General features: G+C 40.1%; 3 protein-coding genes across 4 annotated transcripts; 2 read left to right on the forward strand and 1 right to left on the reverse strand.

The window, feature by feature from the left end:
- The first annotated feature begins 36,739 nt into the window (after nucleotides 1-36,739).
- On the forward strand, nucleotides 36,740-37,958 carry LOC132349721 (proliferating cell nuclear antigen). Its single transcript, XM_059898375.1, has one exon. It carries the CDS (start codon nucleotides 36,880-36,882, stop codon nucleotides 37,663-37,665), a length of 786 nt encoding a protein of 261 aa, XP_059754358.1. The 5' UTR covers nucleotides 36,740-36,879; the 3' UTR covers nucleotides 37,666-37,958.
- A 2,131-nt stretch (nucleotides 37,959-40,089) lies between these two features.
- Nucleotides 40,090-90,969, forward strand: METTL9 (methyltransferase 9, His-X-His N1(pi)-histidine). Of its 2 annotated transcripts, none has more exons than XM_059898371.1 (5): nucleotides 40,090-40,599; nucleotides 51,501-51,691; nucleotides 56,575-56,784; nucleotides 62,197-62,381; nucleotides 88,715-90,969. In XM_059898371.1, exons 1-5 carry the CDS (start codon nucleotides 40,090-40,092, stop codon nucleotides 88,918-88,920), a joined length of 1,302 nt encoding a protein of 433 aa, XP_059754354.1. In that variant the 3' UTR covers nucleotides 88,921-90,969. The 2 variants fall into 2 exon arrangements, with proteins under 2 accessions (XP_059754354.1, XP_059754355.1); XM_059898372.1 differs by having other exon boundaries at nucleotides 40,337-40,599; nucleotides 88,718-90,969.
- Nucleotides 71,018-86,703, reverse strand: IGSF6 (immunoglobulin superfamily member 6). Its single transcript, XM_059898376.1, has 6 exons — nucleotides 86,637-86,703; nucleotides 82,544-82,900; nucleotides 80,391-80,497; nucleotides 79,680-79,727; nucleotides 79,241-79,321; nucleotides 71,018-71,396 (listed from the first exon to the last, which is right to left on the reverse strand). Exons 1-6 carry the CDS (start codon nucleotides 86,701-86,703, stop codon nucleotides 71,340-71,342), a joined length of 717 nt encoding a protein of 238 aa, XP_059754359.1. The 3' UTR covers nucleotides 71,018-71,339.
- Nucleotides 90,970-104,983: the final 14,014 nt, after the last annotated feature.

The raw sequence follows: 104,983 nt of genomic DNA on the forward strand, positions 1-104,983 counted from the left end.
TGTACCATTTTTCTAGATTCCACATATATGCATTAATATACGATATTTCTTTTTCTCTTTCTGGCTTACTTCACTCTGTATGACAGACTTTAGGTCCATCCACAGCTCTACAAATGACCCAATTTTGTTCCTTTTTATGGCTGAGTAATATTCCATTGTATATATGTACATGTACCATATCTTCTTTATCCATTCATCTGTCATTGGACATTTAGGTTGTTTCCATGTCCTGGCTATTGTAAATAGTGCTGTGGTGAACATCGGGGTGCATGTATCCTTTTGAATTATGGTTTTCTCAGGGTATATGCCCAGTAGTGGGATTGCTGCGTCAGACAGTGGTTCTATTCTTAGTTTTTTAAGGAACCTCCATACTGTTCTCCACAGTGGCTGTGTCAGTTTACATTCCCACCAACAGTGGAAGAGGGTTCCCTTTTCTCCACACCCTCTCCAGCACTTATTGTTTGTAGATTTTTTTGATGATGGCCATTCTGACCGTTGTGAGGTGATACCTCATTGTACTTTTGATTTGCATTTCTCTAATAATTAGTGATGTTGAGCAGCTTTTCATGTGCCCCTTGGCCATCTTGTCTTCTTTGGAGAAATGTCTGTTTAGGTCTTCTGCCCATTTTTTGGTTGGGTTGTTTGTGTTTTGATATTGAGCTCCATGAGCTGTTTGTATATTCTAGAGATTAATCCTTTGTCTGTTGCTTTGTTTGCAAATATTTTCTCCCATTCTGAGGACTGTCTTTTCATCTTGTTTATGGTTTCCTTTGCTGTGCAAAAGCTTTTTTTAGGTCCTATTTGTTTATTTTTGTTTTCATTTTCATTACTCTAGGAGGTGGGTCAAAAAAGATCTTGCTGTGGTTTATGTCAAAGAATGTTTTTCCTATGCTTTCCTCTAAGAGTTTTATAGTGTCTGGCCTTACATTTAGGTCTTTAATACATTTTGAGTTTATTTTTGTGTATGGTGTTAGGGAGTGTTCTAATTTCATTCTTTTACATGTAGCTGTCCAGTTTTCCCAGCACCACTTATTCAAGAGGGTTTCTTTCCTGCATTGTATGTTCTTGCCTCCTCTGTCATAAATTAGGTGACCATATGTGCGTGGGTTTATCTCTGGGCTTTCTATCCTGTACCATTGATCTATATTTCTGTTTTTGTGCCAGTACCATACTGTCTTGATTACTTTAGCTTTGTAGTATAGTCTGAAGTCTGGGAGCCTGATTCCTCCAGCTCCATTTTTCTTTCTCAAGATTCCTTTGACTATTCGGGGTCTTTTCTCTGTTTCCATACAAATTGTAAAATTTTTTGTTCTAATTCTGTGAAGAATGCCATTGGTAATTTGATAGGGATTGCACTGAATCTGTAGATTGCTTTGGGTAGTATACCCATTTTCACAATATTGATTCTTCCAATGCAAGAACATGGTATATTTCTCCGTCTGTTTATGTCATCTTTGACTTCTTTCATCAGTGTTTTATAGTTTTCTGAGTACAGGTCTTTTGCCTCCTTAGGTAAGTTTATTCCTTGGTATTTTATTCTTTATATTGCAATGGTAAATGGGATTGTTTCTTTAATTTCTCTTTCTGATCTTTTGTTGTTAGTGTATAGGAATGCAAGAGATTTCTGTGCATTAACTTTGTATCCTGCAACCTTACCAAATGCCTTGATTAGTTCTAGTAGTTTTCTGGTGGCATCTTTAGGATTTTCTATGTATAGCATTGGGTCATCTGCAAACAGTGACAGTTTTACTTCTTCTTTTCCAATTCGTATTCCTTTTATTTTTCTTTCTTCTCTGATTGCTGTGGCTAGCACTTCCAAAACTATGTTGAATAAGAGTGGTGAGAGTGGACATCCTTGTCTTGTTCCTGATCTTAGTGGAAATGCTTTCAGTTTTTCACCATTGAGAATGATGTTTGCTGTGGATTTGTCATATATGGCCTTTATTATGTTGAGCTAGGTCCCCTTTTTGCCCATTTTCTGGAGAGTTTTTATCATAAATTGGTGTTGAATTTTGTCAAAATCTTTTTCTGCATCTATTGAGATGATCATATAGTTTTTATTCCTTAATTTGTTAATATGGTGTATCACATTGATTGATTTGCGTATATTGAAGTATCTTTGCATTCCTGGGACAAATGCCACTTGATAATGGTGTATGATCCTTTTAATGTGTTGTTGGATTCTGTTTGCTAGTATATGGTTGAGGATTTTTGCATCTATGTTCATCAGTGATCTTGGTCTGTAATTTTCTTTTTTTGTGATATCTTTGTCTGGTTTTGGTATCAGGGTGATGGTGGCCTTGTAGAATGAATTTGGGAGTGTTACTCCCTCTGCAACTTTTTGGAAGAGTTTGAGAAGCTAGATGTTAGCTCTTCTCTAAATGTTTGATAGAATTCCCCCATGAAGCCATCTGGTCCTGGACTTTTTGTTTGTTGGAAGATTTTTAGGATTAGGGTTAGGATTTATTCTTTTTTCCACCATTGTCTCTTCCAGTTCACTTATTCATTCTTCTACCTCAGTTATTCTGCTATTGATTCCTTCTAGTGCGTTTTTCACTTCAGTTATTGTGTTGTTCATCTCTGTTTGTTTTTTAGTTCTTCTAGGTCTTTGTTAAACATTTCTTGTATTTTCTTGATTTGTGCCTCCATTCTATTTCCAAGATTTTGGATCATCTTTACTATCATTACTCTGAATTTTTAAAAAATTATTTATTTGTTTGTTTGTTTATTTATTTTTGGCTGTGTTGGGTCTTCGTTGCTGTGCGCGGGCTTTCTATAGTTGCAGCAAGTGGGGGCTACTATTTCATTGCAGTGTGCAGGCTTCTCATTGCGGTGGCTTCTCTTGTCACAGAGCATGGGCTCTAGGCACACGGGCTTCAGTAGTTGTGGCACATGGGCTCAGTAGTTGTGGATCATGGGCTCTAGAGCACAGGCTTAGTAGTTGTGGCGCACGGGCTTAGTTGCTCTGCAGCATGTGGGATCTTCCCGGACCCAGGCTCGAACCCGTGTCCCCTGCATTGGCAGGTGGATTCTTAACCACTGCACCACCAGGGAAGCCCCACTCTGAATTCTTTTTCAGGTAGGTTGCCTATTTCCTCTTCATTTATTTGGTCTTGTAGGTTTTTACCTTGCTCCTTCATCTGTAACATATTTTTTTGTCATCTCTTGTTTTTTTTTTTTTTTTTTTGATGCATGGGACTGTGTTTCTGTCTTAGTGGTTGTTTGGCCTGAGGCTTCCAGCACTGGAGTTTGTAGGCTGTTGGGTAGAGCCGGGTCCTGGTGCTGAGATGAGGACATCCGGGAGACCTCACTCTGATTAATATTCCCTGGGGTCTGAGGTTCTCTGTTAGTCCAGTTGTTTGGACTTGGAGCTCCCACCACAGATCAGGCCTAACCCCCGGCCCATGAACCAAGATCCCACAAGCCACATGAGGTGGCCAAAAAGAAAGAAAAGAAAAGAAAAAAAAGGAGCAGAGCAAGAACAAAAGGTAAAAAATAAAATAAGATTAGAAAACTAACAGATACGTTAGAAAAAATAAAAATATAGATGAAACAACAACCGGAAGGTAAAACAGAACCACAATAGGAAAAAAGGAAAAAAAAAAGGCCAGCAGAGGCCTTGGCTATGGGGGGCGGGGCTTAGGCAGGCGCGGGGTTTAGGCAGAGGTGGGGTCTAGGCTCAGCACGGCCGGAAGGGCCCTGGAGTGCCTCTGGCCTTGGAGTGTGGATGATCAGGCCCAGGGCCTCAGCAGGCTCCCTGGGCCCAAGTGGGTGGGGGAAACGCTAGCCACGCTTCCCCCCTGATCCTCTGATCCCAGAGGGTCCCTCCCCGTTCTCCTCTACTCTTCTCCCCCGCCCCCACGCCCCTAGGACCCACGTGACTGGATGGGGCCTCTGAGGGCGCAAGACCAGGCCTGGGACCCCAGCAGGCTCACCAGACCCAAGTGGGCAGGGGAAACCCTAGGTGCATTCCCCAGGATCATCTGATCCCGGAGGGTCCCTCCCTGTCCGCCTCTCCTCTTCTTCCCCCTACCCCTACACCCCTAGGACCCATGTGGCCAGAGGGGACCCCAGAAGGTGGAGGACCAGGCCTGGGAGCCCAGCAGGCTTCCTGGGGCCTGTGTGTGCAGGGGAAATGCAAGCTGCATTCCCTCCCCGGTCCCGAGGGCCCCTCCCAGTTCGCCTCTCCTCTTCTTCCCTCCCCTCCCCTCCCCTCCCTCCCACCTCCCTCGCACACCCCCCAGGATCCACACGGGCAGAGGGAGCCCCGGAGGGCGGAGGACCCAGCCTGGTACCCCAGCAGGCTTCCCGGGGCCTGATTGGGCAGGGGAAACCCTAGCCGCATTCCCCCGCTGATCCTCCAAACCCCCGAGGGTCCCGCCAGCCGTGGGAACCCCTCCCCTCCCCCAGCCACCCCTCAGGGGCGCCAGTGCCATCCGGCCTCCACTTCTCCGCACCCTCAGTCCCCCGACATCCTACCTGGTCACTCGGGGGTTCCTCCCATCCCCTTGGGTGCCGAGGTCCCCCACCAGCATCTGGTAGGTGCCCTAGTTGTGGGGAGACCTGAACTCCACATCCTCCCACTCTGCCATCTTGACTCCACCCCCCACTGAAGATTTTTAAACTTGGGAAAGACATAACCTGAATTTTGTTTTAGAGTATTCTGGCAGTGGTATAAAACAAGGATTGGGGGCGGGGGGGCGGAATTAAAGCCTAGTTACTAGTCGCCTACTGTAGAAAAAGTGCTCAGAATACAAAGATAGATAAAATAGTTTGCTGCCAGTAAGGAGCCTACAGTCTAGTAAGGGTGACAGACATTAGGACAGGTAATTGCAGCATAGAATGGTAGGTGCTATGACTAGAAGTATATGCAATATGTAACAGAGGCTAAAAGGTGGGCATGATAGACACTGCCTCAGAAACCAAGTGCAGGAAGGCTGTACACAGGAAAGGATGCTTTAGTCATTTCAGTGGAGGCATTAATACTTCAGTCATTTCAGTGGAGGCATGAATGAAGATTGGAGGTACCTGGGGAAGAGGAACAGTATCGCAAAGCATGGACATGTGAAATGATGGGGCATTCATTCAACAAATATTTACTGAACACTTAACTATATACCAGCTCCTGTGCTGAGTCCAGAGAACAAAGAGACAAGAGATGCAGTCCCAACTCTGAATAAGCTCACAGTCAATTATAGTGAAAATCATAGTGCTATGTGTTAGGTGTTATTGATGTAAGTGTGGGATGCTATGGAAGTATATACTGTCTGAGCATATAATTCAGACTCGGTAGCAAAGAAATGATCTCTCAGATGAATTGTGAAAATGCAGTAGGAGTCTGTGCAAGTACAGAGAGGCATGAGATCATGTGACATGCTTGGAGGAACTGTGCATGGTTTAGCAGAGTTTGAGAAGTATGGATTTGATCCTGAAAGGAATGGAATATTATTGTTGTTAAACCGAGGGGTAATAATATCATACTCAACTTTGAATACATCACCCTGCAGTGTAGAGAATGGTTTGAAGAGAGGTTAGCCAAATCACAGAGAAAGAACAGTTTGAAGACCAGAGTTGGTTTTATATGAGAAACGCTGGTGGGGGCCTGAGCTAAAGCAATGTAACATGGAAGGTCAAGAGGAGACTGACACAAGAGAGATTAGGGCATTAGAATCATTAGAATTTAGTGATACTTGGATTTGGAGGCGACTGACAATTGGGTAACTGTGTGTTGAAAAGTGAGTTGAATGTGTGAGAGAAGTGAATGTGGACTGTTCTGGAACACATTTTTCTGTAGAACTTTAAGAAACTCTTTCTCAGTCTTAGCTTCTCCATCCACAAAGTGACGTTTTCCACCTGCATTAGGGAAGTTGCTCGAAATCCAAGTAGCGTTAAATGCCTCAAGCAATGTTGTAGAAGAAAACCACGGTGGCAGAAGGGGGAGAGGAAGAGACTCTGGAGTAGAACTGACTTGAAGTTCGTTTGCTGGTAGATGTGACAGCAATGGAGGAAGAAACGGTGTGCTTAGCTTGTGCTCCTCCAAATTTTCTTTGAGAAACAGAAGCTCTAAAGTAATGGTTCTCAACCATGTTGCACATTGGAATCACTTGGAGCTTGAAAAAGTCCTGATATTCAGGCCGCACCCTCGGCCAGTTAAATCAGAATCTCTCGGGTGAGATCCAGGCATCAGTATTTTTTAAAGTTCCCTAGCTTGTTCTAGTGTGCAGCTGATGTGGAGAACCTGGAGATTTACTTCCTTGGAAATAAGAGGCTCTGGAGACTAATTCTTGTTGACTCAGGCATAGATATGTTGACAACCAGACACGCTGGCTGTGTAATCTCGTGCTGCTGTAAGCATTTTTAGAGTTATAAACTTATTCAGGGCACTCAAGTATCACTTATCTTTGATAATTTAACGTTTGGCATCTTGTGGCCTCACATAGCTAATGCCAATCTGAAAGTGTCTGACTGAAGTCCAGAGGCTAACTGTATACTTAGCAGGATATGGTTTGATGATCAGAGAGTGCTTTGAGAGTCAACAGTATGACAAATTTAGCAAAAATGTCTATTTGAAATAAATTTCATACTTGCAAATGAGTTTTCTGATATCTGATTAATATTTTACTATTACAATATACAGAGCTGTATGGTTCAGGGGTATTATTCTCCCCCCTGTGATTTTTGAAAGATGGTCTGTGGTTCCTTGGTATAGTTAGAGAAATGTTTGTTCTGCAGGGTAGATTATTTTTCTAAGTTTAATAGATCTATTCGGCAGCCTGTAAATGTAATTGTTAAACTTACTACTAATGGAGATTCATAACGGAGGTACTTGGGCAAGAAAACCAACGTGTAATCTCTTCTAATTATAGGGGATAAGGCATTTCATGTCGTAATATTAGAAATTGATTACCTAATTAGTTTATACATGTTGCTTCTATCAAAAAATGCAACAAAGTCCATACTTTTCACACAAAACAAACAATGAAGATGAAATTCTAGTATATTGTAGATAAAGGGCTACTCTGTCCATTTGGTCAATTAAGCATGCTTACATGCTTTCATCAGCAAACATTTGTTGAGTATCTACTGGGTGTGAGCACCGCGCTGGGAGCTGAGGTAAAACAGTCATAAGACATGCTACCTTTTTGCCTTTGGGAGCTCACGTGGTGCTAGTGGTTGAGGCAGACGGCAAAGTCCAGTGCAATGAGCCAAGTCAGGGCTGTGATGAGCACATAGTGCAGGAGGAGCACAGACTTGACCCTCGGCGGCTTGGCACTGCACTGACGTGGTAGTGCTGTCTTTCAGCCCTGGCCAAATCCCTGCTGCTTGCTGCACATTCTGCAATAGAAAGATACATTTTCCCAGTGGTCCAAGTCTGCCAATTTATTTGTTGAATTACAGTGTCATCCGTAAAGACTTTGCAGGAAACCTAAATAAAATCCATCACACACACACAAAATAGTCTTCTAGATCAATCTGCTCTATATATAAGTGTGTTGTTAAATACTATATATGCAGCTTTCCTTTTTCTTGTCTTTTGTCTGGAAGCCTCACAATAGATACTTTCCAAATTATACTTGCAACGAAAGTTTAGGAAATGACTTTTCTCTTAATAACAGAGTAAACAATACTGTCTTTAACTCCAGCAAAGAAGCAGATCCAAAGTGAGTTGCTTCAGGGTGAATAATTGACAAAAAATAACCTCAGGCCTTTGTCTTTTAAATAATGAAAACAATCTTGGTATTTAACTACATGTAGTTAATCATTAAAATCAATTTTAAAACTGTTTTTTGAAAACAAGTACTTTCCATAGAGATTTACTATAACAACAGCTTGGAAATCCTTAGGCAAGCATCTCTCCTGCTTTTTTTAATGACTTCTGTTTCATATTAGGATGAAATCAGTGGTTTTACTCAGTGTTAAAGATTAAGTTACCTAGACTAGAAACGAGCTAGTCTTATGTATTATACTTCGTGCTGGTGGATTTTGTTCTTTCAAAGTATCCATTCTATATCATACTGTTGATTCTGCTGTAGTTATGAAATGCTTATTGTGAATTTCTTTATTAATATTTTACATATTCTTGCTTTATGAGGCGACTGATGAAGCATAGAGGCTTGAAAAGGAAAAAAAAAAAAAAGCCCCTCCTCTGAGGAGCTCATGTATCCTACTATAGGATCACTAGGAGAGCTAGAGATAGTCAGCAGTTACAGCACTCCCACATATTCAGAGCCTCAAATTTTGTACTTTGGTGAGACATGACCTTCCCCTTCTCCATCACTGTCTATTTGGGAATGAAGAATTAAAAACAAATAAAAAATCTTACAGCTGTGTATATGAACTGTGTACATATAAGCATATACATTCATTGGGGTTGCTAGAATGAATATTGGGATAATCGGTTAATCCCTGATTCAAGATTCTATAATAAGTCCATTTGCCAACTATGATGAACATGAGCACTTGTAGCATTCTGAATTATTAAGAATATTTGGCCCCAGATATTCTGCCTGAAGCTAAATCAGTTTATTAATAGTGTCAGAAATGGAGCTGTGATGTGAAATTTTGTGTAGGAAATTCTATCTGGAATTTCATAGGACCGCAATAATATATACCCTGTGTTTTGCCACAGAATTATCAATGATGTGTTGATTTCTTCCCTATAGCTCACTTCTCTTCCTCTGTAAATAAGGGTCATAATGTTTCATTGCAAAGGGACCGCCTGAGGACAAGATTATGTCCAAAGAAGGAGATAATCAACATTAGGGATATTTTTTTTTGGAGAAATATTATGATCTTACTTTTTTCCATTTAGTCTTTATAGTTGGTAACATTAACAATAGCTCCCAACCTCTGGCAAAGAAAAACAGGTATACCAGGAGCTAAATCCTTACATTTCGACGTCAGCAATGTGATCTATCAAGCTCTTCTTGTTCTTGATATTTGTTGTAGACAATTGCCTTTCTTTGAGAGTTTCTGAATTCATTTCTGTAGAGAGCATATGACTTCTCCTTTGAAAATGAGGGTTTTTTTCCTTCTGATAAATTTATATTATAAATACCATTTTTTTCTTGGAGAGATTTTTTAGTTTAGATCTAGGTAAAAATCTCAGCTCCATACTTACTAGCTGTGGAACGCTGGGTGATTTAATTAACCTGGCTAAGCCTTAGTGTCTTCTTCAGGGTTATTGTGAAAATCAGTAGCAAGGACAGAAAAGTGTCAAACAGGGCAAGGCACATAGGAAGGCTGCCCTACATGTTATGCCATCATTGTTCTTACAAGGGGCTCATTAGGCTGACCCTAGAAAGGAGAAATTTCTTCTTGAGGCAGCAACAGCTTATGTGGACTCACGTTTCCCAGACCCTAATTCAAAGGAGACTGTATGGCCACAGAAACCATATTTAGGTTTCTTTGGCCTTTTCCATCCTGGGCTCCTCTTTCTCTGCAGGAGTTCTCACTGATACCGATTTTGGCAGCAACTTCTTTGACAGGATTTGTCTATTTTTATACTAATGACTGTAAACATATTTCACCAGTCCCATCAGGAAGCAACTTTATTAATTTTATATGTTTTTGAGCTTATTTTGATAGCAGAAAAGTAGAGTGGAAAGGAGGCAGACTTTGCTTTAGTGTTGAGATGTGGAAGAGCCCCAGTATGATAGGATTGGAGGTGAGAGGATAGTGATTTATATGGCCCCCTTTACCTCACAGAGCTGAATTTACAAATGGTTTAGCAAGGAAAGCTAAGCTAAGACAAGTAAGTAAGCTAAACTAAGAAAATGAGGGAAAAGATACCAGACAGTAATATTTCAGAATGTAATAATCTGCAGGTAGATATTTTTCTTTTAAAAGTAGAGCACTGTGAGAGAAAATTGGGTGCAAATTTTTTCCATAAGCAGAGGTTCTTTACATTTATTTATTTATTTATTTATTTATTTATTTATTTATTATTTATTTATTTATTTATTTATTTATTTATTTATGGCTGTGTTCCGTCTTCATTGCTGCGCGCAGGCTTTCTCTAGTTGCGGCAAGCCAGGGGCTACTCTTCGTTGCGGTGTGCAGGCTTCTCATTGTCGTGGTTTCTCTTGTGGCAGAGCACGGCCTCTAGGCGTGCGGGCTTCAGTAGTTGTGGCACGTGGGCTCAGTAGTTGTGGCTCCTGGGCTCTAGAATGTAGGTGCAGTAGTTGTGGTGCACGGGCTTAGTTGCTCTGCGGCATGTGGGGATCTTCCTGGACCAGGGCTTGAACCTGTGTCCCCTGCATTGGCAGGCAGATTCTTAACCACTGCACCACCAGGGAAGCCCAGAGGTTGTTATTATAAGATGCAATTAAACATATTTATTGTCTCTTTGCCTCCACTAGAATGTAAACTTTGTTGAGGGTAAGGATCATTGTTGATTTATTTACTCTGTATGGTAAGCACCTAAAACAGTAAGTGTGCAATAAATATTTGAGTGAACTAAATTATAAGCAGAGCTTAGGTATTATTTTTCTACCAGAGATTCATTTAAAAATGTTGTTAAGGATGAAATTGACATTCTGAAAGCATAAAAGGCCAACTGGTCACTAGGTTCATCCACATCCCAGTAGAGGGGATGTAATGTGAGAGAGGAAAAGAAATTCTCTAAATCATGGGCATATCTCTCAGATTAGAATAACATCTTAAAAGAAAGAGGCAATCTTAAGAAAGGAGCAGAAAGATCAAGGAAATTTTTGAAGAGCATCAAGTGATTCAGTGAAGTAGTAGGGTAATGAAAATTGTTGCAGCTTCAGCAATAACGGCATCAGCCTGAAAGCATTGGGGCTTAGACCGCAACATGATAGTTATCAAACTGCCTTAATCATTTAAACGTTCATTCCCCTGCCTTCCCTTGAGCTTCCAGCCTAAGGCTTTCTCCCTGTAGCGTTGTCAGCACGCTCACATGAGGCTTTGCCTCTGCAGATAATCAGAGGTGTTCCGCATGCCTCCTCTCACCATGAAAAAAAGAGAAAAAGGCAATTCTTAGAGATAGAAAATCTCCCAGAGAGAACCCCTGGCAGCTGGAATCCAATTTCTTGTTGTTTCTGAAATTGGAATCTGCTATAACTAGAGAATGCCGAAGGATAATGGGCTCCTGCTGTTAAACACTCAGATAAAAAGCACACAGGTGCCTAGCCAAGCAGAAACCAGTCTTTTCATAAAACACTGGGCTTTGAGCACATACTGTCCTAATTCCTTGACTAGCAGCTCATGGTCATGGCTCTGTGGTTTTTTTCTCCTTTAAAGGTCTTGATTAGGCTGCTTCCTTTCTTTTTTTGTGTTTAAGAAACGTGTGATTTAGGCTGCTGCAAAGTGGGATTTGGGTTTCCCTTACCTTGTTGGCATCTTGCACCCATTATTGGTCCAGTCCTCCCATCTGGACTGTCTTGTGGTTCCAATCAGTGAACAGGCAAAGGTGGGGAGAGAAGCATCATGCTTCTGCACACCTACAGCATCAAGTTCAAAAGTATAGTCATGACCTTGTCTTCTCATTCTTGAAATCTGTGCTCAGCTGTTTCAAACCTCCTGTGTCCTTGTTAGTAATGGCCAATTAGATATCACTGAATCCTTTCCCTATAGTGGTCAGAGGCAGCCAAGTTATGGTAATATGGACATGAGTGCCAATGGTAAAGTTACACCATTCAGGCCACTTTGGCTGCAAGTGACAGAAACCCAACGCAGGCTAGCGCAAATAAAAAAGGAACTTACCAGCTCATAAAACTGAAAAGTCAGGCAGAGCTGGATCTATGTAGCTAGTACTCAGATGATGTCAGGAACCTGTTTATCTCTGACTTGCCCTCTGTGTTGAGTGCAAACTTTTACCACATGGCAGCAAGATAACTCCAGGTTTACATGGGCCTAACAGCCTCAGATCCTAGAGGAAACATGTACATTTGTCCCAGTAGCACAGCAAAAGTTCACAGGTGGACCTTGAAAGGCTTTGCATGAGTCACATGTCCATTCCTGAGGCAGTAGTTGTAGCCTGAGGCTGGAGTCCTCTGACCAGGTCTCGGGGGTGTGCCTGACCTTTCAGACAAACAAAAGCTGAGAGTACCAACAGAACTGTATTACGTGAAGTGTTCAAGGAAGTTACCAGATAGAAACTTGGATCTCTACCAAGAAATGAAGATCTCTGACAATGATTAAAATGAAGATAAGTATAAAAGACTTATTTTTTCTTATTTTCAATCACTTCAAAAGATAATTGAGGATCCCTCACACATTTCTGGTAGGAATGTAAAGTGGTACTGCCAGTCTGGAATACAGTTTTGCAGTTTCTTATAAAACTAAACATGCAATTACCATGCACACCAGCAATTGCACTCTTGGGCATTTATCCCAGAGAAACAAAAACCTTACGTTTGGACAAAAACCTGTAAATGACTATTCATAGCAGCTTTATTCACAATAGCCCCAAACTGAAAAGCTGTGATGTCCTCCAACAGGTAAATGGTTAAATAAACTGTGATACATACAAACCATGGAATACTATTCAGCAGTAAAAATGAACAAACTATTGATACACACAACAACTTGTATGACCAGGGAATTATGTGGAGTGAAAAAATCCAGTCACAAAAGTTTGCATACTGTGTGACTTAATTTATATGAAAGTTTTTTAAATAACAAAATTTTAGAAATGAAGAACAGATTTATGGTTGCCAGGGGTTAGGGATGGGGATGGGAAGGTATAGGAATAGGTGTGGTTATAAAATGAGCAATCCTTGTGGTGATGGAACTGCTCTGTATCTTGACCGTGGCAGTGAACACATGAACCTACATGTAACAAAATTGTATAGAACTAAACACAGACACACAGACATACAAATAAAACTGGAAATCTGAATAAGACCAGTAGATTGTAGCAGTTTCGATTCTGGTTGTGATATTGCACTATAGTTTGCAAGATGTTACAGTTACAGATGGATTAAAATTACATGAATCTCTCTGTATTACTTCTTACCACAGCATGTGAATCTACAAGTATCTCAATAAAATTTTCAATAAAAGATGATAGATCATCCAAAGTAAAAATAGCAGCAACCTATTGTAGAGTTACAGAATATGCAAAAATAAAATGTAGAACAACAATAGCCTAAAAGTTGGGAGGGAGGAATTGGGTGTATACTGTTGTAAGATTCTTATGTTAGGTAGGAGGAAGTATAATATTTTAAGGTAAAATGCGATTAATTAAAGATTAAATTTTAGGGACTTCCCTGGTGGTCCAGTTGTAAAGAATCTACCTCCCAATGCAGGGGAAGCAGGTTCGATCCCTGGTCAGGGAACTAAGATCCCACATGCTGTGGGGCAACTAAGCCCGTGTGCCACAACTACTGAGCCCACGCACCTCAACTAGAGAGCCTGCATGCCGCAAACTACAGAGCCCATGCGTTCTGGAGTCCGTGTGCCACAACTACAGAGCCCACACACTCTGGAGCCCGTGCGCCACAACTAGAATGAGAAAACCTGCATGCCACAACTAGAGAGAAGCCCACGTGCTGCAACAAAGAGACCGCACACTGCACAACAAAAGATCCTGCATGCTACAACTAAGATGCAGCCAAAAAAAAAAAAAATATTAAGTTGTAAACTCTAGGGCAACCATCAAATATATGTCTTTAAAATAAGGCACAAATAATAAGCCAATAGTGGAGATAAAATAAAATAATAAGAATTATTCAATCCAAAAGCAGGCAGAAAAAGAGGAAAATGCACCAAAAATGGAACAGATAGAAAGCAACTAGCCAGATGGTAGATTTAAATTCAATTATATAAATATTACATTAAATACAAATGGTCTAAACACATTAATTAAAAGACATAAATTGTTATATTGGATAAAAAAGTAAGATCCAACTACATGATATATACCAAAACCCCATTTTAAATGTAAAGGCATAAACATGTTAAAAGAAAAAGGATAAAAAAGAGTAACATTCAAACATTAGTTGAAGGAAAGTTGGAGTGGCTATGTTAATTTCAAGGTTGGCTTCAAAAGCAGGAATATTATGAGGAATAAAGAGGGAGATCAAATAATGATAAATGAGTCATTTTACCAACAAGATATAACAGTCCTAAATGTGTATGCACCTAACAACAGAGCTTCAAAGTGCATGAAGCAAAAACTGATAGGAGTGAATGGAGAAACACACAAATCCAGAATTATAGGTGAAGACTTAACTTCTCTCTTAGATCAATAGGACAAGTAGAAAATCAAGAAGGCTATAGAAAAAGTGAGCAATACTATCAAGACACTTGACCCAGTTGACACTTACAGAACACTGCCCAACAACAGCAGAATACACATTCATTTCAAGTGCACATGGAACATTTGTCAAGAAAGAAAATCTTCTGGGCAATAAAAGAAACAAAAAATATGTAAAAGAATAGAAATCATATAAAGTATCTTCTGATCACAATGGTATTAAATTAGACAACAATAAGATACATACCTGGGAAATCCCAAATATCTAGAAGTTAAGAACACACTTTTAAATAACTCATGGGACAAAGAGGAAGTCACAAGGGAAATTAGAAAATATTTTGAATTGAACAAAGATGAAAACACAACATTAAATTTTGTGGAGTGCAACAAAAGCAGTGCATAGAAGGAAATCTATGGCATTAAATGCTTATATTGTAAAAGAAGAAAGGTCTAAAATCAATAATCTATGCTTCCACCTTAAGAAACTAGAAAAAGAAGAGCAAATTAAATCCAAATTAAATAGAAGAAGGAAACAATAAAGATCAGAAACCAATAAAATTGAAAACAGATGCCTGTTAGAATGGACCTCATCAAGAAGACAAGAGATAACAAATGCTGGTGAGGATGTGGAGAGGAAACCCTAGTTCACTGCTGGTGGGAATGTAAAGTGGTACAGCCACTATGGAAAACATTATGGAGTTTCCTCAAGAAACTCAAAAAAAGATTACCATATGATCCACCAATTCCACTTCTGGGCAATAAAAGAAACAACAACACATGTAAAAGCATCTTTTCCAACCACAATGCTATAAGACTAGAAATCAACTCCAAGAAAAAAAAACTGCAAAAAACACAAACACGTGGAGGCTCTGCAATATGCTCCTAAACAACCAATGGGTCACTGAAGAAATCAAAGAGGAAATTAAAAATACCTGAAATGAAAACAAAATCACAATGATCCAAAATCTATGGGTACAACAAAAGCAGTTCTAAGAAAAAAGCTTATAGTGTTACAAGCCTATGTAGGAAACAAGAAAAATGTCAAGTAAACAACCTAACATTACACCTAAAGGAACTGGAAAAAGAACAAACAAAACTCAAAGTTAGTAGAAGGAAAGACATCTTAAAGATCAGAGCAGAAATAAATGAAATAGAGATAAAAACAATAGAAAATATCAATGAAACTAAGAGCTGGTTCTTAGAAAAGATAAACCTTTAGCCAGACTAATCAAGAAAAAAAGAGGACACAAATCAATAAAATCAGAAATGAAAAAGGAAAAATTAAAACTGACACCACAGAAATACAAAGGATCATAAGATTTACTATGAGCAACTATATGCCAATATAATGGACAACAGAAAATAATGGACAAAATCCTAGAAATGTACAATCTCCCAAGACTGAATCACGAAGAAATAAAAAATGTGAATAGACCAATTACCAGTAATGAAATTGAATCAGAAAATTTAAAAACTCCCAGCAAACAAAAGAATGCAGGACCAGACAGCTTCACAGGTGAATTCTATCAAACATTTAGAGAAGAGTTTACACTTACCCTTCTCAAACTATTCCAAAAAATTGCAGAGGAAGGAACACTTTTGAACTCATTCTAAGAGGCCAGCATCACCCTGATACCAAAACCAAAGATATCACACAAAAAAAGAAAAATAAGCCAATCTCACTTGATGAACATAGATGCAAATATCCTCAACAACATATTAGCAAACCAAATTCAATAATATATTAAAAAGATTGTACACCCATGATCAAGTAGGATTTATCCCAGAAATGCAAGGATAGTTCAATATCTGCAAATCAATGTGATACACCACATTAACAAATTGAAGAATAAAAATCATATGATTACCTCAGTAGATGCAGAGAAAGCTTTTTGACAAAATTCAACATCCATTTATGATCAAAACTCTCAACAAAGCAGGTGTAGAGGGAACATACCTCAACATAATAAAGGTCATAAATGAAAAGTCCAGAGCTAACATCATATTCCACAGTGAAAAGCTGAAATTATCTTCATTTCCTCTAATATCAGGAACAAGACAAAGATGTCCACTCCAGCCACTTTTATTCAACATAGTATTGGAAGTCCTGGCCACAGCAATCAGGTAAGAAAAAGAAATAAAAGGAATCCAAATTGGAAAGGAAGAAGTAAAACTGTCACTATAGATGACATGATACTGTACATAGAAAATCCTAAAGACTCCACCAAAAAATTGCTAAAACGTATCAATGAATTTGGTAAAGTTGCAGGATACAAAATTAATATACAAAAATATGTTGAGTTTCTATATACTAACAATGAGCTATCAGAAAGAGAAATTGAGAAAACAATCCCATTTACCATTGCATCAAAAAGAATAAAACACCTGGGAATAAATCTAAGGAGTAAAACTATTCTGTACTAGGAAAACTATAAAACACTGATGAAAGAAATTGAAGATGACACAAACAGATGGAAAGATATACCCTGCTCATAGATTAGAAGAATTAACATTGTTAAAGTGACCATACTACCCAAGGCAATTTACAGATCAATGCAATCCCTATCAAAATACCAATGGTATTTTTCACAGAATTAGAACAAATAATTCTAAAATATTTATGGAAACACAAAAGACCCCAAATAGTCAAAACAATCTTAAGAAAGAAGAACAAGACTGGAGGTATCATGCTCCCTGACTTCAGACTATACTACAAAGTTACAGTAATCAAACAGTATGGTACTGGCACAAAAACGGACACATAGATCAATGGAACAGAATAGAGAGCCCAGAAATGAACCACACTTATATGGGCAATTAATCTTTGACAAAGGTGTAAAGAATATACAATGGGGAAAAAACAGCCTCTTCAATAAACGGTGTTGGGAAAACCAGGCAGCTACATGCAAAAGACTCAAACTGGACTACTTTCTCACACCAGATACAAAAATAAACTCAAATTGGATTAAAGACTTAAATGTAAGACCTGAAACCATAAAAATTCCAGAAGAAAACATAGGCAGAAGGCTCTTTGACATCAGTCTTAGCAATATATATTTTTGGATATATATTGCTATAATATATATAGCAATATATATATATAATATATATAACTATTATATATTATATATATAATATATATATAACTATTATATATTTATATATATAATATATATATAAAAATATATATTTTGTTTCCTTTCCCTAGGCAAGGGAAACAAAAGCAAATATAAACAAATGGAACTACAACAAACTAAAAAGCTTTTGCACAGTGAAGGAAACTATCAACAAATGAAAAGGCTGCCTACTGAATGGGAGAAAATACTTGCAAATGATATATCCAATAAGGGGCTAATATCTAAAATAAACAAAGAACTCATACAACTCAACATCAAAAAAACAAACAACCCAGTTAAAAAATAGGCAGAGGAACTGAATGGACATTTTTTCAAAGAAGACACACAGATGGCCAACAGGCACATGAAGAGAGGCTCAACATCACTAATCATCAGGGAAATGTGAGTCGAAACCACCTCACATATCACCTCGCACCTTTTAGAATGGCTATAATCAAAAAAGACAACAAATAGGCCCTGTCCGGCCAGGAACTGATCCCTAGGGCTGGGTGAAGGAGTTTCCTGATCTGATGAGTCTGCTGCAGCCAGCCACACTTCTGGATGAGTCACCGTGGCAACTGAAGAGTCCATCATCACATCCAGCCATACCACTACATCCATGATGTGCTGGACCAGAACAGCAATGTGTCCTGTGTGGAGATTGGGCCAAAGACTTACATCTGGCAGAAAAATGAGAGGGTCCTGTTTGCCCACATGCACACAGTGACTGTTCCCCCATGCCATTACTGCACAGTGGCAACCCAGTGTTCCGGGATGCCCAGGGCTCCATGCTCTTCAATGTCACAGGACAAGTACGGCTCCACCACACTGACTTAGAGATCTGGCTGACCCAGGACCCCATCCCCCTGTACCCAGGGGAGGTGCTGGAAAGTGCCAGACATTGATGGGCAGTGACAGCAGTGGTGGACCAGGTGAGGCCCAGGCTCAGATGCCCGTGGTCAGTCTACAGGAAGTCACTGCAGACCTACAGTGCCAGCCAGGGGCTCGTCCATGTTGCCCTCAGACCCTGGGCCTGAGTGAGGGGGCACCCCACCTTCATTTCTGTAACATTTCTTTACCTTTACCTCCTTGCCATTTTATACTGTTCACTCCGGGTTCCTCTACTAAGCAGTGCTTCTTGATCCTGGAAGCATAAGCGCATGACCCAGGAGGTTTGAGGCATTCCCGTCCACTTAAATGCAGACACTTTGGGGAAAATGTGTGTGGAGATAGTAATGAAGAGTGATTTGGATGTTAACCCTTAAGGAATCTGAGAGAAGGGTGTAGGGGAATTCTTTGTACTATTCTTGCAAATTTTATGGAAGTCTCAAATTGTCACAAGTTAAAAATCACCCATATCCAGGTTCTACCTTAGACAAACTAAATCCCTCTCTTGGGGGAAGCCATGGTGGGTGGTCGGGCACCAGCATTTAAACACTCCCTAGGGTGGAGCGAGAGCTTTCCTCATCGCTGCCTCTTTAACCTCTGCTTCCCCGGCAGCCCCAGCTCACAGCAGCTCATTCTCAGACCTCACGTGCTCCAGGCCAGGAGGGCCGGGCCTTCCCTTCCTCAGAGCCCAATGCCACCAAAATGTTCCTTTTCTACCGGAAAGTCGGCACTCACCCTCCTTCAAGGCACTGGCTTCTACGCGCATCAGTTCCTTTCCCTTCACTGAGGTGGCACCTGGCTCGGGCCGGCCTTCCCCCACCCTCCTGCTCTCCTGGGAGGCTCACTAATGTCCATGCGATGATCGGGTCAACACCTTAGCCTTCCTGACCTCAACTCTGACCCTTGCCTCTTGTGCTCTGCTTCAGCCCCGCCCAGTGCCATGTCCACTCTGGACTTGGTTGGTTATTCCCCCACCTGCCCACCTCTGAAATTCTTATTTTTGGCTAAAATATTTATATTTTCTTTTTTATTGAAGTATAGTTGATTTACAATGTTGTGTAAGTTTCAGGTGTACAGCAGTGATTCAGTTGTACATACATATATATCTACTCTTTTACAGATTCTTCTCCCTTGTAGGTTATTACAAAATGTTGAGTATAGTTCCCTGTGCTATGCAGTAGGTTCTTGTTGCCCCGCCTCTGAAATTAAACCCAGCTCCTCCTTAACCATCAGTCTCCCCTTCCTAGTCCTCCTCTGTTGTCATGTTGCCTCCAGGCTTTTGAATCCCATCTTCTCTCCTATCCCTCAGATTCTCTTCCTGGTCTCTCCCTACTCCAGCTGAACCTCGTCGTTTTAACACAGTCTGCATGTGCTGGACCTGCACCCAAACCCGGTCCTGGATTGGTGTTACTCCCACCTGACCTTTCTGTCCTCACACCCAGGGCAGATCCACCCCAACAGTGTTATAAGTAACTAGTGGGGTAAGTGGTTCATTCCAACCCAAGCCCTGCTCATTAGTTCTCTTCCTTCCCAACCAGCTTCCTCTCTTTTTTTTTTCTTCTGCATGCATCTAAATAGTTATCATATTTAGTGACAACTTGGTCACCTACTTAGTTAGAAATTGAAGCCATCTGGAGGGATCTGGGTCTGTGTCCCCTTCCCTTACTTTACACCTACCCTTATCTCCTTTCTACCTGTTGGAGTCTCTAGGAGTTTCCCCTCCATCCGTGGACCCAGGAAGATGCATCCTTCTATCTCTGAGATCTTATCCCCACCTAGAGCTTCTCTCTCCTGTCTTTAATTTCTCTGTTACTGGTGCCTTTCTCTTGGCCAATAAACATGCTCTGCCTCTTCCATCCTTTTCTGGCCTTGAAGGCTTACTTGTGTACACTTTTCATTCTAAAGAATGCATTCATAAGGCTGTAAAGTCCTCTCTGACTTCCACCAATATCCACTCTCCTTCCCCAGAGGTATCTACCATCATCCATACAGGGTATACACTTCCAGATACATCTATGCATCCACATAAGTATGTATCCCTAAAAAGTATTGATTATAACTTACTTGCATAATGACTATCACATTGTCACTTGCCCGTGTATTTTGAATGAACCTCTCATCTTGGTGCATAAATCATTTCTTGTTTAATTGTTGTATGTAATGCCATACGATGTATAGAGGTTCGGCCCTTCTCCTACTGAATATCATTTAGGATGTTTCCAATTTATAAGGAAAAACAGTGCTGTGGTGAATATCCTTGCCTGTGTGTCCTTGTGCATTCTAGTTTTTTCCTTTTAAGACTAGAAACTGATAAGAAACTACATTACCTAACTGATAATGTAGAAACACTACATTCATACAGACTTTTAAGAATGGCCCTGTGAATCTAGTTTTTAGCTATTTATTGCTTTCTCTTTCCTATTTACTCTTTGATGACAACTTGTACCTGATGTTCTCTGCTCTATTCCCTCACAAGCCCCTGCCTCTGGCCCCTGCCCCCACCTCCACTGAACCCACTTTGGCAAAACCCCAAGACATCCCAACTGCAGGCCCAGTGGACAGTCATTTTGTGTCCTCTCAGCCACATCCACTGTTGATCTGCTCTCTTATTAAAACTTGTCTTTATGTTTTACTCTGTGGATGTCTTTTTTCATCTTCTCCCTGTTCCCTCTGCCTTCAGGTTCTGTCCTGACTATCCTGTGTGCCCTCTTCTTTTTCGTGGCCTTGATCATTTCATCTCTGTTGAAGACACCCAACTCTGTAGCTCCCAGCTAAGGTATAGACTGTGAGTCCCCTAGCTGCCTATAGGAAGTCCTCTCCTGGATGTCTCACAATCGCTTCATACTGGACATCCAAACCTAATACTTCCCCTTACCCCCAAATCTGTTCTTCTCTCATATTCCCAGTCTCACTTGGTGATGCTACTGGACCTAGTCACTTAAGCTGGAAGCCTATAACAGCGTGCGGGACAAACTGGAAGGAGACAAAGGAGGCAGCCAGGAGACCAGTTAGGAAGATATTTCCATCATCCAGGCGAGAGGTGTTGGCGGCTTAGGTGAGGGTGTGGCAGGGATAGATAAAGGCAGACCTGGATTTGCAATGGACAGACAGGAAGTGACGATGGAATATATGTGAGAAATGAAAACCAAACTGGACTACATGCTCTTCCCAGAATGCTCACACCTTCCTCCTCCTCCTTCTACACCTTTATATCAAAAGCCAGCTCTTCCTTTGAGCCCCAGTTCAAATGCTACTCTCTGAGGGCCTTTCCTAACTTCTTCACCTGGACTTCTGCAACCTCTTCCCCTTGACCCGGTCCACAGTCTGCTTGGAGGCATTGGTCTGTTTGTCTTATCACCCACTGGAACCTCAACTCCACGAAGATGGGGGTATGTCTTCACTCCACCACAACCAGCTGAGCGCCGTGCACATAGAAGGTGTCCAGGCAAAGGCTTGCCGGGGCAGTAAACCTCCAGCTCTGCCTCTCTCCAACCCAGAGTGTGGTCGGTGGGTGAAGTAGAGTTATGTGAGCTTCTCCTCCCGGGGGGCTACTCTAGTTGGAGTAAGGAGTGGCAGGTAGCCTTCACTAAGGCTGAGGTCCAAATCCTGATTCTGCTCCTTACTAGTTGTGTGACATTTGTCAAGTCCCTTAGCCCCTATGAGCCTCTTTCCTTGCTTTCCTGCCTCCTTCACATCAAAAATCAAGTGAAATCCTATTTGTAGAAACATTTGTACAAGCTTCTAAAAGGTTTGGCTACTTGTGGCTGGGTCCTCCTTCCTGATGGAAGGAGATGTGATGGCTGGAGTACAATGGCTGTCTTGTGACCATGAGGCAACCTTGAAAACAAAGTCTCATGCTTAAAATGTGCCTGTTATAGCAGTTTATACCTTCCCACCTCCTTATACTTCCTGAGAGTCCCAGTGCACACTGGGCCATGAGATATTCCCTTACTTAGCTTCCCAGATGTTTCTCCCACATCAAGCCCTCTATCTGTTGCCGGAACTCTGCCTCTTTTCACCAGTGCAGAATAGAAACGCGGAGACAGAGTTCTGGGTGAAGTAGAAAAAAATAGCTTCACTGCTTTGCCAGGCAAAGGGGCCACAGTGAGCTAATGCCTTCCAAACTGTGCGTCCCACCCTGGAGGGGGTAGTGAGGAGTCTTATAGTGCTCAAGGAGCAGGGCGTGATCTGCTCGTGCACATTCTTCTGATTGGTTGGTGGTGAGGTCAGCGAGAGTCAGCATGATCAACCCTCTGGTTCCAACTGGTCTGGGATCTACGTGCTTGTGGGCAGCATACAGTTAACTCCTTCCACCTGGTTTGGGGTTTCAGTATCTGCAAAACAGCTCAAAGGACATGGCTCAGAATATTATCTACAGTCCTTGAGGAGGAACTAAAGGTCCTTGACTTTGTTTACTGGCTAAAGTATTATTATTTTGCCTTGCTTGACTGTTTCTCAATTTTTTTTCTCATTTCTCTGATTAAATTTATTCTTTGACTAAAGTTTTTCTACAGACAAAAGGCAGGCAGAGGACATGGGTGGGGGGTCTATTCTGGGCAGGCTTCATAGGGTCCTCCTCAGTTACATGCCCAGTTTTCCACAGGTGTTTCTAGCTCAAAACAAGTTCTGAGCACTTCTGCAGAGGAAGATGTGCCCTTGGCCCATCAGCTGTGGTGTCCTCTTGCTCTGTCAACTCCATCTTAGCTCTTCAGACCAGATGGCTTTGGGGCCAACTTCACCTTGTACATTCCACTTGGAATCTTGTTTGGGGACAAGAAAAAAAGAAGATAAATAACAAGTGTTGGCAAGGATGCGGAGAAAGGGGAACACTTGTGCACTGTTGGAGGGAATGTAAACTGGTGCAGCCACTATGGAAAATGGTATGGAGATTCCTCAAAAAATTAAAAATGAACTACCATATGATCCAGCAAGTTCACTCCTGGGTATTTATCTAAAGAAAACTAAAACACGAATTAGTAAAGATATATGCACCCCTATGTTCATTGCAGCATTATTTACAATAGCTATGATATGGAAGCACCCTAAGAGCCCATAAATAGATGAATGGATAAAGAAGATGTGGTGTGTGCGTGTGTATGTGTGTGTGTCTAATGGAATATTAATAAGCCATAGAAGGAATGAAATCTTGCCATTTGTGACAACATGAATGGACCTAGAGGGTATTAGGCGAAGTGAAATAAGTCAGACAGAGAAAGACAAATACTGTATGACTTAACTTAGATGTGGAATCTAAAAAAAACAAATAAACATAACTAAACAAAAACAGAGTCATAGATAGAGAGAATACACAGTTTGTGGGGGTGGGAGAGGAGAGAAATAGGTGAAAGAGATTAAAAGGTATAAACTTTCAGTTACAAAATAAATGAGTCATGAGTGGGAAATGTACAGTGTTTGGAATGTAAGTCAATAATTATGTAACATCTTTGTAGAGTGACAGATGGTAACTAGACTTATCATGGTGATCATTTTGAAATGTATAGAAATATCAAATCACTATGTTGTGTACCAGGAACTAACATAGTGTTGTATATCAAGTATACTTCAAAAACAACAAACACCCTCAGGGAAAATGTGATCAAATTTGTGGTTATCAGAGGTGGGGTGTGGGGGGAGGAGGAATTGGATGAAGGTGGTCAAAAGGTACAAACTTCTAGTTGTAAGATAAATAAGTACAAGGGATGTAATGTATAACAAGATAAACGTAACACTCCTGTACATTATATATGAAGGTTGAGAGTAAACCGTAAGAGTTCTCATCACAAGGAAAAAATTTTTTCCATTTCTTTAACTTTGTATCTATATGAGATGACGGATGTTCACTAAACTTACTGTGGTCATCATTTCATGATGTATGTAAGTCATATCATTATGCTGTACACCTTAAACTTATACAATGCTGTATGTCAATTATATCACAATAAAATGGGAAGAAAAAAAAGAAAATGTGATTTTACACGCATGCACACACACACACAGGAATATTATTCAGCTATAAAAAAGAAGGAAATCCTGCCATTTGTGACAACACAGATGAACCTGGAGGACATTATACTAACACTCTACTCTACTATACACTCTATGATCTCAACTGTATGTGGAATCTAAAGAAGTTGAACTCATAGAACCAGAGGTTGGAACAGTGGTTGCCAGAGGATAGGGGTGGGGAGAGTTGGGTACAAACGTTCAATTATAAGATGAATAAGTTCTGGGGATCTAATGTACAGCATGGTGACTGTAGTTAATAATACTGTATTGGTAACAATGTGAGGTGACGGATGTGTTATTTAACTTGATTATGGTAATTATTTCACAAGGTATGTGTATATTAAATCATCTCATTGTATACTTTTAAAAATCACATTGTACAACCCAAAATATATACAATTTTTACTTGTTCATCACACCTCAACAAATCTGAAAAAAAAAATGAAAACTTCTTATCATTGAAAGACACTGTTAAGAAAATGAAAAGGTAAGGCCACAGACTGGGAAAAAATTATTTTCAAAATTCATCTTTGATAAAGGAATTGCAGGTAGAATAATAAAGAACTCTCACAACTAATGAAAAGATAACAAGCAACCTAATAAAAAAAATGGACAAATACTTGGGCATTCCACCAAAGAAGATATAGAGATGGTATATAAGTACATGAAAAGATGTTTAACATTTTTGGTCATTAGGAAAATCCAAATTAAAAACCAATGGCGGGAGGGAGGAGATATGGGAATGTGTGTATATGTGTAGCTGATTCGCTTTGTTATAAAGCAGAAACTAACACACCGTTGTGAAGCACTTATACTTCAATAAAGATGTTTAAAAAAAAAAAAAAAAACCAATGAGATAGGGACTTCCCTGGTGGTCCAGTGGTAAAGAATCCGCCTTCCAATTCAGGGGATGCGGGTTTGATCCCTGGTCAAGGAACTAAGATCTCACATGCCGTGGGGCAACTAAGCGCACGCGCCACAACTACTGAGCTCACGTGTCTCAACTAGAGAGCCCGCGTACCACAAACTACAGGCCCTGGAGCCTGCGTGCCACAACTAGAGAGAAGCCCGTGCACCACAACAAAGATCCCGTGCACTGCAACTAAGACCCGAGGCAGCCAAAAATAAAGAAAATAAAGAAAAAATAAATCTTAAAAAAAAAAAACCAATGAGATATCACTACATAACCATTAGAATGGCTAAAATAAAACCTAATAATACAGGAATTCCCTGGCAGTCCAGTGGTTAGGACTCCGCCCTTTCATTGCTGTGGGCCCAGGGTTCCAAGGAACTAAGATCCTGCAAGCTGTGTTGTGTGGCCAAAAAAACCCGCCAATGAATAGAATTTTTTAAAAAAAGCGAATAATACTATACACATGCTGACAGGGTTGTGGAGCACTCAGAACGCTCATGCCTTTCTGGTAAGAATTAAAATGGTACAGCTGCTTTGGAAAACAGTTTTAGCAGCTTCCTATAAAGTTAAATACACACTTGACATATAATGCAGAATTCCCACTGCTAGCTGTTTGCCCAGGAGAAACAAAAACTATGTTCACCCCAAATATGTACACATTTGATTATGGCTTTATTCATAATTACCCCTCCCCCAACTGGAAACAACTCAAATGTCCTTCAGTTGGTTAACTGGTAAGCAAAGTGTGGTACATCTACACTGTGGAATGCTACACGTCAATAAAAAAGAGATACTACTGATACCAACAACAGCATGAATGAATGTCAAATGCATTATGCTAATTGAAAGAAGCCAGACAAAGATTATCTACTGCATGATTCCATTTATCTGATATTCTGGAAAAGGCAAAACTATCAGGGCAGCAAACACATTAGTGGTTGCCAGGGCCTGAAGGTTGGGAAGACGGGTTGACTACAAAGGGACACAGGGATTTTTTTAAAAATTTAATTAAATTAATTAATTTATTTTTATACAGCAGGTTCTTATTAGTTATCTATTTTATACATATTAGTGTATACATGTCAATACCAATCTCCCAGTTCATCCCACCACCACCACACCCACCCCGCTATCCCCCCTTGGTGTCCGTACATTTGTTCTCTACATCTGTGTCTCTATTTCCGCCTTGCAAACCAGTTCATCAGTACCATTTTTTTGGATTCCACATATATGCGTTAATATACAATATTTGTTTTTCTCTTTCTGACTTACTTCACTCTGTATGACAGTCTCTAGGTCCATCCACGTCTCTACAAATGATCCAATTTCATTCCTTTTTATGGCTGAGTAATATTCCATTGTATATATGTACAACATCTTCTTTATCCATTCGTCTGTCGATGGGCATTTAGGTTGCTTCCATGACCTGGCTATCGTAAATACTGTTGCATGAACATTGGGGTGCATGTGTTTTTTGAATTATGGTTTTCTCTGGGTATATGCCCAGTAGTGGGATTGCTGGGTCATATGGCAATTCTATTTTTAGTTTTTTAAGGAACCTCCCTACTGTTTTCCATAGTGGCTGTATCAATTTACATTTCCACCAACAGTGCAAGAGGGTTCCCTTTTCTCCACACCCTCTCCAGCATTTATTGTTTGTAGATTTTTTTGATGATGGGCATTCTGACCTGTGTGAGGTGATACCTCATTGTAGTTTTGATTTGCATTTCTCTAATAATTAGTGATGTTGAGCAACTTTTCATGTGCCTCTTGGCCATCTGTATGTCTTCTTTGGAGAAATGTCTATTTAGGTCTTCTGCCCATTTTTTGATTGTGTTGCTTGTCTTTTTAATATTGAGCTGCATGAGATGTTTACATATTTTGGAGATTACTCCTTTGTCCTTTGATTTGTTTGTAAATATTTTCTCCCATTCTAAGGGTTGTCTTTTCGTCTTGTTTATAGTTTCCTTTGCTGTGCAAAAGCTTTTAAGTTTTATTAGGTCCCATTTATTTATTTTTGTTTTTATTTCCATTACTCTAGGAGGTGGGTCAAAAAAGATCTTGCTGTGACTTTTGTCAAAGGGTGTTCTTCCTAAGTTTTCCTCTAAGAGTTTTATAGTGTCTGGTCTTACATTTAGGTCTTTAATCCATTTTGAGTTTATTTTTGTGTATGGTGTTAGGGAGTGTTCTAATTTCATTCTTTTACATGTAGCTGTCCAGTTTTCCCAGCACCACTTATTCAAGAGACTGTCTTTTCTCCATTGTATCTCCTTGTCTCCTTTGTCATAGATTAGTGGACCATATGTGCGTGGGTTTATCTCTGGGCTTTCCTCCTGTTCCATTGATCTATATTTCTGTTTTTGTGCCAGTACCATATTGTCTTGATTCCTGTAGCTTTGTAGTATAGTCTGAAGTCAGGGAGTCTGATTCTTCCAGCTCCGTTTTCTCCCCTCAAGATTGCTTTGGCTATTTGGGGTCTTTTGTGTCTCCATACAAATTTTAAGATTTTTTTGTTCTAGTTCTGTAAAAAATGCCATTGGTAATTTGATAGGGATTGCATTGAATCTGTAGATTGCTTTGGGTAGTATAGTCATTTTCACAATATTGATTCTTCAATCCACGAACATGGTATATCTCTCCATCTGTTTGTGTCATCTTTGATTTCTTTCAACAGTGTCTTATAGTTTTCTGAGTACAGGTCTTTTACCTCCTTAGATAGGTTTATTCCTAGGTATTTTATACTTTTTGTTGCAGTGGTGAATGGGATTGTTTCCTTAATTTCTCCTTCTGTTCTTTCGTTGTTAGTGTATAGGAATGCAAGAGATTTCTGTGCATTAATTTTGTATCCTGCAACTTTACCAAATTCATTGATTAGCTGTAGTAGTTTTCTGCTGGCATCTTTAGGATTATCTATGTATAGTATTATGTCCTCTGTAAACAGTGACAGTTTTACTTCTTCTTTTCCAATTTGTATTCCTTTTATTTCTTTTTCTTCTCTGATTGCCATGGTTAGGACTTCCAAAACTATGTTGAATAAGAGTGGCGAGAGTGGACATCCTTGTCTTGTTCCTGATCTTAGTGGAAATGCTATCAGTTTTTCACCATTGAGAATGATGTTTGCTGTGGGTTTGTTGCATATGGCCTTTATTATGTTGAGGTAGGTTCCCTCTATGCCCATTTTCTGGAGAGTTTTTATCATAAATGGGTGTTGAATTTTGTCAAAAGCTTTTTCTGCATCTATTGAGATGATCATATGATTTTTATTCCTTAAATTGTTAATATGGTGTATCACATTGACTGATTTGCATATACTGACAAATCCTTGCATCCCTGGGATAAATCTCACTTGATCATGGTGTATGATCCTTTTAATGTGCTGTTGGATTCTGTTTGCTAGTGTTTTGTTGAGGATTTTTGCATCTATGTTCATCAGTGAGATTGGTCTGTAATTTTCTTTTTTTGTATTATCTCTGTCTGGTTTTGGTATCAGGGTGATGGTGGTCTCATAGAATGAGTTTGGGAGTGTTCCTTCCTCTGCAGTTTTTTGGAAGAGTTTGAGAAGGATGGGTGTTAGCTCTTCTCTAAATGTTTGATAGAATTCACCCGTGAAGCCATCTGGTCCTGGACTTTTGTTTGTTGGAAGATTTTTAATCACAGTTTCAATTTCATTACTTGTGATTGGTCTGTTCATATTTTCTATTTCTTCCTGGTTCAGTCTTGGAAGCTTACACCTTTCTAAGAATTTGTCCCTTTCTTCCAGGTTGTCCATTTTATTGGCATAGAGTTGCTTGTAGTAGTCTCTTAGGATGCTTTGTATTTCTGCGGTGTCCATTGTAACTTCTCCTTTTTCATTTCTAATTTTATTGAGTCCTCTCCCTCTTTTTCTTGATGAATCTGGCTAAAGGTTTATCAATTTTGTTTATCTTCTCAAAGAACCAGCTTTTAGTTTTATTGATCTTTGCTATTGTTTTCTTTGTTTCTATTTCATTTACTTCTGCTCTGATCTTTATGATTTCTTTCCTTCTACTAACTTTGGGTTTTGCTTGCTCTTCTTTCTCTAGTTCCTTTAGGTGTAAGGTTAGATTGTTTATTTGGGATTTTTCTTGTGTCTTGAGGTAGGATTGTATTGCTACAAACTTCCCTCTTAGAACTGCTTTTGCTGCATACCAAATGTTTTGGATTGTGGTGTTTTTGTTGTCATTTGTCTCTAGGTATTTTTTGATTTCCTCTTTGATTTTTTTCAGTGATCTCTTGGTTATTTAGTAATGTATCGTTTAGCCTCCATGTGTTTGTGTTTTTTATGTTTTTTTCCCTGTAATTGATTTCTAATCTCATAGTGTTGTGGTCGGAAAAGATGCTTGATATGATTTCAGTTTTTGTAAATTTACTGAGGCTGGATTTGTGACCCAAGATGTGATCTATCCTGGAGAATGTTCCGTGTGCACTTGAGAAGAAAGTGTAATCTGCTGTTTTTGGATGGAATGTCCTATAAATATCAATTAAATCTATCTGGTCTATTGTGTCATTGAAAGCTTGTGCCTCGTTATTAATTTTCTGTCTGGATGGTCTGTCCATTGGTGTAAAAGAGGTGTTAACGTCCCCCACTATTATTGTGTTACTGTCAATTTCCTCTTTTATAGCTGTTAGCATTTGCCTTATGTATTGAGGTGCTCCTATGTTGGGTGCATATATATTTATAATTGTTATATCTTCTTCTTGGATTGATCCCTTGATCACTATGTAGTGTCCTTCCTTGTCTCTTGTAACATTCTTTATTTTAAAGTCTATTTTACCTGATATGAGTATTGCTACTCCAGCTTTCTTTTGATTTCCATTTGCATGGAATATCTTTTTCCATCCCCTCACTTTCAGTCTGTATGGGGACAAAGGGATTTTTTTTTAGGTAATGGAAATACTCTGTATTTTCATTGTAGTGGTGGTTACATAGTTGTATGCATTTGTCAAAACTCATAAATTGTACACTATGTACTGTGAATTACCTGACTTGAAAAAATTTACAGACCATAGAATTTGCTTTCATTTTATTTTTGGAAGGCTGTCCTGAAGTGATTATACAAATGCCATTTGACTTGCTATTTAGAAATGTCATTTTCTTCTTTTAGGTTATCTGCACACTTAAAAACTAATTGCTTCATTAAAAAATAATTTCATGACTTTTGAATGCTTTTAATTAAAGTACATATTGCTTCTGCTAAGGACCTTGTCTCTGTCTTCTCCCTGGTGAGCCATGTTGAAAACTCCCTATTTACAGCAGGATTCTGAATCAGCCCACATGTGATGGCCCAAGGAACTGCATTTAACCAACATCACTGGGGATTCTAATGCTTGTGGTCCAAGGACTGTTAATAAACACCAGGAGGCAGTAGAGCTTTGTGTGAAGAATATGGGTTCTGAAATCAGACTGCCTGGACTAAAGTCATGCTTCAACCACTCATCTGCTGTGCAGTGGAAGCTTTCTGTGCCTTAGATTCTTTCTCTGTAAAAAAAAAAAAAATTGATAACAATATTATGAACGTTGTTAGATTGTAGTGAGGAGTAACAGTGTTAGCACAATGTCTGGCACCTAGTACATGCTGTCCTTGTTGTTAGTGGCATGTGTGATACTCTTGCAGTGCTGTTGTAGGAAGCTATTTTTCTTTCTTTCTTTTTTTTTTTTTTGGTTTTATCCTTTGAACTTTATTATCACGTTTCAGAAATATCTTCATTTGGTTGACATACTGATAATTCTTCCCTCATGGAAGGCTCTTTTTCTTGAAGAGTGAAGCTGTGGTCCAGATTGAGCACTTCATGTGGTAGAAATACACCTATTTTCATTTTTAGAGTACTTTTCCTCCAGGTATTTCTCAGGGGACTAGGCAAGCCTCACACAATGAAATAGCAGGGGAAGGTAAAGGAGAGGGTGATGAATATGGGCCGGGTGAGTAAGAAATGCAAGGATTTTGGTTTCAGGTCATAAGGAGCTGACAGTTTGTCAAGCACATAACTCTCAAAACAATGTCTCCACTTATACACTTTGTTGCAGGTATGTACTATTTTGCAGTAAATCATTTCCCATTTATCTTATGGAGTGTTATGAACTCTGAATTTATGAGATTTGTTTTTAAAGTGTGCGGGAAAACACAGAAAATTATACCACTTCTCTTGTATACTATGTAAGTACAGATATGTTTATATTAGCCTTTGGGAAAAATCCACAGAATTTATAATTCACAAAAGAAAGTAAGCAGGTAAGGGAACAGACCCTGTAACTGGAAGAGACTTTAAGAGTCTGTGATCCAGGTCCATGACTTTATGTACAGGTGGTCTTTATTAATTTCCATTTTTGCAGACAAAATGATTAAGGTTATGTGATTTCCAAGGTCACATGGCAAATATCAGGATTGTAACTAGAATTTGAGTTTCCTGCCTCCTGGTGTAAATGTTCACCCTGTTTTGGATGATAGAGATGAGGGCTGGATAAACTGATATGGGGACCAGGGACTGGGAGTGTGTGGTGGGACATAAGAGACCTTGAATAAGAACCACAGGCATATGAGAAAGCCTCATTCCTATACATTGCATGTTTCAGTCTGACACCTGTTGGATGAGGGAAGGCTGGCTGGTCATAACCATTCCCATAGGGAGTATAATGTAGGTAAATTAATCACAGTCTGAGGTTTTTTTGGTATAGAAACAATATGTTGGTACATTGAGAATGGAATCATCTCTCACAGGCACAGTAGCATGGATCAAACTCACAGACCAACGCAAAAAAAAAAAAAAAAGCACCAAATCTATCTTAATCTATACTGAGACACTAAACTATCCAGGGGATGAATGGTTGTGTTCCCCCTATCCCTTATCCTATATAAGGGATATGGTGGGCATAGAATGAGGGACATGGCAATTCAGGATAACGTTAATGGATGATGTCATGGCAGTTGATAAAATGGATGCACCCCTCTCCATCCACACAGAGGGGCTCCTGCTGCATTGAGCAAAATGGACCAGGCTTTGGTCTCCTGGGCTCGTGGTGGAGATCCACTGTGAAATCAGTCTGCCTTTCCATTTCCTAAGGCTGACCCAATCCTCCCCACCCTCCACTCACAACGAGCTGTTAATTCTAAAATATGTTATTACCTTCCTTCAGCCAATTTGTAGTCAAGTCTTGGCTTGGGGACCTGCCTTATTTTAAAGATGACTTTTCATCTCTTGCTCTAATCCATTATGTGCATGCTTCAAAAAGTGTGCTTCTCAGCAATTTTATTTCCCTAGTTCCAGAATTTTTTTGAAGGCAATTTTATGATTGACTCCATGTACCACTTACCATGTCAAAAAAACCTGACAAAGTTTTTTTCTTGAAACATCCTTAAACATATATGTCAAAAATATAATTTATTCCTGATGCTTGTGTCCAGACATAAGTTCCAAACTGGATAGAAGAGCTAACAAATGTTAGATATCCTCAAATATGATGTGTTACCATGTGTCAAGATGAAAATACGCCCATGTATTTATAGACATGGGCTGCTATTTATAGACAACAGTGGAGAAATTCCAGTCCATGAATCAAACAGGGGATTGAAGATTCTAAAAATGAATACATTGTACTATCAAACCCTACAGGAGTAACTCAGATTTATTTTCCTGAGACTTATTCTATTGAATAATCATGATGAGCACTGTAGATGTGGTGCAAATGATCTGTAAATATGTCTCCTTATGAAAGCAAAAAAAGTGCATATAACTAACCTAAGACAATTTGTTTAAATTGTAAGATATCTGAAAAGCATCAAATTTGGCTCCAATATCATTTATAGTTCTGGTTATAAAATGGACCATTCCTGGAGGGAAAACAGCCTGTTTTACATTCACAAATACCAAACTTCACTTTAGTGAGGTTCCTGAGCAAAGCTGGCTTCCCTGACCCACGCCCCCAGGGCTGGAGTGGGAGGCATGAGGGGAAGGTGGGATCTGAGTTCTGTTGGCTAAGAACAAAAGTCTCTGTGGTGGAGGAAAGGCTTCTGGCCTCTGATGCCTGCCCCATCACATCTAAAACTTTTTTGGAAAGACTTGAGCATAGAAATCTAATGAACTTGGAAATAAAGCTTCTATTGTAAAAGGGCTTAACAGCTGATTTCAGTATTTACTTTGTCAATTTTAGGAAACTGTATGGAACAACTGCAGGGTTCTCACAATCTAAGGTTTTGGTTTTCTAATAACCAAATGCATTTCTCCTGGATTTAATGATTCATGCACACAGTAAGTTTAAGGAAGATCCCAGGCTAAGTTGCAAAACAAACTCACATTAGTTGTGGCTATTAAAAAATCGATCACAGTTTTCAGCAGAGAAGGGAGTTAATTCTGTCTGATTTTCAGGTTGATTGATTGCTCAAGTATTCTCTTTCATAAAAGTATTCTTCCTCATTTTCAGACCAGTTTGTGGTTGTGCAAAGATAAAATAGTGGTCTTCTCTCATGCCAGCAGAGATGTGGTTCTGTGGTATGTTATACAAACTATTTAAGATACTTATGTTTATGTACACACATACATGCTTTGTCTACCATAAAATATTTAGATTTTAAGTGTTAAAAGCTTTCTCATCGCACCATGCAATTTTTTTCATGTACTTCATATAAACCATACGTTTGAAAGTTGTAGAGTCACAAAATAAGAAGGCTTTATAGTTTCAAAATAAGTATATGAAAACACAGTGCCATGAAGTTACATGGTGAGCTGGGGTGGAGAGGAAGCAGGCATTCACAGGACCAAACCCACATACATGCAGGAGACAGCAATGAAGAGGCCAAGGATAGGGATGTTTTGAAAATATACTTAAAACAAGATGAAAGAAGATCTTGGACCTTTGAAAATGCCCTAGAAAGTGAATGAAAACAACAGCTTTCTCTTTTATCAGAGCTCTGACTCAGACCTGCTACTAGGAAGACCTTGAAATATAGAATATACGTATAGAAATATACATTAAAAAACCATATATTCCTTTAAGTGGATCAAAATATTATATGTGCAAATTTTTTTAGAGATCCTAGAAGCAGTTGCGTACATGGACAACATAAGTACATAGGTGGCCCACTGTGATTCTTCACAGCCCAGAAGGCTCTCAGGGGTACCCCATATTTTCTCCCATAATTACTGGGTGCACCTGTAGTCCAGAGGAACTTGGGCAACTTGGAAGCTCTCAAGCTTAGGAAGGAGGTGTCAAAATGAGGCCCACAAAGCAACACTTCCTCAGGACAGCTTTTCCTGAACCCCTCCCCCTGCCCCCACCCCCCACTGAGGTCAGGTCTCTGCTGTAAGTTCTCCTAACAATGTACACTTCTTTTCTAGCACTCAGCAAACTGTAATTAACTATTCATCTTGTGATTACTTGGACAGGTCTGCCTCCCTACTAAACAGTAAGCTCTATCAGGGTAAGTCATTGTGTAAGTCATTGTGTTTTCCTCTCCATTTAGTCCAGTGCCTGGTGTCTTGCATGTACTCAATAAATCTTTATTGCCTACGTGAAAGTGGTAGTTCTTTGTCTTTCCAATATTATTCCTGACATAAATTGAAACAGGTATGAGATTGCCATTGGAGGGAAGCTGTGGGTTTCAGAAGGTTCTAAGCGGGTGAAATGCTGTGGCTGGCCCAGAGGTATGCAAATGAGCCAGCCAGGAAGAGTTTCATACATCAGAGAGGGAAAGGTTTTCCTACTAAGAAGACAGGCATCTCTGACAGGTACATAAACTTGAGTTTGCTGCTTGATTTTGTGATTCTAGGTTTGAATGTTATGTAAATAGTTTTGTGTTTCATGTTCCTTTTAGCCACTTTCATTCTCACTTCCTAGTTCAAAGTCTCAGGAAGGGGTGTGGGAATAGACAGACACATTATGAAGAGGAGCTATAATCGTGGGCTCTAAGGGAATGTTTTATGGAGGTTAGCTTTGCAGAGACCAGTCGCATTAGGAATGAGCATTGTTATGATAATCTTGGTTGAGTTTTTACAGTTTATGAAGCTTTCAGATCATCTGATTCTCACAGACATACTGTGAACTAAGCAACTCAGAATCGTGGCCCACAGTTTATAGATGAGAGAAGGGAGGTTCAGAAGAGGTTGAGTTATCCAAGTTATCATGAAAGCAAGAGCAAATTAACATTTTTTGAGAACTTACTATGTGTTGAGGCACTATGCTAAGCCCTCTATATTTAGAATACACAATTTAATCCTCACCACATCCGCATGATGTGATACGTAACCATTATTATTACCTCCGTTTTACAGATGAGGAGACCAAGACCTAGAGAGGTCAAGTTGTTTGCCTCAAAAAAAAAAAAAAAAAAAAAAAAAAAAGGTCATGAAGAACCTAGGGGCAAGACAGGAATAAAGACACAGACCTACTAGGGAATGGACTTGAGGACACGGGGAGGGGGAAGGGTAAGCTGTGACAAAGTGAGAGAGTGGCATGGACATATATACACTACCAAACGTAAAATAGATAGCTAGTGGGAAGCAACCGCATAGCACAGGGAGATCAGCTCGGTGCTTTGTGACCACCTAGAGGGGTGGGATAGGGAGGGTGGGAGGGAGGGAGATGCAAGAGGGAAGAGATATGGGAACATATGTATATGTATAACTGATTCACTTTGTTATAAAGCAGAAACTAACACACCATTGTAAAGCAATTATACTCCAATAAAGATGTTAAAAATAAATAAATAAATAAATAAATAAAATAAAAGTAAGTTATTGGGATTTACCTAATTATTCTAAAAAAAAAAAAAAAAAAAGAAATGTAGAGCCAGGCTTCAAACCCAGGGGGGTCTCTTTCAGAGCTCAGAGGATAAACCACTATGCTAATGAGTAGCATTAGGAGATTTCCAGTAGAGTACATTGTGTTATTTGTATTTGCTAACCAGGTCTTCAGACTCTTGGTTCAATTCTGCTACTTTATGCTGCCATTTTTTTTTAAAACCTGTTTGCAGTTTCACCTTAGCTTAGACTTTATCAGAGACCATAGTGATGTCATTGCACATGCCTGAGATTATATCAACCAAGTTCAGATAAAAATCCCTTACATTTACTAATTAAAAATAATTGTTGAATATATTTACTAATTTTATTTTTTAGAGGTGCTCATTGCTTAATAACCACAAGGAACATCTATTGACTACATTGGTGAAAACTTGCACCTTTCTCTGACACTCTACAAAATATTAAGAAGCATAAAAAGAATCTAAGTCTGTGAAAATATGTGATTATATGAGTTCTTTTTAGTCCATTACCTCTTCAAAGAGATGACAATGATCAACAGTGATGGCACATTCTGTGTCCTCTACAGATCCAGCTCTCTCTCCCCATAGGTTCTCCTTGTAATTGAAAAGAGAACACGACAGTGTCATAATTTGTAGCTGATAAGAACAATTACAACAAAAAGTGCCCTGCCTAGAGTTCTAGATAGGAAAGTGATCCATCCAGTCAAGATTTTGGGCCTGTGCACAGAGCTGTGACCCAAGCTACACACCTGAGCCTTGGTCAGGAGGGCACTGAGCAGAGCCCAGCTTTTGAATATCACTGCATTTCAAAGCCACATTAGAAAGAATACTGGGCTGGTTTCCTCCGTGTCAAGCATTCGTGAGTCAGTTTTCCAGCTCGCTCTCATCTTCTGAAGCCTAAGCCGGCTACACCTTCCTCCTTCCTTCCGCCAGCAGCCGTGTCGTTGCGACTCCGCCACCATGTTCGAGGCGCGCCTGGTCCAGGGCTCCATCTTGAAGAAGGTGCTTGAGGCGCTTAAGGACCTCATCAACGAGGCCTGCTGGGACATCAGCTCGAGCGGCGTGAACCTGCAGAGCATGGACTCGTCCCATGTCTCCTTGGTGCAGCTCACCCTGCGCTCCGAGGGCTTCGACACGTACCGCTGCGACCGCAACTTGGCCATGGGCGTGAACCTCACCAGCATGTCCAAAATACTGAAATGTGCTGGCAATGAAGACATCATTACACTAAGGGCTGAAGATAACGCGGACACCTTGGCACTAGTATTTGAAGCTCCAAATCAAGAAAAGGTTTCAGACTATGAAATGAAGTTAATGGATTTAGATGTTGAACAACTTGGAATTCCAGAACAAGAGTACAGCTGTGTAGTAAAGATGCCTTCTGGTGAATTTGCACGTATATGCCGAGATCTCAGTCATATTGGAGATGCTGTTGTAATTTCCTGTGCAAAAGATGGAGTGAAATTTTCTGCAAGTGGAGAACTTGGAAATGGAAATATTAAGTTGTCACAAACGAGTAATGTTGATAAAGAAGAGGAGGCCGTTACCATAGAGATGAATGAACCAGTTCAGCTAACTTTTGCACTGAGGTACCTGAACTTCTTTACAAAAGCCACTCCACTCTCTCCTACAGTAACACTCAGTATGTCTGCAGATGTACCCCTTGTCGTAGAGTATAAAATTGCTGATATGGGACATTTAAAGTACTATTTGGCTCCCAAGATCGAGGATGAAGAAGGATCTTAGACATTCTTAAAATTCAAGGAAATAAAACTAAGCTCTTTGAGAACTGCTTCTGAGATGCCAGCACATACTTAAGCCTCTTTTGTCTTTGTACCTCTGAGTACATATGTAGATATTGTTTTCTGTAAATAACTTTTTTTTTTCTCTATTCTCTACAGTTTGTTCAAAGAGTAAAGTCCAAAGTCAAATCTGGTCTTGTTAACCTAGTAATAACTTTGCCTTACCTAGGAATACTCGTTATAATTTTTATAAACAAAAGGGTTTTGACTCTAAATGCAGTTTTAAGTATTGTTTTCAATTTAAATAAAAGTCATTTGAATTTCAAAAAAAAAAAAAAAAAAGAAAGAATACTGGCTGCTGTTTGGCTTTTTGTGTTATCTGTGCCTCTTCCCCTCTCCGTGATGGATAACTGAGGTTTTAATATACAGTAGTGACATTCTAGTAGATGAAGGAAGGGGGCAGTCCCCAAGGGCAATCTGAACTTCTGCTTAGTATATTTACTCTTGCTGTTTTCCTTCCTCCTCATTTGTAATTCAGGAGGCTCTCTGAGAAGAGAGAGACAGCAAGGCTTCTTAGATGGATCAAAGGACGACAAGCTGGGATACCGGGTTCTATGAAAAGGTCTGCTATTGAATTTGTTCTGCTACCTTTAGGCACATCATTTGTTCACGCTGTGCTTTGGTTTCTTCCTGTGCTTGCTAAGAGTAAATAACATGTACTTGAATATTTTGTGATGATTATAGAGTATTTTAAATGCGTGAGTGATTTATTTTTCCAGGCTGCCTGCTCAGGTCTAAAGTGAAAATCTGCTCCTTTGAGATGCTAGGCTTCTTGGTGCTCAACTGACCCCAAATCCTTTAGACGACAGCAGCCACCTAGTTGCTTCTTCTCAGCTCATCAGGCTTACTCTATAGTTGCCAGGCTTATCTTTTGGTCTCCTTTGTTTGCAGAAATGAAATATGTAATTTTATATGTTCATGCTGCTTTTACACTCCCCCACCCCACTCACCCCCTCTAAAAAGATGAAGGCTTTCTTTGGCACAGAGCTGCTTTATCTGTGACACTGATCCCAAGAGACAGTGGAGAGAGGTGACATGGCAAACAAACTGAATTATCTGAGCTTGTTACTATAGTTCCTTTTTGATGATTTGGGTCAGGACCACTAGAGGTTTGAACTAGATTTAGTAAGGTGCAGGCTCTTTGGGGTTTGGCAGGAAGCAGTCAGGGAATATACTGGAAAGAGAACACAAAGTACCCTTCCCCTTTCCCCTCCCTGCCTTTTTGTTTGTTTGTTTGTTTGTTTGTTATAGCCTGTGTTACATTAGGCAACAAGATGCCCCTGTTAGCGAAAGGTGCCAAGCTGAGAGTCTTAGAAGCTAATAAAAATGTTTGTGGATAAGCAACGGTTTTGTTCCTCAGCAGTGGATCACCACGACACTATTAAATAAGTCTCTGAAGTGCACTAATGGAGTTAACGGAAAGGTTTCTTTTGTTTTGAACTAAAATACAATGTATTACATTATTTCTAGTGAAGTTAAAAGCATTTTCTAAACAAGCCTAGGAAGGTGTGAAGCTAGAGGACCCATGAAACATGTTACTCCTTAGTTGTAGCTTTGGTGGCAGCAGGAAGAACTTCAGACACAGGAACACAGTGTAACCTTTCAGTTTTGAAACGCTGCTAGGTCTTCCCGTTCTATAAATGATCAAAGAAACATTTGGGTAAATACTGCTCCCAAACCTTAGTTGGCTTTAAGAGTGCTGGGTCCAACTTCCGTTTGTTAGTTCAAGGAAACAAGCAGCCAGGGACTCTAATTTGGGGTCTCATTCTTGGACAGGGTCATCAACACACCAAAACATTACTTGCAGGTGCCCCAGCTGCAGCAACTTCCAACAAAGGCAGAGCTTTCACCGATGCCTCTTAGAAACAGGGAGCCAGCAACCTGCCAGGCTTGGGGAACTGGGAGGGGAGGTGGGGAGGGGTTGGTGGTAACTTTTTCCCCCTAGATTCCTGTCCGCTTTGCAGCTCCTGTGAAGCAGGGTGGAGGTCCTTGGGGTGGGGGTCTGGCTGGTCGGCTCTAAATGTAAATAGGAAGCCACGCAGCTCAGCAAGTAACAGTTAAGAAATGGCAGTCTCCATCTCTGGCAAGGACTTGGCCCAAGTGTCCGAAAGTACAAAAGGGATGAGGGTCACCCCCGGGTCAATCTGCACAACCTGGTGAAACGCACTCCGGGAGGGTGAATGAAGGGCCCAGAGGCAAAGACTAAGGCGAGGAAAGACCAGAAGAACCGCGGACACTACCTTGGAGGGACGGGGAAGCTTCAGGTACCGCCTTGGAAATTATCTCCACTGGCCCAAAAGTCTTAAAATCGTTTCCGCCATTATAAGGAGCCGCGACCAAACAGGAGGCGGGGACGCGCGCCACGCGAATGCGCGCTCCCTTTGTCCCACCTCCTGGCCGGCCCGCTCATTGGGAGGAGGGAGCGCGCTTCGGAGAGAACGCGCCGCAGCCGTGCGTATGTGCTCCGGGTGGAAACTGGAGCCGGCGGCGGCGGCGTTCCGGGGGCGGAGAGGAAGGGGGAGGCGGGAAGGCTGCGCGCCGCCCGCTCCTCCCCACCCCCCGCCTCGGCCCTGAAGGGGCTGGATGGGCGAGTTGGGCGCGATGGCTCGATCCTGGGCGGCGGCGGCGGCGGCGGCGGCTGGAGGCGGTGGCGCGTCCTCCTCCTTGCCCCGGCGCCGGCGGTGATCCGAGCGAGTGGCCGCGGCCCCCGATGAGACTGCTCGCGGGCTGGCTGTGTCTGAGCCTGGCGTCCGTGTGGCTGGCGCGGAGGATGTGGACCCTGCGGAGCCCGCTCACCCGCTCCCTGTACGTGAACATGACGAGTGGCCCCGGCGGGCCGGCGGCGGCCGCCGCGGGCGGCAGGAAGGAGAACCACCAGGTACTGGGCCGAACCCGGGCCCGGCGGGGCGGGGCCGTGGCGGCCGACCTTCCCGCGCTCAGCCTGGCTATTGTGCGGGGCGTCGCGGCGAGAGGCCCCCCCCGGGCCTCGCCCCGCCGCCCCGGCCCCTCGCAAAGTTTCCCCCCGTCTTCCCGGCCGGGCGCTCGGTCCTGGCCCGGCGACTCCTTTTGTTCCGCGGCGCGGGCGGAGGACGGCCTCCCCTATCCCTCCCCGGCCCCGGCGTGGGCGGCCCGGAGCCCCGCATTGTTCCTGGGTCCCCGGCGGTGGTTGCAGGCGCTCGGCCACCTCGGCGTCCGCTCCCGGTGGCGGGACGGAGGAACTTTAGGGTCGGCGCGTGGCGACGGAGACCCATCTGACACCGGGGCCTGAGAGCTAGATGACCGGACCAAACCCATTACCCCGGACAACCTTCATCAGCTCCGAGAATCACACCGAAAAGCCGGTGCCTCTTTTTGCGTGGTTGAATTTCTGAACGTACAAAAGGTCATAAAGAAATTTAACCGTGCTTCGTGAGCCATTTAACTCTCTGGGCTCGTTCCGGTGACATTTTCCCTAAGCACTTAAAAATGTGTTTGACAGGTCGTCACTCTCATCCTATCGAACCTTCCCCTGCTACTAAAGAGAGATCGCCTTTAAACTTTGATTTTGGTATCTGACCGCAGAGATGTGATAATAAGAAAGATGATGCAAGCTTCTACTGGAAGGGTTATTAGAACTGGGCAGGAGTGAATTCTTTAAAAAGTTGTAGTTGTGCACTGTGAACGATGGCGGTGTGGCACGTTGGGTAGTCTTTTCATTAGCTTAGTTTTGTGCCACTTAAATATGTGCATTTGTAGAATTAAGAGTGAGATATTTCATATTTGACCATAATGTAGTTGGCGGTTAACGTGACATTCATTGCAAGGAGGCTTTTGAACTCTGCCAGAGTGTTCGTTTATAATAGCTAGCATTTATAGTACATTTTGCCTTCCCAGAGAGCAGTAGCTAATTACTCCCCATCTTGTGTCTCATAATTTTCATAGTGTTCTCATTTTCCTATGTTATTTTTCTTGTTATGCCAGGTGTTCAGAGTTTACACTGAAGTTGATTTCATGTGTTCTAATGAAACTAAAGAATTATCTAAGGAGATAAAGCTATTCATTCAGAGAAGTAGTATTTAGTTTTTATTTAAAAAATATTTATAGTGGCCTTTTTCTATTTTTAAAGGAAATCATAAATTTCCATAAAAATTTTTAAATTTATAATCCCACAGCTGTTGTACTTTGTTAGGTAATCACTCCTATGATATTGTTAGGAGTGCACATAAAGTTAGTAGGTGATCTTAACTTGTAAAACCACATTGTTTGCTACCGATTGATCAGTCATTTTTAGAGTTGTACTGTAGTGATAATGTAGTTACCAAAATGTCATATATCCGTAAGGAACATGGATAATGGTGTAAAACAATGAATAGAAATGTCATTTTTAACAGTTGGTAGAAATAAGTTTCTGGGTAGGATAAAAAGGAGACTTATTTCCATTGACATGGAATTATGGTAGAGTCTCTTGGCTGTAGGTGTTTATTACAACACTTGTGATTACCTCTACTGCAGTACACTTGATGTTTTCAGTGCTCATAAAAGAAATAGACATATTATAAAACTGAAAAACTGTCTAAGTAACTTGATTTTTATTGGGGCCTAGGTAGAATTATAGCTGTAGACATAGCCTCAGAATATGCCCTAACAAGATATCTCTGAATGTCTTCCAATTGTGTACCTTTGTCAAGTTGAATCTGCCAGGTTCTAAGGAAAAGTAATACCTCATTTACTTCATTAGGCTTCTGAGATACTAAAGTATGTGTGTACATGTGTACATGTGTGTGTTCTAATCAGTTGCACCTGACAGCTTGGCAGCTAATTTCTCTGAAGTGAAGACTAATCTGGTGGTTTCTGAATATTAGGTGGGCAGGGAGAGATTGGCTCTTTTCCTTAGAACAATCAATCCAGACATTATTTTGAGTTGATACATTCACATTATGAAAATATTGTCCATGAATAAAGGTTAAAATGAACAAAAGAAACATGTATAAAAACCACAGTGAAATAGGAGACTGTTCTCTCTGCAACGTGGCTGAGTTGATGATTTGTTATCTGCTTTATATTCCAGGATCCTGGGTTTGCCTTATAAACTTAGTTGCTTGTGAAGTAACTTAACCCTAAACGCTTTTCCACCCTTCAAATTAATAGTTCATACTGGGTCTTCTGGTGTTCATTTGGGTATGTGGCTTCCATAGCCAGCCACATCTGGTTCTTTTGCAGTTGCATGAAAGTGGGGTTATGGATTTGATTGAACCATACTTAGCACAAGTTTTCCTTATGGTTATTTTGATTAAGAAGTTATGGTGGTAGATTCTGTGTTTAAGAGAGACCTTGGGCAATGTTTGTTCTTTAAAAATAGCTATTTAGTTACTATAGCCTTGAGAGGCAAGGCTCCTTTGAGCTAAAGCAGCTCTAAAACTATAGTCGCAGCACCATTTTAATAACTCGGTTTGGTGTGCTAGCTTCGAAACTGGGATTTATGTGTCACTCTGGGAAATCGAGAAGCAAGGGAGGGCTTCTCTCAGAGAAGGGATGGATATGGCTTGCATGCCAAATTGGGCTCACTGACTTTTTTTGTACAGACTGTGAAGTAAGAGTAGTTTTATACTTTCAAATGGTTGCAAAAAATATATAATCTTTTGTAATATGTGAAAGTCTTCTTACATGAAATTCAAATTTCAGTATCCACAAATAAAGTTGTGTTAGAACAGAGCCACCAAATTTGTTTACCTATCATGTGTGAGAGCTTCCAGATACAATGGCGCAGTTGCACGGTTGCTACTTTATGCCCTGCAAGCCTAGAATATTTACTCTCTGGCCCTTTACAGAAAAAAGAGTTTCCTCCAGAGAAAATTTCCAGCTTCCTTAATCAGCAGCACATTCTTTTTTTTTTTTTTTTTTTTTTTAAGCAGCACATTCTTAATCACAGATTGCAAGGTGGGTAGTTTGACTTACTGGGAAGAAATTGAGGCAGACAGTGAGAAACTAGATATGTGACTTTTCAATATTGGCTGACCCGGAACTTACAAAGAAGATGACAACAACAAAAACTTTGGATCTAGTCTTTTTGAGGCATGGCACCTAGTACTTAAAGTTAATGCGACTATTAAAGAGCTATTGAAACTCTTAAAGGACTCTTAGGCCCCACTAACTAGGTTCTTGATACTAACAGTTATTCAGCAGCTTCTCAATTGATGGAGTGAAAAAAGAATTTTCATCAAACTCCCTGGAACCAGGCCAGGACTATTTCTGCAGGTGACATACTGCAAGGTTTTTTAAAAAGCACAGATAACATTATCTGGAGTTAAGAAGGTGTAACTTAAAATTGCAAATATGTGTATATCTGACATTTTATTTTTTCACCTTCTTATATAAACTTGAACTGTGCTTTGCCATAAGCTGTGGTGGATTTAAGATAGAATTGAAATGATTTGGATTTTTTTCCAAATGAAAAAATACTTGGACATCACAGCCAAAGATCAAAGGCTATGCTAAAGGACAGATTCTGTCTGCTGCCCCTCACTCCCCAGTTACCTTATGGAGGTGGACCCAAGTCAGGCATGAGTTATCAGTGCTCAGAGGGGTCAGTCAGCTGGCCAGACAGCCACTGATGGATAGATTCGTGTCCTCCTCTGAACTGCCTTTGAAAGTCTGGAGGCCTTTGCAGCCGAATACCAAAGAGATTTTGAAAAGGGTTTCTTTCCTTCCTTATAACCTGTGTTGAAACCCTAAACAAGTGTTTGCTTCAGTTTTACAGAACACGGGGATGCTCTGTTCTTCTGGATATACCAGAGGCCTTTATGTTCCCCTCTGAAGGTGCCCTAGGGGACCCTGGTACTTCCAGTAAAAGAGTTTTTTAGACCCTCTGAAGCGTTGTTAAAATCTTAGGATTGTAAAATACAAACAGTGAGTGAGTATTTGAAATAAAGATTGCCAGTAATTTATTCATTAAATCAGAGCTGAAGCAATTTAATCTAATCTGTATAAGTTGTTTCCCTCCATGGACGTGAAGGTGCCTTGTTACTCTGCACTTTGAAATCTCGCATAAAGAGGTTGTTGGTTTAGGTTTGTATCATTTGTAGAAAAAGAATGAATGATTTGAATATCTACTCCTAAGCTGTACTTATACACAAGGTGTCAATGATTAAATGTCTGGACTGATGTGATTGCATTGTAGGACTTAGAATGTGATTTTTGAATCCTTAGCTGTCAAGGTCAATGTCGTCAGGCTTGGTCTTGCCACCTGCTGTAGTAGAAAAGATTCTGCTGGACCCCGTCAGTGGAGCCTTTCTGGTTGTTTTTAGTGGTACTGAATATCTCAGGTCTTTGGTTACTCATTTCTTTTGAGAATGGCTGGGTGCCCAGACCTACAGTGTGGTTTTTGGGCATTCCCTTGAACTTCAGTTCTCTGACTGGTTTTTGTGGACCTTGGACAGGAAGGGAAAAAATCAAGTTATTGTGCTTCTATTAAGTGTCAGGTACTTTAAATATATTGTCCTCTCTAATCCTCATAACAACTCTTGGATGTGGTACATCCCCATTTTACAGACAGAAGATTGAGGCTGAGCAATGAAACTTGCCCAAGAGCACAGTTAATAGATGGCAGAGTTGGATTTTGAAACCCCGCTCTGTCTGGTTTCAAGGCCCAGGCTTTTCCCACTGTTTCATGGTGTCTCTCCTAGGAATCCTTGTTGTCTGAGGGGCTGTGAAAGTAGATTGCCCTCTTAATGGCAGACTGTCCCCATTCTAGTGGACGTCTGTGTAGACATTGAAATTATGTAGCTGTGTGCAAAAACACAAGTTGTTCTTGCAGTTTGTGAGTTAGATAAAGATGGGACAGGTGCATGAAGTTACGGCTTTCATCCAGTTTGTGCATGCTTAGGTCAAGTTTAACATTGAAAAAAAAAAATCTTACATGTGGTGTCTTTCTTGTGACACCAGCCAATTCTCTGACACTAACTAGGTGTTCTACAATTCACTCCTGTTTGACACTACCCGGAGTTAACAGCCCAGAGACTTAAGGGCTCCCTCCTGCAAGACTGCCCTCACTTCACATGCCAGCTACAAGTTGAGGGTCCACAGTCTACCCATGCTTCTGTCCGACTTGTTTATAAACTCTGTGGTTTCCACAACCCCCATCAGGTTAGATAACTTGCTGGAATGACTCACAGGGCTTAGGAAAACACTTTACTTCTGCTTAAGGTTTATTATAGAGGATACAACTCAGGAACAGCCAAGTGGAACAGATGCATAGGGCAAGGGGTTAGGGGTGGAGAGGGTGGCACAGAGCCTCAGCGCCTCGTCCAGGTGAGCCACCGTCCCAGCAGATCAATGTGTTCAGCCACCTGGAAGCACCCAGAACCCTGTCTTTTAGGAGTTTTATGGAGGTTTCATTACCAAGGCATGACTGATGAAATCTTTGGCCTTTGGTGATTGAACTCCATCTCTAGCTTCTCTCCCCTCCCTGGATGTTAGTGGTGGGGCTGAAAGTTCCACCCTGCCCTCCTGGTCATCTCATGAGCATACAAAAGGTGTTTTATCACTCCTGAGTTTCTCTAAGGTTTCTAGGAGCTCTGTGCTGGGAACTGGCGATAAAGACCAAATATTTATTTTTTATTAAAATCAGGAAGTTGGTTTTTTAAAATAACTTTCTAATTTTACTAATGTGCTCAAGTCCTTTGTATTTTGGAAGAAAAGACTATTATATCATATACCACGTGTTTGACTAGTTGAGGAACTCAAAAAAATAATTTCAGAAAAACTTTTAACTGTATCCCTCAGTCTGATAAGCAAATATAATTTTATAGGAAAGTTGCGTTTCTACTTTAAAGGAATGATTCATCAAACAAGGTTATATAAAGATGAGGAGATTTCCATGACCTTAATGAAATCTTTAAGACATGACTTAATACTTCATTATGTTGATTAGCTGGTACTTTGTCATGTCTACCTGATTTGGCTATTTCTTGTTTGGCTAATTATTAGTATCTCTACAGTCTTGTTGCTAGTAGGGAGGACATTGCTATTTACTGTAACCTCTTTTAGAAGACGTTATGTTTATTTATCACATCCTATTTCACACTTGGCATCAGCAGATGACTGCATGGCATAACTCTGGCTTGATTAGACTTTGTTATTTCAAAGATTTCCTTATTTATTTCCATTGAACAAAATTCAAGCAAACTTTAAAGGAAGATGCTAGCTCATAAGATGCTTTTTCAGACGCTGTGTTCTCCAGCTGAGGAGTACAGCCCTACAGTAGGGCTGGCACACAGTCCTTCCAATGTGAACCTTTAACGGGCATGATACTTTGTTCTTGCCTGTGCACATTTGTCTCTGTAGTCTTTGAGGAGCACACATTCAAAGAACTCACCTGCTTGAACATGTGCAGAAGCCTACAGACAGGCCGCTTAGTGAGAGCTCATTACAGCTTTTCATTTAAGCTGGGTTGTCGGGAGAGAGGTAACTCCAGGGGGACTGCCACATGGTTGCATGGGCTCCTGCACTGACTTTCTGTCAACATCTTAAGGGCAAGGTGACTACGTATTTAAGGCCTGAAGGTCCTGGCCAAGATCACGATGACATTACTTGTTTCTCTGGGTTTCTGATTTTTTCCCTCCTTTGGAATGTAAGTTCCTGGAGGCCAGTGAGTCCGTCTTTAATTTTCCCTAGACCACTTTTGAGCTGGGGTGGTTAGGAAATGCTAATGAGATTTTCTGGGTAAGCCCATTTAGGGGTTCTTAAGCAGTGGTGATTTTGTACCTTCAGGGACACTTGGCAATGTCTGGGACATTTTGGGTTGTCATGACTGGAGGGTGCTACTGGCATTTGATGGGTACTGGCTAAGGATGCTGCAAACATGCTACAGTGCACAAGGCAGCCCCCATAACAAGGATTGTCCAGCTCCAAATGTCAGTAGTGCTGAGGTTGAGAAACCCTGGCCTGGTGTAATTTAGTTGCTATCCAGATCAGATTATCTTTAGACACATTTAGTCAGTCTAACTGGGCAGAATAGTTCTGCTTTCTCAGACAGATACACTGGGTAGACTGAAGCAAAGAGAAGCTTCTTTGAAAGAAACTCATAAAAAAACCACATGCACCTAGAACAGGAGCTTGAATCAGCTGGGAGTGCTCAGAAACCTCAGGCTTCCTATTTATTCAGGAGCTATAAGGTGGGAAATGAAAGGTGAAGTGCTTTGCCAGGTGCCTGGTACAAGGTAGGCACTCAGTGTGTTCCTTCATGGCTTGCTCTGCTAATGCAGTTTTGTGGTGGGTGGGTAGCTTAACCACTATTTGCAGAATTGGGTTTCAGCAAGGCCTTGCAAAAACCTTGAAGTTTTAGAAATTGATGAAACCCAGTGACACCTGTCTCCATGGTTATCCTTGTGTTCTCTCCAGGATTTTACTAGAAACTCTAAATTTTATCTGTTGGACTGCCTGTGATTTTTAACAATGATCGTTAAACAGATGAACATTTATTGTTCATCTGTATCTGTGCCAGTCACTGAAGTCAGTCATTGCCCTTGACCTTTTATGGAGCTTTCTGTCTACCTGGGAAGATAGACACTGAACATACAATTATATACAGGTGTTCAGTTCAGTGGTTATAAGTGTTACTGAGGAGACTTGGGAGATATGAGAGAGTATTAGAACAGGGGATCCATCCTAGTCTGGAAGTTCAAGGGAAACTTACTTGAAGAAATATTTAGGCTTAGGTCAGTTGGGGTGGTGGGAAATGTAGGAGACAGCAAATACCATGCGAAACAGCCTTGGGAAAGGAGCCTTCCAGAACAAGAAAGACTGGTACAGTGTTGTGACATAGTGAGTGGCTGGGTGTTATGGATCGGTAGGGAGTGTCGTGAGACGAGGCTGTGGACACAGAATGGACAAATCCTGTAGGGCCTTGGAAGCCATATTAAGTATTTTGGATATTATCTTAAGACTTCTCTGAAGCAGGGTGTTGACATGATTAGATTTGCATTTAAAATTTGCATTTTTAAAGAGATATGCTTGACCGCTTAAGTTTTCAAACCATTTTTAGTTTCTGGAAGATCAAAATGCCACCTACATTTAGATGTGTGTGTATTTTTTTTTTTTTTAATAACAGCTTTGTCCAGATATAATTCATGACCATAAAATTCATCTTTTTAAAGTGTACAATTCAGTGGTTATTAGTATATTCACAAAGGTGTACAACCATCCCCACTCTCTAATTTTAGAACATTTTCATCCCTCGATAAAGAAACCCCATATTCATTAGCAGACACTCTCCATTGCCTCCTCTCCCCAGACCCTTGGTAACTAACCGTGATCTACTTTCTACTTCCTGTCTCTGGACCTGCCTATTCTGGACAATTCATGTCATGTAATTTGTGGCCTTTGGTGACTGGCTTATTTCACTTAGCATAATATTCATAGTTCATGTTGTCTCATGAATCAGTACCTCATTCCTTTTTATGGCTGAAGTAATATTCTGTTGTATGGATCAATCACATGTTGTTTATCCATTCATCAGTTGATGGACATTGGGGTTGTTTCCACTTTTTTGGTAGTTATGAATAATGCTGCTATGGAGTTGACATTAGTATCATACAAATGGTCAGGAGGAACGTGGAATTCAACCTTCATCTTTAAAGAGAAGGGCATTAGTCCTTTTTATTCTGTAGCACATTCTTTTCAGTAAGCATTTTCTTTTCTGAAAGATTTGTATGGCAGTAAAGGTTCAACCACATGTGTTAATGTGTTAGTGTTGATGAACTGAGAGAAATGCTGTTAAAAACTTGAGTGTTTTGGGGCACTTGAAAGCATTATTTGCAGTTAATGGTGCCAGTTCTTGCCTAGTTCTGGAAGTCAGAGTCTGTTATTGTTCTGCTTGTCCGTTTACAAGTGGATGCCGAAGAATTCTTAGCTCCTCTGTTCCGCTTGAATGACTTCTTGTTCACGTTAATAGAATGTACCTGATTGCCTATTACCAAGGTGATGGCTTTCGTCTTGATTAGTCATTTCAGAGAATTAAGAGAAAATAAAAGTTAGAATGGCCTCAGTATTACAGAGTTCAGAATATGAACCAGGAGGTCAGGCATATAATAAAAAATGGTTTATGACCTGCACTGGGGCATAACTTCAGGCACAATGAGTATTAAGAATTAGTTAATGATTAAGCATGAACATTTTCAGACCAAGGAAAAAAGTGTAGGCAGTGAAGGTAAGAAGCTTCATAGCTTGTCATGTAGAGTGGGAAAAATAAAAATAGTATCAAGCTGAAGCAGTTTTGGTAAAAGTGTTTAATGGTAAATTAACACACATCAGTCAACAATTCGAAAGATTTGGTTTATCAAGTCAGGGCACAGAGTTTGTAAAAAGATTAGTTATCTTTGAAATCTTAATGTGCCTGTCTGCTTCTTTGTATTGGTTTATAACTGGTTCCTTTCAATGTTAGTGTCGGGAATATTACCCAAGATTTCATTCAATATTTAGCAAGCTTAGGATGACTGTAGAATTGGTCCATCAATTGTGCAAGCAGTTACGGGACACCTACTGCTGATGAATGGTCATATTTGTCAGGGGGAAGCAGGTTACTTTTGGCTATTCATTGGGAGAAATTGATTGTTTCTTAGTGGATAACAGATTAATAGTAACTGGTCTACTCTGCAGTTTCATCATGGTACTTAATGGACTTACTTTTATTTATCAGGCCATGTCAGAGGACTTTATCTCATTGCTATTATTATTACAGTAGTCTCATGTGTCTGGTCCTATATTGAGGATTGGCCTGAATTAACTTGCTTAATCCTCTAAATAACCTACCAGGATAGATAGAAACCAGTGACATCTCTAGTCTACAGATGAATTTACAGAGGCTCAGAGATTAAGTGACTTGTGTGAGCTCGTACACAGGAATGGCTGAGCCAGGACTTGATGATGGGCTCACTCTAAAGCTGCTGCGCCCTGCAGGCTGCTTACCCCCTTCTCTGGTATACTAACCCTAATGAAAATGGGACACATTTATTACGGAAGATTACATTTCATCCACAGTTGAGGTTCTTGAATTTTGTTCTAAAAGTGTGTTCTGGTTAGAGCCTGTTCCTAGAAATCTGGTTCTTAGCATGTCATTACTTTGTCTTCTCATTGGTTGCATGTGACCTTAAGTAACTTCTTAATCTTTCTCAAGCATACTTGGCTCCTGTCTCTTAGAATGTTATATGACCTGGTAAAGCACACGTCAGTATTTCTAAAGGTCCCTATTTAGCCCACAAGAAGAAGGGCAGCTTCATCTGGTCACTGGAATGTTAAATTCTGCTGCTTACTCTGCTTACTTGATTTGTCTCGTGGTTTCGAGTTAAATCATTGCATTGAGTGACTGTTTTCTTACCTAAAAACAAGGTTAATGTTGGTAGTTATTGCATTATGTTGAATCTCAGTGAAGGAGAGGCCAACAGAGTTTTCCTAATCTTGGGGTACAGGGGGGTATAGTGACAGAAGTTTTGGGCCAGGAGTCAGAGCACTTGGACCGTGGCCTGGCTCTGTCACTTACTGAGCTGCATGACTCAGAAGCCTCTTCACCCTTCCCCCACTCTCTCTACGTACCCTGAAGGTAATGAGAATTAAACCAGAAATTATGTATGAGGAAATACTTTATACCTTATAGGTCATATAAGAGATGATGATTATTCTTAAAGTGCCATGAGATGATAACATTTGGAAATCTTAGATTTAATTTAGTCTTCTATTTTTTGTTTTTGGACTTCTTAGATGATGCTTCAGTTGTATGTTTTCATTTTTTTTCTTCTTTCTTTTTAGTGGTATGCGTGCAACAGAGAGAAATTATGCGAATCACTCCAGGCTGTCTTTGTTCAGAGTTACCTTGATCAAGGAACACAGATCTTCTTAAACAACAGCATTGAGAAATCGGGCTGGCTATTTATCCAATTATATCACTCTTTTGTGTCATCTGTTTTTAGCCTGTTTATGTCTAGAACATCTATCAATGGGTAAGTGAATCTTGGATACTTTTTTCTTTATCCTTAGGTATAAGAAAAGAAAAGGAAAAAGAAAAGTTACCTTGTTGAGATGTTGACCACCTCTACAGCTACAACACTTCTAGTCAGAATCCTTGGCCCAGTGTCTCAGCCTCTGCAATTATGCTTTTAAAATTCACTGTAACTCATTGGTCTGTATTTCTGTGATGGGAATCACAGTGCTTCCCAACTTTGATGTGCACAGGAATCACCTGGGTATCTGGTTAAAATGCAGATTCTGAGTCAGTAGGTCTGGGGTGGGACCAGAGATTCTGCATTTTTAACATGTTCCAGGTGATGTCTATGCTGATCTATTAGAGAGGAGCAAGATGGTTGGAACCAGGCCCTTAACGTAGGCTGAAAAGTAAGATCTTTGCCTTAAGCATACTTCCCAGGAACAAGTTTTTTTGAGAAGGATCTAATTCAGCCAAGCAGTGGATGGTGGCTTGTTCGAGTGAAGGGTTCTCCATCTGTTCTTTCTTTCTTTCTTTTTTAAAATATTTATTTATTTATTTGGTTGTGCTGGGTCTTAGTTGTGGCAGGCGGGCTCCTTAGTTGTGGCACGTGAGCTTCTTAGTTGTAGCATGTGGGCTCTTAGTTGCGGCATGCATGTGGGATCTAGTTCCCTGACCAGGGATCGAACCCAGGCCCCCTGCATTGGGAGTGTGGAGCCTTAACCATTGTGCCACCAGGGAAGTCCCTCCATCTATTCTTGCATAATGTTTAGACTCACCAGAATTTTGTAAACATTGTGGAATTCTCTATCCCTAGAGTGGTTCTCTCATATAAATCTATGGAAAAAGCTTTAGGAATATTTTTATCCTTTCTTGGCCAAATTTTCAGACACTGCAAAGCCTAAGAATCCAGAACTCCAAAGAGAAAAGCAGCAGGGCTCAGTGCTTGAAAAGCTTGTTGGACCACTTGAAGCCACTGGCTGGGCCCACTTTTTCTTCCCTTGAGGTTTGGAGCCAGCTTCTACTGAATGTCTGGATCCCCAGTCTATCATCTGGTCCTTAAATATGTTTTCAGGAACCATGAGCCATTTCTCAAGATTTCTTACTTGATTTTCTTCATTGTTTATATGAAATTGCCTTAAGTTTGCTTTAGCAAACAGTTGTTATTTTTGTATTGGTAGTTGAGTGTAAACAACTTGGTCTGACATTTTGTTTCTAAAATTCACGGCATTGAATTTCTGTTCTGTACCATTTATTTTTTCGTTGGGAAAGCAGACAAGTCACTGCAGCAGTGATTTTTAACCTTTTTGGGGCCCTGTACCTCTTTGAAAGTGATATAAAGTAGAAATTCTCTCTTCAAATAGTCCTTACATTCAGCATTTTGCATATAATTTAGGAAGATTTCAAACTGTAAACCGCTTCCCCCTACCTCTACCCTGTTCGCCCCTGGTTAAAATTCTCTGCTCTGGGATTTCACAATTTGGTCAAAGGGGCAATAAGATTAATAAATCCGTTTTGGCTTATCTTATCCACAGCTCTTCTGCTTTTCTTTTCTTTCTTTCTTTTTTTTTTAAATAAGATTGCAATGAACATGGGGATGTAGATATCTTTCCAGGACAGTTAACTCTTATTTATTTGTTTATTTGTTTACTTATTTATTTATTTATTCATTCATTTATGGCTGTGTTGGGTCTTCGTTTCTGTGCGAGGGCTTTCTCTAGTTGCGGCAAGCGGGGGCCACTCGTCATTGCAGTGCGCGGGCCTCTCACCGTCGCGGCCTCTCTTGTTGCGGACCACAGGCTCCACATGTGCAGGCTCAGTAGTTGTGGCTCACGAGCCTAGTTGCTCCGCGGCATGTGGGATCTTCCCAGACCAGGGCTCAAACCTGCGTTCCCTGCATTGGCAGGCAGATTCTCAACCACTGCGCCACCAGGGAAACCAGGGAAGCCCCCTGCTTTTCTTTTTTAAATAACCCTCATCCCCACCCCTCCATCCCCCCTTGGCACCCCTCTCCCCCAGAAAAACAAAAACATCTCTTGCCCTGTGTCCTATTCTCAGCTGGAAGCTTAACTTTGAGCCCATTGGGAATTTCTCTCTATGGCAATGGGAGCTTATTACCACGAGTGGCTGTCTCTTATAGAAATAATTACTATGGTAACCATTTAAAAAAATATTTTATTTATTTATTTATTTATTTTATTTATTTTGTGGTTTTTTTTGGCTGTGTTGGGTCTTAGTTGCGGCATGCGGGATCTTTGTTGCGGAATGCGAGATCTTTTCCATGCAGCACGTGGGCTCTTTGTTGAGGCTTGCGGGCTTCTCTGTAGTTGTGGCGTGCGGGTTTTCTCTCTCTGGCCGTGGCACGTGGGCTCCAGAGGCCGTGGGCACTGTAGTTTGTGGCACCCAGGCTCTCTCGTTAAGGCGTGCGAGCTCAGTAGTTGTGTCTCGTGGGCTTAGTTGCCCCGCGACATGTGAGATCTTAGTTCCCCGACCTGGGATCGAGCCGTGTCCCCTGCATTGGAAGGCAGATTCTTTACCACTGGACCACCGGGGAAGTCCCTATGGTAACCTTCTTGAATTAAAAAGATAAGGTACTTATCGGACGTCCTTTACTGGGAAGGGGAAGACCAAGTAAGGAGAGACTTGATAGCTGTTTTCAGAGTTTATTTTATAAGGAAGATATTTGTAAGGAGGTATATCTCCTCTGTAGACTCTAAATCTAGAGAGAACTTAGGCCAGAGAACGCAGGATGGTTTTTACACACACACACACACACACACACCAAAAAAATACATCGACATCACTAACTTTGGGAGTTAAAGACAAATTAGAGAGCCATACCTCTCCGTGGTATGTGTTTGCTGGAAACCTTGTATTGAGCAAAGTCAGTGTCTTGGTATTTTAAGTGGGATAATTCTTCATTGTGTGGGACTGTCCCACACATTGCAGGAAGTCTGACTTTTCTGACCTTGCCCTCTAAGTGACAGTAGCACCCTCAAGTAATTGTGACCACCCCAAACTCTTCCCACCTACTCCCAGTGCTCCCTAGAGGCCAAAATTCATCTGGGCTCGATGAATTTAGATTTTTTTTTTTTTCTTTTGGCAGTTTAAATCTTTTTGTGTAGCCTCTGTTGCTCATGATCTTTGGAAATAGGACAGTGCTTCTCTCTCCGGTGCCTTTCAACCTGAGCTCTGACCTCAGATGACCTCTAGCTCTAGAATTGTATGATTATCATGTTAAGGGTCCTTAGATTCCAAAGAGATGGCTAGAGAAGCATGTTATTTTAAAATTGGGAAAGTTTAAGCCATGTAACTATTTTGCAACTTACTTTTGGTCCTATGGCAAGTTAGCACCAGCATTTGAAACATGTACCCCCAAGCCTGTGACCTCTCTTAGCTCTTGTTGTTCTGACTCTGGCTCCCGTGTGAAATTTTGTATAGCTATTTCAGTAAGTTCAGCTCCTTTTCTCAGATTTCTTTTTCAGCCTGTTTTCCCATTAGAAGATAGGAACAATTGAGGATTAAAAACAACTTGTCTTTTAGGAGATGTTTTGTCTGGGAGCTAGTTGTATTGGGTGCAAGTCTCTGAGGGTCCCCCCCCCTCCCATTTTTTAGCATTTCTATAGGGCAGAGGATTTACTGCAAATATAGTTAGATTTGGTTGACCTCTTCTAAGGGAAAGGGGAGGAGGAGTTTGTTATATGAGCTTCATAATTTTAATTTTTTCCTGAAACTGGTCTTACCAGGAACACCCAGTTGCACACGTCCTTCCAGTCACTGTGTAACAAACATATTGCACCTTAGGATTATTTCCAGAAAGCAGCAGGATGGTACAGATTTCCTAGACCAGTGGTTTTCAGACTTTTCCAGGGTCTGAAGGGGAAGCGCCTCAGGAGCTGCTTCAGGCTGCAGAGAAAGGCCTAGAAGTGGGCTGGCAGCAGCGCTGAGGCTCTCAACCTCATTTCAGCAGCAGTTCTCCTGTTACATTTTACATTGTCCATGAGTAACATCTGCTTCATTTAAAGAAAGGGTTCTGCTGCTTAAAGGAAGTTTGAGAATCCCTGCCCTAGACAGACTGGGATTTGAGAGCTAGAAAGCAAGTTCTAAATAGGGAGTGCATTTTATTTCCCAAGATGATGCTTCCTCAAGACTTGGTTTGATCTGTAGCTGCTTTTATGAGAGCTCTCTTTGATCTCCATTTTAACTCCTCTTTTTTCAAAGGCATTACTATGTTTTAGATGTTTTTTAGGATTTTTAGAAATAATAGGACCCAGCCAATTGTATAACATACAAACTGACACAAGTATGAATCTACTTTTTAAATGCAAATTAACTGATACCACAAGGACCACTCTTCCTCTTTTCTCTAGTGTCTCTTAAAAATCTAATATCTAGAGCTATTTTTTATACTCATTGTTCAGTTTCATATTCTAAATGGCTCTTTTCCCCTATTTGCTTTTTCTGCTTAGTGTTATTGGCTAGTGTTGTGGTCTGATCCTGTTGGCCTGTCATTTTTTTAAACCGATATACATGTTTTCTATTACTCCTTCCATCTTTCCTTCCTATTTTGACTTAAATTCTTCACATTCATCTTTTAATTTCTTATATATTTCTTCTTCCCTTCCCACCTTTTATTCCTCTCCTTTCCCCACTCTTTTTGGTGTATTGTTTGCAGCCTCAAAGACAGACGATGAAATCTAGAGGTGTTTTCTTATTTTATTAACTTTGCTCTTTAATCATAAATCATATAAAAGATATATATTTTAATCATATAATCTTATAAAATAAACATTTTGTAAGTTCAAAAGGCTGTTGGTGTTGAGTCACTACTTTGTGTGGATGTTGGGTGGAAGTGCTTATTTTGTATAGAGTCATCCATTTTTGTCCTTTTTTCTTTTCCAGGTTGCTAGGAAGAGGCTCAATGTTTGTCTTTTCACCAGATCAGTTTCAGAGACTGCTTAAAATTAATCCAGACTGGAAAACGCATAGACTTCTTGATTTAGGTGCTGGAGATGGAGAAGTCACAAAAATAATGAGCCCTCATTTTGAAGAAATTTATGCCACTGAGCTGTCTGAAACTATGATATGGCAACTTCAGAAGAAGAAATACAGGTATAATTTTTAGACATGGTTTAGAGTATATTTCTTGGTTTTAGATGTATTTCTTCTTGAGATTATATTATTTAAAGAATATAAATCAGAAACAATTTCCATGATGAGGAATTAAAAATAAATCTTTCCATATTACAGTTGACCCTTGAACAATGCAGGGGTTAATTCACGTGTAATTATAGTCAGCCCTCTGTATCTGCAGTTCCTGCACATCTGTGGATTTAACCAACCATGGACCGTGTAGTATTGTAGTATTTACCTTTGAAAAATATGGGCAGTGTATAAGTGGACCCAGGCAGTTCAAACCTGCATTGTTCAAGGGTCAGCTGTACAAGTAAGTGGAAATTGAGAGAGAAATCATCGTTCCTTGGCAGTATTATTCTGAACTAGAGGTTTTGGCACTGTAGGAAGGAAAAGGGTGGGTGAGAGACAGCTTGGAGAAGAGAGATCAGATGTAGGGACTTGTTCCCTAATTTGAATCTGGCATTCTCAAATCTTGTTTTTTGTTTGTTTATTTTTTTTTAATTAAAAAAAACTTTAAAAAAATTGTGGTAAAAATACGTAACATAAAATTTACCACGTTAACCATTTTTAAGCGTACAGTTCAGTAGTATTAAGTATGTTTGCATTGTGGTGTAACCATCATCACCATTCATCTTCAGAACCCTTTTATCTTTCCCAACTAAAACTTTGTACCCGTTAAACACTGATTCCCCAGTCCTCTGTCCCCCTGGCTCCTGGCAGCCACCATTCCACTTGCTGTCTTTGTGAATTTGACTATTCTAGGAACCTCGAATAAGAGGAATTGTACAATATTTGTCCTTTCGTGATGGGCTTATTTCATTTAGCATAATGTCTTTAAGGTTCATCCATGTGGTAGCATGTGCCAAAATCCCCTTTCTTTTTAAGGCTGTATAATATTCCATTGTATGTATATGCCACATTTTGTTTATCCATTCATTTGTCGATGGACACTTGGGTTGCTTCTACCTTTTAGCTGTTGTGGATAATGCTGCTATGAACATGGGTGTACAGATATCTGTTTGAGTCACTGCTTTCCCTTCTTTTGGGTATATACCCGGAAGTGGAATTGCTGGATCAAATGGTAAGTCTGTGTTTAATTTTTTGATGCATTGCCGTACCTTTTCCACAGCAGCTGCACCATTTTACATACCACTTGCAATGCACAAGTGTTCCAGTTTCTCTACATCTTCACGAATACTTGTTGTTTTCTGTTTTTTTGATAATATCCATCCAAATGGATGTGAAGTGTCAAATCTTGGCTTTTAGACCATCTGCTGCTTGAGAGACTTAGGAAGAAGGTTATTCTTTATTCAGTATGGATTCTATTGAATGGGAGAAGACGGTGCTGAGTATAGAATGGGGGAGGTGGAGATAGAGCCTGCCTCCTTCTCTGATATTTTTGAAGCTGGGCTTAGGCTTAGAAAGAAAGGAGAGAATTATGTACTCCCTCACTTTCCTACCCACCTAAGTTCCTAAGTAGGAGACTATCTTAGGAACAGACTAACCCTAGAGACAGAGCATTAGCATAGCTCTTGGAGCAGGATTAGATTTAAACTTTGGCAAAACATGGACGTTTTTAGCCTGGGGAAGAGAAGACCAAGTAGGAAGGAAGGGAAGGGAAGATTACTGTAAATAGGTATTTAAAGGGATTTATATGGAAGGAGGCCCACCTACCCTGGGCCATGGCCTTGCTTGTTTGCCTGACATTCAAACCCTTCTGAGACTAAGTGCCCAAAAGGAATTTTCAGTGAGACTTCAGATGTTTGAATTAGTGATTCAATATATGTAGAGTTTACATGTTATGTTACCTGATAAACTTGTACACCATATAAAAAATACTTAGTTATTGGGAATTCCCTGGCAGTCCAGTGCTTAGGACTCGGCACTTTCACTGCTGTGGCCCAGGTTCAATCCCTGGTTGGGGAACTAAGATTCTGCAAGCTGCGTGGAGCAGCCAAAACAAAACAAAACAACTTATTTTTTTTTCCCTAATAAATAGTTCATATGCAAAAATCTGTTTGCAGTTTGACCTAGATAGGGAATTTATACTGGTTGACACTCCCTTCATAATATTATTAGTATGAAATAGAAGCGTATTCACAAAAGTGGCAACTTTTGGTACAGTTTGACATTTTAACGGGCAAGTGGTATCTTACTAAGTTTAGGGTTCGCGTAATCCATGATGGCAGGGCAGACTTTTAGCTTCCATGGTTTTTTTTGGCTTCTTTTTGGGAGGTAGCTGTTTTTTGTTTCTCTTCAATATCTGGGCTCATGAAAAACTGGGTTTTTAATAAAGGTTCTTGATGTCATTTTTGAAATAAAACCATAAAACAGAAAATGGCCAGGTTTTCCCTCTGTTTTGCCAAGATATTATTGTTTATGCCCGAAAACCTGATTGTAAAATTTAAGGATGTGGCTTTGATTTTTAAAACAAAACAATAACTTTTCTCTACATTGCTGGTGGTTTTTATTTAGGATTTATCAAAATACTGATTGCTTTGTTACTTCTCTAAGGAAAATGTATTTTAAATCCCCCAGAAGGTAAACTATTACTTAACTCACTTTCTTGAAAATAATAACCCCCTGAACAGACGCCTTTCTTCTAGGGTTAGAAATGCTGTTTTGGAAGAGCCATAGACACTTAGGAAGGGATTATACAATTACTTTTTGATTGTGTGTACTAATGAACAATTCCACAATTCAAATGACAATAAATAAAAACCGTTGTTTGGCAGGAAGGAAATTTTGGCAGCATGGTTACCTTCCTCAGTCTGCTTTACCAAAAGTTAACGTGAAAATTTGTTGACATGATCTGAATGGTGGTTTGTAGATGTTGGAGGAAACAAGTGTGTGGCAAGTTGCGGACTGGTAATGTGGACGGGTTTGGAATTAAGTCCGCATGGGCAGTTCACGTGTGGGTAGTTCAGAAGGAGTCGTGTATACATTTTTGACACCAGAGAACAAAGATCTTTAATGTAAACTTGAAAGATGCTTGACTTTAATCCATTATCTATAGGTTAGGGATCTTTCTTGAAAGGAAAAGAAAATATTGTGGTTAATTCTATTTCTCGTGTTCATATCCTCTTTATTTTCTTTTTTTAACAAAAAGATACTGGAGACTGAAGGGATGGCCATTCACTCTAAACCCACCACCCTGGAAGCATTTATTCAAGGACTGATTGTTAGGTTCTTTCTCACCTTATATGGAGAGAGCAGGTTCATTGACCTGAATAACATACTAGGAGAGTTTGCAAGTTGTAATTTCTACTCTGCTAGAGATTTACAGTGTGACCTTGGACAAGTCACTTCTTTCATTTTTCTCATAAGAAGAGGAAAATTCTAACAACTTGTTAGGATTCCTGGGTTAATATGCAGTTTGAGTGGGGCTGATAAATTTGTCTTCATCAGTGGAACTGAGTTTACAAGTAGAAATCACAAAACAGAAGTAAAGATGAAGTTGGACTTCTATAGGTATAGTTTTAACTGTCCCGGTATTAAGCCTATAATTTTCTGTTATGAGCATGTGTTTCTGTCTTTCAAAATTACCAACATGGAAACTACCTATCCTCAAATAATTCTGAGATGGATTTACTGAGATTATTCTAGATTTTTAAAAAATTTTTATTTATTTATTTATTATTTATTTTTGGCTGCATTGGGTCTTCGCTGATGCGTGCGGCTTTCTCCAGTTGTGGCGAGCAGGGGCCCCTCCTCATTGTGGTGCACTGACCTCTCATTGTGGTGGTTTCTCCCGTTGCGGAGCACGAGCTCTAGGCGCACGGGCTTCAGTAGTTCTGCCTCGCCGACTCCAGAGCGCAGGTCCAGCAGCTGTGACGCATGGGCCCAGTTGCTCCGCGGCATGTGGGATCTTCCTAGACCAGGGCTTGAACTCAAGTGCCCTGCATTGGCAGGCGGATTCTTAACCACTGCACCACAAGGGAAGCCCAGATTATTCTAGGTTAAAACATGCTGATGATGTTGGGTTCTGCTTCGTTTTAGATCAGGCCTAAATTTTTTTTTTTGGTTTTTTAAATCAAATATATAATTTGTCTTTTGCAAGTTTATGAATTTAAATTGGCTGTTTGGCTAAGGTATTAATATATAAAGTCTTTCTTTTTAATTGTTCATTTCAGCTTTTAAAATGGGAATTGATGACATTTTTATCCTGAAAGTAGAGTCTTCTCTCTAGTTTAAATGAGCTAAATACAGCTCCTAAAATCATCATTGCAGTCACAATTTCAGTACAACAAAGTGATTTTGGAGCTCTAATGCCCTAATTTCAAGTAACAAAGAAATCTGCCTAGCTCCTTGAAGTTCGTCAGTTTTGTTTGGGAGGAGGCTTTAGTTTTTTAAAAAATCTAGATTGAAAAGAAGATGCACCTGAGTAGTGTTTCTTTTTATTCTGCTATACAAAAATGCTCTAAAATGTCATTATACTATGAGTTTTCCTAAACAGTCCTCATTATGCTTCTAGAATTTTCTTAAGATATCTCTATCTGCTGAGCGTGATCAAAGACTTGTTTACCAAAGGTCCTTTTTCCTGTTTCCTTTTCCTCCTGTCTCTATCATAACATGCCTCACCTACCACATTCTGATTGGTATAACCAAGCAGGAGTGAGTAATTTATAGAATTGCCTTAATGGTGTGGCTAACAAAGCCTCTTGATATAAGGACTCCTCCTCTCTGTGAGTAAAACATTGTAAAGGACTAGAAATGTTTTTAGGGTGAGAGAAGACAGGGATGAGAGAGAGGGAGGGAGAGACTGATTGTGTGTTCATGAGATACTGAGGGCTGAGAGTGGTGTGTTAACTATGTTCTTCACTTACCATTTTAATAGGATGTCCTGTGCTTTATCTTTTTCTATATAGTTATTTAGATATGAAGATTCTAGAGTATGAAATAGTATCTCTCTCCTGGGAATAGAGATGTGCTCAAAAGATGTAAATGGAAATTATCTTATACCACTCCTAGCCATTCTTAAAAATAGGAGGGACCTTAGGAATAGAAAACATGAATATATGATGTATTCTACGATTACATTCCAGTGAATGTAAAAGTAGGATTCTTTGTTCATTAACTGATGTTCAAGAATTGGATGCCCTAGTTTCATAACCATTTTTATCATCTTATATCTTCATACTTATTAAACATACTAGTTCTTACAAAGGAAATTTTGCATGTTTTGAGATTTGGAAATAGGAGAATTGCTAAATTTAAAGAAATATGGTTGTTTACTTTTGTATGGCCATTTTATTATTGCAAATATAAATTAGAAATGAAGATTTTTGAACTTACTTTGATTTAGAAAACAAAATTAAAGTCTTTACTGGCATCTAAGTATTTTTAAAGATGTCTTTAAGAGGGTTTGTATCTTTCTGATTTTTGCAGAGTGCTTGGTATAAATGAATGGCAGAATACAGGGTTCCAGTATGATGTCATCAGCTGCTTGAATTTGCTGGACCGCTGTGATCAGCCCCTGACTTTGTTAAAAGATATCAGAAGTGTCTTGGAGCCAACCAGAGGCAGGGTCGTCCTTGCTCTGGTCTTACCTTTTCATCCCTATGTGGAAAACGGTAAGTGTGGTCACCCACTTACCAGCCTGTTATCCAGAATTGGTGATTATTGGTGTTTGTGATTCTGTGCTGTGCACAATTAGACATGGACTGGTATTTCTCAGAATAGCCTGGAATTTAACAGAGTACAGTTAACCCATGTAAAATACCACCTTGGTTAATGTTCGTCTTAATGTGGATTTTATAGAACTCTAGTACTCCCTTTGCAGTGGTAAGAATTAATAGATGGATCTGCCTGCTCAAGATTGAAAGCCTAAAATGCCTTTAAATGGAGCCTTAACCACTAATTTATTAGCTTATGAGCTGAGTCAAGCAATAAATGATGCCTTTTAATCTACCTGAATATACCTGCCAAATGTTACAGCTGTTTCATATTTTACATCTCTTGTCACAGACTCTAATAATGATAAATGCTGTTGTTATCCATTTTTTCCTTTTGAAGACCATTTGTGTCCCAGCATGTATCATTTCTTTGACCTTTGGTTTTTTGATTGCATGGTCTTGCTCTTCAGCAATACCGAATGAAGAATATCTCAGAAGAAATGGTTTGATTTCATATTGCTTCATATTTACTTTTGGCCAGAGACATTAATTCATACTTGGTTTTAGCTTATGTGGTTTGCATTTTAGATCATGTTGAAAGTTATGACTTTAAACCTCTTTTGAATTTTCATAAGTTAATTGTACAGTAATGTAAAAATTATTTATTATATAAGTAATACATGTTAATATTTTTAAATGTTTACTTTTTCTCTTTTACTGCCTTGTTCAGCTTTGGGTTCAAAAACTCTAAGAGCTTGTAGACATTTTTAAGAAATCCATTAGTATTTTGTAAGCATCGTAGTTATCAAATACCTGTGAAAATCTGTCTTAAGGAATAACACTGAAGTTTGCTTATAACTGTGGATTTGTGTTGCCATTCACTTGCTCCTTCTTTTCTTCTTGTTCTTATTTTTTCTCCCTCAGGTCTTAGTCCCTTCTGATTTAATGCTTGTCTTAACGTTTGCCAAATGGTTTTAGGTTTGTGTTGATGGTGGGGAAAATGGAGAATTCTTTTTTTTTTTTTTTTTTTACGAATTGAGTTTTTTTTTTTTTTTTAATTAATTAATTAATTTATTTATTATTTTTGGCTGTGTTGGGTCTTTGCCTCTGTGCGAGGGCCCTCTCCAGTTGCGGCAAGCGGGAGCCACTCCTCATCGTGGCCTCTCTCGTTGCGGAGCACAGGCTTCAGACGCGCAGGCTCAGCAGTTGTGGCTCACGGGCCCAGCTGCTCTGCGGAACGCGGGATCCTCCCAGACCAGGGCTCAAACCCGTGTCCCCTGCATTGGCAGGCAGATTCTCAACCACTGTGCCACCAGGGAAGCCCTGGAGAATTCTTTAGACATAGGAGGGTGGGAAGGAGAATAGATAGAATAGATGTCCCCTCCCCCATCTAACTTCTCCATTTTTACATTCCTGTGTTGAATCCTTTTGTCATGGTAAAGAAAAAAACTGCTTTAACGTGTGAGTGCCCATATAGCGCATATATGTGTTGTATAGGGGAAGACCTGGTAAATGTTGTCCATGATAATTTAGCAGCCTGACCTTGTTTCAGCGCTGTTCCCTGTGTAACTAAACCTTGGCTCCATCTCACTGCATTGCAATCACTAGTCATCAGGTTGTAAGGTCCAGGCTTCCTGTGTCCTGTTGGGCAACCACACGATGGAACTTTAATGGTACTTCCTGGCATAGCAGGAGGTGGAAGAGCAAGGGAAAAAACATCAATCTAACCATGAATTTTATTTCCTTGTGTTTCTGACACTAAAAATTGAAAAGAAGTTAAACTGGACAAGAGGGCAGTCTCTAGTAAGGACTGAAAACAAGCTCCTTGATTGTGGTTGCACAGTTGCCTGTTGAATCCAAGGCGTCTGGTGTGTGACACATAGCAAACCTGAGAGGCGGAGCCTTGTTGCTGTGGGTGACCTTTAGTGACCTATAAGTTTTGTAGACTGCTTGTGGCACTCTATTATTGCTTCCTTTCTCTAAGTCACTAATTAGATCCTGATGATTTCCTTGTGACACTGTGTGAAGACCCAGGAGGTGCAAAGTGATCTTGCTGTGAGTTCATGTATATGGGGCTGGTTTAAGGATATGTGAGTGTACTTTTCACACTTGGCTCAATTTATTTTTTAACAAAAGCAGTTGTAGATGAAATGATTACTTGTGTAATTTTTTTGATTTGTCTTGAAGTTGAACCACAGCAATTTTGTTGCTTAGGTTAATTTAGGGAAAAAAATGCAAAATGTATCTTTCTAATTTCAGTTTGTTTGGTTTACTGACCCAGTTCTGGTTGGGGGTTATTAAATCTAGTGAGAATTGTTTTAAGCATCAAAAAGGGGCAAAGTATGTAATCAAGAAAAGGAGACTTATTTTGCAAAAATGAAAATTTAGTGATGTTTAATTTTTCAAAATTGTAATTTTTATGAAAAGGTAATTCATGGTAAAAAAGAGTTCAAGCAGCTTGCAAGAGAGTATAAAATGAGGTTTCTCATCCACTCGTTACACAATCTTGTTCAGGTTTCTTGAATATTTTTCTAAAGATAGTCTATGCAAATATGGGTGAACATGAAAAAATTGATTGTATAATTAAAGCCCATTATAAATAGTTTCATTGCCCTTTTCCACTTAAGTATGTCTAGGAAATTATTCCTTACTAGCACGTAAGTATCTACATCCTTGTCTACGTGTAAGCAGTGGTGTGCTGGAGCTGGTTTTACTGGCTCAGGAGAGCTGATTGTTACCTTGGCAGGAATTTAGTGAACTGGTTGTTAAACTGGGCCATTATTGCAATTGACCTCAATGGGAGTACTTACACCATGGAAATTGGCAAACTCTACAAATAGTCTCTCCCTTCTTCTAGCTGATTGGTAAACCTTTACCAGCACACTGCTGGGCATTTGGTAACTTTACTAGAGGAGGCCTCTGTTGACTTATTACTTTTAGATACCAGCAGTTTGCTTTATAAATATTTACAAGTGAAATGAACATTCTTAGGCGAGTCTTTTTGCACACGTGTAAGTAGGTATCAGGATATTTTCTGCTTCAAGAAACAGAAGGAGCAACTAAAAGTAGATTTTAAAAATTAAGAGTTTATTTTAGAAAAGTGATCCCAAGGTTGGTTAATTCAGTGATGGAAGTGTCCACTGAAGTTCAGAACTTGCTTTCATTTCTTCATCTTCAGTGTGTTGACATTCCCCTCGCAATTACAAAATGGCTGATGCAGCGCCAAGCATCATGTGTAGGCATGACAGAGTCTTGGAAAGAAAGAGGTATTTTCTCCCATACTTTTTTTTTTTCTACAGTGATGGAAAACTTTTCCAGAAATCTCCCTGGCACATCTCACTTTTTCCCATCGGCAAGGATGGGGGCACATGCCCTGCCCAACCAGCAACTGGCAGGCAGGTCAGGACAATTGTGATGCAGGTCTGGGGAGGGAGTCTGCCCTGAGCATATTTACACTGTGAGACTGAGCTTGCAGTGAAGGTGGAAGGGATACTCTTATGCCACAGAATATCTTTATCATTTAAAAAGTGTTTACTGAGTGATGCTGGAGATAAATGAGCGAAAAACATGCAAATATCCTTGTCCTCATGGAGCTTATGTTCTAATGAGGAAGACAGACCGTAAACAAATGGCATGTTGTTGGTGATAAATGTTATGGAGAAAAATAAGCAATAAAAGCAAAACAGGGGCTTCTTGGAATTGGGGGCTGGGTTTGGGTGCTATAATTTTAAAGAGGGTGCTCAGGGAAGGGCCTCTCTTAGAGAGTGATGTAGGGAAAAGGCTGAAGGAAGTAAGGTTTATGGTTATCTGGATGATACATTTCTAGGAGTGGAACTGCTTGTTAAAGAGTGAGTTTTCCAAATAGCTACACTGTGATCCTAACACCATTTATTGAGTAATCATCTTTTCCCCAATGCTTTGAAATGCCACCTAAATCATAGACTAAAGTCCTATATGTGTTTGGTTCTGTTCTCTTAAGATTTATCCTTCTATATGTGTGCCAATACCAAACTACTTTAATTACTGTAGCTTTATCATACTTGTTAGTATCATAGCACTAGTCTTTCTTAATCAGTTTCTCTTAGATTTTTCTTGGCTTATTTAACAGATCAACTTAAGCACTAACTTGCCTAGTTCCCCTATATTAAATTTATCGGTTCATTTAGGGAGTATTGAGTCTTCTTAGCTAATAATAGGATGTCTTTCAATTTATTCAGTTATGTTCATTAGTAACAAAATTTTCTTCATAAAGGTTCTGCACAGGTTTTGTTAGATTTATTCTAATGGTGTGTGTTTGAGATATAATAAATAGGAATTTTTCTTCCTTCATGGTTAAAAAAATAAAAAATTTCCCCAGCTTTATATAGTTGACAAACATTTTTTGTATTTAAGGTGTTCAACATGATGATTTAGTATACGTATACACTGTGAAATGATTACTGCAATCAAGTTAATTAGCACATCCATTACCTCACATAGTTACCTTGTGTGTGTGTGTGTGTGTGTGTGTGTGTGTGATAACGCTTAAGATCTATTCTTTTAGCAAATTTAAAGTATACAGTTCAGTATTATTAACTGTGGTCACCAGGCCGTACATTAGATCCCCAGAACTTATTCATCTTATAACTGAAAGTTTGTATCCTCTGACCAACATCTTCTTATTTCCCCCACCCACCAGCTCCTGGCAACCAACATTCTCTTATCTGGTTCTGCAAGTTTGACTTGTTTCAGTTCCACATATAAGTGAGATCATATAGTATTTGTCCTTCTGTGTCTAGTTTATTTCACTTAGCATAATGTCCTACAGGTTCATCCATGTTGTCTCAAATGGCTCTCGCATCATAGAGTGGATATTATGCATACACAGACAAGCAATTGTTTTGTGTGTGTGTGTGTGTGTGTGTGTCTGTGTACCAGTTTTGTAACCATTTACCTTATTGGGTTATTTTAGTGTGTCCAATAGTTTTCAGCATTGATTCTCTTGGGGTTTTTTAATACAGTTATAGCATCTGCAGATGGTTTTAATACTTCCTTCTCGTTTTTAGACTTTTTTTTTTTTTTGGTGCAAGTGAATTTGTAGTTATTTCCAGAAAATGTTAAAGAAAAACATGGTAGAAATTTTTGCTTTGTTTTTTACTTTAATGAAAAAATACTTTAAATATGATTCTGTCTTTTGGCTTGAGATTGCTGTTTGGCTTGAGATACATATTTTTTTTAAATCCTGTTTTATTAAGAGCTTAAAAAAAATGAGGAATCAATGTTGAATTTGCCACCTGTGTTTTCAACATCTATAGAGATAGTGTTTTTTCTCCATTGGCTTATTAAATTAATAGTACTTTTCTAATACATATCCATTCTTGCATCTCTGGGCTTAGGCGGAATAGTCTTGTATGCACCACTAGATTGTATTTACAAAAACTCTAAATAAAAATATTAGCATTAATATTATTGAAAAATGATAGTTGGTCTGATCTGATCTTTTATTTGGAGGATGTTATCTTTGTCATGTTTTGGTATCAATGTTCTGCTGGCTTTGTAAAAAATAATTTCTAAGTTCTTTCTAATGCTCTGGAACAGTTTAAATAGCATTATGGTTATCCGCTTTTGGAAATTTGGTAGAATTCTCCTGTGAAACCAGCTAAGCCTGTGGGTTTTGAGAGGTAGCCATTGGCAACTTTCTCACTTTCTTTCAGGGTCATTGTTCATATTAAATTAGACATGTTAAGTCTTAAAGTTCCCATCGGTCTAAATAGAAATAAGCAAGACTCTGGCCGGACTGCTTTGTTGAAAGAGCATGGGCTTTGAGGGCTGACCTGTTTTGAAATAGGGGTCAGCCCTTATTACCTGAGCCTCTCATTAAGCTTAGTGTTTCATCTGTAAAAATGGGGCTAATACCTACCTTGAGGTTTGTTGTGAAGATTAAATAACGTAATTTAAAGGATAGTGCCCAACCTTGTCTATCTCAGTATTGGTATTTGATACATGTTAGATTTTTTCATTCCATCCTATTCTGTTACTTTGCTTTTATTTGTAGCTTCATTGATCAGATTTGTTCACAGTTCTTCACTTTGAAGTATTTGTCAATGTTTTTGCATTTTAGCTTGGTCTCAGAATCTGTACCTTTTCCGTCGGTTTATGTGACTCGACTCCACAGACACTTAACTATATGCCTATTAGCCCAGGGCTTCAAACTCTCAGGTCTTATATAGCAGAGAGAAAGAAACGACTTATTCTGAAAATTTCGTTTACACCTTTTGGTATGTGGGTTTAAGTGCTCTTGTCTAGAGGGTAGGGTGTATAGACACTAGAACCATGTCTGTCCATTTTCATCTTCAAGTTGTTTTAATATTACTTTCTTTTCATTGTCTTGGGAAATATAAATCTAAACAGAAAGCTATAGCTTAATCCTTTCCAGTGAAAATTCTGGATGCTCAGATAGCAGGAAAATTAATGTTAGGGATTCAGTGAACAGTCCTTATGAAGGGGGTGAGGATCAATGGCTAGGGAGTGAAGTGTGCTTCATATCTCAGGTGAAATGCTGAAAAAATATTTTCCTTTAGAAACATCGTTCAATTGCATTCATATAAGGGCATTTAAGAGCCTACTATGTACCAGGCAGTGCTAGGCAGTAGAAATAAAAAGAAATGAGACATGTGCTTCTAGTTTTAAAATACTTACAGAATAGTTCAGAAGATGTAAACAGACAATGGCAGGATAGTCTGATAAGAAACATGACAAAGTACTATCGGTTTAGAGAAGGAAAGATCCATTAACTGCTAGGGAAGTTTTCATGTAGGTGACATTTGACCTGTTTGTATCTGTGGAGCATTTTACCAGGCAGAGGGAATGGCATGTGCAAAAGCATGAAGATGTGAACAAGGTGGGGTTCACAGGTGAGGACAAGTTCAGTGAGACCCAAGGATAGCATGCAAAAGAGGCCTTTGGTTGCATAATAAGTATAGCACTCAATAAATATTGTTGGCTGCATGGATGGATAAAAGAATGAATATTATATATACATCAGGCACTCATATATGACCTCAGGGAATATAACTACTTGGAAAAGTGTATTCCAAATTGTAGCTTAAAAATCAATCTTTGAAATACAGTTTTTGGTTGTATTGGCAAAGATTTAATCTGAATCAACTATGAATTTGTCTTAGGGATTTTGTTTCCTTGTTAGTTACACAAAGAACAGTATATTTTCAGCCCTGAAAGTACCAAGTAATGACTCTCAGAAATGAAAAGGAAATGATCGAATCCAACACTTCTTCTATTCACCTAGATGGTGTTAGTGGTTACCTTTTTTGCCATCTGGTTTAGAAGTTCATTTATTTCAGCCAGGCCAGTGGTCTCAAAGTGGAGGGAGTACACAAGACAATTTATTTTGGGATATAGGAAGAAAATATTAACATTTTTATTTATATTACTTTTAATGCCCATTGTTTAATTTCTATTTTTGTGTATACACATATACACACATAAGTGTATATGCATACACTATATAAATCACACACATGCACTCACACGTATATACATCCTACACACAAATAAAGTGAGGTTATGCGCTCCCCTCTCTCCCCTTCCTATTTTTCCTGGCACATGTGATTAGAAAGGTTAGAGATTACTGATTTAAACCATTAGTACAAAACGCTTTCAAGGGATCTTAAAATATTCTAAAATTTGATCTGGGTTTTAAAAATAAGAATACATCTCATTTTATACCAGCTTAAGAGAAGCACTTTAATGACATAAACGTTAGGTTGTAATTCATGTTTAGTAATGAACATATACTTGTAGGTACTTTAAATAGATTTTTTTTACACAGAAGTAACTTTCAGAGAACAATTCATAACATGTTTTCTTAGTGAGACGGTAATGAGTGCCATGAACATCCTTGCTGTATACCCAGTCCCTTACCTAACATTTCCCTCCTAAGTTGGTTAAAAATCAACATTGCAATGTACAGTACAAAACTATATACTTAGTATGATCCCAACTATGTGTGAAGTGTAGGTTTGTATAAGTGTGTATGTGTGTGCACATATGTATATTTGTGTGCGTGTGTGTGTGTGTGTGTGTAATACAATGACTTATTAAAAGAGAAAAAAAAATCAGTATTGCAAGGGCATTGTCAGGAACAGTGCATTGCCGAATCCTTCCCTGGTGCTGTTGTTTGGCACGAGACTGACATCTAGAGTCGGATGCAGCTTATTTGTTCTGAGGTTTTTTTCTGGTTGAACCTTCTGCTTTGGATTTTCTGTATTTTAGTTATTGTATTCTTACTCTATATTCTATTCTGGTCGCACTTTTTGTTGGTAGCATGATGTAAGTTACTTTGCATACCCTGGTAGGAAAACATGCACTGTACCATTGCCCCATTGCAATACCAGAGGAAATAATTTTTGCTACAAAATACTTTTCAAGATGATTTTTTCTAACTCAAATTTTGCCACTCTCTTTCCTCCCTCCATCCTCCTTCCCTGCCAACTTAGTCTAATTGGCCCATCACTTCTACACACCGTAAAGACAATTCTTCCACGCAAGACTGAGGCACATGGTGTGTCTTCAAATCTTCTTCAGGGTAACAGTCATCATGTGGTGCACCTCATATGTTGAATGAAACAAATATAGGATATATGCTATAATTGAAAGTTTTTGAGGATGTTTGACTGCTTAGAATTCTCCTAGCAAATTAGGAAAGTATTTTTCAGTTGCATTTTGTTGGGTTTTAGTATTGTGATAATTACTCTTAGTAATAGTTTCCTCATACTCTGGCATCCTTCTTGTAGCCAGTTGACTTTTCCGTTTACTTTAAATTGGTTTTTAAAAAACCCTGATCAGTGTATGTCCATTAACACTTCCATAACTTCTGGAGTTGGATTTTCAGTGACTTAATTGAAAATCAGAAGATTTCTATGGTCTTTCATAGTTAGAAAGTGCTCTTCTATTTTCATAAGTGTTGTCTTTCTCCTGCTGCAATAGTAAATAACAAGCCATATTTTAAGTTATGTAACCAATAACGCCACACTACAAGCAACATATAAACTACAGTACCATCTTGCATTCTGGGTCCTAAATACCCTTCCAGTAACCTTAAAGGTCCAGTTACCATTTTCCCTTTATTTGGAGTAAGATGTGGGAACTGAAGAATAATTTTCTTGTTCAGATGCCATTGTCAAAGCCCTGGCTTAGAGCTTTAAAATTCCTACTTCCAGGCCTGTCTTCAGGCCATTTAACTTGGTCTCTTTGCTGAAAAAGATGCCCCAGCATCAATAAGAAAAGAGTATGAACAGGCATTTATAATTATTCAGAGTGACATCTTCGGTAATTAGACCACTTCTTTATGTATTTGTGTATACATTGAAGGAGAAGTGACTACATAGATGATATTCTTTCCTGGATGAAAACCCTTTTCAGAAATCGGATTTTATAAAACACACCTCAGGGGGTTTCCCTGGTGGCGCAGTGGTCAAGAATCCGCCTGCCAATGCAGGGGACACGGGTTCGAGCCTTGGTCCGGGAAGATCCCACATGCCGCGGAGCAACTAAGCCCGTGCGCCGTAACTACTGAGCCTGCACTCTAGAGCCCACGAACCGCAACTACCGAGCCTGCGTGCCGCAACTACTGAAGCCTGTGTGCCTAGAGCCCATGCTCCGCAACAAGAGAAGCCACCCAGTGAGAAGCCTGGGCATCGCCACGAAGAGTAGCCCCCGCTCGCCGCAGCTAGAGAACGCCCGCGCGCAGCAACAAAGACCCCGTGCAGCCAAAAATAAATAAATAAATAAATTAATTAAAAACAAAACAAAGCAAAAAAAACCTGCACCTCATATCAGAATTCTGTTTCATTTGACCTCATGGCTGCTGTTTAAGAGGAAAATATCTGGAGATTAACCAAGATGGCGGAGTAGAAGGACGTGCTGTCACTCCCTCTTGCGAGAGCACCAGAATCACAACTGACTGCTGGACCATCATTGACAGGAAGACCCTGGACTTCACCAAGGAGGATACCCCACGTCCAAGGACACAGGAGAAGCCACAGTGAGACGGTAGGAGGGGCGCAAGCAGAGTAAAATCAAACCCCGTAACTGCTGGGTGGGTGACTCACAGACTGGCGAACACTTATACCACAGAAGTCCACCCACTGGAGTAAAGGTTCTGAGCCCCACGTCAGGCTTCCCAACCTGGGGGTCAGGCAACGGGAGGAGGAATTCCTAGAGAATCAGACTTTGAAGCCTAGTGGGAATTGGATTGCAGGACTTTGACGGGACTGGGGGAAACAGAGACCCCACTCTTGGAGGGCACACACAAAGTAATGTGTGCATCAGGACCCAGGGGAAGGAGCAGTGAGCCTGGGGGAGACTGAACCAGACCTACCTGCTGGTGTTGGGGGGTCTCCTGCAGAGGCGAGTGGTGGCTCTGTTTCACCGTGGGGATAAGGACACTGGCAGCAGAGGTTCTGGGAAGTTCTCCTTGGCGTGAGCCCTCCCAGAGTCTGCCATTAACCCCACCAAAGAGCACGGGTAGGCTCCAGTGTTGGGTTGCCTCAGGCAAAACAGCCAACAGGGAGGGAACCCAGCCCCACCCATCAACAGTCAAGTGGATTAAGGTTTTACTGAGCTCTGACCACCACAGCAACAGGGAGGGAACCCAGCCCCACCCATCAACAGTCAAGTGGATTAAGGTTTTACTGAGCTCTGACCGCCACAGCAACAGTCAGCTCTACCCACCACCAGAGCCTCCCATCAAGCCTCTTAGATAGCCTCAACCACCAGAGGGCAGACAACAGAAGCAAGAAAAACTATAATCCTGCAGCCTGTGGACCAAAAACCACAGTTACAGAAAGATAGAGAAGATGAAAAGGCAGAGGGCTATGTACCAGATGAAGGAACAAGAAAAAACCCCAGAAAAACAACTAAATGAAGTGGAGATAGGCAACCTTCCAGAAAAAGAATTCAGAATAATGATAGTGAAGATGATCCAGGACCTCGGAATAAGAATGGAGGCAAAGATTGAGAAGATGCAAGAAATGATTAACAAAGACCTAGAAGAATTAAAGAACAAACAAACAGAGATGACCAATACAATAACTGAAATGAAAACTACACTAGAAGGAATCAATAGCAGAATAACTGAGGCAGAAGAACGGATAAGTGACCTGGAAGACAGAATGATGGAATTCACTGCTGCGGAACAGACTAAAGAAAAAAGAATGAAAAGAAATGAAGACAGCCTAAGAGACCTCTGGGATAACATTAAACGCAACAACATTCGCATTATAGGGGTCCCAGAAGGAGAAGAGAGAGAGAAAGGACCAGAGAAAATATTTGAAGAGATTATAGTCGAAAACTTCCCTAACATGGGAAAGGAAATAGCCACCCAAGTCCAGGAAGCGCAGAGAGTCCCATACAGGATAAACCCAAGGAGAAACACGCCGAGACACATAGTAATCAAAGTGGCAAAAATTAAAGACAAAGAAAAATTATTGAAAGCAGCAAGGGAAAAACGACAAATAACATACAAGGGAACTCCCATAAGGTTAACAGCTGATTTCTCAGCAGAAACTCTGCAAGCCAGAAGGGAGTGGCATGATATACTTAAAGTGATGAAAGGGAAGAACCTACAACCAAGATTACTCTACCCGGCAAGGATCTCATTTAGATTTGATGGAGAAATCAAAAGCTTTACAGACAAGCAAAAGCTAAGAGAATTCAGCACCACCAAACCAGCTCTACAACAAATGCTAAAGGAACTTCTCTAAGTGGGAAACACAAGAGAAGAAAAGGACCTACAAAAACAAACACAAAACAATTAAGAAAATGGTCATAGGAACATACATATCGATAATTACCTTAAACGTGAATGGATTAAATGCCCCAACCAAAAGACATAGACTGGCTGAATGGATACAAAAACAAGACCCATATATATGCTGTCTACAAGAGACCCACTTTAGACCTAGGGACACATACAGACTGAAAGTGATGGGATGGAAAAAGATATTCCATGCAAATGGAAATCAAAAGAAAGCTGGAGTAGCTATACTCATATCAGATAAAATAGACTTTAAATTAAAGAATGTTACAAGAGACAAGGAAGGACACTACATAATGATCCAGGGATCAATCCAAGAAGAAGATATAACAATTATAAATATATATGCACCCAACATAGGAGCACCTCAATACATAAGGCAACTGCTAACAGCTATAAAAGAGGAAATCGACAGTAACACAATAATAGTGGGGGACTTTAACACCTCACTTACACCAATGGACAGATCATCCAAAATGAAAATAAATAAGGAAACAGAAGCTTTAAATGACACAATAGACCAGATAGATTTAATTGATATATATCGGACATTCCATCCAAAAACAGCAGATTACACGTTCTTCTCAAGTGCGCACGGAACATTCTCCAAGATAGATCACATCTTGGGTCACAAATCAAGCCTCAGTAAATTTAAGAAAATTGAAATCATATCAAGCATCTTTTCTGACCACAACGCTATGAGATTAGAAATGAATTACAGGGAAAAAAACGTAAAAAGGACAAACACATGGAGGCTAAACAATACGTTACTAAATAACCAAGAGATCACTGAAGAAATCAAAGAGGAAATCAAAAAATACCTAGAGACAAATGACAATGAAAACACGACGACCCAAAACCTATGGGATGCAGCAAAAGCAGTTCTAAGAGGGAAGTTTATAGCTATACAAGCCTACCTAAAGAAACAAGAAAAAGCTCAAGTAAACAATCTAACCTTACACTTAAAGAAACTAGAGAAAGAAGAACAAACAAAACCCAAAGTTAGCAGAAGGAAAGAAATCATAAAGATCAGAGCAGAAATAAATGAAATAGAAACAAAGAAAACAATAGCAAAGATCAATAAAACTAAAAGTTGGTTCTTTGAGAAGATAAACAAAATTGATAAACCATTAGCCAGACTCATCAAGAAAAAGAGGGAGAGGACTCAAATCAATAAAATCAGAAATGAAAAAGGAGAAGTTACAACAGACACTGCAGAAATACAAAGCATCCTAAGAGACTACTACAAGCAACTTTATGCCAATAAAATGGACAACCTGGAAGAAATGGACAAATTCTTAGAAAGGTATAACCTTCCAAGACTGAACCAGGAAGAAATAGAAAATATGAACAGACCAATCACAAGTAATGAAATTGAAACTGTGATTAAAAATCTTCCAACAAACAAAAGTCCAGGACCAGATGGCTTCACAGGTGAATTCTATCAAACATTTAGAGAAGAGCTAACACCCATCCTTCTCAAACTCTTCCAAAAAATTGCAGAGGAAGGAACACTCCCAAACTCATTCTATGAGGCCACCATCACCCTGATACCAAAACCAGACAAAGACACTACAAAAAAAGAAAATTACAGACCAGTATCACTGATGAATATAGATGCAAAAATCCTCAACAAAATACTAGCAAACAGAATCCAACAACACATTAAAAGGATCATACACCACGATCAAGTGGGATTTATCCCAGGGATGCAAGGATTCTTCAATATACGCAAATCAATCAATGTGATACACCATATTAACAAATTGAAGAATAAAAACCATGTGATCATCTCAATAGATGCAGAAAAAGCTTTTGACAAAATTCAACACCCATTTCTGATAAAAACTCTCCAGAAAGTGGGCATAGAGGGAACCTACCTCAACATAATAAAGGCCATATATGACAAACCCACAGCAAACATCATTCTCAATGGTGAAAAACTGAAAGCATTTCCTCTAAGATCAGGAACGAGACAAGGATGTCCACTCTCACCACTATTATTCAACATAGTTTTGGAAGTCCTAGCCACGGCAATCAGAGAAGAAAAAGAAATAAAAGGAATACAAATTGGAAAAGAAGAAGTAAAACTGTCACTGTTTGCGGATGACATGATACTATACATAGAGAATCCTAAAACTGCCACCAGAAAACTGCTAGAGCTAATTAATGAATATGGTAAAGTTGCAGGATACAAAATTAATGCACAGAAATCTCTTGCATTCCTATACACTAATGATGAAAAATCTGAAAGAGAAATTATGGAAACACTCCCATTTACCATTGCAACAAAAAGAATAAAATACCTAGGAATAAACCTACCTAGGGAGACAAAAGACCTGAATGCAGAAAACTATAAGACACTGATGAAAGAAATTAAAGATGATACCAACAGATGGAGAGATATACCATGTTCTTGGATTGGAAGAATCAACATTGTGAAAATGAGTATACTACCCAAAGCAATCTACAGATTCAATGCAATCCCTATCAAATTACCAATGGCATTTTTTACGGAGCTAGAACAAATCATCTTAAAATTTGTATGGAGACACAAAAGACCCCGAATAGGCAAAGCAGTCTTGAGGCAAAAAAATGGAGCTGGAGGAATCAGACTCCCTGACTTCAGACTATACTACAAAGCTACAGTAATCAAGACAATATGGTACTGGCACAAAAACAGAAACATAGATCAATGGAACAAGATAGAAAGCCCAGAGATTAACCCACGCACCTATGGTCAACTAATCTATGACAAAGGAGGCAAAGATATACAATGGAGAAAAGACAGTCTCTTCAATAAGTGGTGCTGGGAAAACTGGACAGCTACATGTAAAAGAATGAAATTAGAATACTCCCTAACACCATACACAAAAATAAACTCAAAATGGATTAGAGACCTAAATATAAGACTGGACACTATAAAACTCTTAGAGGAAAACATAGGAAGAACACTCTTTGACATAAATCACAGCAAGATCTTTTTTGATCCACCTCCTAGAGTAATGGAAATAAAAACAAAAATAAACAAGTGGGACCTAATGAAACTTCAAAGCTTTTGCACAGCAAAGGAAACCATAAACAAGACGAAAAGACAACCCTCAGAATGGGAGAAAATATTTGCAAATGAATCAACGGACAAAGGATTAATCTCCAAAATATATAAACAGCTCATTCAGCTCAATATCAAAGAAACAAACACCCCAATCCAAAAATGGGCAGAAGACCTAAATAGACATTTCTCCAAAGAAGACATACAGACGGCCACGAAGCACATGAAAAGATGCTCAACATCACTAATTATTAGAGAAATGCAAATCAAAACTACAATGAGGTATCACCTCACTCCTGTTAGAATGGGCATCATCAGAAAATCTACAAACAACAAATGCTGGAGAGGGTGTGGTGAAAAGGGAACCCTCTTGCACTGTTGGTGGGAATGTAAATTGATACAGCCACTATGGAGAACAATATGGAGGTTCCTTAAAAAACTAAAAATAGAATTACCATATGACCCAGCAATCCCACTACTGGGCATATACCCAGAGAAAACCGTAATTCAAAAAGACACATGCACCCGAATGTTCATTGCAGCACTATTTACAATAGCCAGGTCATGGAAGCAACCTAAATGCCCATCAACAGACAAATGGATAAAGAAGATGTGGTACATATATACAATGGAATATTACTCAGCCATAAAAAGGAACGAAATTGAGTCATTTGTTGAGACGTGGATGGATCTAGAGACTGTCATACAGAGTGAAGTAAGTCAGAAAGAGAAAAACAAATATCGTATATTAATGCATGTATGCGGAACCTAGAAAAATGGTACAGATGAGCCAGTTTGCAGGGCAGAAGTTGAGACACAGATGTAGAGAATGGACATATGGACACCAAGGGGGGAAAACTGCGGTGGGGTGGGGATGGTGGTGTGCTGAATTGGGCGATTGGGATTGACATGTATACACTGATGTGTATAAAACTGATGCCTAATAAGAACCTGCAGTATAAAAAAACAAACAAAACAACTAATACTAAACTTTCATTGGGTTATTTGTATGGAAACATGTTAATATAAATGTTTCAGACATTACATGAAATTTCTAAAAATCTTATATTTGTATTTGTATGGAAATATGTATGGAAATATGTTAATATAAATGTTTCAGACATTACATGAAATTTCTAAAAATCATATTTGTATTTGTATGGAAATATGTATGGAAATATGTTAATATAAATGTTTCAGACATTACATGAAATTTCTAAAAATCTTATATTTGTACTTGTATGGAAATATGTATGGAAATATGTTAATATAAATGTTTCAGACATTAAAAAAAAAAAAAAAGAGGAAAATATCTTTACTAGTATATAAGTTCATTATTTTGTATACATTTTAATTTAAATCTGAGCAGTTTGATCATGCATCATGGAAACGATCTGCTCTACTGGCTCTAAAACAATGTCTTGTTTGAAAAACCTGTTTATATAGGACTTTAAAGAAAAACCATCAGAATGTACTGTAGTCAATATAGATGTATTCTTCCTATGACTACAACCCCAAAGACTGAAGAAATACTCATTTCTTATTTTTATTAGCTGTGTCTTTTTTAATGTGAACTAGTAAGTTTTCTATATAATTTGATCCACAAATGTTTGCAACATCTACTTAATGCTCACTACTGCATGCAAGGTACAGTACAAAGTAGCTTTCAACCCACAAAAGCATCCTTGTCTGTACTGAAAACACTGCTTGTATCCAATGTGTTTCTGAAAGATTTCATGTCACTAAGATGCCAGCCTGGTGTCTATTGAATATTGCATCAGATGACCTTTGTTATGTATTTATCAAAACAAGTTCTATATAAAAATGCATTTTGTGAAAGTCCTCTTTCAGACATTTGTAAAGGAAAACTTGATTATCGATAGGTTGTTGGCAGCTTCGTCTTGTTTAGTTAAACATTGCTTTATATCTTTTTTGATATTTTACACTTACAGGTTGTTGGCTTGTTTCCATGTGTCTCTTATTATATAGTTCTTGAGCAATTTCCTGGAAAATACGCCGAGCACTCTTTTTCTATAAATACAAATAAGAAAAAAGTGTATCTCTCTCAGGACTAAAAGCAATGATTATGGCACATCATCTGAGCCTTTTCTTTCTTTATTGCCACCAGTCTCAGAAACTACCCCGCCCAACACATCTGTACCTACAGCTAACTCTTGTATTTTGAGTATAATAAGTAGAATTTATGATTGAGAACTATCAATTTACCACATATGTTACCACTTGAGATTATCATTTTTCTCAACAATAGGAAACAGTATCTGTGGTTGAAAGTTGTTCTGTGATGAAGTTCTGAGTTTCTTAAATTATTTTGGATTTGAAGTAGTTACAACCACAATTTGAAAGATATTTTACAAGCATTGGTCTGTACCTTTTGTGAATCTTCTGTTTCTTTCTTTCTTAGAGTGTTAGATTTTGACTGTCAAGAAGAAAAGGAGAGTCTTATAAGACATTTTATATACTCAAAACAGTTGTGGCAGAGATCTCATACCATAATAAGATTAAACTAACTTAATATTTAAATGGTAATGCAGTAAGAGTTAATAATTTTCATGTCATTTCTGAGATGATTTATTAATAAAATAGCTCAAACTGATATTGATTGTAGAATTTATAGTGATCCTAATATAACATATTCATACCCCCTCTTGTAGCATGTGAACAACCAGAAGATAGTCTTTCTCAAAATCTTTAGGCCTTTTAAAGATATTTAAAGGCAGTTTCTAATCTCTTTTAACCTTTTTTTGCTCTTAAAGATTGTTCTTAGCCCTTTCATACCTCCCCCACCGGCGGAAAGTAGCATGTGTATGATGGTTATAAAGAAGGGTCTCTTATTCCCATATTACTGGGTTTTAAGAAGAAAACCCTGTAAATTGTGTACTCTGGTTAATAATTTCAGTGATGAAAATTTTTGCTTTCTTCTACAGACCTCTTCTGCAGGTGGTATTTCCTGCAAATGCAAAGGAAGATATTAATTAGATGAGCTATTTCTGAGGCTCCCAGCATGTGGAGAGATGGAAATTATTTCCTTATGATAATATTCAAGGCCATAGGGACATCTAATGCAAGAAATTTGACTTACTTTGGTGAGGACGATGAAGAACACGAACACACCAGTAACGTACATAGAGAGCAGTGATAAGAGGGCCGCCAGGAGACTCTGCAGTTCCTTGCTGAGAACCTTTGTCTCTTTGTTAATTACAGATACAGAAAGAACCACAGTCACTATTGAAGCATATTATTGCAAATATATGTATAAAGTATAATCGAAACTACATGTTAGAGGTGAAACATGAACTTATTCTCTTTGGCTATTCGTATAAAAATTTATTCAGGGTCTCGATTCAGAAAGTACTCAAGTATATGATATAGTTAAAGCCAGTTCATTAGTTCTTTAAATGTATTATGCCCAACATGTTATTCATTTTTAAAACTTAAAATTTTTAAAAGTTCAATTAATTACTTGTCATAATGCTAAGAATCACTTTTTATATAAAGTTTTGCTTAAAGTTAGATAAACATTAAGGGTTTGTTCAAGGGTGTTTAAAGTTTCTTATAGTAGATATGATGTACAAGTGTCACCAAGAGTCTGTTTATGGAGTTAAGATACTTTCCCACGTGTATTTATAACCTTGAATTGTTTAGTACACATAGCTGAACAATGCAGTTCTCTAAGAACCTGAGAAGGCCGTACATTGAGATTTTAGTGCTCACGGCATGCTTAAAAGACAGGCATTGTTATATGTGCCCCTTATTTCTAATAAAGTTCTGGAAGTGAAATTACTGAATCCATTTGCACATTCTGAATTTCTCCCTCCTTGCAGGAAGTGTCCTGTGCTCTAGGTAGTGATGAAGAAACACACCATGTCTTCAAGTACCTGAGTATTTGAAATACAAAATCCATTTAGATTTATAATTGTTATCTGAATAACTTGTACTTTTCAACTAAATATCCCATAGATGCTTATCCTGTGAACTCAGTTTATACAACATACATTTTTCTTGTGAAACTAACAAATCAACCATATCTGTAAAACTTTAAAAAAAAAAGTTTCAAGTGTGAAATTAGAAGCTCTGCAGAAAAGGAAATTGCCATGTCTATCTTAGTGGTACTTTCATTCCTGCTCCTCAAGAAGAATGTTTCTTCACATAAGCTTGCAGGTTTGAAACCTTCATCTCTTTACAAACCATTTTTCTTCTGTCTAATATTTTTTATAGAAGACGAATGCATGCAGTGAGATACACAAATCTCCAAAGCTGTTGTGTGTTTGTTTTAATATCTATAGCTAACATTTACTGAGCACTTGCTATGAGCCAGGCACCATTAAAAGTGCTTTATGTGCATTAACGCATTTATAATTTACCTTACAGGTGAGAATAAACTAAGGTTAAATGACAGTGGAATATCAAAAGTCCATTAGAGCACCAAAGCAGGGATTAAAATACAGGACAATCTGGGCTCCTCAAAGTCCTGTTTTAACACCAAAAGGCTGGTTAATTTGGGTTTTCATTTTAATGATCTCAGCGCTCATCATACCAGAGTTTCTTTAAAGGCGAGAGGTCTGAAAAAAAGCACGGAGTTACTGCCCTTCTCTTCCTTCCCCCAGAATCATGTGAAGCTTTTCCTCTGAAATTTCTTAATTTATAGAACTTAGCTAGGCTCAGTGTCCTCACTTGCATGAGGAAATTGTCATGGATTTTAGTAAATCTCAAGAAGCCAGAGCCACACCGACCTTCTTTCTGTTCATTATCTATGCAGAAGGGGTAGGGTCAGGGATCCCCCAGTGACTTCACCTAAAATTTATGTTTATTCTCCATAATGCATATTTTTTTTTCTGGGTCCAATTTATTGATCGCTTACGCTTCTCCAGTGTCTTGTTCTAGATGGTGCAATACCAGACTAGATCCCGACAAGGCTGTCAGTTAATCGTCACATTTCAATCAGTGTAACATACAAAAGGAGGACATAGTTGGTCAGCCTTTGCCAGTAAAGTCTGGACATGGAAAGAGAATATAGCACCCACATAACCCTCACTCTGTGTCTGCGGAGGCTGGGAGATGGTGTCGGAGGAGTTCTTGAATCCAAACTTCATGTTAGCTTGTGTGCAGGTCACACTCTTCACCGGCTCGGGTACTAAGTTACCAAATTTACCTCATACTCTCTGCATATAAGTATTGTGATGCATTTAGGGGGCAGAGCAGAACGCAGTAGTTGGGAATAAAGTCTTGACTAACCTCTTACCACCAGCACAGTCCCTCCTCCCGTCCGCTTAGCTCTCGGTTCCTTTGAACTGGGAAAGGCTATTCCACAGATGTAGATTGCACTGTCATTGAAAGTCAGCCTGTTTACAGTGAGGGAAACTTGGTTTTGTGCCAGATTCACAAGTGTGAATTTGTCTGTCTCATTTCTGCATCCATCCCAGCACAGGTTCTCGGGCTGGAGAGCGCCGTAGCGAAACCACAGGCTTGTTGGTTGCTCTGCAGGGCACCCCGCTGTGGAGAAGGAGCAGTGCATGGTCACAGCTTTTTGAGTGTAGTCCACTTCAAGGGAAGGTGGTTGAACCACCGAGACGGTGCAGTTGCCCGCGGCACCTGCAGGAGGAAGCAGGCGAGCCTGTTTAGTGGGCCTCTCACCTCCCTCTGTGCTTCCGTTTTATTGACATTTTGGGGTGAAGAATCGTTGAAAGCCATTGCTTTCTTTTTCTTCCCTCACTCCCAGCACAGACAAGACTGTAAAAGTAGACATTGGTGCCAATATTTTATAATAACTATAAATGGGGTATAACCTTTAAAAATTGTGAGGTTGTACACCTGTAACTTATATAACATTGCACATCAACTTTACTTCAATTAAAAAAATAGGAGACTAAAAAAAAAAGTAGACACTGGTATTCCTCACTTTTCCTAACTCTCCGAGTTTCCTAACCTCAGCCTGCTGTTGTGCAGTGATGTCTGGTACTTGAGGGCAGCCCCAGAGAGGTCCCGGGAATCTGCATTATCATGAGCAGAGGTGACAGCAGATCCAGAGTTAGAGGTTCGGGGTCCACATGTACACTCGTGGTGTACGTACAAGCTTTCCTCTGATCTCCCTATGCAGATCACTTACTCTCTTGGGGCCTGTTTCCTCATCTGTACCCCCTGGCCTCACAGGAGTGTTGTATTCAATGTGGTAATAGGTATCAAAGCCCTTCATGCAAATGTCACGCCCACTGATTGAACACATGGGCAGTAGGGATTTTGGAGGGGGGCCTTGTGGCAGTTGTGATTGCTAGGAATTCATGACAATTTACAGTTGTTCTTTTATGAGTCTAGTTGTCCCAGTGGGAAACATTATAAAAGGCAAGATGTACATCGGGCAAAATGTAGCCCTGGCTTAGCCTACAGTGTCTTTGATTACTGAGCGGAGGCCTAATGAGCTGGCCGTGCCACAGCCCAGCAAATTGGATTTCTTCCTGGCACTTGTACATTGCTTTGTGGTCTCTCGTAGCTTTCGTCTATTTGATGAGAGTATAGCTCATGGAGCACACACTTTAGCTGGGATCCTAGCTCTGCCAGTTCCTAGTTCTCTGGTCTGTTTCCTCATTAGCAAAATGGGGATAGTACTGTGCACCTCATGAGTTTAGCGGGAAGTTTAAGAGAGGCCATCGGTGCATAAGGAGTATTTACTTACCTAAGTCTTAGTAAGTATTTAATAAAAGGTAGCTATTTCTGCTGCCACCATGATTCCATTAATGGGCAGTGTCATATGCCCATTTTAGAGATAATTGTGGACATCTCAGCAACGTGTTAGCAGGGCCGGGATTCGATACCCAGTCCAGTGCTCTCTCCACCACGTCCTGCTGCTTTCATGTCATAGAGGTTGGGTCCCTACTTTGGCTTTCTATCTAATCCCAGGCATGTGAAGCTGGAAAGCCGCTCAGGTGTTTATAAATGGGAAGACCTCCCCTCAACCCTTTTGGGATCAAGGGGGAGGCTCTATGTGAAATAGTATTGGTAGAGACAAATTGGAATTTCTGCATGTTTTTAGTCTGACTTTGCCTGGTTATATGTTTCCACGTGGCCTTATTTGTCTGACTTTGTCCTTTGCTACTGTAAACAAAATTGAAAAGTAATCCAAGTGGTCTGATGTAAGTTTCAGACGAGCTTTTTGTCACCTAACATTTTTGTTATAGGTCCTGACCCAGAACAGAAGAATTAAAACTAGAATCATTGTATCTGTGATGCAAATCTGTTCTCACCATGTTTTAATTTTAGTATTTGTACAATCGAAGATGAGCTGGGAGCTTTTTAGCAACCTGATAAATGTAAACCAGATGAGAGGGTAAAGTCACTTGGAGAAGACCAGGCTTCCTACTTCTTCAGCTGAGGGACTTAGCTTCACTCCTAAGTCTGATAACTATAAGCACAGGTCTCCTACCCAGACTCAGTCACCTTAGAAGTAAAGAAACACTTTACAAGGTACAGTGATCATTATGTATGGAAACTTGAAATGGAAGTGGGCCTACCAGAGCCACAAAGTTAACCAGCAGTGTCCCAGTGTCAGGTCCTCTGTCACATAGAGTTTTTAACTGGGAAGCTGCCTTTTAACATTTCTCTTGGAGAACTAGTGCTCCAGGGTAAAATAAATATTTGCAACTTTGGAGTTTCATATCTCCGCTCCTTTCCGACTACTGCCTGAGAAGGGAGAAAACCAGTTGCAGTGGTTTCCTGTGAGAGCGCAGGCTGTGAGGACACTGCTTGCCCCCTCCCCCATGCCTGTGAAGCAACATCTTAGTGAAACAGGGAAGTTTGGATGATATGTCACACCGCAGCCCACTCCTGTGAAAAATTTCTCTTTAAGAACTCCCACATGCTGTAGGATTTTTTTTTTAAAATACAGAACCCTCTGAAAAGGTTGAAAGTTTATCTTCTTAATGGAGGGAATAAAAAAAGATTACCATTTTTGAAGACCAAGCTAGAAAATACATAGAAAATTAATTTTTTGACACTTTCTAAAAAAAGCCTTTTTGGAAAATTTCGAACATATGCAGAAGTAGTCGACCAGCACAGTGACTTCTGTGCCATCACCTGACTTCAACCCAGTGTTGTTCCAGCTCTTCTCCCTACTTGTTCCTTCACTCCTGTGTTATTTTAGGGCAAATTCCAGATATTTTATCTGCACATCTTTCAGAATATATCTTTAAAATATAAGAATTCTTCTTTAAAATAATACTAATTAAAATATATTAAAAGTAATATAGGGCTTCCCTGGTGGCGCAGTGGTTGAGAATCTGCCTGCCAATGCAGGGGACATGGGTTCGAGCCCTGGTCTGGGAGGATCCCGCATGCCGCGGAGCAACTGGGCCCGTGAGCCACGACTACTGAGCCTGCGCGTCTGGAGCCTGTGCTCCGCAAGAAGAGAGGCCGTGATAGTGAGAGGCCCGCGCACCGCGATGAAGAGTGGCCCCCGCTTGCCACAACTGGAGAAAGCCCTCGCACAGAAACGAAGACCCAACACAGCCATAAATAAATAAAAAAAGATTAAAAGAAAATGAATAAAGACTCATTCCACAAGCACTTGATATACAGTATTAAAAAAAAAAAGTAATATATACATATTAGGGAAAAAAAGACTATTACTGAAAGTAGAAGTAAAAAAATCACCCATAGTCCTTTCACCACCCCCACCAAAATCACTGTTAACATTTTAATATATTTCTTGACAGATGAGAAAAAAAATAATTTTAAGAGCTTTTGCTCCCTTTCCTGCCCTATGACCCAAACTTTGTGGGCAAATCTGAGATTATTAGATTTATTAGAACTATGGTGAGATTATTAGAACTGTGATGTAGGAAACTCTTTCATAGAGAAAAAAACAGGTATAGGCATCCATATATTATGAGATGATGATTCTTCAAGGAAGGAGCCATTGCAGTTGTTTTTTTAAATGACAAGTACTTTAATTTATAGAAATTCAGCTTTTCTGAAGCACTGTTCTTTAAAAATATTCAAGTGTTGTTTAGTGCAGAGTGAGTTCGCCTGTATGGGAACTGAATTGTTGATTACTAACATGTGATTTTATGAATATTTTCAACCCTTTGTTTGGTGAGGTGCTCTTCTCTAAAGCTGCATAATAGCAAAGGAAATTTTCAGTGTTAATACGAAATTTTTTCTCAGCTATTCTTTTATTACCTGTTTCTCTGAGAAAAAAGGAAATTTATCACCTTAGACAATTTCCATAATGCTATACATTTAAAAATTAATCTGAAGGGGCTTAAAATATGAATGAATTAGACGAAAAGTAGCAATTGATTTAAATAAAATGGAGGGAAAAATAAAAGAACCTTACCGACATGAAATAGAATCAGATTGAGTTCCAGACCGAGAATGATTTTGCCTCTGTTCACAGTCTCCATTTCTGTGTGTATGTGTGAGGTGGTTGGTGGGATTGCGTATTTGAAGAGAGTTGGCTTTTTTTAAAGAAAGGAAGAACCAAAGAGAGGAACTCTTATTAAGGAACCATAATCGGGAACTTTTTGAGATTGTGTAAAGATTGTTTGTAATCCAGTTTCACCATTTAAAGTTGAGATTTTAGCCTAGAGCACATTTCTAAATGTTCACATTTTTCTTGGATTTTACAAATCCTCGAAAGTGTTAGATATTTTGAGTGAGATTTTGATTTACATGTGGTGCATATTCCCAGGATGTGTTCTTTGACGGATAATTCGTACTTTAAATTTCTAGAGCAGTTCAGTCACTGGTCTTGAAGCATCTAATTTGTGCTTAGTGCTGGGCCAGTAACTTCTGGAAATGGAAGAGAAGCAGAAGGAAGTGTCTTCACGTAGACAAGAGCAGAATTAGTGAACAGTACATCAGAGTACAACGAAGAAATAAGTTGTGTACCATTAACTAGCTGTGCCCCGGTTTTGTGTGACCCATTTTATTGTGCTGTGAAACAAATGTGTGGAATCTCTGTCATCCCCAGCCCCTTGAGGGCTTCATCAGTCAGGTTCTTTGTAAGCAACGGAAAATGACTTGGACTGACTTAAGCAAAGGGTAATTTATTGAAAGGATTTGGGGTAGCTCAGCGAGTCACTGGGAGGACTGGAGAATCGTGTATGGGGGTCTACACACAAGACACATGCCCCAAAACATAGTATAAAACTGATCCTAAGAGCACACTGCTGCCGCCAAGCACTAGATGCTGCGGCTGGACCAAAGCCTGTCGGTGGTACCGCTCAACGCTGCCCCAGCTGCTTGGTCTCACGCCACTGCTCCGCCTCCCCAGAGAACGAGCCTCATGTCCCCACTTCTCTGGGTCACTAGCTCGTCCTTTCAGGTCTCAGGCGAGTGTTTCTGAGCTTAGGTCATGTGCCAGTGCCTTAGCTGCAAGAAAGGCAAGGAAAGCTGCTTCCCCAGGCTTTGTCTTCTACCAGGAAGAGGGTGCTGGGCCACCGAAAAGAGTGAAAAATCTTCCCACTGTACTGTTTGTACTCTTGGCACCTGTTGATTATATTTTGTCATTTACAGAAAGTTATTCTCAATCTGAATTTAGTAACACTTCTAGTATTATTGTGTAGTTTTTCCATCATCATAGCATCTAAAAGCACCCCCAAATTTATATATACTTTTGTGTGTGTGTGTTTGTGTGTCTGTAGTCAGTGCTTGGTATGTGTGTGAACTTGAAGACCTTTTCTAGCCCCCTAGTACCTGGGCATCTGATGCTCATGGGTTTGGAAATGACTAACACAACATAGACTTCAGTCACTATTCCAAGAAGTGCTGGATTGATTCATCCATTCTAGTGTGTTAACCTCTCTCTGGTTCTGGAGCTTTTAACTTTTATGAAATTGTTCTGAAAAGTTAGAGAGTGGATTGACCTCCCTTGAAAAACATGCTGAATGATCTGTGTTTATAAATTAAAACCCTTCATTAGCCTATTTTTATTTTCAGCCTGATAAACCTCTCTAGTTAATATGTTGCATAATTTTACTACACTAGTGGCATTTTCTAGCATTTATCCAAAACCGTCTTTCAAATTTTACATGTTACTCTCTGCTTCAATATTCCAGTATTTAATCAGCAGTTTTCCAAACCTATTAACCATTACACACCAGTCAGTCTGAGGGAGGGTAATGTCCAAAACTGTCAGAGAAAATAGTAGTGCGGGCTTTGGGTCCAGTTAAACCAGGGATTACGTTTCTGCCCCAGTGTTCATTAACCTTGTAGGCTGGGGCATGTTCTTCAGTTCTCCTAAGTCTGTACTTCGTCTCTTTGTCCTCCTGCTGGGTCACCTGGGAGATAATTCATCAAAGCACCCAGTGCTTGGCACATACCAAGCCCTTAGCAAATATTGTTCTTCCCCTCTTCCCTCTTTAAATAACTTGTTTGTTCAAGAATTTAACTTAATGTTTTCATTTGTTCTAGTAGGTGGCAAGTGGGATAAACCATCAGAAATTTTGGAAATCAAGGGACAGAATTGGGAAGAACAAGTGAATAGTCTGCCTGAAGTTTTCAGAAAAGCTGGTTTTGTTATCGAAGCTTTCACTAGACTGCCATACCTGTGTGAAGGTGACATGTACAATGACTACTACGTTCTGGATGACGCTGTCTTTGTTCTCAAACCAGTATAAACACGCGGAGGTTGAAGTCTTCCCAGTCCACCCCAGGAATGTATGCTCCGGAAGAGGGTCTGCGTTCTCAGTTACGTGAAGGGAGGACCTTTGGGGACTGCCATTCTAAATATCATGTAGGAATTTTAAAAGCCAAAATACTAATTATTTCTTTGTAGTGTGTAAAAGGAATGTTTTTAAAAAACAAAAACCCAACTCTTTGAGGATTTTTATTAACTCTTTACTCAGTAATGCAGGCCACACTCCGATTATGGAAGATATTTTTTATACTTAATTGCAGTAGGGACTCATTCCCAGGCAAAGCAATAGTCATGACTTCACATGGAACCCATAAATATGGATTGTTTTTAATAAAATGAAGACTGGCAATAAAACTGTCCATCCAGTTGCAAATACTGGTTATAGGATATAGCCACTGATACTCTTTCATGTTTAGAAATTCTATCATTATTCAAGAAAATGTTTTTAATCATGCTAATAAACTTTTTTGGAGATGACTTTGGCATCATGTTTGAGTTAATATAAGGCTTCCCTAGCATCTTTCATTGCTTTGGCTTCAGGGCTACCCAAATAGTAGCAGTATGTGAAGGATGCAGTCGACTTGAATGTGTGGTGAAGGAAGGCTTGAGACGGGGGCGGGGTGGTTACTGCAAGGTGTGGTGAACACAGGAACCCAGACGAACCCACAGAAGAACAACCTCATTCAGATACAGTACTTCGGGGACCACTCTCACTCCCTAACTCATGTTGTTTTCGGAAATACGGAACACTGGGTTCTGACTTTGTGGTAGCTTGTGTCCTACATTCAGAATTTTGTTTTTTCTGGACAGTCTCAGGTTCTCAGCATTGAAACATTCAGTTTTGTCTTCTGACAAAAATGCAACCTAAAAATGTTTTAATTCAGCTTCTTACTCTGTACTTGTATACCTCTTTCCCAGAACTCGGCTCTTTCGAAATCCTTAACTGAGTTTATCGAAATCCTTAACTGAGTTTAGAGTTTGCCAAGAGTATGGTTTGAGGAAACCATGTCAGACTCATGCATTCTAGAATCAGCAAGTGCCTCCAACTATATATCCAGAAATGTTGCAACGAGGAACTCATTAGCAAGATGAATAACCGTTATGCATGTTACAAAGAGCAGAGCACTTAACCCGGAATCTAAAATCTCAGTAATAACAGAGATGCCAATTTGAGATCGTGGCTATTAACAGTATGTTATTCTCACAACTTTATTTCTTTTGTCAGCCAGGTGTTTCATTGAATATTCTCAGTTATATGCTCATAGAAGTTATCAGATCAACACATTTACTGCAACACCTGGGTATAAAGGAGAATTAAATCCTTGAGAAGAATGACTTTATTATTCATTGAGAACAGCATTCCCACGTCCTCACACCAATATCTTCCACTGTTATTGTGTAGTCATAAGAGTTGGGTTATGTGATTTATGCAAAAGTGTTATTGGTGTGTTCTAATGCTTTTTTCCAGGAATTCAAATAAGTGAAGTGCAAATACTTAGCACCTTAGATTGTAAAAATAGAGGAAATGAGTAAACTTAATGTAGTTCTTGTGTAGTTGAGTTTTGCTTCTTTATAAACTGTCATCATCAGGGGTTGCTATTTAGACTGCCGAACAAGAGTGCAAGAGTGACGGATGTTCAAAGAGGCAGGCTGCTCCAAAGTGTTTCATAACCTTGAAATCCAGAATTAATTTGAGAGCCTATTTGAAAAACACACACCTCATTCTTTAGCCCCCAAATCAGAGAAAGCACATACATTAATTTATTTCAAAGGTAAAAATACTTTCTTAAAATCTGAGGTTCTCTGAAAGCCAGCTTCTCAAAAGTGCCGGTTTTTTTGGTGAAAATTTAAACCAGCAAATCCCCTCACATTTCATGCCTTGTCTTGAAAGTCTTGATGGTGTGTCACCATTCCACTAGATGGCAGTGTTGCTTACTGAGTGTCAATGGCTGTTTTTTTCCCCTAAATGGAGTCATGTTTTTTCTTTTTTCTCCCCAAAGTACAATAAACTGCCTTCTTGTCTACACCATTCCTGTGTAAGTGCTTCATATCAAGTTAAGGTTGTACTAGAGGAATTAAGAAGAGCTCTATTTGCGGTCAAAGCAAGCTAACCAGTTGACCTTAAAGGTCACAGAGAAAGGAAATGCAAGCTGCACCTGTGAGTCAAAGCTCTTTGCACCTGCAGTTGTAAGCCCCTTGAGTGTTTAGACTACTGATTTCAGGGAAGGGAAGGGAAGGGAAGAAGACACAATAGCCTTAGTCATTTCTCCCTTGTGCCCGAGTTGTTAAAGAGAGACAGTGTATTTTCTACCCTTCTCAATGTCGCATCAGTTTTTACACGGTTGACCTTTAACAGAAAAGAAGCTGGGCTGGGAAATAAAGTAAAACTTAGCTGCTTCAAGTCGTCTTTCTGAGTAAAGCTTTGTTTTCACTTAGTTCTGAGTATAGTATTTAAATAGACTCATAATGAAGCAAGATGCTTTCATCAATTGCTTCCTGCTGCTTGGTTACTGATAAAAGTATTTCATGATCTTTTTTCTCTAAAAGCTACAGCACCTTCAACAGGAGCTTCTAGTAGCTAAAGTGACCTACCATGTTTGTGCAGATGCCTAAGTACCCCCCCAAATAAGCTTGTATCCAGTGCACCCATGTTGCAGCTGGAAGCTGGTGGACTGAGCCAGGGTTGTCCAGGCTGAGTTGTACTGCCTAGGAGTCCACTGAACACAACACTGGGCTCGTAATTGACTTGAAACAACCAGGATGCTCACTAAGTCACAACTTACCAAAGATAGAAAATCATGAATTGGCAGAAGGAAGTTCACACTGTATCCATGCTAAGATCTAAGTGAAAAAATGCACCCAGGATCATTAAGGAAATATTACCGCAATATAAAATTCAACAGCCTGCCTTTTTGCAATTAGTGGATGATGAGACAATAGCTGGGCAACAGTGAACAGCACAAGAAAAACAATTTCATATCTACCGTAGCTATCTATATAGGTGTTCATATGTTTTGCTATATAGGTGTTCATATGTTTTGCTGCTTACTTTATCAATTCTAATATATTTGTATTGTCTTTGTCTTCTATGTAGGAGTTGATTCTAACTTCATTTTAGTTGTCACTTGCTTTTTAAAATTTTATTTTAAAATGAACTTTTATTTTGGAATAATGTTAGATTTGGAGAAACCTTGCAAAGATAGTACAGAGAGTTCCTGTATACCCTTAAACCCCTAACGTTATCTTGCATAGCAGCCATGGTATGTTTGTCTAAACTAAGAAATTAACATCGGTACACTACTATTAAGTAAGCTACTGACTATTGCAATTTTGCCCATTTTTCCATTAATGACCTTTTTTCTGTTCTAGGAGCCAATTCAGCATACCACATCCCATTTAGTTGCTTACTTTTTAAATTGTTAGTGTTTACTGACACAGTACCATTATTTATCTTTTCCTTCCAATTTTTTATTGTAAAAATCACATGAGGGGACTGGCGGTCCAGTGGTTACCACACTGCGCTTCCAGTGCAGGGGGCGCGTGTTCGACCCCTGGTCAGGGAACTAGGATCCCACATGCTGCACGGGGCAGCAAAAAAAAAAAAAAAAAAAAATCACATGAAATTTACCATCTTAACCATTTTTAGGTGTTCAGTTCAGTGGTATTCCGTACATTCATATTGTGCAACCATCACCACTATCCATTTTTACTCTTTTCATTCTGCAAAACTGAAACTCTGTACCCATTAAACACTAACTCCCCATTCCCTCTTCGCCCCCAGCCCCTGACAATCACTGTTCTACTTTCTATGAATTTGGCTAGGTAATTCATGTAAGTAGAATCATACAATATTTGTCCTTTCGTGACTGGCTTATTTCACTTAGCACAATGATCTCAAGGTTCATCCATATTGTAGCATGTGTCTGAATTTCTTCCCTTTTTTTTTTTTTTGGCTGTGCTGCGCGGCATGTGGGATCTTAGTTCCCTGACCAGGGATCGAACCCACAGCGCCTGCAGTGGAAGCGCGGAGTCTTAATTGCTGGACTACCAGGGAAGTCCCTCTTCCCTTTTTAAAGTTGAATAATATTCCATTGTATGTATTTTGCTTATCCATTCATCTGTCAATGGACACCTGGGTTACTTCCACCTTTTTGTTATTGAGACTAATAACAAAATGCTGCTATGAACATGGGTGTACAAATAATCTGAGTCACTGTTTTCACTTCTTTCAGGTATATACCCAGAAGTGGAATTGCTGGATCAGATGGTAATTCTATGTTTAATTTTTTGAGGAATTGCCATATTGTTTTCCACAGTGGCTGCACCATTTTACATTCCCACCAACAGTGCACAAGGGTTCCAATTTCTCCATATCCTCCCTAACACTTGTTATTTTGTATTGGTCTTGATAGTAGCCATTCAATGGATATGAGGTGGTATCTAGTGGTTTTGCATTTCCTTGATGATTTGGGGTTTTTTTTGATTTGTTTTTATAGTACAATTTGTACAGCATTGGGTTTCATTTACTAGTAACTTGCACTTTGTAGCTTGCTATCTATATTGATATCAATGAATTGGAATCAGTGTCCACTGATACCAAAATACTTCTTTTTAGTTATGAAATTTCATACTTTTGGAAAATTAGGAGAATATTATTACATAACTAGAACTTAAGATTTCCCTCTGGATTTTAGAGTCAATATGCTGTATTCACATGAATTAAATACTAGTGTATTTTTGATGCAAAGCCATTTAAAAATTACTTTCAATAAGTGTAAAATGAAAAGTAAAGATCCCCTTTCTCCACCCCCAAATAAATGACCATGTGAAATTGGAATGTCTTACAGACCTGCATTTCTTAAATTCTGGAAAATAATTAAGAACAGGTAGAATGCCCAAATGCTGTTTTCTTATATCCTGTTCAGGAGTCAACACAGAATATGGGTTTTAAATGCCTTTGAACCCTCAACACTTTTCAAATGGTAGAGTTGAGGTATTTGAGAATACATTGGCAGTCCTTTTTATACTCAGCAGACCAAAAAAGTTTTCCCTGCACTTGATTTTGCCACCTTGTTTTTATTATTTATTATTTATAAGGTGGCTGTGACTGATCATAAAGCCCTACTGGTTTTGGCATGTTTGTTATAGAAAAAGTAGAAAATACAGACAGGTGTAAAGAAGAAAATGCAAGTAGGTTTTACCTGTATCATAATCTTAGAGCACCACTATTAACATTTTGGTATATGCCCTTCTAGACTTTTTTACATCCATATATGTACCCACACATACACATTTACAAATTAACATTGAAATTTTTGACAATAAAAAGATACTTTTATTCTTCCAAGATAAATCATGTGAAACTCATAGACACCTATTTTCTAAATCAAAAATTGACAAAGGATGGAAGACATTTTCTATCATTTAGTGCTTGAGAGTAAGCTTCTTGTTTAAAGGATTAAACCAGGAGCCTGGGGACGAAAGGATATTTTTGAGGGTGCTGATAAATATTATGACTATTTTTTAAATACATTCATTTATTTTATCATTTTTGGCTGCCTTGAGTCTCCGTTGCTGTGCGCGGGCTTTCTCTAGTTGCGGCAAGCGGGGTCTACTCTTCGACGCGGTGTGCAGGCTTCTCATGGCGGTGGCTCCTCTTGTTGCGGGGCACGGGCTCTAGGCACGCAGGCTTCAGTAGTTGTGGCTCTCTGGCTCTAGAGCGCAGGCTCAGTAGTTGTGGCGCACGGGCTCAGTTGCTCCGCGGCATGTGGGATCTTCCCCGATCAGGGATTGAACCTATGTCCCCTGCATTGGCAGGCAGATTCTTTTTTTAAAAAATTTTATTTATTTATTTATTTTTGGCTGTGTTGGGTCTTCGTTTCTGTGCGAGGGCTTTCTCCAGTTGCGGCGAGCGGGGGCCACTCTTCATCGCGGTGCGCGGGCCTCTCACTGTTGCGGCCTCTCCCGTTGCGGAGCACAGGCTGCAGACGCGCAGGCTCAGTAGTTGTGGCGCACGGGCCTAGTTGCTCCGCGGCATGTGGGATCCTCCCAGACCAGGGCTCGAACCCATGTCCCTTGCATTGGCAGGCGGATTCTTAACCACTACGCCACCAGGGAAGCCCAGCAGGCAGATTCTTAATCACGGCGCCACCAGGGAAGTCCCACAAATATTTATAAATAATATAAATATTATATTAAAACCATCAGATGAGCAACAGAGCAGTACAGTTGGCCATTTCTGAAGAGAATGTCTAATTTTGCCACTGACAAAGTAATTTTGCATTACACAAAGTAATTTTGCATTACACATTTTTAAAAAAAGTTATTTTAAAAAAGAATTTCAGGCATTGAGATGTATTTCATTAAATGTAAAGGATTGCAAGGAAATCTCTAGAGTTCACAATTATATTTTCATTAGAAAAGACAGTTATTCATAATTTCACCATGAAAACCTAACACTTCAATGTATTTCCTTTCTGTTTTAATACAAGTGCATATACATATATTACTTCATATTTGGCTTTTTTTGGATATAAAATGATTTCCTTGTGTTTCTATTGTACAGTCTTTATTAATACCCATTTAAATAGCTGTATAACCCACGAAATTGATGTAGCATAGTTCATGTAACCATTTCCTTAATGGTGAACTCAAGTTGGATCTTTTCCTACCGCCACCCCCCCTTCTTTCTGTATTTATATGTAATGCTGCTGCAGTAAATATTTTGGTGCACAAACTTTTTTACTTCTGAGGATTATTTTCTCCTTATATAAATTTGGCCACGTTTACTGACCTAGGGATCTGAATATCTTTACAGTTCTTCTTCCCCTTTCCCTTCCTCTTCTTCCTTTTCATCTTCTTCTTTTAAAAACCTTTTTATTACAGAAAATTCCAAGCTCACGAAAAAGAAGAAAACAGATAATAATAACCCCTGCTCAGGCTGCAGCAAGTATCAGCACATGACCGGTTTGTTTCACCCAGATTCCTGCCACTCCTTGGTCCCCGTTATTTCCACGTAAATCCCAGACATCATATTTCAGGTTTGCAAATATACATCTGCAAAAGATAAGGACTCTTTAAGAAGAGCCATACTGCAATTGTCACACCTAAAAAACCTAACCATTAAACCCAGCGACTACGTTGCTCCAGTTGTCCTATCACTTTTAAAATAGTTTGTTTGAATTCAGATCCAAATAAAGTCGCTACATTGTAATTGGTGGATGTGTTTGGAGAGCCCTTCAGTCTCTTTCCTAGCTGCTGTCTCGGAGAGGGGCGAGGGAGAGCGCGTTTTCGCCTGCGTCTTGCACGCTTCGGGATTGTGACCCCCGCGGCGCTCGGTGCCCGGGTTTCCGCTCGGGCCGCCGCCGCCGGGAGGTGGGCGCGGTTCCCACCGCCCGCGCGCTGGACTCAAGAGCAGCCAAGCAGGGCACCGCAGGTGAGGCGCGGGCGGCCGGGGAGGACCCCGCGGGGCCCGGCGCAGGGACGCGGGCGGGCGCAGCTCAGGCGCTGGGGTCGCGCGGGGGCCAGGAGGTCGCCGCGGGGCCGGTGCAGGGAAGGGGCACAAGGTGTGCGTGGGGCGGCGGGTGACAGACAAAGGAGAGGGGACAAATGGCGGATTCAGCGGCTTTAAGGGCTCGCGGGGGCGAGGGCGTCATGGGAGGGGGTGGGGAGGAAATTTCCAAGAAAGGGATCCGAAGCCGCTTAATAATAGTAATAAGAAGAAGAAGAAAAAAAGAAGAGCAGTGACGGCAACGAGTTTGTCATGATAATACCAGGAGCAACAACAATAGCATCAGTAATAATAATAGCTACTATTCATCGAGTGTTTATATGTCCCACGCTGGGCTCAGTTGTTTTTACATATTTTACATGTAAGGAAAGTTCTTTGCATCGTTCACATATTTTATCTCATGGCTGTTGCGAGCAAGAAATGAGAGTATTCAGGTAGAGCATAGTACCACTCTGCATTGCAAAAATTGATGAACTTTAAAAATGTTTTTAACAGTCTTTCGGAGGGAGGTACTATTGCCATCCCCATGGGACAGAGGAGGAAATGCAAGCTCAGAGAGGTCAAGGAATTTGTTGAAGAGCACACAGCTAGTAATGGGTGGTTTAAATGAAAACGGGGGCTTCTATCCCTGAGGTGGCACCTGCCACCTTGAGTTTTAGGTTCAGGGTTACTGAGCAGAGGCTGGAGAGCACAGCTTGTATGTGTTTGGAATCATTTAGCTCTGGGTTTGGGACCTGGCCCTGCCACCTACTAGCTGTGTGACCTCGGGCAGGTCACTGGACCTTTTAGAACCCGTTTCCTCATCTGTGAAATAGAAATAACAGTAATATTTGCCTCAAAGATTCTGCAAGGACTAAGAGAGGCAATGTGCATAGAGGGGCACGTGCTTTGTTCTGTCTCATTCAGCGGTTGCTACAATTATGATTACTAGGGCGTCCTGCCATTTGCTTGCTCTGTGACCTCTGCATGTCCACGGAACTCATCTGCGAGACCAAGTGAAGTAAACCTTCAGGGCTGGTGGATTGAGTAAATGAATTGGTCCGGCAGATGGAAGATGCCCAGTGAGACCAGCATCCTCCTGTCTCTTCTTTTATCACAGAATCCCAAGCCTTCCATTTTGCTCTCCTGAGACTGAAAGAGAGGAAGGGGAATGACTGTCCCTAGTCTCGCTATCAGGGACAGAGCTGGGACCGGCACTTAGGCCTGATGCCTCCAGTCCAGAGAGCTCCTATTCCCTTGAGTTCTACAACCCTTGTGAGCCGGGCAGTTCTAACACCATGGTTTGAAATAAAATCCAAATCCAGTTCAAATAGCCTGGTATTCTACAAACCAGACAAGTTAGTCCACTTTGCATTCATAGTAATGAAAATAGTCTTGTGTTTTTTTTTGATTTTTGTTTTTGGGAGAAAATCTCCAAGTTAGTATCTGTAGGTCCGTATGTATGTATCCATGATACAGACCTTAAATGGAGCTGCTTTGCAGACAGTAAAACTTCATGTAATTTTGAATTGTTGGTTTGTGTCTGGGATGGGATGCCCCAGCATTGGGGGAACCTCCCAGCATCTTTGCAAGTTTCATGGAAGATGAAATGTCTCTTATCCCTTGGGTGACCAGCTCATCCTGTATTGCCTGCACCTTTCTGGGTTTTAAAGCTGAATCCTCCCTGCTCATCCAAAGGCATGAAGTTTTTTAGGAAACCATGTTCATTTCAGGTTTGTGGTTATTGTTGCTGGTTTCATTCTGAGTTCCTTCAAAGCAGTCCTTGCTTGCCTGATTTTCACCCATCTGCTGGGAGAGGGCCTTTAGGTGGGAAGAGGGGCGGGTGCGTGGAGAAAACTATCGACCCCCAAATTGCCATTGCCCAGCTCAGTCCTTTTAATCCTCTTGGCCGAGTTCCTGAAAGAGAGTGACCTGAAGGGCTTTTAATTAAAACCAAATCCCATCCTGGCGATGGGCTGGGGTTTCGTTGGAACGAAGACTTTATGTGCAGCAGAAAGTGGGGCATCTGTTTCGGTAATTGTAAACCCCTTGTATAGTTAATAGGGAGACTGTAGCAATAAGCACAAGAAGCCTCATTGTCTGGGAAACTGGAGAATTTTGAATGAGGCCAATGCCCCAGGGCAGCTGACCAAAGGGAAGGGAGAAAAAAGGGCCAAAGGTTCCCCAAAGCCCCCAAACCAGTAATAGTTATTATGAGAGTTGAACATACCAGCCTGTCGGGTGGGATGGAGGGAGCAGAATGTGTCTACAAAGTGCTTTGGGATCAGGTTCGCTCAAAACCTGTTAGAATGCGCTGCTTTTGGTGTCTGGAGGTTTCAAAAGTTTCAGTTTGTTTTTGCCCTGGGCGGTCAAATGAGCATACTTGTTTCCAAAGCTGGTTGGGAAGTCCCCTTGGGGGATAAAGAATCTATTTGCATAACAAGCCAGGCAATAGCAGGGGAATCTGTATTAGAGGGTGCTGGGGCGCCTATAATCTCAAGAAACCATGGGTGTGCATTATGGTGTTCCCTTCAAGTTCCCAAGAGGGTGGCATCCTGTGACTGAAGTGGGCCTGGGACTCAGGCACCATCCTCACCTGTTTTCCTACCAGTCCTCTGGCCACTCCTCTCAACCCCCTTTCCCAGTTCCTCCCTATCTCTGCACTTTCTTTTATGAAAAAACACAGTCTCTCTCTTTTTTTTTTAATTTTTAAAATTTATTTATTTATTTACTTTTGGCTGTGTTGGGTCTTCATTGCTGCGCACGGGCTTTCTCTAGTTGCGGTGAGCAGGGGCTACTCCTCGTTGCGGTGTGCGGGCTTCTCACTGCGGTGGCTTCTCTTGTTGCGGAGCACGGGCTGTAGGCACACAGGCTTCAGTAGTTGCAGCACTTGGGCTCAGTAGTTGTGGCTCGCGGGCTCTAGAGCACAGGCTCAGTAGTTATGGTGCACGGGCTTAGTTGCTCCGCAGCATGTGGGATCTTCCCGGACCAGGGCTCGAGCCCGTGTCCCCGGCATTGGCAGGCGGATTCTTAACCACTGCGCCACCAGGGAAGCCCAAAAAAACACAGTCTTTTTTGTTTTGCTTTTTCTTTTAAAAAGTCATTTATGTGGAAAATTTCAAACCCATACAAAGGTAGACACAAGAATATAATGGGCCTCATGTACCCATCACCCAGCTTCAGTTGTCAACTTGTTTCATCCATCCCTATTTCCTCCCTCCTGTATTATTTTGAAGCCATCTCAAACATCACATTTCTTCTGTAAATATATAAGAGTGTAGCTCTAAAAGTGGGCTTGGCAAACTTATTCAGTAAAGGAACAGAGAGTAAATATTTTCGGCTTTGTGGGCCACGCAGCCTCTGTTGCAACTTCCCAGCTCTGCCATTGTAGTGTGCAAGCAGCCACAGACGATACTTAAATGAATGAAATGGCTGTAGTCCAATAAAACTGTATTTATGGACACTAATGTTTAAATTTCAAACATGAAATTTTCACGTGTCAAGAAATACCGTTCTTTTGATTTTTCGAAACTGTTTAAAAATATAAAAACCATTTTTAGCTCACGGGCCACACAAAACCAGGTACCTTTGAATTTGGCCCTTGGGTTGTACTTTGCTAGCCCCTTGTAGGAGGTCATCGAGAGGACGTGACCGCCTGTTGACCCTGGAGCTGGACTTGGGAATCAGAGCCTCCTCACCCCTCCCCCATCCTTGGAATGTACATTCTGCCCACTATTCCCACAGTGGGAGCGTTTTCAAGGACACAGCCTTGAGAGAGCAGTGTGTTGTTGAGACCGTCTGGACAGTATACATGACTGAGCTCCATTAAGGCCTCTATAAACGTTCTAGATTCTGGGGGGCGGGGGTGGAGATCTTGCGGCCCCTCAAGACAAGTTTAGTGTATAGCACAGGGAACTCTACTCAGTATTCTGTAATAACCTTTATGAGAAAAGAATCTGAAAAAGAGTGGATATATGTGTATGTATAACTGAATCACTTTGCTGTACACCTGAAACTAACACAACATTGTAAATCAACTCTACAATATAAAATAAAAATTAAATTAACAAAACAAAACAAAAAAATCCCTCATTAAAATATGTAACGACAACAACAAAGACAGGCATTGTAAGTAAGTTTCCTTGCTTATTACACCTGACCCCTACCAATCTGCCTCAGTCTCCCCTTACCCTCCCGGTATGGGGGCCAGTTTGTGAACCAACATCCCTCCTTTAAAAGATAAGTACTCCTTTAAAAATATAACCACATTTCTGTTATCAACAGTATTTCTTTAAAATCTTCAGATAACCAGTCGAGGTGCAAATTTCCCCAGTTGTCCCACAGTCTTTGTTTTTTACAGTTTGCTTGAATCAGGATCCAAATAAAGTCTGTATGCTACAAGTAATTGTTATATCTCTTAAGTTTTTTAAGTTAGTAGTTCCTTCCTCTGTGTGTGTGTGTCTGTGTCTATTTCTGTCTGTCTCTTTGCAGTATATTTGCTGAAGAAACTAGGTTGTTTATTCTGGGGAGTTTCCTACAGTCTTGAGTTTGCTGATTGCACCTGGTCTACCTAACATTTTAACAAAGGAATGCTTGGGTCTCAGTCCTTAAAACTTACCCACGTCTCCCTACGCTCACTTTCTTGGTGATCTCATCCAGTGTCCTGGGTTCAAGTATATGCTGACTGCTCTGCATAGATAGCTCCAGTCTGGAGCTCTCCGCTAACTGCAGGCTCAAACACCAAACTTCCTACTTGCTTTCTCCACTCGGACAATTAATAGTCTTCTCAAGCTTAGCTTGTCCACATCTGAGCTCCAGGGCCTCGCCCCCAAACCTGCAACTCCTACGGTTTTTCCCATTTCCCACCTTTCTAGATGCTCAGGCCCAAATCCTTGGAGGTGTCTGTGACTTCTCTTTCTTTTATTCCTCACATTCAGTCTATTGGCTGCACCTTCAAAATACCCCCAACCACATGTCACCACCCTCATTGCCATCAGTGACTAAGTCATCATTATCATCTCTTACTGCTCTCTCTGCTTTAGCCGTTGTCCCCCTGCAGGTTATTCTCAACACAGCAATTGGTGTTATGGAGCCAGTTTTTTAAAAGTCAGAGCACGGCTCTTACTCTTGTGCTAATTAATATCTCTTCAGTGGCTCCCATCTCCCTCCAAGTAAAAGTCAAGTTGCTAATGATGACCTAACCTCATCTACTGCTCTCATCCTCATGTGATTTATTGCACATGTAAATTGCATTCCTAATGTCAAGGCCTTTGCACTTCTGATTCCCTTTTTCTGGAACATTCTTTCTCCAGACTCTCCCATGAGTTGAATTTTGAAAACATCAGTCTGGCTTATTTGTTTATTTAATAAACCCATATGTAGAGCTTTCTTCATGCCAAGCATTGTCCTAAATGATTTACTTCATTAACTCATTTTTATCCTCATATGACACTATGAGGTAGGTACCATTTATTAACCGCATCTTACAGATGAGGAAATGGAAGCACAGAGAGGTTCAGTAACTTGTCCAGCATCACACAGCTACTAAGTAGCAGAGATGAGATTCAATCCAGGCAGTCCTGCTCCACAGTCCATGCTTTTCCTTTCTCTTTTGAAATCAACTTCTGTGAGGTATAATTTATATTACAATAAAATGCATCCATTTAAAGTTTGATGAGATTCAATAAACGTATGTACCTGTGTAACAACCACCAAAATCAAGGTATAGAAATGTTGCCCCCAAAGTTCCCTTGTGTTCTTTTGCAATAAATTCCTCCCGCTGCACCCAGCAGAGTCCCAGGCAACTTATTTCTGTCACTGTAGATTATTTTGCCTATCATGGAGTTTCATATAAATGAAATCATGCAATATGTACTCTTTTGTGATTGGCTTCTTTTGTTTGGCATAATGTTTCTGAGGTTCATCCATGTTGATGCATAAATCAGTTTATTCCTTTTCCTGAGTTTTTTTTTTTAATCTTCCATGTCTCTCCTTTACATGTTTATACTTTTCTCTACCTTCCTGAACTTACAGAATATATTTATAAGAGTCATCCGGTCTCCTAATTTGATCTTCTGTGTCATTTCTGGATCTCTTTCTGTGGACTGGGTTTTTTTCTATGGTAACCAGCCATATATTCAATTTTTAATTGGATGCTGGACATTTTGGATTTACATTTCTGAATTTTGTGACACTCCTTTAAATATTGTTGGGTTTTGTTCTAGGATGCAGTCTAGTTATTTAGAATCAATTTAATTCTTTCAAGGCTTGCTTTTAAGCTTTGTTAGGATAGGTCCAGGGCAGACTTTAGGGCTAATTCAGCCTATTACTGAGGCAATACTTCACTGAGAACTGTCCTTAATGCGCCATGTATTTGGAGGTTTTCCACTGGTAGTTGGGAATTATTCTCCACCCTGTGTGAACTCCAGGGATTGCTCTGCTTATTACTGGTGGCTCTTTCTTCAACTTCAGGTGGTTTCTTACATGTATAGGCATAGACAGACCAATATTCAGCCAAAGACTCAAGGGACCGTTCTTCAAATCTCCAGAACTTTCTCTCTGTGCAACTCCCTCCTCAAGTAATCTTCCCTATAGATTCTAGTTGCCTTGATTTCCCTAAACTCCTACTCTGTCTCCTCAGCTCTGTTGGGATTCTCCTTCTGGTGCTGTGGTCTAGAGACCCCAGGCAGCGAGCAGGGGCACTTACAGAAAAAGCTCAGCTTTCCCTCCTAAGTAAGGAAAACCCCAGTTCTCCCCCTCCTTCTTTGTTCTCTTCCTATAAGCCTTTTACCTGCGTGTCTCCTTTACTACTCACTCGAGACACTCAACACAGAACACATCACTTCTGACCCTCCTGGTCACCAAACGTGTGGAGGATTTTCCTTATACCAAGTGATTCTGTGACACCAGCTGGGTGTCCTACAATTCAACTTAACTCTGACACTGTCTACCTGGAGGTAGCCTCAGGTCCCACAGGTTAAGGGCTCAGTCCCTCAAGACTTCTCCCATCCCACTTCAGACACCAATCTCAGGTAGCAGGTCTCCAAGTTACTCACAACTTCTGTCTGATTTGGCTACAAATCAGAGGTTCCCATGACCACCTCCTCAGGTTCAATTAATTTGCTAGAGCAGCTCACAGAACTCAGGGAAACACTTACTTACATTTACCAGTTTATTAAAGGATATGATAAAAGATGCAGATGAATAGCCAGATGAGGAGACACATAAGATGAGGTCTGGGAGGGTCTCAGGTGCAGGAGTATCTGTCCTCAAGGAGTTGGGGTGTGTCACCCCCCTGATGTGAATGTGTTCGTCAACCTGGAAGCTCTCTGAAACCCCTATTATTGGAGGCTTCCTCACATAGGCATAATTAGTTATTAACTCCATTTTCAGCCCTCTCCCCTCTCTGGAAGATGGGAGGGTGGGGCAGAAAATCCCAAGCTTCTAATCATGGCTTGGTGTCTCTGGTGACTGGTCTCCATCCAAGAACCCACCCAGAGTTGCCTCATTAGAACAAGAGATACTCCTAGTGCTCTTTTTTTAAAAATTTTTTATTGGGGTATAGTTGATTTATAATGTTGTGTTAGTTTCAGGTGTATAGCAAAGTGAATCTGTTATACATATACATATATCCACTCTTTTTTAGATTCTTTTCCCATGTAGGCCATTACAGAGTATTGAGTGGAACTCCCTGTGCTATACAGTAGGTCCTTATTAGTTATCTATTTTATATATAGTAGTGTGTACCCGTCAGTCCCAGTCTTCCAATTTATCCCTCCCTCACCTTATCCCCTGGTAACCATAAGTTTATGTTCTACATCTGTAACGCTATTTCTGTTTTGTTTTTTTTTTTAATTTGTTTATTTTATTCATTTTTGGCTGCGTTGGGTCTTCGTTGCTGTGTGCGGGCTTTCTCTAGTTGTGGCAAGCGGGGGCTACTCTTTGTTGTGGTGCGCGGGCTTTTTATTGCGGTGACTTCTTTCACTGTGGAGCACGGGCTCTAGTGCGCTTGCTTCAGTAGTTGTGGCACGTGGGCTCAGTAGTTGTGGCTCATGGGCTTTAGAGGGCAGGCTCAGTAGTTGTGGCTGACGGGCTTAGTTGCTCTGCGGCATGTGGGATCTTCCTGGACCAGGGCTCGAACCCGTGCCCCCTACATTGGCAGGCAGATTCTTAACCACTGTGCCACCAGGGAAGTCCCTCTATTTCTGTTTTGTAGATAAGTTCATTTGTAGCCTTTTTTTTTAAGAGTCCACATATAAGCGATATCATATGATATTTGTCTTTCTCTCTCTGACTTACTTCACTCAGTATGACAATCTCTAGGTCCATCCATGTTGCTCCAAATGGCATTATATCATTCTTTTTTATGGCTGAGTAATATTCCATTGTATGTATGTACCACATCTTCTTTATCCATTTCTCTGTTGATGGACACTTAGGTTGCGTCCATGTCCTGGCTATTGTGAAGAGTGCTGCTAGGAACATTGGGGTGCATGTATATTTTCAAATTATGGTTTTCTCCAGATATATGCCCAGGAGTGGGATTGCTGGATCA

Source organism: Balaenoptera ricei, chromosome 15 (genome assembly GCF_028023285.1).
Source record: "Balaenoptera ricei isolate mBalRic1 chromosome 15, mBalRic1.hap2, whole genome shotgun sequence".
Lineage (NCBI taxonomy): Eukaryota > Metazoa > Chordata > Mammalia > Artiodactyla > Balaenopteridae > Balaenoptera > Balaenoptera ricei.

Excerpts from the sequence above, each read along its gene's own strand:
- IGSF6 (XM_059898376.1), bottom strand. The coding sequence starts at position 86,703 with ATGGAGACTGTGAACAGAGGCAAAATCATTCTCGGTCTGGAACTCAAT. Across the intron at positions 82,901-86,636 it reads TCTGATTCTATTTCATGTCG|GTGCCGCGGGCAACTGCACC; the intron begins GTAAGGTTCTTT and ends TTCCTCCTGCAG. Across the intron at positions 79,728-80,390 it reads TCTTCATCGTCCTCACCAAA|TCAAAATCTAACACTCTAAG; the intron begins GTAAGTCAAATT and ends TCTTCTTGACAG.
- LOC132349721 (XM_059898375.1), top strand. The coding sequence starts at position 36,880 with ATGTTCGAGGCGCGCCTGGTCCAGGGCTCCATCTTGAAGAAGGTGCTT.
- METTL9 (XM_059898371.1), top strand. The coding sequence starts at position 40,090 with ATGCGCGCTCCCTTTGTCCCACCTCCTGGCCGGCCCGCTCATTGGGAG. Across the intron at positions 40,600-51,500 it reads GCAGGAAGGAGAACCACCAG|TGGTATGCGTGCAACAGAGA; the intron begins GTACTGGGCCGA and ends CTTTCTTTTTAG. Across the intron at positions 51,692-56,574 it reads TCTAGAACATCTATCAATGG|GTTGCTAGGAAGAGGCTCAA; the intron begins GTAAGTGAATCT and ends TTTCTTTTCCAG.